Source organism: Macaca nemestrina, chromosome 4 (genome assembly GCF_043159975.1).
Source record: "Macaca nemestrina isolate mMacNem1 chromosome 4, mMacNem.hap1, whole genome shotgun sequence".
NCBI lineage: Eukaryota > Metazoa > Chordata > Mammalia > Primates > Cercopithecidae > Macaca > Macaca nemestrina.
This window is the reverse complement of record NC_092128.1, coordinates 51,117,361-51,243,777: the sequence shown is the minus strand read 5'-3', so window position 1 is coordinate 51,243,777 and position 126,417 is coordinate 51,117,361. Positions and strand designations below refer to the sequence as shown.

General features: G+C 40.6%; 1 protein-coding gene across 8 annotated transcripts; it reads right to left on the bottom strand.

Moving 5' to 3' along the window:
* Positions 1 to 13,712: 13,712 nt before the first annotated feature.
* Positions 13,713 to 125,247, bottom strand: LOC105475298 (laminin subunit beta 4). 8 transcript variants are annotated; one of them, XM_071094679.1, is made up of 35 exons: positions 124,943 to 125,247; positions 122,233 to 122,339; positions 115,444 to 115,507; positions 108,799 to 108,956; positions 104,603 to 104,738; positions 101,936 to 102,009; positions 100,410 to 100,598; positions 99,299 to 99,362; positions 98,608 to 98,822; positions 97,287 to 97,407; positions 95,836 to 96,024; positions 91,198 to 91,377; positions 88,171 to 88,280; positions 85,284 to 85,363; positions 84,594 to 84,765; positions 73,149 to 73,334; positions 71,753 to 71,868; positions 70,479 to 70,599; positions 63,327 to 63,504; positions 61,639 to 61,782; positions 60,004 to 60,235; positions 59,400 to 59,557; positions 57,414 to 57,638; positions 56,426 to 56,646; positions 51,696 to 51,792; positions 49,476 to 49,851; positions 45,909 to 46,069; positions 43,140 to 43,345; positions 41,710 to 41,916; positions 37,548 to 37,692; positions 31,043 to 31,250; positions 27,524 to 27,662; positions 24,132 to 24,305; positions 22,347 to 22,500; positions 13,713 to 14,465 (listed from the first exon to the last, which is right to left on the bottom strand). In XM_071094679.1, exons 3-35 carry the CDS (start codon positions 115,475 to 115,477, stop codon positions 14,326 to 14,328), a joined length of 5,310 nt encoding a protein of 1,769 aa, XP_070950780.1. In that variant the 5' UTR covers positions 115,478 to 115,507; positions 122,233 to 122,339; positions 124,943 to 125,247; the 3' UTR covers positions 13,713 to 14,325. The 8 variants fall into 8 exon arrangements, with proteins under 8 accessions (XP_070950780.1, XP_070950778.1, XP_070950776.1 ...); XM_071094677.1 differs by having other exon boundaries at positions 115,444 to 115,510; positions 124,943 to 125,246; XM_071094675.1 differs by lacking the exon at positions 124,943 to 125,247 and adding an exon at positions 123,179 to 123,318 and having other exon boundaries at positions 115,444 to 115,510.
* Between the last annotated feature and the right edge of the window lie 1,170 nt (positions 125,248 to 126,417).

The following is a 126,417-nucleotide window of genomic DNA, read 5'->3' as shown; positions in this document are numbered from 1 at the left end:
TTTAGTTTTCTTAGCACTAAACACAGAGCTAACACCTGGCAGGTGCTCAGATATTTGTCAGGCACATTTAGGAATGACGGAATAAATGCCTGGGACTATGCCTCTTGTGCTTTCTGGGGAGAAATCACTCACAGATAATTCTCTAGTCATAGTGAGCCACAGCCAATACGCATGAGTACTTTAAAGAGCATATCACATGTTTCACTTAATTTGGTGGGAAATACAGAAAAGTGAGCAGTTTGCTATGATTTAGATGCATGAAGTATTAATACATAAAGTATTAATTCCTTATAAATGGGTTCAGTGACTGCTCTCTACTGTACTGTGGAAAGCGTCATCCCTACGATGGTTTTAGAGGCGCAAGGTGGCAATCATATAATGGTAAGTCAAAGTCTGCGAGTCTTAGTCACCTCATCTGTAATGAAGCTCATGAAGACACTAGCATAAATTATAATTGGGAAGGCAAAATTGTCCCATTCTGGAGGGCAGCCTGAAATACGTACTAACATTTAAAACAGACATAACTTTGATTTTGGTTGGGAAAACTTGCCAAATTATGCCAGAAAGATGTTTACAATATTGTTTCCAGCAGAAAAAGTGGAAATAATCCAAATGACCATCAATAGGAGACTAGATAAAATAACTATGCTGGACCTATGCAACAGAGTGCCAAACAGTTACCTATTTGGTACCTATTTCTAGGATAGAAAAGGTACCTATTTCTAGGATATAAAAGGGCGTGTGTGGTTGTAGGCAGGGAGCTGTAGGGGGAGTAGGTTCCAATGACAAAAAAGTATGTACATCATGTATATATAATTTTTGAGGAATTAGAAAAGGCCACCCAGAAATTATTTATATAGCTCAAAATATTAAATGATAGCTATTTCTTCTTTTATGATTTTTCTCTATAATTAACATGTATAATCCCTGCTCTAATAAAATATTCCAAAATTACAGGCAACCAAGCTCTGTGTAAAAAAAAAAAAAAAATTTAAGATAGTTTCCTGTGGGTGTATTTTCAGTAGTGATCTTTTATATTGGGCGATGTTCACATCCCCAAGAGAAGAGTCTGTGTCTTCTGGCCAGCTAAAACTGGAAAAAATAAATCAAGCTTGCTGATATTCTGTAAAATATGCAGGTACTTTCTAGAAACTAGAGTTTGTTTGAGTTGAGTAGGAAGTGTTATGGTCTGTTTGGGTTTGGATGCAATGTTACAGTAGCCATGATTAATTTTTGTTAGCCACTTCCTTTGCTCATATGTTCCAATCAAAATATGTTTAGCTGTGTTAAGAGTTGAGAAAGTTGTTTTTTTTCCTCCTTACAGAGAAATGTTTAGCAAATGTTTAAATCTTTCAAATTGTCTATATATTATTCATCTCCCCAAAGTGGGTTAAAAGAAAATTGAGTTTAAGGAGAAAATTTAGTATAGACATTTCTATTTATTTGCTGTATAGAATGTATGATTTCTGTATAGAACGTATGATGGCAGTCTGAAGGACTGAAGACTAGAACTGGGTTTTTTTTATTTTTTAAGACAGGGTCTTGTTCTGTCTCTGAGGCTGGAGTGCAGTGGTGTGATCTTACCTCACTACAACCTTTGCCTCCCACGCTGAACTGATCCTCTTGCCTCAGCCTCCAGAGTAGGTGGGACCACTGGTGTGAGCCACCACACCTGGCTAATTTTTGTATTTTTGTAGAGACAGGGTTTCCCCATGTTGGCCAGGCTGGTCTCGAACTCCTGACCTCAAGCAATCTGCTAGTCTTGGCCTCCCAAAGTGTCAGGATTATAGACGTGAGCCACTGCCCGGCCTAGAACTGAGATTTAAGGAAAAATTCTCATTTAAGACATCCTATCAGTCATATCTAAAGGTTGGCTTCTTTACATTGATCTTTAAAAAAAAAAATGTTAGATTTCTTGCTTCCAAGTAAAAGTAATTGTTCTCTTAATCCTGAATACTTAATCTTTCCCATTTATATTTTGCCTTCCCTAGATGAGTCACAATGCAGTATGTCTAACACAAAGCTAAACCTGAGTGTCATAAAGATCCCAGTGTTTATCTTTAGATATGGAATGTTTATACAGCTTTCCCAAGCTTTGAGCTTCTTCCCATGGTATGAATCTTAGGAATTCTCAAACAGTGGTTTGGTTGTTAAATTTTCAGGCTTTATTTAACTTTCATTTCTAATACTTTCTAGAAAGTTTGCAGTGAAGTGATACCTTTAATTGGCTCAATAAACTAAGATTCAAGAGAAAATTTTGCCTTAAATTGTATACTGACTTTAACAGAGGTAGTAATCTGGATTTCCAATTGCGTTATGACGAAGTCCTAGAAATTAGTTGTATATCATAGAAAACTAGTGTTTCCAACCAAGTAGTTATTCTAATAGGTTATTTTTTGTTTTCCTATATAATCAAATAAATTGTTTTGAATAAATACATTTGGCAACATTAAGCTTAACACCTAAAATTTAGCCTACTTTGTTATTTCTATATGTAGTCCTATTTTTAAAACCGGCATGGGAAGTTTTGTAGACTCTTTTGTTTTTACTTAAGACTCTTAAAACAATCCTATTGAATGTGTTTAATAGCTACAACTATATGTTTGCTTAGTTGACTAATCTCAAAAGACATGCTAGTCCCCCCAAATTATACATTTTTGTTCAATAACATTTCAAAGATAAAGTATTTCTATTTGGTTCGCTTTGTCCGTTGTTTTCTTTAAAGCAGGATTACTTCCTGTGAAATGTTTCACGTATCTCAAATATTTGACTTATAGCTTAGGTCATTTATGTAAAGAAATCAGTTACTCATTATAAGAAAATGATTCACTATTTGGTGGTCTATTTAATAGAGCCTCAGACCAGTTAAAACAGCAAGTTGTCTTGGAAGAGGGTGCAACAAAATGAGTGTAGTCGCAGGGCACATTTCCCATCACACCTGCCTTGCCACTTCTTCCAACTAACTGAGTGGCCCTGGCTAAGTTAGCCTTAGTATTCTTCAGAAAATGAGGGAGTATGACTAGGGAATTTTTCAAATCTCTTGCATTTTGGAATTTTTTTTTTTTTTTGAGATGGAGTCTCACTCTCTTGCCCAGGCTGGAGTACAGCACCGTGATCTCAGCTTCCTGCAACCTCCATCTCCCAGGTTCAAATGATTCTTGTCCCTCAGTCTCCCAAGTAGCTGGGATTCCAGGTGTGTGCCATCACACCTGGCTAATTTTTGTATTTTTAGTAGAGATGGGGTTTTACCATATTGGCCAGGTTGGTTTCAAACTCCTGGCCTCAAGTGATCCGCCTGCCGCAGCCTCCCAAAGTGCTAGGATCACAGGCATGAACCACTGAGCCCCACCTATTTTGGAATTTCTTAAACCTCTTTCCTGAATGAGAGGCAACATCAGTGAGAAAATCATATGTGAGAGCTGATACCTGCATCTAGTGTCTCTAAAAATTAACCCAGCTGTATTAATAGTTTTCTGACAGTCATTTTGTATCTTTCCTCATCAGAGGTAATATCTTCAGCTGGTAGATTTTAAAGTTTTTTTCACTGTGAATGTTTTATAGACTAAATATTTGAAAGTCTTCACTGTAAGGAAATAACAGTACTAAAGATTAGATTTTAGTTCTTGGTGCCATGTTGGGATGACTGGAGAGAGCTTTGAAATACAGCACTCTTAATCTGTTGCCACCTAGTGAATGTAAGATAAAGTGCAGCCAACCTCCTGCCTCCTAGTCTTGGTGTTTGCCATCAAAGTGAACTGTGGTTGTGTGTGGAATATGTCAGATACTGCTGTGAATCTTAGACACTTAACTGTTAGTCACAGAGTTTATGAATATGAAGAAAACACTGTATCTCTGTTCAAAAACTCTACATTCTGATTAAATATGTGTAATACATGTTGTGGCAAGCTTGCTTTGTGTCACTGAAAGCTTGTTCAGCTGGCAGGCTGAATCAGAGGCAGGTTGTTAGGGAGGGGGAAGCCTCCTAGAGTGGCCACTTTTAACATGTAATGAGTAAAGATAAATATTATAGGTAGGATCAAGTTCTTCAGAAGAGAAAAACTAGGTGCTGATGGATGAGCAGGTGTTAAGAGAAATCCTACTTAGGTTGTTTCATGTTGCAAGAAGAAAAAAGAAATTGCTTTTTTTCTTGCTCTCTTTCAAGGAGAGAGAAGAAACAGAGGGTGGAGGGCAGTAAAGGTGAAAGAACAAAACAGGGGACTGTCTTCTGGTAAATTGTAGGAAGATAGCTCTGCTGCTAGAAGCCTTAAAGCTTATAATGAAAAAAGCCTAAGAGACCTGTGGTCACCAAAGCTCTAAAATTCTTCATTGCTTTAATGCATCAGAATCAGGGTTTGGAAAGAATGTTGGTTAGAAGCATAAAGCAAATGAAAAAAAAGTATTCGTTTTTTTCCTTCTTCTTCTTTTTTTTAGATGGAGTTTTGCTCTTGTTGCCCAGGCTGGAGTGTGGTGACACGATCTCAGCTCGCTGCAACCTCTGTTCAAGTGATTCTCCTGCCTCAGTCTCCTGAGTAGCTGGGATTACAGGTATGTGCCACCATACCTAGCTAATTTTTGTATTTTTAGTAGAGATGGGGTTTCACCACATTGGCCAGGATGGTCTTAAACTCCTGACCTCAGATGATCTGCCTGTCTTGGCCTCCCAAAGTGCTGGGATTATAGGCTTGAGCCACTGTGCCCAGCCCCGCCCCCCCTTTTTTTGAGACGGAGTCTCATTCTGTCACCCAGACTGGAGTGCAGTGGCACGATCTCAGCTCACTGCAACCTCCACCTGCCAGGTTCAAGTGATTCTTGTGCCTCAGCCTCCTGAGTAGCTGGGATTACAGGCGCGCACCACCATGCCTGGTTAATTTTTGTATTTTTAGTAGAGACGGTGTTTTGCCATGCTGGCCAGGCTGGTCTTGAACTCCTGACCTCAGGTAATCTGCTTGCCTTGGCCTCCCAAAGTGCTGGGATTGCAGGCATAAGCCACCATGCCTGGCCTGAAACAAACAAACAAACAAACAAACAAAAAAACAAGTATTCTATTCAAGCTTGTTTCGGGGGAAGGGCAAGGGAGAAAAAGGGGTAGGTATGTATGTGTGGGGTGTGTATTCACACAGTGTGAAACTGTAATTTGTTTAATGGCAAAGGACTGTTGAGAGACCTACCTACATGTGCATTTGTATACATTTTGCATTAAATAATATAAGTATAAATATAAACCTTTATATTTATGTAGAAGTATGTTATGTGTTCTTCACTTTTTTTGCTTAGCTACTTAATGCAATGGATTTTTCTGGACAAAGTCTAACTAAATGGAAAGGAAAGGATCTCTTTCTCTTTGGCTCAGTGAGCTCTGCCAGGGAAATGTAGCTGTTATCTGTCTGAGGCCCTGACCTTTATCTGGGAGCGACTCACCCTAATTTATGCCCAAGTGACTTGGAAAATAGCAAGTCTTTTTTTTTTTTTTTTTTTGGAGACGGAGTCTCGCTCTGTTGCCCAGGCTGGAGTGCAGTGGCCGGATCTCAGCTCACTGCAAGCTCCGCCTCCCGGGTTCCCGCCATTCTCCTGCCTCAGCCTCCCGAGTAGCTGGGACTACAGGCGCCCGCCACCTCGCCCGGCTAGTTTTTTGTATTTTTTTTAGTAGAGATGGGTTTTCACCGTGTTAGCCAGGATGGTCTCGATCTCCTGACCTCGTGATCCGCCCGTCTCGGCCTCCCAAAGTGCTGGGATTACAGGCTTGAGCCACCGCACCCGGCCGCAAGTCTTTTTAAACTCAAACATATATGGTAGGGAAAAGCAAGCCACCAAGTGCAAACAGAAGAGACTAGCTTTGAGAGGAAAGGGATGAGACTCCAAGAATGAAGATCTGTGTGAGCTTGGTTTGGGGGAGGTTTGTAGGGGGAAGAGTTTCAAGAGGGACGAAAGGATTTGTAATCGCTGCTGTAGGGTGTGTTAGGTATTGAGTGTGGGAAAGATGGGAAAGGATTTTTGTCTTATACATTATTCCATTCCCATGTGACATTTTCTCTCTAAATAGTGAGGAAAAGATTTAAATTGTTCTCAATTGCATTTTCAGAGGGGCTGAGCCATATGGCAAACTAGTTTCATATTACAGTTGAAAACATTTTAATCCAGTGATGGCCTAAGGACTGCCTGACTTGTGCCAATTTGGAGTCAATTTATGGAACTAATATGTAAAGGGAATAAGTATTTATTTAGAGTGCTCCACACTGTGCTATGTTCTCTAAAAGACTTAAACGTGTGCAAATGCATGCTGTGAGTCCTCATAAAACTTGCTATCTGGTTAGAAAAGGCTTATCAGCTAAGTGACAATACTAGAACTTCAGAGAAAGGGCTTTGAATGAGGCTAGAAAAGGAGCCCTAGGGCTATAGGAAAAGGTTAGGTTTGGGAGAGAGAGGACAATTTTAAATTAGGCAGGACCACAGGAGTGATAGTTCAGAAGGAGAATGCAAGTGTAACTTACACAGTGTAATAATAGTGATGTCTTAAAGGATTCCTGTAATATCTCACTCTTCTCAAAGCTCTTTCACTCCAATTAGCTCTGTAGCCCTAGGAGGGAGACCAGGTATATTTATTAGCATTTTACAGCTAAAAGAAATGAGGACATGAAATTCAGGCAGGCTCTGAATGGCCTGAGGTCATGCAGGGGACAAACCATGCTCTTCGTGTTTATCACCTTATCCTTGATCCACTGTCCCCAAGCAGCAGGGCATAAAGGACAATTTTAGCAGTTTGGCGAGGAGTTGGGGTACTGCAAAGAGACTAATGAGGATGCTGGTTCAGCTACTGTAACAGAGGCCAAAGTCATAGGCACCTAAGGAAAGGCAGGCTTTTCTTTGTGTGCAAGTTTAAGCTGGTTGTTAGTCCAAAGGAGTCAGACACAGACAGTTTTAATCCACAAGGGCATTGCACCTCTCCACATCTATTTGCCCCCTTCTCTGTGCCTGTGGAGGCTGATCTACATGGGAACATCACCCCAGGCCCTTGGTTTAGTCAATGGGAGCCACCAGTAAAAGACTGGACAGGGAGGAGAGTGACATCAGGGCGTCCATGACCCAATGTCCTCTGCAGGGTTGTCATGGCTGGTTGCATCCCTTGTCCAAAAATCACAGCTCCTGTTAAGAGGCCCTCCTGGCCGGGCGCGGTGGCTCATGCCTGTAATCCCAGCACTTTGGGAGGCCGAGGTGGGTGGATCACAAGGCCGGGAGATCAAGACCATCCTGGCTAACACGGTGAAACCCCGTCTCTACTAAAAATACAAAAAATTAGCTGGGTGTGGGGTCACGTGCCTGTAGTCCCAGTGACACAGGAGGCTGAGGCAGGAGAATCGCTTGAACCTAGGAGGCAGAGGTTGCAGTGAGCTGACATCGCGCCACTGCACTCCAGCCTGGGTGACAGAGCGAGACTCTGTCTCAAAAACAAAAACAAAAACAAACAAACAAGAGGCCCTCCTACACAGTCTGTCTTCAATATTCAGTGGTCACCCTCTCACTTTACCCCTCAAACCAAGGGGGGGGATGTCCCCTGCCTGGTGCTGGCTCTGGGATGCTGTACTATCTCTTATGGCTTTCATCCACCCTACCCATGTCTTTGTAAATAGCCCCCTTATTGAACTGCCCCAGGTGTGTCCCGTTTCCTGGTAGGACCCTTACTGGTACAGTCAACCAGGGACCTAAGTTTCTTCCACCTTGTTTCATAGTATTATCTTCATGTGCATGGGGATAGCCGGCTTACCATAGTCCCACCCAATTGAAGGGGCAGGAGTGGGGTGGGGGCGGAGGGTGTTTTTGTGTCCTCTTGTTGCAGTAAGAAATATTCACAAACTTAGTGGCTTTAAATGACATAAATTTATCTCATAGTTCTGTAGGTTAAAAGCCCAATTCAGGGCTAAAATCAAGGTGTTGGCATAGTTGTATTCCTTCCAGGGGATTCTAAGGAAGCATCTCTTTCCTTGCTTTTTCCAGCTTTAGGGACAACTTACTTCCTCAGCTCTCAGCCCCTTCCTCCATGTTCAAAGGCAGCAATGTCAGGCCAGTCCTCCCGTGCAGCTGTCTCTCTGGCTCTCTCCTGCCTTCTCTTCCACTTGAGAGAACCCTTGTGATTACACTGGGCCCACCTGGAAAACTCAGCATCCTCTCCCCATCTCAAAGCCAGTTGATGAAGACCTTCATTCTGTCAACTTTCCCTTTGCCATGTAATGTAATATATTCACAGGTTCTGGATATTAGGACGTGGACGTCTTTTGGGGGTCATAATTCTGCCTCTCCCACAAAGGACAAACAACTTCCTTTTAGGGTTGTGCCCTGGAAATTGCACACAACATTGACACTCATCTCTTATTGGCCAGAATTTAGTCACATGGTCACATCAAACTGCAAGGGAGATTGAAATACAGTCTCTCTTGCTAGGCAGCTGTGTGCCTGGTTAAAACGTGGAGAAGTCCTATTACCAAAAGGAAGAAGGGGTAGAATGGATGTCAGACAGCAATTTCCAGCCTGAGCCTCATGAGTCTCACGCATTGTTGCCAAGGTCTGCTTTCAGCTTTCCTTTCCTTCATTGTGTCATGTTAGTGCTTCTGCCTAATTGTTTTCACCTGTTGGTTCTGAGCTGTCCTTCATCTGGGACTGGTTTCTAATCTGGAAGAAGAGACAGGATAGTCTCCTTTAATGGGCACACCAGGTACCTCATGGCGACTTGCTTTCTGATCTTCATATTGATTTTCTGATGTGGTTAGCTGGGTTCCAAATACTTCTACCTGCCCTATGGGGTTCAAACGTGGGCTCTCTGACTCCTCCCCTCACTCATCCCCTACTCTGAGATGCGCAGATTCCATCCTGACTCCTCCACGCTGGTCCCTCACACACCTTATCGGATCTCCTAGTGTTAGGGAGATGTCATTTTCAGTCGACTTGAATTAAGAAAATGATTAGATTAGTGCTGTAATCCCAGCACTTTGGGAGGCTGAGGTGGGCAGATCACAAGGTCAGGAGTTCAAAAACAGCCTGGCCAACATGGTGAAACCCTGTCTCTACTAAAAATACAAAATTAGCCAGGCGTAGTGGTGCATGCCTGTAATCCCAGCTACTCAGGAGGCTGAGGCAGGAGAATCGTTTGAACCCGGGAGGTGAAGGTTGCAGTGAGCCGAGATCGCACCACTGCATTCTGGCCTGGGCCACAGAGTGAGACTCCATCTCAAAAAAAAAAAAAAAAAAAAAAAAGAAAGAAAGAAAAAAGAAAAAGTATGCATGTTGTTGCATATAAATATTTCATATGAGGTATTAAGATTCATCTTCTAATCATATTATCAATTGACTACATATAGGTTGTTTACTTCCTTTAATTCTTTTTATTTATTTATTTTGGCTACTCACATTAAATCCTCTTAGATGGGAGGCAGAGCTGTGCCTTCTACAATGAAAGCCGATGGAACCTCTTATAGGCAGAATACATGGATCTGAAACCAAGAGTGGGAATACATGACACTGAACACAATTATATCCAAATGACTTACAAGCAAAACGTTCCTTTTTGTACATGTGACTTTGGGTCCTGGTCTCTAAGGAAGTGTGTTTTTACTCGATGATATAATGGTTGTTCCACTGAATTAGAATATGTACCAATACCCAGCTATTTCAAGCTCTTCACTAAAGGATAAACAAGCAAAAAAGGAAGTTGTATAATTTTGGCTGATGTAATTGATCCTGACAAAGATAAATGGAGCTGCTGGTTTGCAGTGGCAAAGGAGGGATGTGACTGGGACCAGAGGGACCATGGAAGGAGCAGTAGAGATAGCAGGTCGTAAATCCCAGCAAAAGCCTCCTGAGTGATTACAAAGACAAAGTCTACGTCCTCAATCTGTGTTTCTGAATATGCTACGTTTTGTGTGTATTTATATTTTTAATTATCAAATATATTTAATTTCCTTTTTGTCTCCCTTTCCTCCCTCAGTAGTCTATATTTGGTATTTGTTGGTGGTTAACTTTACAATTTTGATTATAAGTTGCAGTATTTCCAGATAGAATTGTTAGCTGAAGTGCAGAAGAAGTGGACCTCAGCTGGCAGCCAAGGTTTCAGAGCTGGATGCGCTTGGTGAGTGATGAGACTGTGGGTTGGTTTCCCTTGAAGACAATGTGGGTGTGCTTTCATTTGGCTGAGTGCTACATTTTGTTTGGTGGAAGCATTTATTTTTACTTTAGAAGGGAAAATGGGGGACGGGTGCGGTGGCTCACGCCTGTAATCCCAGCACTTTGGGAGACCGAGGCGGGCGGATCGCCTGAGTTCGGGAGTTCAAGACCAGCCTGACCAACATGGAGAAGCCCTGTCTCTACTAAAAACACAAAATTAGCCAGGTGTGGTGATGCATTCCTGTAATCCCAGCTACTTGGGAGGCTGAGGCAGGAGAATTGCTTGAACCCAGAGGTGGAGGTTGTGGTGAGCTGAGATCGCACCATTGTACTCCAGCCTGGGCAACAAGAGTGAAATTCCGTCACAAAAAAAAAAAAAAAAGGGAGGGGGGGGGAAATGGGATGAAGAATGTATTATGATATTTGGAAGTCAAAGGGATGGACTTTATACATATTGATTACGTTTAATAGAAATTTGTAATTTTTTTGATAGCTGGCATCAAAATCCTTCCTATCTTGGAGGATTCCAAAGATAGATGGAGGAAAAACTCCCCTTCTACTACCAAAGTCAAAGGGAATAGATATTCTCTCTACTTAGTCAATATGGTACCCAGGGCACATGAGGAGGCCCGGCCAACTGGATTACTTCTCCCAGGAATGCTGAGTAGTGAGATAGTGACACAAGATGCAGAGACAGTTGCAAGTCACTGGGATGGTGGCGAGTGCCCAGGGAGGCCAGCATTGGCCTGAGTGTACTGAGGTGTGGTCTTGGGAATATTGCCAGATGCATAATTGTCCTTAGTTACATTTTCTCCAGCCATTTCTTTTTGTATGCTGTCAGATATCTTTTGAATAAATTCCTTTCCTGCTTAAGCTACTGCTGGTTTTCAGTGATTGCATCCAAGAACTCAGACTGGTAAAATCCTAATGTTTAACTGGTTTATTGTTAGTTACTTAGCTTCTTTGCATTTTTAATATAAGGTGTGCTTCAATGAATTAGGCACAAAGCTTTTCCCTCCATCATAAGATTATTTTCTTTTTTTTTTTTTTTTTTTTTTTTTGAGACGGAGTCTCACGCTGTTGCCCAGGCTGGAGTGCAGTGGCGCGATCTCGGCTCACTGTAAGCTCCGCCTCCTGGGTTCACGCCATTCTCCTGCCTCAGCCTCCTGAGTAGCTAGGACTACAGGCGCCCGCCACCGCGCCCGGCTAATTTTTTGTATTTTTAGTAGAGACGGGGTTTCACTGTGGTCTCGATCTCCTGACCTTGTGATCCGCCCGCCTCGGCCTCCCAAAGTGCTGGGATTACAGGCTTGAGCCACCGCGCCCAGCCTAAGATTATTTTCTTAACATACAGTTTCCACAGTGGAATTACTGAGTTTTATAATAGATTATGATACACACTGTCAAACTGTTAATACTTTACAATGTAAAGAGATACTGTTTCACTGAATCTAGCATTGATCACATTTTGAACAACTGATACAGCAAGTAATAGAAGTTAGAATGATTTATCTGGCCTTACTGAGGAATGAGATTTTTCACATATATAGATTTTTTTAGATAACTAAAGCTTATTATTTTATTATATATATATTTATTATTTATTTTAAATATACGGAGTCTCACTCTGTTGCCCAGGCTGGAGTGCAGTGGCACAGTCTCGGCTCTCTGCAAGGACTCTGCCTCCCAGGATCAAGCGATTCTCATGCCTCAGCCTCCCAAGTAGCTAGGATTATAGGCACCCCCCTCTGTGCCTGGCTAATTTTTGTATTTTTATCAGAGACAGGGTTTCACCATGTTGGCCAGGCTGGTCTCGAACTCCTGACCTCAGGTGATCTGCCCGCCTTGGCATCCCAAAGTGCTGGGCTTACAGGCATAAGCCACTGCGCCTGGCCAAAGCTTATTATTTTAAACACTAACATCTAGAAAGCACAACCATAGGCCGGGCGCAGTGGCTCATGCCTGTAATCCCAGCATTTCAGGAAGCCGAAGTGGGTGGATCACTAGGTCAGGAGTTCAAGAGCAGCCTGGCCAACATAGTGAAACACTGTCTCTACTAAAAAAAATACAAAAATTAGCCAGGTATGGTGGCACGCACCTGTAGTCCCACCTACTTGGGAGTCTGAGGTAGGAGAATCACTTGAACCTGGGAGGTAGAGGTTGCCGTGAGCTGAGACGGTACAATTGCACTCCAGCAGGGGTGACAGAGCAAGACTATGTCTCGGAAAAAAAAAAAAAAAAAAGAAAGAAAGAAAGAAAGAAAAAAGCACAACCATATACAATTGCAGTCTGCAATCTTTTCAGGGTATATCACATACTTCCTACCATCATCAAACTGCAATGCCCAAGGACCTCCTTAGGTGATGAGTTTGTCTTGCCTTTTCACTTGATTCCCCAGATAAGTGTGCTTTTCTAACAGCTGGGGATTTTTCTGCTTCTTTAGAACTCAATAGCTAGTTCTCCCAGTCAGCAGATAGAACCATTCTCTCTTTAACCATTCCCACACCCCCTGGCCTGTTACTTGTATAGTCTCTGATCACTGAAAAGGAAGAACAATTGAATGTTGCTATTGCAAACAAAGAAACCATGCTTGTAAAATTGTCTATTATTTGTAATAAGTTGAAAGTCAGTATCCTGATGGGAAAGCTGGGGTGTGTTCCACCCTCAGCTGTGGAGGAAAGAATGTAGACTTGGTGACAGCTGCATTTTTAGACTCTGGGTTATTTTATGCACCATTAATTGGTGGAGGTTTGAAAAAGTCTCAGTGCTGGATATGTGAACCATTGTAATTATATACTTCAAGAGAGCTTTCTAGGGTGGTCCTTCCTGTAGAAAAGTTTCTTTCTATTCTTCAGGATCTCTAGGGAAATAGATTCTGCAACTTTTTTTAACAGCCTACATTTTAAGATTTTTCAAATTAATGTATAATTCTAAAGCTCTTTTGTTGAATTTTTATATCCTTTTTTTTTTTGAGACAGAATCTTGCTCTGCCACCCAGGCTGGAGTGCAGTGGCCTGATCTCGGCTCACTGCGACCTCTTCCTCCTGGATTTAAGCTATTTTCCTGCCTCAGCCTCCGAGTAGCTGGGATTACAGGTGTGCACCACCATGCCCAGCTAATTTTTGTATTTTTAGTAGAGACAAGGTTTCGCCACATTGGCCAGGCTGGTCTTGAACTCCTGACCTCAGATGACCTGCCTTCCTCCGTATCCCAAAGTGCTGAGATTATAGGCATGAGCCACCACGCCTGGCTTTAAATCCATTTTTTATGAGTCAGTCCTTAATGGAAATGCTCCAGCAGATCTTCCTTTTTCATATGTCAGTGTTGATGTTTATTATTTCTTATTCAAAAATGTGAAACCAAACTCCCTTAAAATAATCTTTCTGAAGGATAGCTTTCACAAACAGAAGCAATTTGTTCTATTATAAATCACACATGCAAAAAAAGTTAGCGTGAAATCAGACTCATTTTGAAATGAGACAATATGATTTTTATACTAAACAATAAGAACATGATTGCTAGTCTTTTAAAAATAAGCAACACATTTTACAGAAAAAATATCCACTGATAAATGAGGAGAAGTAGTTCAATATTTATCTTTTTGAATATTGTTCCAGTGCCATTTGGGGAAAATAGAATCCCCTGGTTGAGAATGAGTGTGTAGGAAAGTAGGTATAAAAGCAAGTTACATTTTGAATTCTATGCAGTTTATTCACAAAAGAATAGTTTTGCAAATAAAAGTAAATCCAAATAAACATAAAATATAGGACAATCTAGTACATGCCATCCATATGTATTCCATCCTAGTATTGGAGATATTTATTTAATGTTTAGGTTTATTTGACTGAAATGATTATTAGTAAGTAGAGTACTTACTTAAATTTCTACTTGTTATATGGAACCTGTTATTTTTAAGTTAGGAAAGAGAAAGGAAGGCAAGAGGAAAGGTTTCTGAAACCAGAGACAATCTCATTACTTTCCCCTTTCAATTATGAAGTGGCATTTTCCGGGTGGCATTTCAACCTCCAACCACACTGAGCAGGTGTGTAATAAGGACAGGCTGTGGGGAAGGAAGGTAGAAGACATTCTCAGTATTTCACAGGTTCAGCAGAGCCCCATGGGCTTGTACATCAGAAACCAGAAACAAAGGCACAAGCTTTTGCACTTTAACTCTGCCTAGCTATAGCACGTAGCATATTTTTTTTCTTGTTCAACGATTTCATTTTTAATGGCAACAACTTGATCTTCCAATATTCTCAGTTGATCAGCTTTTGCTTGTCTACTTAGATTCAAATCTTGGATTTTCCTTTCTAAATCTGAAAGTAGAAAACGAAAGAAATGATACATTTCCATTTGATAGATTCCTCCTGGATATCCACATTATACCAAACACAGGGATTTGCGCGCCTCTCAAAGATATATTTAGTTTTCTGTTTTGAGTCAATGGATAAAACATCTATTTTCATCAGGCTTCTCAAGGTTTTCATATAAATTAGAGCAAACTGACATTTTTGTCTAAAACTTTTATATCTAAAGGCATTTATCAATGTGAGGCTGTAGTTGGTTAGAATTCATTAGAAATGAAAAGACAGATAACATCCTTGATGGGACTTGCTGAAGTGCTATATTTCCAAAGGTTTGTTCTTATTATTTTAGCTTCATTTTAAAACATGTTCTTTACTTTAGTGTTTTCCAGTCTTTCAGAAAAAAAGACTGACTTTCATGTGTTCATTCTTCTTCTCTGCTGATACTGAAGTCTCTGAACAGTAACAGCTAAGTGATGCCTTTGTTGGCTTCACGCCTATCCATCCATCAATCCATTGATCCATCGACACGTCCATTGACCCATCCATCAATCCATTGATCCATCCATCCATCCATCTGTCCATCCATCCATCTATACATTCATTTATATATTCTTCATTCAACAAATATCTGGAAATTCTAGTAAACCTTAAGAAGGAGCCCATAGTAGTGGATACAAGATGCACAGAGAGCTACAGTTAATAATGTGAGGCACCATTTTGCAAAGAAACTCTGACATTAGAGTTTTTGCAAAAATTCTAGAAGAGGGAAGGTAAATGTCTCACTTCACTTGGTCAGATCACACATGAATACCAAGTTGGTCTGGAGTAATTGTCAAACTAACATGTGTTTAGAAAAAAGAATCAGATTGCTGAAGATACTTGAAACTGTCCTGTAAACAAACATTGAATTAACTGGTGATGTTTCATATGAGGAAGGCAGATTCAGGGCATGTGTCATGGCTGTTTTCAAATATCTGAAGGACCAACCTAGGAAAGCAGAGTAAATGTGTTCTCTGTCATCCTGAGGAAATAAAATGGAAACTAGCAGGTAAAGCTCTGTGAAGGAAGATTTTGTCTAAATATAAAAAACTCTCTAGGATGGCTGCTCAAAGACAAAAGAGCTGCTGTGGAAGGTGGTGAGTGTTCTGTCACTAGATTCCCTCCTTCCTTCCTTCCTTCCTTCCTTCCTTCCTTCCTTCCTTCCTTCCTTCCTTCCTTCCTTTCCTTTCCTTCCTTCCTTCCTTCCTTCCTTCCTTCCTTCCTTCCTTCCTTCCTTCCTTCCTTCCTTCCTTCCTTCCTTCCTTCCTTCCTTCCCTCCTTCCCTCCTTCCCTCCTTCCCTCCTTCCCTCCTTCCCTCCTTCCCTCCTTCCCCTTCCTTTCCCTTCCTTTCCCTTCCTTTCTCTCTCTCTCTCTCTCTCTTTCTTTTTTTTTTGAGAGAGTTTTGCTCCTGTTGCCCAGGCTGGAGTGCAATGGCATGATCTCAGCTCACAGCAACCTCCGCCTCCCGGGTTCAAGTGATTCTCCTGCCTCAGCCTCCTGAGTAGTTGGGATTACAGGCATATGCCACCACACCTGGCTAAATTTGTACTTTTAGTAGAGATGGGGTTTCTCCATGTTGGTCAGGCTGGTCTTGAACTCCCGACCTCAGGTGATCCACTCACCTCGGCCTCCCAAAGTGCTGGGATTACAGGCATGAGCCACCGCACCTGGCCGAAACTTTCAAATATAGGTCATTTGGGATTGAAAAGGGGATTCGACATTGAAACCATATTTGAACTAAAGGAAAAGTAAAGGCCTCTGTTTGTACCAGGAAAGTTAATATCATTGAGCTGGTTACACCAGACCCATTCATCATCCTCATCTGTGTTCTGGAAAGTTACCCTTCCTGGATGACAGCACTTGGCTCTTTTGACCTCTGGCTTTCATTCACACATGGCCAATGGACAGTGCCGACAAATGGTCAGTGGATGGGAGGGTGAGCAGTCTCCATCCCAGTTTAGCACAGAGGTGTGGGCAGTTCTTCCATCCCTCAGGCTCCTGTAGGGTGGCCTCTTTCCTAACACTCTGGTGTTCACAGGGCTCTGGCAATGTTCCTGTTTCCCTGGCCCCTTCAGGTATAGACAGGCTAATGCCTTCTCACTGCTGCTAGTCACCAAGTACCTCCACAGCCTCAGTGGGTTCCCTTCATTCTTGTGCATTCTTTGTAGTTCTTCCCATCAAGAAGTAGAATCTGCTTACCCTGTTCCTACTCCCACACCCCCGAATCTGGGCTGGCTTTGTAAATTGTTTTGACCAATAGCAAGTTATGGTGCCCTGAAACAATCATGCTGTAAAGCAGCCTGGGATAACAGACCACGTATAGAGAGTGCCAGCATCTCAGCCACACCCAGCCCTTAACAGGCCATCAGCCAAATGCAGTTGCTTGAGAAACCCAGGTGAGACCTGCCAAAGAATCATCCAGGCAACCCACGGAAAAGTAAGAAATGGTGGTTATTCCAAAAAAAGTCCAGCACCAGACGGATTCACAGCCGAATTCTACCAGAGGTACAAGGAGGAGCTGGTACCATTCCTTCTGAAACTATTCCAATCAATAGAAAAAGAGGGAATCCTCCCTAACTCATTTTATGAGGCCATCATCATCCTGATACAAAAGCCTGTCAGAGACACAACAAAAAAAGAGAATTTTAGACCAATATCTCTGATGAACATGGATGCAAAAATCCTCAGTAAAGGCCGGGCGCGGTGGCTCAAGCCTGTAATCCCAGCACTTTGGGAGGCCGAGACGGGCGGATCACGAGGTCAGGAGATCGAGACCATCCTGGCTAACACGGTGAAACCCCGTCTCTACTAAAAAATACAGAAAACTAGCGGGCGCCTGTAGTCCCAACTACTCGGGAGGCTGAGGCAGGAGAATGGCATGAACCCGGGAGGCGGAGCTTGCAGTGAGCTGAGATCTGGCCACTGCATTCCAGCCTGGGCGACAGAGCGAGACGCCGTCTCAAAAAAAAAAAAAAAAAAAAAAAATCCTCAGTAAAATACTGGCAAACCGAATCCACGAGCACATTGAAAAGCTTATCCACCATCATCAGGTGGGCTTCATCCTTAGGATGCAAGGCTGGTTCAACATACTTAAATCAATAAACGTAATCCAGTGTATAAACAGAACCAAAGACAAAAACCACATGATTATCTCAATAGATGCAGAAAAAGCCTTTGACAAAATTCAACAGCCCTTCATGCTAAAAACTCTCCATAAATTTGGTATTGATGGTATGTATCTCAAAATAGTATGAGCTCTTTATGACAAATCCACAGTCAATATCATACTGAATGGGCAAAAACTGGAAGCATTCCCTTTGAAAACTGGCACAAGACAGGGATGCCCTCTCTCACCACTCCTATTCAACATAGTGTTGGAAGTTCTGGCCAGGGCAATCAGGCAAGAGAAAGAAATAAAGGGTATTCAATTAGGAAAAGAGGAAGTCAGATTGTCCCTGTTTGCAGATGACATGATTGTATATTTAGAAAACCCCATTGTCCCAGCCCAAAATCTCCTTAAGCTGATAAGCAACTTCAGCAAAGTCTCAGTATACAAAATCAATGTGCAAAAATCACAAGCATTCTTATACACCAATAACAGACAAACAGAGAACCAAATCATGAGTGAACTCCCATTCACAATTGCTTCAAAGAGAATAAAATACCTAGGAATCCAACTTACAAGGGATGTGAAGGATCTCTTCAAGGAGAATTACAAACCACTGCTCAATGAAATAAAAGAGGACACAAACAAATGGAAGAACATTCCATGCTCATGGATAGGAAGAATCAGTATCGTGAAAATGGCCATACTGCCCAAGGTAATTTATAGATTCAATGCCATCCCCATCAAGCTACCAATGACTTTCTTCACAGAATTGGAAAAAACTACTTTAAAGTTCATATGGAATCAAAAAAGAGCCCGCATTGCCAAGACAATCCTAAGCCAAAAGAACAAAGCTGGAGGCATCATGCTGCCTGACTTCAAACTATACTACAAGGCTACAGTAACCAAAACATCATGGTACTGGTACCAAAACAGAGATCTAGACCAATGGAACAGAACAGAGCCCTCAGAAATACCATACATCTACAACCATCTGATCTTTGACAAACCTGACAAAAACAAGAAATGGGGAAAGGATTCCCTATTTAATAAATGGTGCTGGGAAAATTGGCTAGCCATAAGTAGAAAGCTGAAACTGGATCCTTTCCTTATGCCTTATACAAAAATTAATTCAAGATGGATTAGAGACTTAAATGTTAGACCTAAATCCATAAAAACCCTAGAAGAAAACCTAGGCAATACCATGCAGGACATAGGCATGGGCAAGGACTTCATGTCTAAAACACCAAAAGCAATGGCAACAAAAGCCAAAATTGACAAATGGAATCTAATTAAACTAAAGAGCTTCTGCACAGCAAAAGAAACTACCATCAGAGTGAACAGGCAACCTACAGAATGGGAGAAAATTTTTGCAATCTACTCATCTGACAAACGGCTAATATCCAGAATCTACAAAGAACTCAAACAAATTTACAAGAAAAAAACAAACAACCCCATCAAAAAGTCGGCAAAGGACATGAACAGACACTTCTCAAAAGAAGACATTTATGCAGCCAACAGACACATGAAAAAATGCTCATCATCACTGGCCATCAGAGAAATGCAAATCAAAACCACAATGAGATACCATCTCACACCAGTTAGAATGGCGATCATTAAAAAGTCAGGAACCAACAGGTGCTGGAGAGGATGTGGAGAAATAGGAACATTTTTACACTGTTGGTGGGACTGTAAACTAGTTCAACCATTGTGGAAGACAGTGTGGCGATTCCTCAAGGATCTAGAACTAGAAATACCATATGACCCAGCCATCCCATTACTGGATATATACCCAAAGGATTATAAATCATGCTGCTATAAAGACACATGCACATCTATGTTTATTGTGGCACTATTCACAATAGCAAAAACTTGGAACCAACTCAAATGTCCATCAATGACACACTGGATTAAGAAAATGTGGCACATATACACCATGGAATACTATGCAGCCATAAAAAGGGATGAGTTCATGTCTTTTGTAGGGACATGGATGCAGCTGGAAACCATCATTCTGAGCAAACTATCACAAGAACAGAAAACCAAACACTGCATGTTGTCACTCATAGGTGGGAATTGAACAATGAGAACACTTGGACACAGGAAGGGGAACATCACACACTGGGGCCTGTTGTGGGGTGGGGGGAGGGGGGAGGGATAGCATTAGGAGATATACCTAATGTAAATGATGAGTTAATGGGTGCAGCACACCAACATGGCACATGTATACATACGTAACAAACCTGCACATTGTACACATGTACCCTAGAACATAAAGTATAAAAGAAAAAAAAGAAATGGTGGTTATTTTAAGCCATTACATTTTGGGGTAATTTATTATGCAGTGAATGAATGACTGAGACAACTCCACTTCTAAATACTTTATCCAAAATTATGCCCAAGTATGCATTCTGTTTCTTGCTGGGACCCAGACTGACACCAAGTTCTGTGGAAGGACCCTGGCTGAAGACTGGAATCCATTCTCCACTCTCTCAACATTGTTGGTGCCAAGGACTCCATTCTGGGATCCAGAGGCTCCTCTTCCTAACAGAGGGGAACAGGCATAGCCTTGTGGTTCAGCCCCTTCTCAAGTGGCAGCATGGGGAAGACAGCCAAATCAATGTCTCATTTTTCTATCTTGCTGAGTTCTGAAAACAGTCTCAAAAGGAAAAGAGAAAAGGCAGTAGAATGCCTTATTTTAGACCTCTCTGAGAAGCTCTGTAGCTTCAACTTCTGTAAAAGCAACTCTGTAGCTTTTATAGTTCCAATCTAATTTCAAGAACTATAAAAGCTGTGGTCAATGGGGATCAGTGGAAACAATTTGTATATGACATAAAAACAGGACAGAAATATTCTCCCCATGTTTTTGCTCCTATAGTAAGGAACAAGTTCTAGGATTAAAAAAACTGACTTTCATAGTATTGTCTATGGAATGCAAGGTTTAAAAAATCTGTTTTTCTAAATCTTTCTTAGTGTTTTGTAGTTAAAACAAAATTTTAACGAAAATACTTAAAAATGAAAAAAATTACCCACAAGCCTGCTGCTTTAAAAACAATTATATAAGTGCAAGAAGCAGTGGTTTCTTCTTCACTCCCACTGCCTCCCTAGAGATAACTAATGTTAGCAGTTTGGTATGTATTTTTCCTGACTTTGGCCCATACTAATGTTCCATTTTCAGTTTTTTCATGTCATAGTGATGATATAAGTGGTTGTAAGACCAAAGACTCATTTGATAATAAAAAAAAGAGGCATTTATAAGTGAGGAGTTTTGGTTACTTTAGTATTTTGAGAGTTACTTATACTCCTAGTTTTAAAGTTTTGGAAGATAATAAATACAACCAGGGGTATATTGTAACTATACAATCATCATCTGATATTTCTTGATGGTTAGAGATCAAGGACATGATGATTGCCCCCAAAAATCATAAATATCAATTGTGTAAAAAAAAGATTCTGATTAGCTTTCTGATTGTATGTATTCTATGTTTCTTATTTTATTTTGTTTTGAGACAGAGTCTCTCTCTGTTGCACAGGCTGGAGTGCAGTGGCATGATCTCAGCTCACTGCAACCTCCGCCTCCCGGGTTCAAGTGATTCTCCTGTCTCAGCCTCCCAAGTAGCTGGGATTACAGGCATATGCCACCATGCCTGGGTAATTTTTTAAATTTTTAGCAAAGATAGGGTTTTGCCATATTGGCCAGGCTGGTCTCAAACTCCTGGGCTCAAGCAGTCCATCTGCCTCAGCCTTGCAAAGTGTTGGGATTACAGGTGTGAGCCACTGCACCCAGCCTGTATTCTATGTTTACAACACTTTGTGTGCATCAGAATGTCCATTTAGATCAAAATCCTTGTCCAGAATATGATTCTTTCTGGGTTGCTATCCAAAGATATATGCTATCTGACCTAGTGCCCTAGATTATATTGACTCTTTTCGAGAGTTACTTTCATGACAGGAAAAATAAACAACATAGGTTAGAACAGGGTTTCTCAATCTCAGCACTATTGACATTCTGGGCAAGATAACTGTTTGTTTAGGCAGTTGTCTTGTGCATTGTGGGATGTTTAGCAACATCCCTGCCCTCTACCCACTACATGCTAGTAGTTCCTTCTAGGGTGACAAGCAAAAATGTCTTCAGACATCTTACCCCTAGTTGAGTTGAGAACAAAGTTAGGGAAAAAAAAAGCTTTTTTTTTTTTTTTTTTTTTTTGAGATGGAGTCTTACTCTGTTGCCCAGGCTGGAGTGCAGTGGCGTCATCTTGGCTCACCACAACCTCCGCCTCCCAGGTTCAAGCAATTCTTCTGCCTCAGCCTCCTGAGTAGCTGAGACTACAGGCGCCCACCACCATGCCCGGCTAATTTTTGTATTTTTAGTAGAAACGGTGTTTCACCATGTTGGCCAGGGTGATATCGAACTCCTGACCTCAGGTGATCCACCTGCCTTGGGGTCCCAAAGTGCTGGGATTACAGGTGTGAGCCACTGTGCCCAGCCAACAAAGGGCATTTCAAGGAAATCTCAGTTTGTTTTGACTAATGCAAGGCAGATGCTCATTAACCTTTCTAGGCAAATCCATGCAAGAGGCTTGTTAACTTCACAGTCCCCAAAACACAAGACCAATTTCGACTTCTTTCTCCTCAGTGGACTCATGTGATAAAACTGTAAGCTGACATTGGTATAAATTCTACTAGTAAGGTAGAGTACCAGGATGTTATTATCAAATTGGCAGGATGGATAAAAGAATAGATACCTGTTATTCTTCTTATCTTGTCCTCTGTATCTCCAGCCAATTTTTCTGCAGCATCTTTTAGCTGTTTAACTTTTCCTAATGTTTCCTTTGTTAGTCCTGTAGTGCTTGTCTTATGCTGGAGCATAGCATATTGTTTTTTCAGCTCAACAAATTCCTGTAACAAGCAACACACACATCATGAGAAAACATGTATAAAGCAGGTACCTATGTGCATGATGATTCTCCTAATACCATTCATAGAAGGAATACAGAGGAAACCTTAATCCAGTCAATACGCTTGAGTCACTCTGATATTTCCAGCAGAGTTTTATTTGCATGTTTGTTTTTTCAGGTTGAAAAAAATCTCATCTTCTATTAAAAATAAAACTTCTTTGTTCAAAATAGCAATTGTTATTGCGTGTTAAGGCAAGTATTTCTGAGGCACCAACTGGTTGTTCTGCACTATGTTAAGGTAGGATGTGGAAGACAGAAATGACCCAATCCCATCCTTGACAAATCTCTGGTTCAGTTCAGTCAATCAGTTGTACATGCAAAATGAAGGACAGAGTGAGTGATGAAGATTTAGAAACAGCAAGGATATGTTATTTGGTTGGCAAAAAGGTGAGAGAGAAATGAGGTAGGAAGGGAGGCAGGTGGGGAAGTAGAAGTGTAGTATGGAGACCTCCCTTGAATAGAGTGGAAATCTTTGGGTTAGCTTGTGTGTTGACAACATAGAAGCTTAAGTAGATGAATAAAGGCCAGAGCCAGAAATGAAATATGGAAGTGGGAACAGGGTGAGTAGAAAGTACCTTTCTTGGCTGGGTGTGATTGCTCATGCCTGTAATCCCAGCACTTTAGGAGGCTGAGGCGGGCGGATCACGAGGTCAGGAGATCAAGACCATCCTGGCTAACATGGTGAAACCCCATCTCTACTAAAAATGCAAAAATTAGCTGGGGGTGGTGGTGTGTGGCTGTAATCCCAGTTACTCAGGAGGCTAAGGCAGGAGAATCGCTTGAACCAGGGAGTCAGAGGTTGCAGTGAGCTGAGATTGAGCCACTGCATTCCAGTCTGGTGACAGAGCGAGACTCTGTCTCAAAAAAAAAAAAAAAAAAAAAAAAAAAAAAAAAAAGAACTTTTCTCAATCTCTGTTCCACAGAAAATGTTCTCAATTCCTCTCAGTGGAAAATTTACCCAGCACGTTAGGAATTAAAAGTAGGAGAATAGACCAATTGTAAAAACACTAACATTTTTCTTTTGTTTAGGCAACTATATTAATGCAACCAACCAAAGATTTCTTGCGAGGAAAATGAGCTGATAGGTTCTTTCAGCAACCTAAATTAATGGTCTACTTTCCACAACCGTTTAATTAACTCATTCTGATTTTTGTAAATTGATGTATTTTCTTTGGCAGGTGACTTTCATTTATTGTTTTCTTTATATGTTGTGTGACTGAATGAGAATAGAGGGCAAATACATGCAATTCAGACAAACCACATAAATTGTGAAAGTTTGGAAGTTCAGGGCAAATTTGATTTATGGACTGTTTGACCAGGACACCACTAAGAGTAATAGGATAGAGAGATGGGGGGTGGCGGGGAACACTCCAACACGATTTGGCCAGGGACTTCTGCCATCTACAGACAGAAGATCCTTTGTGTATCAGGATCCCCTCGAAGATATACCATTGAGTCATGGACCAGCACAAAGGAAACGCTGAGAAATGGCACAAAAATCTGGGGTTAAAGGACTATCTTTCAAAGAAGCTCTGTTTTTCTGCTCTTGGTGGCAGTGGTAGAACTAATGACCTTCTCAAGACTCCCAGCCTGGTGTTGGGCAGATTCAGCCTGAACTTTCACATTGACAGCGTGGTCTTCATGCCTTTGCAACTTGGTCTGCAGCAGGGCAAGTCCATCCTCCAGCCCTGATCGCTGCTTTGCTGACTCCAGCTCATTCTTCATTTCCCTGGTTTGATTTTCAGCCTGTTGTTGATTTAAAGACCAGAAAGGGACAATCTCTTTATGAAACAAACAAGAAGATAAATGATATATTAACCCCTTGAAAAATATGCTGGGTGTAAAGGAAAAGAAAATAGTGCCTTCACTTTTTCTGTTGCATGTATTTAAAATGTTATAATAAAATATTTCAGACATTCAAAAGGGTCTGAGAAATACAACGTTAGCCTGGTGTGGGGTGTGTGCCTGTAGTCCCAGTACTCAGGAGGCTGAGGTAGGAGGATTGCTTGAGCCCAGGAGGTTGAGGGTGCAGTGAGCTATGATTGTGCCACTGCACTCCAGCCTGGGTGACAAAGAGATACCTTGTTTCAACAACAACAACAACAACTAAAAAATAAAAAATATAACAAATACCCATGTACCCACCAGCCAGTTTAAGAATAGAACACTAACAATGCACTAAGGCCCTCAGCATACCACTCCTCATTATATCTTCTCTCTCCCCTCAAAGACAACCACTGTCTTGAATCTAATTTTTGTCATTCCATGTATCTCTGTAGGTTTTTTTCTACAACCTATGCAGTATTCCTAACAATATATAGTATTTAAATTTTTTCACCTTATACAAATGTATTGGATATTTCTGCAAGTTGATTTTCTAAAATGAAAAGTTATGAAAATTATGCTTATGTAGGTCATTTAAGCTAATCTACATAGCTCTAGTTCATTCATTTTTACCAGTTTAAGGCATTCCATTGTTTGAACATATAACAATGTATTTTCTATTCTCTAGCTGGTGCAAGTGGCTTCTAATTTTTTCCCCTTACAAACAGTAATAATACTTTATGCCTGTTTCTTATTTCAATGTCTATATTGATCATATCAAATCCTATTTAAATATTTTTCAAATATAGCTGGTTGTTAGCGCTTGTCTCTTGTTTGTTGGTCATACGTTCATATTTTCTTAGATTTTCTTAAACATAGTAAACATTCTTATTTTGTATTCTGTATCCAATAATGGTAATATCCTCTGTCTCTTGTGTCCTGATTTTGTTGTTCATTATTTCTGATGACTCTTGTTTAAAGGTAATTTGTGCCTGGGCACAGTGGCTCATGCCTGTATTCCCAGCACTTTGGGAGGCCGAGGCAGGTGGACCACTTGAGGTCAGGAGTTCGAGACCAGCCTGGCCAACATGGTGAAACCTCGTCTTTTCTAAAATTATAAAAATTAGCTGGGCGTGGTAATACGTGCCTGTAATCCCAGCTATTCAGGGGGCTGAGGCAGGAAACTTGCTTGAACCCAGGAGGCGGAGGTTGCAGTGAACCAAGATTGCGTCACTGCACTCCAGCTGAGGCGACAGAGTGAGACTCCATCTCAAAAAAAAAAAAAAAAAAATCTAAAGAGGCAATTTGTATTTACACGTTTGGGGGAAATTCTTGATGGCTAGGTTTTAAGGTCATTCCTTTGGAGGGGATTTTTGTTTGCCTCTATCAGGCATCTGGGAGTACTACCAACCCAGGGCTACTTCAAATGATACTAGGGTTTTGAGGGCCACCCAGGTAGTGTAAATTCTAGCCTCCAAATTGTATGGGAGCCACAAATTGTGGTTAGCAAATCTTAGTGGAGATGTTACTCCCCAACCCAGGGGCAAGTTTTTCTACTGGCTCTGGCTCTGTGTGTGTGTCTGTGTGTGCGTGTGTGTGTGTGTGTGAGAGAGAGAGAGAGAGAGAGACAAAGAGAGACAGAGAGAGACAGAGAGATTTTAACATTTCACTAAGGATTTTGCCATTTGGGGTCCCAGTTCTATGCAAGAATCTTGTTGCCTCCTGTGCGGCCTTTGCTTTCTGTCTTACATACATGGGGACCATTAAAACCCAAAGCTTTAATGCTCCAGGGATTGGCAGATGCCTGCTGCCTGCTGTCAAGTTAGAGCTTGATTACCACTGAATTCATGCTTTCCTGTCATTTTTGGCCTCTGAGACTATCAAAAGTTTCTTACTAATTCAGCTATGCATTAAAAAATCTAAATAGCCAATCTAATATTTTCATGTGTTTTTTCAACTACCAGGGTTCCTTAGGATATTGGCTCACCATATTTTTAGAAATGAAAGTCCCTTCCTGTACCTTTGGGCATATGTGGTGGTTTGCCTAGAGCAGCAGCCTGCAAACTTTTTCTGTAAAGGGCCAGCTAGTAAATACTTTATACTTTGTGGCCTATAAAGTCTCTATCCCAAATATTTAACTCTCTGTCATTGCAGTGCAAAAGGAGCCATAGACAATACAGCCTGTGGTCATGTTTTGCTATCCCTTGTTCTAAGTATATGCCTAGAAGGGGAAATCCTGGGGCCTTCCTTTTTGCTACCCTATATATGCAAACTCTTCCTATCCAATCCCTTTATTTCCTGGTGTATTACTTCCTGTTCTGTTGCTTTCTGCTTTTCGTTGTTGTTGTTGTTGTTGTTGTTGTTGTTGTTGTTGAGACAGAGTCTCACTCTGTTGCCCAGACTGGAGTGCAGTGGCGCAATCTTGGCTCACCGCAACCTCCGCCCCCGGGAAGAGCGATTCTCCTGCCTCAGCCTTCCAAGTAGCGGGGATTATAGGTGCCCGCCACCATGCCTGGCTAATTTTTGTATGTTTCGTAGAGATGGGGTTTCACCATGTTGGCCTGGCTGGTCTTGAACTCCTGACCTCAAGTGATACACTCGCCTCAGCCTACCAAAGTGCTGGGATTACAGGTGTGAGAAACCATGCCTGGCCAAATGGAGCATTTCTTTTGGATGAGATTTTTTTTTAGTTTTAGGATACTCTGATGAGATTTCATGCACGTTTACTTACAAGAACCTTACAACAGTGAACTCTCATTTCTTTGGTTTGTGAGCTTTTAAAAAGTCTGTTCCTTTGCCTGGTGTCAGAAGGGAGATGCTCTGACCTCATATCTACCACTAATTAGCTGTGTGACCTTAGGCAATCACCTAACCTTCCCGAGTCTTAGTTTCCTCATTTCCAAGCTGGTGTTAGTACCGTCCTTGGTATAACCCCAGAATTGGTCACAATTAATACGACGATGCTGAGAAGTGCTCTGTAGAACATTAAATACATGCATAATACTACCCAAATCTTATTTTATCCTCATAATAATCCCATCAGACTCGTAAAGCAAGCATAGCATTGGCATACGTAAAAAGTACTGTGATGTTTCTACCCTCAAAACCTATTTCAGGTTAGTTTCAAAGAGGACAAATACCTGCAGCACATTCTTTTTTATTTTTGTTATATTGGCAGTCAGCTGTGTAATGGTAGAGTTTGCCCGTCCATGAGTGATTTGAGCTTGTTGCAACTGGTTCAATGTTTTGTCAAGATTTAATAGAACATTTGCTGCTTTCCTAAGGTAAGATATTAACACATCAGATTAGATAAACACATAATTATTCACTTATTTCACCTTGAGAGAGTTCATTTGACTCAACCAAATACTTTACTGAATTATTAAGCAAATTTAAATTACTCTTAAACAAGAGAAAGTGCTGAAGTCTTCATTTTGAGAAATAGGTATATTTAAATGCCAACAAAAGAAAACCCCACACACGTATATATTCATACCCAGTAGACACAGATTTTGTTAAATATGGAAATTAAGGATACAGGTCTTGTTTCTTTTGATTTGTCATAAGCAGAGAGATTTGGGGTGATGTAACTATCAATCTTTGCACATAAAAACTATCCTGTGAATTCTAGTTTCCCTGATGTCTTAAATGTGAGCTACACTTTCTCAATCTCTATTGGAGTGGGGGTTGGGAGGGTCAAGAGGCCCCACAGAGAGCAAAGAGAGGACTACAGGCCCTGCATTTTCAGGCTTGTTTATTCAGAGTTAGCTAAGCTTCACTGACATTCCAGCCACTAAGAAGCCCAGTCAGAGGTTAAAATCACAAGCATTTCAAGTGATATAGTCTTTCTGCAGAAAGGAACTCACCTCAAGTCAACAGTCACCAAATACTTAGATCTGTGGGCTCAAAACCACCTTGAGAAGAATGTACTGAGGGAGTGAAATAACAGATAGACCTTTGCAGAAGCATCATTAGAAATGTGTGTGCCCACAGTAGAGTTAGCTAAATTGCAAAATATTCCCTTTATCACCCAGCTCATCCTTTCCTCCCAGTGGTAATCTGTTTCCCTTTCTAAACTTCAGGAGCCTTCCCTCCTCATCATCTCACTGTCACCAGCATTTCATTTTTGTAATATTCCTAGGGTACCGGTGTCCATTTTTTCTATTCCCTGCCACCATTATCTTTTTATTATATTCTTTTTTTCCTTTAGATTTTTAATTTACTACTGCAGGCCAGGCATGGTGGCTCATGCCTGTAATCTCAGCACCTTGGGAGGCTGAGGCAGGTACATTGCTTGAAGCCAGGACTTTGAGACTAGCCTGGACAATATAGTGAAACCCCATCTCTACTAAAAATACAAAAAATTAGTTGGGTGTGGTGGTGCATGCCTATAATCCCAGCTACTCAGGAGGCTGAGGCATAAGAATCACTTGAATTCGGGAGGTGGAGGTTGCAGTGAGCTGAGATCGTGCCACAGAACTAAAGCCTGGATGACAGACTGAGACCCTATCTCAAAAGGAAAAAAAAAAAAAAAGAAAAAGATTTTCAGTGTACTGCTTATTATAGCAAATTTAGAAAATACCCAAAAAAGAAAAACAAAATGTAAGAAGGGGAAAAAAGCCAGTAATCTTGCCGTCTTTTAAAATGTTAGGATATTGTAGCAAAATTTTTTATTTTCATAATTCAGATCCTCTTTCATGTATAAATTGTTACCTGATTTTTTTTTCAACTTCCTGTTCAGTTTGGATGTTATCTGCTTTTTACAAAGCACTACCATTGAACTATAAGAATCTCTACCTGTTATTAAACATCTTTTCTCACCTTTTTTTATTTTTTGAGATGGCGTCTCGTTCTTGTCACCCAGGCTAGAGTGCAATGGTGCGATCTCAGCTCACTGCAGCCTCTGCCTCCCAGGTTCAAGTCCAAGCAATTCTCTGCCTCAGCCTTCCGAGTAGCTGGGATTACAGGCTCATGCCACCATACTGACTAATTTTTGTATTTTTAGTAGAGACAGGGTTTCGCCATGTTGGCCAGGCTCATCTCTAACTCCTAGCCTCAAGTGATCCACCTGCCTCGGCCTCCCAAAGTGCTGGGATTACAGTCCTGAGCCACTTCACCCAACCCATCAGTATCACTTTTAATTGCTGTGTGACTACTTGATTTTTTTTTTTTTTTTTTTTTTGAGACAGAGTTTTGCTCTTGTTGCCCAGGCTGGAGTGCAATGGCGCCATCTCCGCTCACTGCAACCTCCGCCTCCCCAGTTCAAGCGATTCTCCTCCTCAGCCTCCCAAGTAGTTAAGATTACAGGCATGCGCCACCATGCTCAGCTAATTTTGTATTTTTAGTAGAGACAGGGTTTCTCCATGTTGGTCAGGCTGGTCTTGAACTCCCGATCTCAAGTGATCAGCCCGCCTTGGCCTCCCAAAGTGCTGGGATTATAGGCGTGAGCCACCGTGCCCGGCCTACTTAATCCTTAAGTAATTGCTATGCAGTTAATCTTCCTGGTTTTAAATATTAAACCTGGAAGGAGTTGGACTTTTGGATGAATCTGGTGCACTTCGTTTGTACATGTGGATGATGAGACAGTGACAATGGGTCAGATCTCAGTGATGGGGGTGCTGAGATGGCCACCACCTAATTGATCCTGTAACCCTGACCCACAGCACCCCATGCTCATAAAAACATCAACATGACTTTTTTTTTTTTTTTGGTTGGCTAAGTCAATAGGACAAAAGGCAAGAGTTAGTTAATTCTGTCTAGCATAGATATCATTTTCATCTTGCAGTATTCCTGGAACTCTAGTGTCCATTTCTTCTGTTCCCCATCATTACATTGGGTTGGTGCAAAAGTAATTGCGGTTTTGGCCATTACTTTCAATGGCAAAACCTGCAATTACTTTTGCAACAACTTAATATCTTTTTACTGAGAATGTACTGAGGGAGTGAACTATCAGACTTTTTAAAAAGATTTTGATGGCCGGGCGCGGTGGCTCAAGCCTGTAATCCCAGCACTTTGGGAGGCCGAGACGGGCGGATCACAAGGTCAGGAGATCGAGACCATCCTGGCTAACACGGTGAAACCCCGTCTCTACTAAAAAATACAAAAAAAAACTAGCCGGGCGAGGTGGCGGGCGCCTGTAGTCCCAGCTACTCCGGAGGCTGAGGCAGGAGAATGGTCTAAACCCGGGAGGCGGAGCTTGCAGTGAGCTGAGATCCGGCCACTGCACTCCAGCCTGGGCGACAGAGCAAGACTCTGTCTCAAAAAAAAAAAAAAAAAAAAAAAAAATTTTTGATTTCAAAGTACTGCTTAGTAGAAAATACCAAATATAAATAAGGGAAAAACTATACCAATATTCCAACCACCTGTTAAAATATTGGCATATAATGAGTATTTAACATTTATTGGTATAAAAAGGTATCAGGCCACTGGAAAGGCATTTTGAGTCTAAGAAAATAGGAAGAAAGCATCCCTGAACCCTGCCGCCCAGTCACCCAGCTTCCTGGGGTATCTCCAAAGAGAGCTCAGCCCTCAACTTGGACACTGAACTCTCAGAAGGTAATTTCATTTGACTGCTATAGCTCCCTAAGCGAATATTTTCCAGATGTCCTTTCAGCAGATGGTCTGTTAGAGCAAGATAAGAATATTAATACAGTACTTACTCAGCTGCTTTAGCCTTCACCAGAAGCTTTTGGGCTCCATCTTCTTCTTCACTTAGCCTGTTTTCATCTGACCTGTAATCCTCACAGAGTTGCATAAGTTTCTGTATTTTGTTAACTTCATCCATTAGATTTTGGGATGGAATTGGTAGGTGAATGTCAAGTACACCATTTGCAACCTTCTCGATGTCTTCTGGAGGCACGTTTTCCTCTTAAATAAGAAGGAGGGTTTTAGGTAATCATGTCTCCTTAACAAATACTGTATCTTAAAAGTATAACCACAATGATGTCTCAGCCAACTGCACTAGGATTTGATTATGTGTTCCTAGAATACAGGGATTAGATTGTAGGTGTCCCATAGATTCTTCTTCATCCTCAGCTGTCCCTTGTCTCTGGAAGAAACACTGCTGGCTGAGTGCTGAATACTTGCTGAACAAGTGCTTGCTGGAAAAACAAAATACTACAGATTTGGAACATTGTGTGTATTCTACAAAATGCCCTGAGAATGATTTATTATAAGTACATACTCAAAAGCAATTAACATGTTTAGATACCTGTCACGAAAATTCAAGCACAGTGAATGAGACATTGGAGAAGCACTGCGTTTGAAATCAACAAAACTGGATTCTGGTCCTCCATGACATTAAAAAGGCTCACGATTTTTGGTCATCTATGTAATTGGGTAATTGTACCCGATACTAGACTCAAAGGCCTATTCTGGGATTGGAGTGAGACAATACAGAGTAAAGGAACATGTTAATAGCATGTTATAAATAAACTTTTTTTTCTTCTTTTTTGAGACAGAATCTCACTCTGTTGCCAGGCTGGAGTGCAGTGGTGGCGCAATCTTGGCTCACTGCAACCTCTGGTTCAAGTGATTCTCCTGCCTTAGCCTCCTGAGTAGCTGGGATTATAGGTACGCACAACCATGCCCAGCTAATTTTTTTGTATTTTTAGTACAAAATAGTTGGACTAAACTATTTAGTTGGCCAGGATGGTCTTGATCTCCTGACCTCATGATCTGCTCGCCTTGGCCTTCCAAAGTGCTGGGATTATAGGTGTGAGCCACTGTGCCCCACCAAAGAAACTTTCAAATACATCCATGCTCTACTGTCCAGAAAAGTAAATTTGGCCCCTATTGAGAACTAAAGTGGAAGATGAACTGTTAGAGCAAGCTTGTTTGACCCACAGCCTGGGGCCCACATGTGGCCCAGGACAGTTTTGAATTTGGCCCAACACAAATTCGTAAACTTTCTTAAAACATTATGAGATTTTTGTGTGTGTGATTTTATTTTTATTTTTAGCTCATCAGCCATTGTTAGTGTTGGTGTATTTTATGTGTGGCTCAAGACAATTCTTCCTCTTCTAGGGTGGCCCAGGGAAGCCAAAAGATTGGATACCCCTGTGTTACAGCAAAGCCATTTGTCACTCTCCAGCTACTTACTGAACATCTACAATTCCTATAGGGAAGCTAGAGATGAACTAGACGTGGATCTAATCCTTAGGGGGCTTGCCGTCAGGTGAGGGCCTATAAGTCATTATATACAAATATTGATCACATAGGAACAGAAGTGATCAATATAAGGCAAAACGCTATGGGGTTCAGAGGAAGGGGAAAATAATCCAGGAAGGACTTCAGGTGCATTGAAACTGCGCCTGGGAGGACAGCAGGTTAAACTTGTGGAGACTGTGGGATGTGGGGAGGGGTAAGAGATATTCTAAACTGAGAGAATTACAGGAGCTAAAGCTCATGGTGGTACAAGAAACAGTGCATGGATCACTCTTGGCAGGAGAGTAGTGTGCTTAGAAGGGCTGGGAGCAGATGGCACAAGTCCCTGTGTCAGAGGCTGAGGAACTTAGACTTTATTCAGAGAATAGTGGGAGCCAAAAATGATTTTCAGCATTTGAGTGACATGACATGAGTATATATTCTGCTTGTAGTCATTTTGCTTTAGCTATTTTTCTTAACGTAAATGAAATATTTTACTTTCTGTAATATTTTTGAAGCAATGTGACAAGAATTTTTTTGTGAGTAAAGTAAAATGACATTTTAAATAAAATCAGGGAGTTGGCTCTTTAAAGAAACATACTTTTTCTTTTTCTTTTTTTGAGATGGTATCTTGCTGTATTGCCCAGGCTGGAGTGCAGTGGCATGATCTCGGCTCAATGCAACCTCCGCCTTCCGGGTTCAAGCGATTCTCCAGTCTCAGCCTCCCGAGTAGCTGGGATCACAGGCATGCACCACCACATCCAGCTGATTTTTATATTTTTAGTAGAGACAGCATTTTGCCATGTTGGCCAAGCTGGTCTCAAACTCCTGACCTCAGGTGATCCACCTGCCTCGGCCTCCCAAAGTGCTGGGATTACAGGTGTGAGGCACCATGCCCAGCCAGAAACAGCAGCTTTTTAATTTAAAAAGTTCTAGTACATCATACTGCATGGGCAAAAGCTGAAGCATTCTTCCTGAAAACCAGCACAAGACAAGGATGCCCTCTCTCACCACTCCTGTTCAACATAGTGTTGGAAGTCCTGGCCAGAGCAATCAGGCAAAAGAAAGAATAAAGCATACCCAAATAGGAAGAGAGGAAGTCAAACTATCCCTGTTTGCAGATAGCATGATCTCATATCTAGAAAACCCTGTAGCCTTGGCCCAAAAGCTCCTTAAGCTGATAACTTCAGTGAGGTCTCAGGATACAAAATCAATGCAGAAAAATCACTAGCATTCTGATACATCAACAACAGTCAAGCCAAGAGCCAAACCAGGAAGGCAATCTCATTCACAGCTGCCACAAAAAGAGTAAAATACCTAAGAATACAGCTAACCAGGGAGGTGAAAGATCTCTACAGGGAGAACTACAAAACACTGCTCAGAGAATCCACAGGTGACTCAAACAAATGGAAAAAGATTCCATGCTCATAGGTGGGAAGAATCAACATCATTAAAATGGCTATACTGCCCAAACAATGTGCAGATTCAAGGTTATTCTTATCAAACTACCAATGACATTCTTCACAGAACTAGAAAATATATTTTAAAGTTCATATGGAACAAAAAAAGAGCCTGACTAGCCAAGGCAATCCTAAGCAAAATGAACATAGCTAGAGGCATCATGCTATCTGACTTCAAGCTATAATACAGGGCTACAGTAACCAAAACAGCGTGGTGCTGGTACAAGAAAACAGACATATAGACCAATGGAACTGAAAAGAGAGTCCGGAAATAAGACCACACACTTAGAACTATCTGATCTTTGACAAAGTCAACAAAACCAAGAAATGGGAAAAAGACTCCCTCTTCAATAAATGGTGTGGGATAACTGGCAAGCCATATGCAGAACACTGAAACTGGACCTCCTCCTTACATCTTATATGAAAATTAACTCAAGATGGATTAAAGACTTAAAGGTAAAACCCAAAACTATAAAAAACCTTGGAAGGCAACCTAGACAATATTATTCAGGACATAGGCATGGGCAAAGATTTCATGATAAAGACGCCAAAAGCGACTACAACAAAAGCAAAACCTGAGAAATGGAATCTAATTAAAGAGCTTCTGCACAGCAAAAGAAACTGTCAACAGAGTAAACACAACCTACAGAATGGGTGAAAATTTTTGCGAACTATGCATCTGAAAAAGGTCTAATATACAGCATCTATAAGGAACTTAAATCTACAAGAAAAAAACAACCCCCTTAAAAAGTGGGCAAAGGACATAAACAGATACTTTTCAAAAGAAGACATGCATGGGGCCAACAAGTATATTAAAAAAAGCTCAACATCACTGATCATTAGAGAAACGCAAATCAAAACCACAATGAGGTACCACCTCACACCAGTCTGAATGGTGATTATTAAAAAGTCAAAAAATAACAGATGCTGATGAGATTGTAGAGAGAAAGAAACACTTATACACTGTTGGTGGGGGTGTAAATTAGTTCAATCATTGCGGAAAACAGTGTGGCGATTCCTCAAAGACCTAAAAAAAGAATTACAAGCCGACCAAGGAATCTCATTACCGGGTATATACCCAAAGGATTAGACATCATTCTATCATAAAGACACACTCACATGCATGTTCATTGCAGCATTATTCACAGGAGCAAAGACATGGAATCAATCTATATGCCCATTAATGATAGACTGGATAAAGAAAATATGGTACATATACACCGTGGATACTATGCAGACGTAAAAAAGAATGAGATCGTGTACTTTGTCAGAACATGGATAGAGCTGGAGGCCATTATCCTTAGCAAACTAACACAGGAGCAGAAAACCAAATACCACATGTTCTCACTTATAAATGGGAGCTAAATGATGAGAACACGTGGACACATAGAGGGGAACAACACACACTGGGACCTTTTAGAAGGTGGAGAGGAAGGAGAGGATCTGGAGAAATAACTAATAAGTACTAAGCTTAATACCTGGATGATGAAATAATCTGTACAACAAACACTTGTGACTTGAGTTTACAAACCTGCATATATACCCCTGAACTTAAAGGTTAAAAAAAAAAGTTCGAATGAAAAGTGAATTTACTTCAATCACTTATTCATTTATCAAATAGTTATTCGTATTTATTATGAGATTATAGATTCAAATTTTTATATATAGAACTTTCAGGAGAAGTGATACATCCCTTTGTTAATAAGGCATTCAGATTTCTTTTTTTTTTTTTTTTTTTGAGACGGAGTCTCGCTCTGTCGCCCAGCCCAGGCTGGAGTGCAGTGGCGCGATCTCGGCTCACTGCAAGCTCCGCCTCCCGGGTTCACGCCATTCTCCTGCCTCAGCCTCCCGAGTAGCTGGGACTACAGGCGCCCATAACCGCGCCCGGCTAATTTTTTGTAATTTTTAGTAGAGACGGGGTTTCACCGTGGTCTCGATCTCCTGACCTTGTGATCCGCCCGCCTCGGCCTCCCAAAGTGCTGGGATTACAGGCGTGAGCCACCGCGCCCGGCCGACATTCAGATTTCAAGAAAAATATTGAGGTGGTCAAAGAAGAGCTGAATAGTATGGTAATCATGCAATGTAATGATAATTTTATTGGGGCTTTATAGCCAGGCAAAGAAGAGAAGCAAGAGGTGGGTAGAGGGCACTGCAAGGCATGAAAGCTTCCTGGTCACCAGCTCTAGGGACACTGAGCAGTAAGAAGTTTCTTGTATGAAAAAAGATTTTTCTCTATGCCTAGTTGTAATAATAGTTCTTTATGCCTTTAGTTTTAATAATCTGGACATAGATTTCTTTCAATTCCTCAAGTTAATTAAAGTAAAATATTTATTAGAAATGTATTCAGTAGCAATGAAGAGTAATAAGAGGACAGGCTCTATGACCCAGCAAACTAGGTAGAAAGGAGGTCATGTAGACCCTGTTCCACCAGTTCATGCGATTAGTTTAGCGACTTTGATTTTGATGTTTGTTTTGGTGCCTTTTCAGTCCAGCCTAATCCTAGACCTGAGTCCAGTCAATACTGATTCATCCAGCTAAATCATTGAAAGTTTGCTTTTGAATAAAAAAAATGTCCAGTAGACGGATTCTACCCCATTTGTTTTTACTATTTTTGTCAAAGGTAATTTCCGCCTAATTTTTGTTTATCTTGAAAATAACAGCTAGAAACTGCCAATACAATTTCTAGAAATATTGAGATAGGAAAAATCAAAAAACAAAAAATCTTGGCCATAGGGGTCTCTCACACCTATTAAGTAGAATAATGAAGTGATTAAAGAGATTTTAATGGATGCTGCAATTGCCAATTCATGTATAAAATGTTAAATTATTGAATTTGGAAAATGGTTATGGAAAATAAAGCCTCGTCAGATTAATCATATATATCTGTGTGTGTGTGTGTGTGTGTGTGTGTGTGTATGTGTGTGTGTAGAGAGAGAGAGTAAGGTTTCAGGTCAATTTCCAGCTTCAGTACTTGATTTTTTAATCTTTACTAATTCTCTGGAGTTTAAAATGAGCCTCTCCCAAAGTAAGGCATAATGTACAATAAATCAGCTACTTTTGGTCAGCCACAGAGAACCAACAAAAGAAGACTTGGAAAATAGTCAATAATAGCTAATAATCAAATTTTTAGATGCCAACTCACTATGATATTTGATATCTAATTAAAATTCAGCATATCTTGATCTTATATCATTTCTGTCAGCAAAGAAAATTACCGAATCCTGATGTTAGGGAATCTGATAGAATTGTCATGTTGAACTTTCCTTTAAAAAAAAACATAAAATAAATTTAAACACAAAGTTCATGTGTTTGGAATTTGAACTAAATTCTACCATTTGTTACCACATTTATCTTTTACAGAAAGCTGTAATGTTTTGGCACAGAGTTGGTATTTTGAGATTATTCTCATTAAGGAATTAAAAACCAAAGCGTATATCATTTTTCCGATTTAGGCTTGTCATTTCCAATTAATGTAATTAGGAACTGGCTATGATGTTTGACTATATATTAAAAAAGGGAAAAAAACAAAAACTAGTCCTAATATATATTTTTAAATTACCTAACAAAAAGTTTTTCACTTTTTTGATGAAAAGATTGAGTTTTTCTTCTTCAGAGTCACTTTGGTTTCTTGTATTTCCCAGTTTTTCCCTTAGCTGTAAGGCATTGTTTTTGGAGACTTCTGCCAGTTTACTTATATTTTTGATCTGGAATGAGAAAAACACAGTGAAGAAAATACTCAACAAAGGCATGTTCTTTGATGTTTAATTATTTAGCTGGACCAAATAAAACTGTCACTAAAAACTAAATAAAAGTCTAGATAAACCATAGATGCATTTGCAAGGAATCTTTTACAAGGTGATTATTATCTCTTCTCATTATTATGTTTTCTTAATATCATTCATTTATCTTTTAGAACATTATTGACCTAGTGCTAATGAATTTTTCTAATATAAGTCTAAAACACAAATTTTGTTTTAATGGGGCTTTAGCATTCTTTAATACCAACTTTCACAGAAATTACATAGGACTACTTACCTGCAGTGGTCATCATGTTTAATAGGTTGAGAGCATTTTCTTTTATGTAAGTTAAAATGTTACTCTTCTAAACATTCCTCAAATTCAAGTAATGTACTTTCTTTGAAAACTAACAAAAAAGCATTCCTCCTCTTAATAAATGAGCTTGAACTGAGAGTGGGCTACAAAGATAAATTCCAGACACTTTGTACTCTTGGTAGAGGAATGATAGGAATAATAGGCTAGCAAACTCGAAGTGCAAATTCTCAACTGTGTGATCTGAGAAAGGTCATGGACTTTTTCTAGGGATTCCAACAAATTAGAGAGAGACAAAAAACCCAGAAGCAACAGGACAATATTGCCAATAAGCTGAGCTTTATTGAATAAATTAATTGTGACAGAAGTAGGGCTAATTAGGATCAAACATAATTATGAAAAAAAAATCCACTGGGCACGGTGGCTCACGCCTGTAATCCCCAGCACTTTGGGAGGCCAAGGCAGACAGATCACTTGAGGTTAGGAGTTCAAGGCCAGCCTGGCCAACATGGTGAAACCCCATCTCTACTAAAATTACCAAAATTAGCCAGGCATGGTGGCGCATGCCTGTAATCCCAGCTACTGGGGAGGCTGAGGCAGGAGAATCGCTTGAATCCAGGAGGCAGAGGTTGCAGTGAGCCGAGATCATGCCACTGCACTCCAGCCTGGGCCAGACAGAGTGAGATTCTTGTCTCAGAAAAAAAAAGAAAAGAAAAGAAAAGAAAAATATTCCCTTTATTTCCCCACAAAAGGAGCCTGCTTAATTTGAGCCAAACAGATTTTTAAGAAAAAGATTTAAATTACAGTCATTGGCAAATGATAAAACAAAAAAGTATTTACATGATTAAAAATGTGTATCTTTTTTTTCAGAGTTGATACTTAATTCTCTAGAACTTTCTTAGCTTTAAAATGGATAGCAGTAAGAATGGATTGCAGTAAAATGAGAATTCCAGAAATAAAATACCCTAGGCACTAGCAAAGCACCAAGTGATACAGAGGAAATCTCGGCGTAGATTAGTTGATACCATATTCAGAAAGAAAGAGATCATGAAATTACTTCACTCTTAAAACATCCCTCTGCAATCCATCTTCTGTCACAACTGACTCCTGAGAATTCTCTCACAATCTCTTCTGGCACTCCCTCCTTCTAATCAAGAGGAAAATAGCACACAATTTTATCAACATGACATCCCCTCTCATCGCTTTCCAGTTCTCCATTTATGTGCTGATTAAACTAGATTCTGCTAATATGGATTTCAAGGATAATTTTTTAACACTGATAGCTTAACATATTATTGACTTAATGATATGATCAAGTGGCAATCAAGACTCCTTTAAATGAGGGTGAGATTTCTATTTTTTTGAGAATTAGCAATATAATAGTTTAAAATTACATTAAACAATTAAGGAGTGTTTTAAGCACTGGGACATAAGACCAGGATTTACATTGCTATGTTTGCTGCTGTATTCTCAACGTGTAGGTGGATGCCTGGCACATAGTAGGTGGATATTTGTTAAAGCAATGAAGAACCACGTGTGAATAGAAAATGATGTGGCAATACAGAATTGTGACTATGTAAGTAAAGTTTCAATATTTATGTAGGGATATGTTCTAGATTGGCTAATCAGATGCTTGCTCAAGGATATAGGGGGTGTGTGTGTGTGTGTGTGTGTGTGTGTGTGTGTATGTGTGTGTGTGAATATATATATATCTTGGCTGTGGTTCTCACCCCATTCCCAAGCTTGGACCTCTATCCTTTACTCGATTTTGAGACCCAGATGTCCTTACATATGTTTCCTTTTTGTTCAGGAGTCGGCTTTTTTTTTTGTTTTTGTTTTAGACAGGGTCTTACTGTTGTCGGCGCAGGCTGGAGTGCAATGGCGTGATCTCGGCTCACTGTAACCTCTGCCTCCCAGGTCCCAGTAATTCTCCTGCCTCAGCCTCATGAGTAGCTGGGATTACAGGCATGCACTACCACACCCGGCTAATTTTTTTTCTTTTTTCTTTTTTTTTTTTTGTATTTTTTGTAGAGATAGGGTTTCACCATGTTGACCAGGATGGTCTTGAACTCCTGACCTCAGGTGATCCACCTGCGTCAGCCTCCCAAAGTGCTGGGATTACAGGCGTGAGCCACTGCGCCTGGCCAGGAATGGGCTTTTTTTTTGCTTGCAAACAAGAATGCTTACTGATACAATATTTAACATATAGTGGTAAAAATTTCAGCTCTTTAAAAGCCTTTTCTTCTTTGTCAGAGGCTCTTTGCATATTGTCAGAAAAGAAACAGATTGGGGAGGACACCACTACCTTGTTTTCAAACCAGAGAATAAAATGCATTCTCACAAAAAAGTTTAAAGAAAACTAGGTAATTAAAAATGATGCTCATTTATAAATATGACCAGAAAAGTAAATGAAATCATTTCAAATTATTATAGATTTAATTATAAGGTACTTAAATGTTAAAACAACTTTCTCAGTCTATCAACAGGGGAATGAGTTCAAGGCACAGTTTAATTCCTATTAAGCTATTTTCTAACATTAAATTCTAACATTACAATGTGTATATTTAGTAGGATTTCATATATACCCTTATATATTTATGAATTTACGAAAAATTATTCTTTGAGAGATCTATAGTTTTCAACCCTTTTAAAAATTTAATTCTTTAAATACTTCTTTTATTATTATAATTATAATTATTATTATTTTATAAAATAGAGATGGGGTCTCCCTATGTTTCCCAGGCAGGTCTTGAACCCCTGGGCTCAAGGAATCCTCCTGCCTTGGCCTCCCAAAGTGCTAGGATTATAGGCGTGACCTATACTCCTGGCCTGTTTTCAAATTTTTAAGGCTTGGAGTCCTGACATTTCTATGTAGTTTTTGCTGTAAACAAACATGTCCACACCAGTCTATGACCTATGATAATGTACCTTGAATTCTTTCTCTCTCTTTACACACACACACATACATACTTGACCTTCGAATGACACAGGTTGGAACTGCACACCCCCACTTATGTACAAATTATTTTCAATAAAACTTACATTGAGTGTGCCTACCTCTTCTGCCTCCCCTTCCACCTCCTCCACCTCAAACCATCTCTGAGACAGCAAGACAAACCCCTCTTCTTCCTCCTCCTCAGCCTACTCAATGTGAAGATGATGAAGACCTTAATGATGATCTATTTCCTCTCAATGAATAGTAAGTATATTTTCTCTTCCTTATGATTTTTCTGATAATATTCTCTTTTCTCTAGCTTACTTTATGGTTACAATATGGTATATAATACATACATAAATATATATTATTGACTATTTAAAGTTATGGGTAAGGTTTCCAGTCAACAGTGGGCTATTAGCAGTTAAATTTTGGGGTAGTCAAAAGTTATACATAAATTTTCAGTTGTGGAGTGGAAGCCTGGTGTCCCTAATCCCCATGTTGTTCAAGGGTCAACTGTATACATATATATAATCGGAAAATATCAATATTCATCTCTATTTCTAAATCTACATTCACATCATCTACAATTTTATCCCATATTTCCAGGCAAAAGAACACCAACTATCTAGAATCTATCTTCTCACTTGGAAGTTATATGGCAGTTTTATAAATTTCAAGCAGTCTGCTTCTTTATTGCTATAACTTTACAAATAAAGCAAGAGAAGGTATTTACCTGATTCTTCAACCCACGAACCTGTTTGTCTAAATTACGAATAACAGATTTTGCTTCCTGGGCTTTTTGGAGGGCATTCGTTGAGAGGGTCAGGGAGCCATGACAGCCGGCACCCCCACACTTCCTGTGCCCTTCCTGGCCCATGCAGACAGCACCACCACAGGGCAAGGGCACAACACATGGCACATTTCCTGGATCTCCACACACCTTGCAAGAGAAATGATTTACATTAAATAGCAACTTGTTGTCAGAGCTTTTTTTTCTTTGTTTGTTTTGAGACGGAGTTTCGCTCTTGTTGCCTAGACTGGAGTGCAATAGTGTGACCTTGGCTCACTGCAACGTTCATCTCCTGGGTTCAAGAGATTCTCCTGCCTCAGCCTCCCAAGTAGCTGGGATTACAGGTGCCCACTACCACGCCTGGCTAATTTTTTGTATTTTTATTAGAGACGGGGTTTCACCAGTTTGGTCAGGCTGGTCTCAAACTCCTGACCTCAGATGATCTGCCCACCTCGCTTTCCCAGAGTGCTGAGAATACAGGCATGAGCCACCATGCCTGGCCGTCAGAGCTGTAATGCCATCCAGGCTCATTGAGTGAAGGCATTGCTTTATTCATATATTTCTTCAATAGTTGTTCATCCTTGGTACATGGGGGTAACCCATTAAACATTAAACATTTCCTAGGTAACTAAACATCTAAATTACTTATCAGTATTGTGTCAGTCTGTCATCCTTTATATTTACAGTTTTCTGAGAAAATAGTCAAACTTTTAGGAATTACACGTGAGTTTCACTTTTTAAAAAATATTTATTTATTTGTTGAGACAGAGTCTTGCTCTCTCACCCAGGCTGGAGTACAAAGGCACCATCTCCGCTCACTGCAACCTCCACCTGCCAGGTTCAAGCGATTCTCCTGCCTCAACCTCCTGAGCAGCTGAGATTACAGGTGCACACCACTACCCCTGGCTAATTTTTGTGTTTTTTGTAGAGAGGGGGTTTCACCATGTTGGCCAGGCTGGTCTCAAACTCCTGGCCTTAAGTAATCTGCCTGCCTCGGCCTCCCAAAGTGCTGGGATTACAGGCATGAGCCACCATGCCCAGCCTGCACTTTTTATTCTTTTGAGAGAATTAGCCTTTTTCTTATAATGAAGCAAGAGGAGCAAATGTTCATAGCCTGTACTGTTTTAGAAATAATATCAAATAATCAAATCAAGCCATAATCTTTACTCTTTGATCAATTCTTGAGTTAAATAAAAATAAGGCTTTTTACAGTATATAATAAAATATATATTTTATATACATACATATAATTATATATTTATAATATATAATGAAAAGAAATTTAGAATGTAAGCTAGGGAAATATCATTGAAGAGGTTCGTATATCAAGTAAAAACCACAAATGCTTTGACCTTACCATCATGAATATTTACCTTTTCATTCAATATTTGGATATCTGGTATCTTAATCTGCTTTAATTTTTCCAATGACAAGTTTCCTTTGGAGGTTAATGTATTTAAGATGGTAAGAAAGTCATTCCTGGTATTTGCAGAGGTATTAATGGTAGAACTAGTTTCATTAATTTTCTTTTCAGCAGATGATGATATGTGATAATATTTCTTGATGTTTTCTGAGGAGTCTATGTCAATGCAAATTGAAGGTAAGTTTTGTGAAAACAAATGAAATTACATATCAGTTATTAAGATAATCATTCTATAATTTGGCTACTGTCTTGGTCTCAACTATCACTATAAAATTTCAGCATCTTCCTTGAATTTGCATTTGATGGGGGAAGGATTAGCTATAGTATAATAGATATGGATAGAACAGATACATGGCATTGAGATTTAAGTCCACAGATGTGGTGTGAGTCCTGCCTTCACCCTTTACTGCCTGGGCATACCCTTGAGCAAATCAGTTCATCTCTTATATTTCGTTTCTTCCTCTGTAAATTGGTGATAATAATTTGTGAGAATTGAGATAATATGAATATATTCTGTAAATATTTCCACAAATATAAGGTCTTAACTATGAATACCTATATACACTCAAATATAATAAACCAACTAAATTTACTTAACCCTATAGAGCAGGAGTTGACAAACTTTTTCTCCAAAGGCCAAATAATTAATGTTTTAGGCTTTGCTGGCCAAAGCATTTCTGTTCCGACTACTCACCTCTGCCATTGTAGAGTGAAAGCAGCTACAGGCAATATGTAAATAAACAGGTGAAGTTGTGTTCTACTGAAGTAGTATTTACAAAGACAGGCTGTGGGCAGGATTCGCCCTGATGCTGCGGTTTCCTGAACCCTGATGTTGAGGCTGATAACAATAGCTAACAACAGTTAGCTGGGTGCTTTGTAGGTGCCTGTACTATACTTCCCATCAATTTTCTTCTTCAATCTTCACAAAACAGTGTGAAATGCACATTAGTATGATCATCTTCATTTTACAAATAAGGAAACTGAGGCTCTATTGAGGAAAGTTATTTGCCTAAGTTCTCATTGATAGTAAGAGATGAAACCAGGATGTCAATCCAGGGTGTTTGACTTTAGAGCCTGTGTCCTTAAGCACTTCTCTACATTTCCTATGTTTGCATTATTAATACAAATTTGTGAAAGTAATAAGGTGTGTATGATATATTTTATTGTAAATTATAGTATATTAGGGGTTTAAACTATAACTCCATATTTTAGGAACCAGAGGCCCACGATCCTGATCTGATCTTTACTCCCTGTAGAACCATAATCCAGGCAGGAGACAACCATACCTTATCTTTCAAACTTTTCTGGTTCTTATAAGACCATACTCTTAATATATCATGTTTTTCACTTATCATGAAAAAAAAGTTCCTATTACTCAGAATTCGTTTATTCTTTCATTTTTATGGAAGATTTTCTCCTACCTGTGGAGATAATTCAATTGCCAACTATTCCCTGAAGGCTTTACTAATGAACCCAGGAAGAATTTCATTTTTGCTACTCTGTTTTTGAAGCAGCTTTAAGATGGTCTAACAGTCTTAATGCTGTTTGGGGTGGCTTATATTCTTGTCCCCTGCCCCCATTAGATAGAAATAACTCAAAGGTAGGGACTTGCTGTAATGATCTGCCTGTTTCTACTGCGCAATGTCAGGCATTGGAAAAAAGCCCAGTAACTGCTGTTGGACTGCAAGTTTGAGAGGATTAGCATGGGGGCAGTTTCACTTTATTTTACCTGGTGTCAGGTGACCACTGATGGATTTTGAGTTCTTTTAGTGGGAACTGTCTTCTAGATTAGGAATCAGAATAGATTCCTTACTCATTACATGGCATTTATTAAACAGCATCAATACATCTTTGCTAGAATTTATTTCACTAAATTTAGGCATTCCTTTAGGGAAATTAGGTGTTCCTAACTGCCTTCTATTTTTTTTCTCTTCTAGGTCAAAATCAGATAAAACACAGGAGTATATACATAGGATAATGAAAGCAGTCAAAGTTTTTTCCTGACATGGATTCATGTATATTTGCCTCTCAGTTGGATGTCTTAGGTGTGAATAAACTCAGGGATGCTTCTCTCAGTAGTAACAGGTTGTCCATTTCCAAATATAACAGGGGTATCATCTTGAATAGGAGATGAGCTAATCAAAGTTTTGCTTTAGAGTTCCATTTCTCCTGCAGATTATCTTGGCTTAGGTATAGCTCACATTCAGTTTTAAGAACTATGCAATATGAGTTAAGGGCTTGTACTATGTTGCATGACTCCCACCCTTACAAAGCTCTATGAGAAATGTTGTGGATTTTGTTTTGTTTTGTTTTGCCTCATATTCCTTTGCATTTATGGTTACTGAAAATGGAGTGGCCTATACCAAGAAAGGCATATAAACATGTCTCTCTCATTTGTTTATGGCCATATTAGATTTTCTAAGTTGTTGATTACTCAAGACCCCTTACATGGGTTTGGCACTAGATTACTTTGGGTGTTAGCATTTGTTTAATATCAGACATTGTTTACTTGTTATTTTTGAGTGAATGCTATCCAGGCTCTGTGATGTTTAAAAAGTTGAAATATCCATGAACAAATAATACCTTTAATGGTTGTGTTTGCATGTTCTGAAGTGCTCAGGTACTATGGTGGTAAGCACAGGATGACTCACTAATGGAATGCACTATGGATTTCATCAAACATTGTGTAGACACAGTCAAAAATGCATTTTTCCCTTACCCACGATGCTTGCATTAAGGACACTGAATTGCAAATCAATTTCTTTCTGAAGATCTTCAAGTAAGAGGTCTGCTTCATTCTTTGCTCTTTCTATTGTATGTTTCAGATCTTGAAATTCATACACTGCTTTCAATTGTTCATTTAGCTGCTTGATTTGTTTTCTATCAGAGAAAATGAGGGTAAATAGTTAAGCTTGTATTACATTTGATATATTGGTGAAAAAATGCCACCAAAATTGCCCTTACTGTTAGGTATTCTTGATTAGAAGGGATTCCTTCTACTCAAGTTTTTCATTTGAAGGTTTATAATCGTGTTTATGTCTCATCTCTTTCATCTTAATTCGCCTTCCTGGACTATCGCAACATTCATTTAAAATATGGACAGCATACAAGCAATAGTAGAATAAAGGCTCTCAAATCATTCCATTTTGACTGTTTATGCTCTGTCTTCCTTCGTTTTGGGTTTGAAAACATGCGTTCAGACATGCTTCAATTAAATCAATCTAAGGGAGCTGGTCTACATCTGGCTTTCAACATATGATAAAACAGAACCGTTTACTTAGCCTGGGGTAAAATCAGCTCTTCATTTAGAATCAATCTGCATTCAGCAAGGTTGTTTTTAGTGCAACTTCTGTTCAGGGTCTCAACTCTTACTTTCCATTAGTGACAGGGAGGTTTTCTTGCTGGTGAGTGTTCCCCTGGGTTTTTTTCCCATCACCTTCTTCTTTGATGGGGTACACCTTTGTCCTGCTTCAATTTGCTGGGTTTAGCACCTACAGTTGCTTCGAGGGGATAATGAACACATTCCTCATGATGGAGAAACTGTGCACAAATCTTGAAGTGTACAGTTGGGGGAAGTTATAAAATGAATGTATGGGACTAATTTATCTTGGCACAACTGCAATGCTTCCTTCCGTTTTCTGCTGTAACTCTCCCCTCTAATCTATAGACTCTTCCTTCAAGCTCCAATTGTCACAACTGCAATTCTTCAGGCTAACAATAATAACAACAAAAATAATGACAATTACTCTAATTGGGACTCCTTAAGCACTTACCTATGCTGGACACTATGCTAAGTGATGGATCTTGAGTAATTCTCACAAGAATCCTATGAAATCCAGACTTTCTCTCCCTTTTTTGATGAAGAAATTGAAGCTTGGAGGAGTTTAGTAGCTTGCCCAAAGCCACACATCTAGTAAGTGGATTTAAACCAGGTGGTTTGACTTCTGAATTTATGCTCATGACACCCGGGGTTCTTTGTCCTCTTGTTCCCCTTCCACTTGTAGTTTATCCAGCAACATTTTTTTTTTAATAGAACTACACCAGGCCTGGAGAAGACAAGCACATGATAGGGCAGGCCCTGTCCAGGGTGCCCCCCAGCAAGGAAATGGCAAAGGAGCACAAAGAGGTGAGAAGATGGAGAAGGAAACACAGGCCTCTCTGTGAGGAAGTCAGGAAAGACTTCAGGGAGGAGGTGATGTTTGTGTGGCTGTGAAAGCGAAGCAGGAGTTTGGCAGGTGGGCTAGAAGGGAACAGGCCTCTGGGCTGCTGGTTGAAGAAGCTCAGCAGCCCCTGCTTTCTCCTCACTCCAGACCTGGGTTGGGCATTCCTCATTCTCACTCTTTCTCTCTGGCTCTGCCTGTGGCTCTTGCAGTCTGTCCAGAATGTCCACGGTGGATTGGCTCATTCTGCTTTCTTTGTGCTACTTTGTCTGACATTTTCCTAATGGTGTCTAACCACATGCCAGTGGTCCATGGGCCAAAGCTCATTCTCAGACAAGTTTTCTTTGGGCTATACAGTAGGGCTTCTTACAAGTGCTATTGGATTAGCTGTATACATTTTGAAGTGGGGATAGTTCAGTAAAAATAGGGATATCTGACATCTCTAGAAAATTGAGGAGATCTGTTAACATAGGGGTCCAGATCCTGCAATGCAGAAGAAGTTTTATTCCTTCTTTGTTTTTAGAGACAGGGTGTCATTCTGTCACCCAGACTGGAGTGCAGTGGCACAATCATAGTTCACTGCAGCCTTGAACTCCTGGGCTCACATGATCCTTTTGCTATGTAGCCCAGGCTGGTCTTGAACTCCTGGCCTCAAGATCCTACTGCCGCAGCCTCCCAAAGTGCTGGGATTACAGGCGAGAGCCACTGTGCCCAGCCCAGAAGTCTTTAGAGAGGTATAGATGTGCCTGTTGTCACCTGCCAGCTTGACCCTGGCCATGTGGCCTCCCTGGGCCCTGTCGTTGCATTTATGATGTGGTGACCCTTTCCCTGAACTACCTAGTAATACCTTCTTCCTTGTGCACCTTTTAAGCAATTATCATATATTTCTGGGATATTTCCCTATAGGTAATAAGTGACCTTATATTTACACTTGTGTTATATATGACATAAGCCTCTGCAGCTTCAACTATTCCTTAATCCAGGAACTTTTCTTGGTGAGGAAGGATATTTTGCTAGATAGGCACATTTTTGGGGTTTCTTAGCAGACTATGTGCTTCTATGGGGGTAGAAACTATACCCAATTCATCCTGGTTTTGCCCATAACAGGTTGGCAAACTTTGCCTTAGGAAGCATAGCATCTCTGTCATAACTACTCAACTCTGCCATTCTGGACAGTACAGTCACAGAGGAGGGGTAAATAAATGGGTGTGGCTGTGCTCCAAGGAAACTTTATTTACATAAACAAAGGCTGTGTAAGATTCCACCTGTGGGCTGTAGTTTGCTGAGCCATGGCCCAAAACTATCAACATAATCTCAACAAATGGTTAAATTTTTTAAAAAGATTCAGTAATATGTAATAAAAATAAGCTTGCCTTTTCGAAAAATGAAAACACTTGGTATAAGACTTCATATTAGTGTATAGGCATCTAAACACCTGAAGAGCTTGGGAAGATTTGGTAAATTTTCACTAGGTGTATCATTGAAACAAATATATGTTGTTTTTGAAACCACCATAACTACCATACTTGCAATTTTATATCTTTCAGCTTTACTGAGTTTGGGCTTCCCCATTAATGACTGTCTTTTTGTTGCAATCAACGGCATCTGTAAAAATCAGATATAATCCTAACTAGGTGAGAAAAAAGTAGACAAACATGATTACCAGCTGTTTTGTTTGTTTGTTTTTGTTTTTGTTTTTGAGACAGAGTTTCACTCTTGTTGCCCAGACTGGAGTGCAATGGTGCAATCTTGGGTCACTGCAACCTTCGCCTCCAGGGTTCAAGCGATTCTCCTGCCTCAGCCTCCTGAGTAGCTGGGATTACAGGTGCCTGCCACCCGCCTGGCTAATATTTGTATTTTTAGTAGAAAGGGGGTTTCTTCATGTTGGCCAGGCTGGTCTAGAACTCCTGACCTCAAGTGATCCACCCGCCTCAGCCTCCCAAAGTGGTGGGATTACAAGCATGAGCTACGGGGCCCGGCCCAGCCTGGTTATTAACTGAACAACTATCAGTCCCCTAAAGTCAACATAGGTACATTTCTAAATTGAAGGTTGAGGATGTTAAAGCTTGGCGGGAGTTAAGGCAAATCAGGAGTTTGGCTGTCTGTTACTTGAGCATAAATCTTACCTAACAGAGTCATGATAATCCTTGACTTTTAAGAATTTCCCAGATGGGAAAACAGGATGTTTCAAAATCCTTTCTATTTCAGACACGTTCTCTCTGAGGCCTTTGAAGTCTGCCTTACAGACAGGCAGGGTCTCTCTTTTATCTTCCATGTTAGCAGCCAGTCTCATTAACCCTTGCACCGCTTTGGAGAGGGAAGAAATGGTGTGATCCCATTGATCAAAGCACAAGTGACATTGAAGACAAGTAGGGAATTCCTGGCTGTGACCCCGGGCACAGCGATCACATCTCTGGCCGCTGACACCCTCCCGGCAGCGGCACATGCCTGTGTCTGGATCACAGATGGGCTTCTGGGTACCCGCCCTGTTGCAATCACATGCTAAAAAGGAAAAGAGAAGGAGCAGAGAATGTCACTGGGTCTTTTGTTGATGACTAGCTCAAGAATCAGGTCTTTTCTTCTCTCCTGAGAATCTTCCCAACTCACACTTCTAAGATGAATATTTAAAGCCAATATAATTTCAGAGATCTGTGCAATAGCCATTACAAGACAGCATGGCTCTCTATATTCCACTAACAAATCAGTTTACTATTTCAATTTGGTAAATATCAGATGTTTTTATTTTGTGAGTGCAAGCGTCTACAAGTGGGATCCTCATCTATTTGAGTAAGAAGTGTGATTTAATGATGGACACATGGTAGTAACTCTGCTGCTACAGCCTCGGAGGGTGGTGTATCGAGACTCTCTAAGAAGTCCCATGGTCACACTTCTTCTGAGTAAAGCCCAGCTTGGGTGTGCTGACCATGCTGTCTTCCATTACATAAGGAAAACAATTTCATTTGCCAAAAAGGAGAGGAAATTAAATTCATTTCGTCTTAATTAAAAAAAAAAAACTGATTCCACACAGTACTTTATTTGAGTAGGTTTCTGACCAAGCCTGAAGATAGAGGATAGGGAGATCTACTGATCTTACTGCAATCTCCAAAAGATTAGGGAATCACTAGCTTATGCTGTTGGACTAACTGCAAGGAATAAGTAATTTAAAAATGCATTTGAGGCTGGGTGTGGTGGCTCATACCTATAATCCCAGCACTTTGGGAGGCTAAGGTGGGTGGATTTTTGAGCCCAGGAGTTCCAGACCAGCATGAGCAACATGGTGAAACCCTATCTCTACAAAAAATACAAAAATTAGACAGGTGTGGTGGCATACACATGTATTCCCAGCTACTCTGGAGGCTGAGGTGGGAGGATCACTTGAGCCCAGGGAGGTTAAAGCTGCAGTGAGCTGTGATCATGCCACTACACTCCAGCACAGGCAACAGAGTGAGACCCTGTCTCAAAAAAAAAAAAAAAAAAAAAAAAAGCATTCGTTAGTTTGAGTAAAAATGATGCCAATTACAAATAAAAACTAGTTAACACACTAGGCTCTTCAGCTAGATAACATCTGTCCAGCACATTGGCCTTGGTGCAGAGGCTTAGCAGGTACCACTTAGGGGACGGTGTCATGCCACTTCATCACCCGGAGGCCATTCCCCCTTGTTAGCCACTCTTCCCCAGGAGCTTTAGTGGGGTTTGTGGCCTGACTTGATTATTTGCAGTTTCCTCTACTGCTTCTCTATAAAAGATGAAAGGATTTTTATGAAATAAGATTATGAAAACAGTAGAGGGACACAGGGAAAGAGGCTTTAAGATAGATTTTCCAAGAGCCAAAGTTTCACCCTGGGTTTTAACCCAGCAATTCCACTTAGAACTGAATAAGTGGGGCCCAGAGAAAATCATTCAGACTGTGCATTTGAATGGGGCAAGGGAATGAGCAATGTTTTTTAGCCACAAGGGCACATTTATAAAGGAATGGAGAGGAGGAAAGAGTTGCCATGTGTGGCTATGTATCACTGACCAGGGTGATAAGCCCATGATACCTGACATTTCTTTGGATTTTCTTCTTTTGGAAGCTGACTGTTCCATTTGTAATGAGTTTGAGGAATTTTAAGACAGGCTATGAATTTTAATATAGGCTAAATTTTTAACATAGGAGGAAAATAATCTTTTTGCAGGGCTACAGGAAGATTATTTTCAAAATGTAGAATTAAACTTTGTGAATTTTCTAAGTCCACCTTATTAAAAGCAACCAAAAAAAAAAATTTTAAATTCAGTTGATTCATAGCATGTCCATGGTAGGGCCAGGCTGACTGCATAAATGAGTTTTTAGAATTCCCAGTACTTACGAATGCATCTCCCAGGTGGATCACCATAATAATTTTCCTGGCACTCACTGCAACGTTTCCCGCCGTAGCCTAATTTACATGGACACTGGCCTGTAAGCTGTGAGAACAGTCATGGGTGAGGAATTGACAAGCTTTATGGTCTAAAAAAATAATGCATTTTAACAGGAAACATTTTCCCCTCTGGTGATTTAGAACATACAGCTGTGCAAAGGCGGAGGAAGGATGATTCCCATGGCCAGCAGCCACCCCCGACAATACCAAGGATCAGGAGTTAATGTGCTTTGGCCTAAAGCTCCTGAATATATCGCCTGCGTCCAGATGTTCAGGGACAGGTGGCCCAAACTGGGAAACATACACAGATATAAATGAACACAAAACACATAATGAGAAATGGGCCAGATTCTTTTCCTCAACTGTTATGGGAGTTCCTCCGTAAGTGAGTGAGGCCAAAGACCTGGTCTACCATTCATCAGTTAATGTGTCAAGTAATGTTTTCATTATGGAATGTATGATGTAGTTTTTACCAACTGGATTAGCGTTTTGCTCAAGAAAACATCTTTTTTTTTGTACTTCACGCTTAATGATTTAATGAGAGTTACTTAACTGTGTTTTTCAGAGAGGGCTGAACTTTTCTTTACCCTCCCAGCTGAACTCTAGACCAGCTTTTCTGAAAACTGAGGAGGTTGGAAAATTAACAGGAGAAAATACAAAAGCAAATCACTATTGTTGTAGGCCTAAATTAGCTGCTTAAACAACAACTCCATAAGTTTCCCGTGAATAAGTGGCTGGATTCATAGAGTGACTGAATCTGCCACGTTTCTTTTTCTTTTTTTTTTTTTTGAGACTGAATCTCACTCTGTTCCCCAGGCTGGAAGGCAGTGGCACGATCTCGGCTCATTGCAACCTCTGCCTCCCAGGTTCAAGCAATTACTTCCACCTCAACCTCCCGAGTAGCTGGGACCACAGGCATGCACCACCATGCCCAGCAATCTTTTGTATTTTTAGTACAGACAAGGTTTCACCATGTTGGCCAGGCTGGTCTCGAACTCCTGACCTCAAGTGATGCCCCTGCCTCAGCCTCCCAAAGTGGGATTACAGGTGTGGGCCACCATGCCTGGCCTGAATCTGCAAAGTTTCAATATCTTTGGAGTTCCTGCCAGCTTCTGCTCAAATATAAGGAGTTATGTGGTGCTTGTTGCCCTGAGGCCTGTTGTACTGCTGATTGCCCCTGATTATTGGGCAGTGCTTTCTTATACCAAAGTAGAATCTGCCTCCTTTTAACTTGTTCCCATTGTTCTGTGTCCTTACAAAATTGCACAAAACAGTTTGCAATTGCCTCTTCCCCCTTACAGTCCTTCTCTCAACTAGAGATGGCCATTCCAACCTACCTTGGCTTCTTTTCTTCAGGTCGATCACCCCTAAGTCTCTCTAGCCTTTGTCACAGAATAGCATAGTTCTGTCCATTATCTTGGTTGTCTCCCTTTGGGCACATACTAGTCTGTCAATATAATGTTTAAAATATGGTGCTCAGAAATGACAACAATGCTCCTGGCACCATCGGGCCAGTAGAGCAGATAATGGGACGGTAACTGTCCTCAACCTGGGCACAGCACCCCCCTACTCTAGCCTATCCAGGCGTTGCTTCTTTGGCAACCCTACCACTCTGCTTGCTCACTGGAAGCCTGCACGCAATGAAAATCCTCAGATTTTTCTCACAAGAGCTGGTGCCAAGTTCTTACTCCCACCCTGTATTTATGCAAGGGATTTAAAAAACCCAGTTGCAAAACTTTACTTTTACCCTGTTAACATTTCATCTCCTTGTTTCCAGCCTGCATGACAGCCTACTGGGATATCTTGTTCTGTCTTTATCATATTAGCTTACGGCTTTGTAATATCTGCAAATTTGAGAAGCATGTTTCTCCAACTCCATCTAAAGTGTTGATGAAAATAATGGATGGCACATTTGGATCTCTCTGTGGGAATGTACCAGGAGCCACCTCTTGGCTAACATAGAGACATCTATCAGTAGTTGTTTAAACAGCTGGGAATCTAAATGTCCACATGTCTTCTCTGCACTCCAGTGAACATGTTTCTTGATTGCAGAGACCAGTGTTCCCCCAAGGGATCTCCTATGCACCAAATAACCCAAAGGACCCTTGTCATGAGGGGCTTCCTGGTTAAACCAAAACCATCTATCTTTCAGCTTCATAGGCTACCTTGGAACTGTGGTCTTTATTGAATGCTGCTACAAATATGCTTCCCAAAAGGTCTAAGAAACTTGCCATATAGCGTTGTCTTGAGCACTAGGAGTCCCTCAAGAATTGGGAAGCCAGGTGGTCACGTGGAGATCTACCACTTTATTCTATGGTTAGTGGCTGCAGGCATGGGGAACGGAGGGGAGCTTATAAAACAGGCATGGCCGTCCAGTGTCCAGATCTTGGTTTCTAACACTACTCTCTAGTAAAGGAATCAGTGTTCCTTAGATAAATAGCTGATTCTAGGACTGGGGCAGAGAATACATAAGATGAGCCTGGAACATTTTGCAGTGCCAGAAAGTAAGAAATGCTTTTTAAAACTCTACAGTATTGGCCTATGTCAAAGGGACACAGGAGCCACTGAGAGATCTTCCAGTGACCAAAGCTGGAACAATTTGAACCACAAAATAAAGTAGTGTTGGACTATCCCCAAAAGTGTAAATATCCATGAGTCCATGCTGATATAAATAAACGGTCGAACGAATGAATAAACGTAAGACAACAGACAAATCTCCAGTGCAGAAGAATTCCAATGATTCGTGGAGATACTCTGTCTTTGAGGAGGAAGAGCATAGCTCCCTACTCCTTAAGTAGGTTGTACATAGTGACTTCCTTCCATGGAGCACAGTAGAAAAAGGAGGAAAAAGAGTAACTTGATGATATAACAACCTGACAAACACTGCTTCAATCAGGTGACCAAAATTCACATTAACAGTGATAAGTCATGTTAATAATATGTACCCTTAATAGGATGTGATGAGAGTGGCACTTGACCTCTCTGGTGTTTTCAGAACCTATAAACCCAGTCTAATCATGAGAAGAATACCAGATAAATTTGAATTGAGCGACATTCTACAAAATAAGGAAGGCCTGAGAAACTATCGCAGCCAACAGGAGCCTAAGGAAATAAGATGACTAAATATAATGTGTTCTGAATGGACTCCTGGAACAGGAAAAGGACATTAGCTAAAAATTAAGGAAATCTGACTAAATTTGTTAGCAATAATGTATCAATATTGATTCATTAATAGTGACAAATGTTATTAAATTAATATAAGGTGTTAATAATAGAAGAAACTGGGTATGGTGTTTATTTTCTCTGTTCTATCTTTACAACTTCACAAATGTATTCTGAAACAAAAAGCTTATTTTTAAAAAGGTATGTTGTGGGGGCTGGGCGTCGTGGCTCGTGCCTGTAATCCCAACACTCTGGGAGGCCGAGGTGGGCGGATCACTTGAGATCAGGAGTTTGAGACCAGCCTGGCCAACATGATGAAACCCTGTCTCTACTAAGAATACAAAAATTAGCAGGGCATGGTGGCGGGGGCCTGTAATCCCAGCTACTCAGGAGGCTGAGGCAGGAGAATTGCTTGAACCCAGGAGGCGGAGGTTGCAGTGAGCCAAGATCATGCCACTGCACTCAGGCCTGGGTGACAGAGCAAGACTCTTGTCTCAAAAAAAAAAAAAAAAAAAAAAAAAAAGTATGGTGTTTATGTGGGTTGGTGGATGAGGATTGGAGAGAAAGGAAAAGAAGAGAAGGAAAAACACATTCTACATATAAGAACTACCTTCAAAAGATTTGACCTTTGAATAATAGGTTAAATAGTGCAGCTGAAATAGGAGGTGAGCCATGCTTACTAATTGAAAAGACTCCAGTTACTTAAATTTGCATTTTCATTCCAATTAAATCCTGATCCCTATATTGTGAATTTGGCTTTTTCTAACATTTCTTGTCATTGTTTTTACCCTTTTCCCCCCAAACTCTATTAATGTGAAAATTATTTCAAAGAATAGATTAAGCCAAAAGACAAAAACCAAAACAACTGCCAAAAAAACTAGGCATGATATTAGCAAATAGTTTTTTTCCCACAAGTAATGTTATCCTTATTAAAAATTCTGTGCTCACTGGTTTATTGACTGAAAAATCACACATGCATCTATCTATGTAGTATTAGTTGTATATGAAACATTGAAGATTTGCTCCTGGTACACATGCCTACATGATGCCAGTCTAGAAGTCAAGAAGACTTCTTATTTTACCCATATGTAAAGCCATTGGTGAGCAATAGGAAACAACAGCTCAGTTTTTTAAATGGACTTGTGGGTTTTGAAGGTATCTGTTTATTTTCGTTCTGATTAATAATCTCTTCTGATTATTTCTTAGATCTTCCCTATGATTACACGTATGAAATAGTGAAAGGTGAGGTTGATGTCTGTGTTCCATTGTGTATGAATTCTGACTTCCTCAGTCACAGAGAGAAAACTGAAGTAGGCGAAGCTGAACTGAGATGCTCATTCTCTTTTTTTGGTTTTCATTCCTTGATAGAGGCTGACTCCATCCCCTGTAAGGCCAATCCTGTTTAAATGTACTAGTTAACAACAGTACATAAAAGAAACTTTCTTTACACATTTAGAAACCATGTCTCACTATCAGTCCTTACTCTGAGTGCACTAGTAAGTTTTAAAGTATCTTGCCTGGTCACAGTGGCTACTTTGAGAGGTCCTAGGGTCACAGTCACATGACTGACATCCTCTGCCAGGGACCAGATTCCAGTATCCATCAGCACAACGATCACAGGCCAGGCCTGTGACATTCGGCAGACAAGGGCATGCACCAGTGACAGGGTCACAGAGGCAAGCTCCCCCACCAGGGGGACACTCCACGGGACTCACGCCAGAAGCATGGCAGGAGCATCCTAGGATGATAAAACCATGATCAGAGGTAAATTCAATGATAAATTTGGCATTTAGCAAACCATACAAAGAGCATTTTAGACCTGGATGTACCATTTCTCCAAGGGGCTCAAAGAACAAACACCTTATAATAGTAAAGAATTTACCGAAGAATCTAAGCAGGTTGAACCCATTTAATGGTTTCTGATCTCCCCAAATGGCAAGTTCATGTGGTGGAACTTGTGCTAAGAGCTCACAGTTAGGATGCCTAAAAATCTTATTTTTCCCTCATGTCACTCACCAAAGTCCCATTTATTTAAATGACTTGAAAACAATGGTTCACTTATACATTACAGTCACTTGATGAGTTTGTTACAATGCAGATTCCTGGGCTTCACTCCCAGAGATTCTGACTCAGTGGGTCTGAAGTACAGCCTAGGAATTTGCATGTTAATACACCTCACCTCCCCACTGCTCTGGCACTGGTCAACTGCGGACTAAACTCTGAGAAACAATGCTTTGAATCCACGAGGACAGGTATTTCAGGCAACAGACACAAAAGGCAAACTAGTAACACCAGTGAGAACATTGTGGCTGCATCTGAGAATACCAGTGATTGCATTGCACTAATTTCTGTTGATGAGTTCAGTACAACAGCTCTGTCACCTGGTGGGTGCTGCTTTTGCCTGCTGGGACTGGCTTAACTGAAATGAGCATGGGAGAGTTGACAACACACTTACAAGCTGTCACTCAGCTGATACATTTCGCCCCGGGAGTTTTGCAGACTTACTTCTGCAGGTCTGATTGAGGGCTGATCCATAGTGACCTGGTTTGCAGAGCTGGCAGTTTGCACCCTGAGTGTTGTGCAAACATCGAAGGCACTCCCCTGTTACCCGGCTGCAGGACTCTGGATCGGTTACATCTATGTTGTTGTTGCAGGGACATGGTTGGCAAGGTGCTCCTGAAATTCTTGGATTTCCATAGAAACCAGTAGAGCATTCTCCACACTGAGTACCTGAAAGACAGGGGGAGGAAAAGGAATGGGGTGAGGTGTCAGTGTTGGGAGCGAGGAGGAGATCGATGTCCTAAATAGAAAATTATTGGGCTCCTCAAGAAATAATGAGAAATCCCACATTCGGGGTGAATAAGGAAAAGTGTTCTAAGTGAAACAAAACCTTCATTTTCATTATTATTCATTTAGAGAACAAAATAATTATTGGGCACTCAAAAGTGTTTGGTGGAGAATGGATTCCAGGCTTTCTTCAAATACCATGGAGCTGTGGGCTCAGGATATCTAGATCCTTATATAATCAGCATCACACTAGCATGCCCCAGGACCCAAGACTAATCTCAGCCCCTGTTCTCCTCGGGCAACCCACTCTCAGGTGATCCTAGAGGTGAACTAAGGTGAAAATAAAGCAGGCCTGAAGGGAAAGTCCCAAACAGCAATAGCCGTCACTTCTAGAAGTGAAGATGAGCAAGACCAGTTTTCATGACATATGAGCCCTTGAGGGTGTTTCTATTAAGCAGTCTGGAGGAACCACTTTTCTCTCCAACACTCTTTACCCTTGCAACCTTGAGATGACTGCAGCTTTTTAGGTGCCCAAACTGTGACTCCACTCTCCACGTTTTGGTTCATCCCACTTGGAAATGTTCATTTAGCCCAAACGTGGTCTCAGTTCTTAAAAACTGACCAAACACACCAAACTGTGCATGGAAAAGAGGCTGCAAGGGAAGAGGTGAGAATTAACTGTTGACCTTAGATGTAACAAATGAGGGGAAAATCAGGCATGTAATTTATTATCATGATAGTAATTATCATTAATATTGCCATATGTTCTACATATCATTAAATCAAATAGACTTCATAAGTTATCTTCTTGTTTGTAGTAAACCTTCACACTCGTGTTTAAATACCTTTTTATTTTTTCAATTTAGAGAGAGGGTCTTGCTCTGTTGCACAGGCCCCAGGCTGGAGTGTAGTGGCATAATCAGAGCTCACTGTAACCATGAACTCCTGGGCTCAAGCGATCCTCTTGCCTCAGTCTCCCCAGTATCTAGGACTACAGATGCAATCCATCATGTCTAGCTAATTTTTAAAATTTCTTTGTGGAGACAGGGTCTTGCTTTGTGGCCCAGGCTGGTCTTGAATTCCTGGCCTCAAGTAATCCTCCCTCACCCACTTCCCAGCCTTCCAAAGTACTGGGATTACAGGTGTGAGCCACTGTGCCTAGCTCTCTTAAAGTCTTTAACATTTTTAATTGTGCAAGAGATACATGTTTTGAATTAAGACTTATGTGATGTCTGTAGAACGCCCAAATATTGTTTCACGATATCTGAAAAAATTCGTAATGTCTATGAAATATCAAATTGAATATTTGACATTATGCAAAGAAGCATTTGACTGATTCCATTTATTTTTTAGTTGCTTGTTATATATAGTATATATGCTACTTTATCACATTTATATCTTACTTAACATGTGATAATTTTATTTTAAATAAATTAATTGATTTGGTCTCATTTGGTCAATTAATTTTCTAGAACATTATTTGCAAACAATTATAGCTCAGTGGCCAATGAGTTTTAATTGTCACTGATTTGTGAATCATTCAAATTCTTTGTTCAATAAAGCAGCAATTTATCACATTGTGTCTTCTTACCATTTCTGCACCACACATCTGTCCAAGATAGATAAGTCATGAATATATGATCATTTTACAGATTATAGTGTGGGATAAAGAGAAAAAATTGCATCAAGCACTATACCACATACCCGTATAACCTTGAAGACAATTGCAGATTACATCTGAGCTCCACAGATTCTGATAACAGGAATGGGCAAAATACTGATTGCTTGAGGGATCATCCGGACACAGGCAAGGACGACAGGGCTGTCCTGAAGAAGGATTTCCATAGTAACCATCAATACACCTGTCAAGACAATTTCCTTTCACCAAAATGTTCCCAGGAAAAGATCACGTTAGCCAATGAGGATTTGCTATACTTTAAAACAGTGCAACTCTGAAAACTGAATATTTTAGAAGACGTTCATTTGCTCTGCAAAACAACTTTTGGTTTTAAATCAAAAGTCTCAAGGTATGGTCAATTAAACTCTGTGTAATAGCACTCGATTTACATGTCACATTTGAGGAACATAGAAAGTAACATGCCAGGCAAATGTGTGTTATTGATTTAATCCAACATTTTCTGGCTCGTAAGATGATTTTGAAGGGTGAGAAAACAATGATCTCCCCCACCTTCAACAGTCCTCCCTCCCACACTTAAATGTTGTTGAGTCTCTACTCAATGGACCTCCATTAGGAGATTGGAACAAAGTATCAAAAACCTGAAAATTAAAGTGCATATGAATTCCATACCTTTCACAGTTTCTGCCAGTTGTAAAGCCTCCACAATTGAAGCATGACCCCGTCTCAGGATCACAAAGTTCAGCAAACCCATTACAAGGGCAAGACCGGCAGCTGGGAAATCCAAAGTAGCCTGCCAGGCAGCGATCACAGCGGCGGCCAGACACCTCTCCATGGCAGGGGCACTGTCCTGTTACTAGGTCACACACAGTGTCCTTTGATCCTTGAGGATGGCAGTGACATGCTGGATAAAGCAAAGAGAAGTATGCTGGGGCAGGGATGAGTGGTGTGTGGTGGTGAAAGAGTTACAGTTCTGGTGTCACGTTTCCTGTCCCAAGCTCGGTGAACCAAGTAAGCTTGTAAGGTGCTTAGGACAGAGCTTATAATGAGTTCCAGGTAAACGTTAAATAACAACTCACTGAGTCACTGGATAAACAGTATGTTGCGAACAATTGGGTCTTATGAACATTTGTTGTTTATATAGAGAAACCAAACAAGTAACATGTTTTTAATGACTTAAACTTCCATATATCTTAGGTATATTAATAAAACCTCTAGTATTAATATTATAGTATTAATATAGTATATATAACTACTATACTATAATAATGGTATAGTATTAATATAACCTCTAGATTATAAACCATGTAAGAACCCATCTTAACACGGTCAGAGTTTTCTTTTTCCTAGACAAGATGGGAGAGGCCCAATCCTTTTCTGATAAATTGTTGAATCCCTTGAGCCAATCTTCCCTGTGCCACAATGTGATGCCAGTTTATTTGATATGGTGGCACATGGAAGAAATGTTTGTTCCTTTGTCTAGATCCCTTTGTGTATCTCAGGCATTTTGTAACTTTTTTTTAAAAGAAAAGAAAGCAATGATGGGTCCAGTGATGGGCTGGGTGGGCGGCCATGCCCAAGCAATGCCCAGGAAGGGGAACCATCTCTCTGAATTACGACAGAAAAGATATGTTTCCCTACTTGGAAAGGAAATTAACCTATCTGTAGGTTTTCATGGTTCCTAAGGTAGGAATCTGAGGGAACAGTATTTTCACTAATGATTTTCACTGTGAAGAGAGAACTATATAGCATGAGAGCTGGATTATCACCTGTGGATGAAGCCCCATCTAAACCCTTATCAGTGAGTGACTTATGAACTGAGTTACAAGGCTGTTTGCAAACCTCGCATCAGAAAGGGTGACACCCTTGTTGGGAGAAGTCTTGTCTGTGGTAGCAGCATTGTCCCTTTCTTGACTCCCCAATCTTATCATTGTTTTAGCCTTTCCAGCCACTGGGCTCGTGAGCTAGATCCTCAAGCTGGCTTTGCCAGCTCCCTTCATGGTGCTCCACATTTTACCTTAACCATCCATTTGATACAGACTGCAAACTTCCAGAGGCATGGACTATGCTTTGTTCATTACTCTCAGTTCCTAATGCAGCTCTGCCTACAGTCAGGGCCCATTGATGAATGGATGAATGAAGTGTAGCAAAAAAATGTTCAGTATATTTTATCTACATAGATAGTCTGAATAATGTAGTCAAGTTTCCAATCTCCTCCCCTTAACCCCCCCCCCCCCATGACTTTGCCTGCTGTCAAAATGTCAAGACTGTGAGCAAGTGTTTCCCCTGGTATGTTTTGCTACGTACGGTGACAGCCATGATGCCCCAAACCATAGCTTCCAGGTGAGCACCTATCACAGCAGCGCCCGACCACAAGAGATTTACACTGGCACTGGCCTCCAAGTCGACTACAGCTGGATCCGACTGAGCCCTGGGGGTGACACTTGCAGGCTGCAAGGAACAAAGGAAGGGAGGTAGAAACGAATGAAAAGGCAGAGAAGCACCTCACCTTGTTAGTGGCTATAGTTTACCTCTCCCTCATTTAAGACCTCTTTAACACTCAACTCCCTCATCTGTTAAACAGGGATAATATAGGATCTGCCTTGTGGGACTGTTGTATGGATAAAAGGAAATAAGGTCTATGAAGTACTTAGAACAGTGCTGGTACATAGGGTGCTCAATAAACATTACTTAACAAGTTAACAGACTTAAAATTGGTTTTAAATAATTATTCTAATGTAATTAATACTATTGGCATTCTTAATACTTCAATTCCTGATGTTCTACATTGGTGCTGAATTTTACCTACTATTTTATTTATTTTTTAGAGACAAGGTCTCACTCTGTTACTGGAGTGGTGTGATCTTAGCTCACTGCAGCCTTGAATTCCAGGGCTTAAGCAATCCTCCTGCCTCAGCCTCCCAAGTAGCTAGGGCTACAGGTGTCTGCCCCTTACTAGTTTTTTGTTTGTTTGTTTTTTGTTTTTTTGAGACTGAGTCTCGTTCTATGGCCCAGGCTGGAGTGCAGTAGTGCGACCTTGGCTCACTGCAACCTCTACCTCCCCAGTTCAAGTGATTTTCATGCCTCAGCCCCCCGAGTAGCTATGATTACAGGCACGCACCATCACACCTGGCTAATTTTTGTATTTTTAGTAGAGATGGTCTGTCACCATTTTGGCCAGGCTGGTCTTGAACTCCTGACCTCAAACAATCTGCCTGCCTCGGCCTCCCAAAGTGCTGGAATTACAGGTGTGAGCCACCATGACTGGCCCCCCTTACTAGTTTTTTATTTCCCCCTATTCCATATAGTTCATGAGATGGTGGGTACCCTGAACTCATAGCTCTGTCCTAAGGGAAAAAGCATTTGCCTGACATTCAGGAAGCCTCGACTCTCATTGTAGCTGTCACTCTATAGCCACGCTTCTCAACTGAAGGATGATTTTGTCCCTCAGGTGACATTTGACAAAGTTTGGAGACATTTTTGGATGTCACAACTAGGGGAGGGCGGTACTGGTATAAGATCTGCAGGGCTGCTGCTAAACACCTGATAGTGCATAGGGCAGGCCCCTGCAGCAAAGAATTATCCAGCTCAAAATTTCAGTAGTGCTGAGGGAGAAAAATCCTTCCATAGCTAAATAAAATGGGTAAGTTACATACAGATTTTGGGCTCCAATATGCTCATTTATTAAATGAATATTTTGGGATGAAAGAAGATGTCTGGAGTTCCTTCCAGCACTAGAATTCCAAATGAATATTTTAGGACCATTGTTCTAGCCATCTAGCCTACAAATGCTGCTGCAAAGTTTCTCTTTTACACACTCACTGTACTGTGCATTACGATTCCAACACATCAGCAGACCGCTCTGTGTATCTAATTATTGAGTGATGCATATTTTGGTTGTTGTTTGGAGTGGATGCTAACATAAACTGATTTGCTCTAAAAAGCATTTGTATGGATGTCAATGCTTCATTTGAGTTCATTAAACAGATACATACCCACAGCCCCATCATGCAGCTTGGCGGACATGCTGATGATCAGCCTTTCACAGGCACCCGGGAGCACTTGAGGTCCCATTGCTGAGGCAATTTCAACACAGTTGTGAAGTTGATACTCATCTAAGTCCTGCTTGCTGCAGAAATTCTCCAATGAATTGATTTGGGGAATAAGGCCAAGCTTTTGAAAGAATGCAAAAAGACTTAACATTCAAACTATCTGCTGTGTAAGATTCTACTTACATATATAAAAAAAATTAGATCTATGAAAATAATGGTTGAAAGAAGACTCAACTCAATCCTTTAAGCTGGTTAGGACTGAAGACTTTTAAGATTTTCAATTTATGGAAGAAATATTTAAATATTTATATTTCTGGACTTGTGGCAAAGAAAAAAAATAAGCCTTTATCTTTTTACTGCCATATTTTTTACTTGCTAATATGTTTGCCTAGATTTGAAAGAGTAATAACATTAAGTTGGTTATTTTGAACAATTGGTGTTAAAAGCAGCCGTGAAAGTGGGTTTTAATTCAGCAGGCAAAGTCTGGAGACTAAACCTGTGCACAGATACATCTCCTCTAGTCTTCTTTTTGCCTTATCCATCCTGAAACCAGTTTCCATAGCCCTTTACTTCAACCCTCTTCAGTCTTTCCCTAATTGTCCTTTGACACACCCAGCTAGTGGCATCACAACCCTAGATGACCAGAGCTGACCCTTCGACAACACAGGTTTGAACTGTACAGGTCCCTTCTATGTGGATTTTCTTCCGCCTGTACTACTCCAAGACAGCAACGCCAAGCCCTCCTCTTCCTCCTCCTCCTCAGCCTACTCAGCATGCAGATGAAGAGGATGAAGACCTTTGTGATGATCCACTTCCATTTAATGAATATAAACATTTTCTCTTCCTTGTGATTTTCTTAATAACGCATTCTTTTTTCTAGCTTACTTTATTGTAGGATACAGTATATACTACATGTACAAAATATATATTAATTGGCTGTATGTTATTGGTAAGGCTTTCAGTCAACAGTGGGCGATTAGTATTTAAGTTTTTGGGGAGTATAAAATCATATGTAGGTTTCTGACTGCATGGGGGGTTGACGCCCCTAACCCCCGAGTTTTTCAAAAGTCAACTGTATTTACAAGTGTCTCTTCTTTCTGTGGCACTCTGAGCATATGCTGTTACCTCCTTACTACACAGAGGAAACAGACCCTAGCAAAAGGCCTGGAGGTTCCTACTACCTGCCTCCCAAATTCCAGGTTCTCAAGTCTTACCACCCATCCAGGACATGTAGTGCTCAAGAAGAAAGAGGTATTGGAGTGGAAGAGGTATCCCATTGGTAAATCCTCTAACCTCACAAAACTCTTCTGCAAATTCTGCTTGCTTTCTTTGCTCTCTTCCTCTCAACTCACATTTAAATGTGCTCAAGTCTCTCTCATCTATAAAATCACCTCCTCAATCGCACATATTCCTCTTGCCACTGCCCTGTCTCTGCCCTTTGACTTCTTAATAGCCAAATTTCTTAAACAATCATTTCCTTGCCATCACCCCTGCCTCATCTCCCATTCACCCTTCAAACCAATGCAATACTTCTCCCCTACCCCATCCCTAAATGTTAGAGTTCCTCAGGGTTCTCTCATCAGCCCCCTCCTAACTCCACACCTACTTCCTAGGTGATCTTGGCCACACTGGAACACTGTCTGAATGGGTGCCAGCATCTGAATTTACATCTCCTGCGCCCCTGTCAGTTGTGGGCTCCAGATCTGCACTGATATCTAATGCCTATTAGTTGCCCCACAGGCACTGCAAAACAAACATGCCTGAACCCCACTTTCCTTTCTGTGCTTATTCTTGGTAAACAATGCTACCATCTGCCAAGGTGCTCAGTGGAGAAAACTGAGGGAGGTCATCTTTGACACCTGCCTCTTTGCTATCAACACTCTTGCCTAACGCACGTCCCCCACACACCAAATCACAAGCCTGGCCAATTCCTCCTCTTAGATGTTTCTAGGGTACATTTATGGCTCTTTGTTCCCCTGCCACTTCCCTAATTCAGGCCACCTGGATGATTATAGTGGCAACCCAACAGATGGCCCAGTGTCCACTCTTGCCACACCCAATCGATTTTCTACACTAAAGTCAGAGTGATCCTTTTAAACGCCGTTTGTCCAGATAATCTCCTTCTTAAAACTTTCCAGTGGCTTCCCATTGCCTCAGGATAAAAATCTGAACTTTTTTTTTTTTTTTCATTTTGCTATGCTCCTCCTGCTCATTCTCTCAACCCCATGGTCCTGAATATGGGAGGTACTGCCCCTTTAGGGAGCATTTTGGAAATTCGTGGAGGTGGTTTTAGTTGTCACAGCAATAGAGTGATGTTTATTACAGGCATTTAGCAGGTCGCGGTCAGAAACGTGGGACATTCTCACAAAATGGCCCCTATAGCTTTTGAAAGTTCCATTGGATATTCATGAAGGAGAAAACACTGTTTATAGTTTGAGTTGAGAGCCTAACTCTATGTTTTTTAAACATGTTTACAACACACCTGCTTTCATGGCTGTCACCCCTGCAGTGATTCTATCTATGTGAGCATCTTCCTACTTCATTACATATTCTGGTGTATTCATGCCTGTACATGCACATATTGAAGTCTGATGATTTATTTATCCATTACTTTCCTTTTGTTTTTCTTTGTATTAATATTAGCATATTACATTGAAGTTATTTGGAAGTCATGTGTGCAGGTAGGCTATAGTGCCTTGAATTTCATTTCAGGATGGTAAGGAATATTAGAAAATACTTATAATAAAAATATTTTTAACAGTTAAAAAAGGGGGCATGGGGTTGGGTCAGATGAGGCTGAGAACCACTGCGAGAGTCACACTGAGCTTTTTGGGTCTCTGCCCTGTCACAGTTCCCAGGACCTCTAACCCCATGCTCTCGTTGCCTGGTTGTCTGCGTCTCCCCTTTAGTGAATAAGAACCGGGGTGGCAGGGATAATGCATGTTTTGTTTACACTTATGCCTACCACAGTGTCTAATTTATAGTAGGTGCTTCATAAAAATTTATTCAGTAAAGAATATTTACAGGTCTACTACTGTATTCTTAAGTTGATATGAAAATGACTCTGTGCTCTCCAAACACAAACCAAGTGGGGAGAGATGAAGAAGAAAGCCAGATAGGCTGGGGCTGGGGATGAGGGCAGCCAACCAGAGATTATTTACAGCTCTTCGTCTGAGCCATTGAGAGTTGGCCATTCTGGGAACTGAGAAGATGGACCAGATGACAAGAGTCCCTGTCAGCTATACGATTTTTTTTTTTTTTTAGACGGAGTGCAGTGGTGTGATCTCGGCTCACTGAAACCTCTGCCCTCGGGTTCAAGTGATTCTCCTGCCTCAGCCTCCCCAAGTAGCTGTGACTACAGGCAAATGTCATCATGCCCAGCTAATTTTTGTATTTTTAGTAGAGACGGGGTTTTGCCATGTTGGCCAGGCTGGTCTCGAACTCCTTATGTCAGGTGATCTGCCCACCTCAGCCTTCCAAAGTGCTGGGATTATAGGCATGAGCCACCGCACCTGGCCAGCTATAGGATTTTGTAATGCCATGATTCACTTCTTCTACTAGAAACTTTTAAGGACTTTATGTTTACCAAGTATATTCCATTCCATGGCTTAAAAAGAAGAATGGCAGTTTTATATTCTAGAATGCCTAATATATTTTTTACTCTAAACACAGTTTTATAAATGCACATACCATGTAATCTGGGTAACTGAAAACAAATTTCAGTGATCTCACAGTGCTTGCCAAACAAAAGGCATTTATGCAGAAGGAGCACCGTGGTTAAACAAAGGTTTCCTTTGGTCTTCTTGGTAATGTCCCCTGGTCTTAGATGCAAATGTTAATCTGGCTACAGAAAAGAATCAACTTTGAAAGGGCTGCGTCCCAAGCAGTCAAGTATCTTATCTTCCCTCAGCAACAAAATTGGTTGTATGGCATTAATCATGTTAGTCAGTGACAATGAAATGTGCAAGGACTTTCTCCTCCTGGACATTTTGGGTCAGAGACCACAGTGCACACTGTAGGTGCCCGGCCTAGGTCTGCCTTGGCAGGCTGGTGTACTCATCCTGTAGTGGGTGTGGCACTGGCTCCTGAAGCCTCACAGCTGTTCCCTTCTTCAGAAAACTGCACTCAGCCACCTGGTCCAGGGGTTTATGCACTCACAGTAGGGCGGATGGTGGTGGTGATGAACCTGTAGCTGGGCATATATAAGGCACCCCTTTGCCTCCAGGGAGGTTCAACTGTGTGGTGCAATCCAGGCTCCAGAGCTCCAGGTGGGATCAGCCTGAGGCCACACTTCAGTGGAGATCACATCCTTGCTTGGTTTCTTCCCCTGTCTTCCCCTATTTTCCTCACTCCTCTCCTCTCAGGAACACACCCTCAGTAAATCACATCAACCTGAGTCCCTGTCTCAGCTTCCGCTTTAGGGAATCTGACCTAAAACAGGTCTGGGCCTTTTCCCAGATTTCTGACAGTTACCAATTATGGGTTATTCTCTTAACTTTTATTTATGCTTCAGGTTTTCCAGAGTTATATGTAAGAGAATGATCGATTGAAAACTAATCAAATTCAATATTTTCTTTTATTTATTTTTTTGAGACAGAGTCTTGCTCTGTCACCCAGGCTGGATTGCAGTGGCGTGATCTTGTCTCATCGCAACCTCTGCCTCCCAGGTTCAAGCGATTCTTGTGTCTCAGCCTCCTGAGTAGCTGGGACCACAGGTATGTGCTATCACACCTGACTAATTTTTGTATTTTTAATAGAGACAGGATTTTACCATGTTGCCTAGTCTGATCTTGAATACCTGGCCTCAAGTGGTCTGCTTGCCTCAGTCTCCTAAAGTGCTGGGATTATGGGTGTGAACCACCATGCCCCGTGTAAATGCAATATTTTAAAATTAATTCCAAATTATTTACTTATTGCATCTATCAAACATCATTGTAATGATTTTATATACATGTACTTCTTCTGTATTAGGCTGAGAATTATTTTTTAACAAGGAACCATATTTTACACCCCAGGACCAGCATATTTTCTGGCCCGTATATACTCAGTGAATGAGTGGATAATTTGGATGAATACCTTTAGTACAGCATCAAGTGATACTCTTTGGAATTTACAAAGTTTAGAAATATTTAGGACATAGATTTAAAAATCAAGGTATGTCGACTGTTATAAATTTGAGTTTCCTGATTATTATAATAACAGTAATACCCCTTAGTGATCTAGGACTTCATTAATTTCTTGCTTTCTCTTTAATTTGCTGGGGTTCCCAATTTTTGGCATTTTCTCCCCAAATTAAACCTATCAGATTTGATTTTCTTCCCTTTGTAACTCTTATGTTGGTTAATGAGTGCGGTTCTATTTAAAACTCCTCAGTGGAGAAATGGATTATATAGTTAGGGAAATCATGACAGTTTAAAATTCCCAATTAAGAGTTTGTTTCTACTTTCTACTTTATTTCTACTATAATATGGTAGAATCTACCAGGTAGATCCTCTCACCTGAACTGTTACAGAGCTCTCTAGGTACAGGATTTATAACACCTTTGATTATGGTTGCCAGATGAAATGTGGCTGTGAAGTCTCTGTGCAACTACTAAACTCTGCCTTTTAGCTTGAAAGCAGCCATAGATAATATATAAACAAATGGGACTGGCTGTGGCCCAGTAAAACTTTGTTGGGCTGTATAGTTTGCCAATTAAGTCATGGTATTAGAAGATTCTCACAAATATGCAGAAATGCAATTTTAGTAAAGAAATTTTATTTTTATCCATGAAATTACTTTTTAAAAATCCCACACAATTCTATACAATTCTGTTGAAGTTGGGATGAAACTGGTACCTTCATACAGTACTAAAGATCTTAAAAATTAATTGGGAAGGCTGGGCACAGTGGCTCATGCCTGTAATCCCAGCACTTTGGGAGGCCGAGGCAGGCAGATCATCTGAAGTCAGGAGTTTGAGACCAGCCTGACCAATGTGGTGAAACCCCATCTCTACTAAAAATACAAAAATTAGCCAGGTGTGGTGGCGTGTGCCTGTAATCCCAGCTACTCGAGAGGCTGAGGCAGGAGAATTGCTTGCACTCAGGAGGCAGAGGTTGCAGTGAGCCAAAATCATGCCACTGCACTGCAGCCTGGGTGACAGAGAAGATTCCGTCTCAAAAAAGAAAAAGACAATTTAATTGGGGAACATGTTCCAGAAAATATTTTGACAAATTATTTCAAGAGCCATAATACCTTAGGTAAAGTAGGAAAATATTTTAAAGTATTTTAAAAAATATGTATCAAATATATATAGTAGTAATATATATCAATATAAGTATATTTCAAATGTATCAAATATACATAGTAGTAAAAAATAGAAGCAACTTATATGACCAGGAATAGGGAAAATAGATAAGTAACTTAAGTAAATCTACTCAATGCCCAACTTTGCCCAGGGACAAGCCTGGGTCTGAAGGGCTGTGCAGAGTAAGAAGTTTGGAAGGAATGCCAGTCGCCCCACTCTGTGGGGGAAAGACGCTGGAATAAGTCACTCAGGAAATATTATGCATGGTTTCTAAAGATAAGAAGACGGCATACATACCATAAGAAAATGCTTATGATGAAGTGTGAGGTGAAAAAAATTGGCCTACAACATTGTATAAGCACTCTGATTTCAATGATACAAAAGTGTAGGATGTATAAAATGGGAACTTAGAAAATGATAATGATTAATGTGGTTGGATTTCTTCCACACATTTCCTACACCACCAGGGTGCTGTCGTGGCTCAGGGCAGGGATGTGGAAGCAGGCAGGGTGGCTCTGATTCTAAACTTCTCACTCACTAGCTCTGTGACCCCGTACCTCTGTTCTATCACCTGTAAAATTATGAAAGTACCTGCCACACAGGGTTTCTGTGATTAAAGAATGTGTAAAATACTCCAAACCATTACTGAGACATATTGTTATATAAGATTTGCAAATGCTATTAGTTGGCTTTTATAATTGAGCAAATACATTTACATTTTTAAAGAAATATTTCACTAGTGAGTCTAAAAGTAGTTATAATGGTACTTAGTAGTGAAGAAAGCACCCACAAAGCTCTGTGATACTTACGGAGTCCACCAGGATGTGTGAATGAGTATAGGACTCTCTTTCCAAAGGCTGAGAAAAATAGACGTCTATGGAATATTGTACATCTGGTTCTAAACAGATGGGTGTGGGAAGCAGCATGATTCTGTATTAAGAGAGATAAAGCAAAAATTCAGACCACAGAAGCACAATTATATTAGCTAAATGGCCATAGTATTTGGTAGCATTGCACTTGTGCTGGGCAGTGACCTACACTGTGGGCCTGAGGCCAGTGTAGGTCTAGACCAGCACAGATGGGTTGGTTGGACGGTAAAGTCACGTTCAGATCCTCTGTGGCTCTTCCATACGATTGTGCCAAGTATCAAAGTCTGAGAAACTATTGGCTATGGGTTGTTATGACAACTCTGGGGAAAGGATGGGACAGAGGTCCTCATCCCATCTCTCATGTTAACATCAACAGGATCTCAAAAAATCTCAAAAAAATTATTTTGCGGCAGGGCGCTGCAGCTCATGCCTGTAATCCCAGCACTTTGGGAGGCCAAGGTGAGCAGATCACCAGATCAGGAGTTCAAGACCAGCCTGGCCAACATGGTGAAACTCCGTCTCTACTAAAGATACAAAAAGTTAGCTGGGCATGGTGGAACGCTCCTGTAATCCCAGTTACTCAGGAGGCTGAGGCAGGAGAATCACTTGAACCCAGCAGGCAGAGGTTGCAGTGAGCAGAGATGCCATTGCACTCTAGCCTGGGTGACAGGGTGAGACTCTGACTCAAAAAAAAAAAAAAAAAAAAAAAAAAAAAAGAATTATTTTGCCACAAGTTTCTATTGGGGCAAAATCAGTGGCCTCAATATTAGTAGGCTTTTACCTCAAAGATTCTCATCTATTGAGAGTAATTAAGCTGAATGTTTTACTCTTATTCTTGTTGCATTTTGCTTTCTTATATTTCAAAGCCACCTGGGGACTGGAAAAGGAACACTCAAGATTTAGAGTCAGGATATCCTGGCTAGAATCCTGGTTCTGCTACACATTAGCGATGAGTTTTCGGTAAGTCATTTAAGTATTCTCCTTCTCAATTTCGTCTTCATCTGATAAAGACAAAACCTGCTGTACTGAGCTGTTATAAAGATTAAAAGTGATAATAAATGTAAAGCATAGTGTAGCACACAGTAAGTGCTTAATATATGTTACAGTTTTCTTCAGTCCTCCTCTTTCCCCACTTAGTTCCCAGACACAAATTACTGATAAGTCAACAAAATTCTAAGAAGCTTTCAATGTTTGAAGACAGGTCTGAAACATACCTGGTAGCCGCTGGTAAGGCAAAAGACTGAGGCTTTGACTGTGAAGTCTTGGGTACGCAGTGCTCACTCCCTCGAGAGGGGTTCACCACGATCTGGACAGTCCAGTCAGCTGCAAACTAGACAGGCATGACATTAAGGCATGTCACTGCACGGATGCAGGAAAATGTTTTGCACGCACATACATATAGCTAATGGAAAGTGCATGAACTTGAATTTGCAACCCATAGGCCACTTGGCAAACAGTTTTGGAATTGAAAGAGTCTTAGAGGTTCACTCCCAGGCCCCAACTCTTTGATGTCTGAATTGTGATCCAGGCAGAAAAAGCATTGTTTCTCATGGGCTCACGGGCCTGGAAAAACCTTAGCTCTCCTGACAAGCCTAATCCCTAACCCCTGTTTCCCAGGGAGTTGACTTGTTTATCATGGCTCTGGATCACAGAACAAATAATAATAATTTGGAATCTTTTACAAGGAATCTATATATTGGGGAGATATGCAAATTTGCTCTATTCTGAAGTCTTACAATTTGGAAAAGCTTTTTCAAGGTGTCAGGGTCATGTTCTCTCTATAGATATATTAATCTATATTTATTTTTAAAGCCTTTCTTATCATATTCACTGAGCCAAAGTTCATTGACGTTCCTTGGCTTTCATTTGTAAGTGAGAAATACAGAATTATGTCCTATCATGCATTTCAAAGCAGATCAGCTGCTCTGGGCATGTGGCGCACCATGACAGCCTCCAGAATGTGGTCCCCAGTGGGGCTTGGGAGCCTCTAAGACCACACGCCCTCCAGCCATATCAGACATGTTTCAAAGGAGATGTTCAGTGGGTTTCAAATCCAAAGGAAGGTTAGGAACTATTGGTGTAAATCAACTATTTTTCTAATTTGGCTTGTATTCTGTTTTAGATATTTCTTAAAAGGCGGGCAGCAGGGGGTCTAGTAGTGGGAAACAAGAGGGGCAGTTTGCTTTTGGTCTTTCTCTTGTTGCAGGGTAAGATCCAAATGCAAACAAATGCCTCTGCTGCATCACCTGTGAGTCTGAATCTCTGCACATGTGCTGGTTTATTAAATTTTTACAAGAAAAGTACCAGGAGGGCAGGATTTGTGTTATTTTGGCTATTTTTCTTATACAAACAGTCACCACTTCCTTAAACCTGGTACCTTAAATGTATAACTCCAACTATAGCTTCTCTCCATGGGCTACAACATGCATGCATATGGGTCACTGTGCTGCTTCAATATCTTTAAGAAACCAGCTTTATAACGCTCCCCAGATGTTCGCTTTTTACAAATCTTTTTCTGATGAACCTATTCTAGCAAGGCTGAAATGGAAACAGTTCAAGAATGTATTTCTGTCAGCTTTTCACCACCGAAGTTGGAGAGTTAAAGGATACCTGGGTTTCATAGCGAATGGCAATGGTGAAGTCCACAGGAAAGGGAATGTTGTTGACAGCAAATCTCAAGCCAGCCCCAGGGAGAACCCTGGCAAATCCAGGTCCAGTCCATGTAACAGGGTTCCCAGGAACTGGCTCTCCTAAAACAATGTGAACAGCAGGACTCTGGCCAAAAGTTTCCGAGCCCTAAAATGGGAGAGGAATGTAAACAGCTTTGCCTACAATCAAGGCCTGAAAGAGTTCAAGAAAACCAGTCCCCCACTGCACCACCCCCTGTATTTCCTGGTGTGTATAGGATTCATATGAGTCACAGATGAATTATTCTAAGCAGAATACAGTCCAGAATCCAGCTGAGAATAATGTGCTAATACTGCAGCTTTGGAACATATGTTACTGTATAGAATGATTGATTTGAAAGCAGTGTCCCGGGAAGCAACTTTAAGTACCCCTTGTGCTAATGAACTGAGCAAATTCCACATGGATAACCTTGGGTTTTCTCAGATATGACTGTGGAGTTCTGCCCAAAATATGGAGGGATTTTGCCTAATTGGGCATGACAATGAGAAAACCCACATGGATTTATTTTCTAGATATTCCATGCAAAATGAGAAATGCTCCTCTTCTATCTGCTTGGGAGCATGTAAGTATAAAACTCCTAACATGATTAATTAGAATCCCTGATGGTCTCTATACTGGATGTCAGCCTGAGGCCATCTGGACCCTGTAGATAATACCTCTTTAATTACTTTTGCATCTGCCTCTCCACACTCACAGCCTTCGCTCAAATTCCTCCTCTTGTTACTTTTGCCTGTGTTGCTGCAATAGTCTCTTGGCACTGTTCTCTTCTCTCTCTTTGGTCCAATACATATCATGTACTGCTGCCAACCAGGCATCTCAAACTCTTTCTAACTGCCAACAGAATAATGCCCAAGTTACCTAGCCTGGAGTTCTAGTTGCTCTGTGATCTACCCCAAACTGCCCTTCATTTGATAAATGGTTAGTAACAATTATGTGCCAGCTCCTGAATTAGGAATGCAAACTAAATAGGACAGAGCCTCTGCCACAGAGGAGTTTAGAATCTTGCATCTGAGGCAGAAATGTAAATGAGAAATTGTACTGTCAGATTGGGTTTTAATAGACAGAAGTATATGTAAAGTCATCCATATGCAATGTTTTTCAAACATTAAAAAAAAAAAAAAAAAAAAAAACAACTCTTGTGAGGCTGGGTGCAGTGGCTCAGGCCTGTAATCCCAGCACTTTGGGAGGCCAAGGTGGGTGGATCACGAGGTCAGGAGTTAGAGACCAGCCTGTCCAACATGGTGAAATCCCATCTCTACTAAAAATACAAAAATTAGCCAGGAGTGGTGGTGTGTACTTGTAGTCTCAGCTACTCAGAAGCTGAGACAGGAGAATCACTTGAACCTGGAAGGCAGAGGTTGCAGTGAGTCGAGATCACGCCACTGTACTCCAGCCTGGGTGACAGGGCGAGACTCTGTCTCAAATAAAATAAAATAAAATAAAATAAAATAAAATACCCTTGCAATTGCAGTAGACACTGTAGGTACCCCTCCCAAATCTCCTTTAGCTGTTTGGTGCACCCATCCCCCAGTTGCTGTGTGTGTGGCTGCTGACAGCTCACAGTTGAGCCTTGCTTTGGAGGATTGCTCTTTCATATCTCCCTCCCTAACCACCCAACACTACCTCTGGGAGCTCATAGCCAATGACTGATTGAGACAAGGCTGACCAGGTTGTCTCAAGTGGCAGGACAACTTTGCCTGCAGTGTATGCCCCTGAGCTCCTCTGAGGATCAATTCAAGGTTTGTTTTACCTGAGACCACGTCTCGTTCTCTTTCCTTTTCTCTATCTTTTATCCTTCACTCTCTTAAGAGTATTCCTGAAGAACATTTCCTTGAAAAATCACATGCAATTGAATCCCATCTTAGGCTCTCCTAGGGCACCTGACTTGACATAATTAATGCCAGACAGTTTACCTAAAAGTAGATCCTAAGATGCAATTCTGGAGGTGGATAATTTACTGTTTGGCTGGCAGTGAGGACCATGGTGGGTGACATGCACAGATGATCCCTGGCATGAAGTAGTGATACAATTGCTAAAACTGTCACCTGTGGAGAAATGGGACAGAATATAGGCAGGGAAGGGGAGGCACTGACTTGAGCAGTATTTCTGGCACTGAAAGATATGGGAGGCATCCACATCCTTTGATGTTCCAGTAAGAACTGTGGAAATAGGTGGCTGTTGTTGAATGTCTTTGATGAGAGAAAATGACAGGGTCAGGACAATCAATCACCAATGTAAAGCAAAGTGTGAGAATCAGAGGGCCTCCCTGGGGCATGTTTAAAGAGACTCTCATCTCCTTAAACTAGAGGGCAAGAAGAGCTGAATATTCTTCACAAACATTAATTGTAAGAGTTGCAGAACTTCAGAGAAGAGGCTGAATTATCAGCCTAGGTAAATTACTTATATAAAGATAACTGTCTATTGGGGAAGGGGGTATGCCCATAATCTTTCAGTATTAATGGATACAGGATCTGAGCTTATGCTGATAACCAGGTATCCAAAGTGCCACCATGATCCCCTTGTTAGAATAGGGACGTATGTGGGTCCTATAAATGGACTGCTGGGCCAGGTGCCTTTCATAGTGACTTCACTGGATTTACAGAACCACCTATTGATAATTTTCTTCAATTCTTGAGTATATAATGGAATGAATCTGCTTTGCAGTTGGCATTGGTTCTTTGACTTGTGGGTTAAGAGCTCTTGTAGTAGGAAAAGACCAAGTAAAATCCCGTAAAATGAGCCCCAACCCCAAACCAAGACAGTACATAAAAACACTATTGCAAATCAGGGGCATCCTCAGAGTGCCACTCTCAAGACTTAAAGGATGAATGGGTGGTGGTTCTCAACATATCCCCATTTAAGGCACCAGTCTTGTTTCTGCAGTTGTTGGATGGATCACTGGCAGATGGAATTACCACAAATTTAATCAAGGTATAGTCCTACTTGCAGCTGTTGGGTTGGATGGAGCGTCTTTACTAGAGCAGATTAATACAGCCTCTGGAACATGCTATGTAGATATTGATATGCAAAAATGTTTTCTCTTCCATACTTGTAAGGAAAAAGGAACATCTGCAGTCCTTTGATGTTTCTATATTGTCTGCAAATGTGGTGGGGTGGAATGGTGGTGCTCTATTTTCCAACAAGGGCAAGTGGGTTCCTTCTGTAGTCTGAGAGTGCTGAGGAGAATACTTGGGAAGGGCAAGACGGTATGTTCACAGTCTTGCTCCAGGCCTACTTACTTCTCTTGTTCTCTGTCACAATATAGCCCAAAAGGATCTGGATCATCAATATATTCTATGAAATACCACATTAGTACCCTACATTGAGGGCTAGTGAAGTGGGTGCCTCGGGCCAAGGTGATATCACATGACTTCCCACAGTGAGAACCAGCTGTTCTGTGGCCTTGGCCAGCACCCTTTTCTGAGGGCTGAGTGTCTAATTCACCATGATGGGAAAATATAATATCTCCTCTGTACAATAGATCCACTTTCCAGCAAAAGAAGTTCAGCAGTGGTCATGTGATTTTGGGATTCACTGCCCTTACACAAACCATACTACCTGGAAGATGCTGACCTGAGATGGCAGTGCATTGGGGCCCCTTAAAGATGCAGCTGAAGCATTAGCTTCACAAACTTGGAAATGAAGCCCAAAGAGATGGGCCAGTGCTCTTTGGGATGTTATGTACTCCTTAAATCAAGGCATTTATTTGATGCTGTGTCCCTAATAGGCAGAATACATGGGCTTGGGAGAACCAAGTAGGATTAGCCATGCCCACTATCACTCCCAGTAACCATGGGAATCTGGGCTTCTTGTCACTGTAATGTTACCACTCTGTGGGTCTAGAGGTCTTGATTCCTGGAGGGGGACAGAGTTCCTTCTGCTAATCTTAAAGCTATGGCTGCTACATGGTCTCTTGGGCTCCTCATGCCAGCAGACCAGTAGTCACAAGAAGGAATTACCATAACTATAGGGCTGTGGCTATATCATTGGGACATGAGGAATATGTATGGCACTGAGGTGATCCACTGGGGCATCTTTGGTGCTCCCATACATGTGGTCTGATAAGGCATGCAATACAGGGCCTCCAGCCCATGAGGGATGAGAGTGTGAGTCATCTCAGAAGTACCAGTTGAGGATGAGGGGAATCTAGAATGTGTAGAGAGGAGGGAGGGAGATGGTATCAATTATAGCCTTGGGACCAACTGCAGCAGCTAGAAGCTGTAGTTTGTCTCACTAGTGTCATTTTGTAAATTTCCTCAGGAATTATGACTAATCAGAATCCTGGAGAAGCTGTGCCTGCATGCAATGAACTTAATGTAAGAAGCAAATGGGCAGGGTCAGCTTCATGGTTACCTAGGACCACCCCCCAACCCCTCAAAGAAAGCCCCCATGCTTGATTTGATGCTTTGCTGTCACCATCTTGATAGAGTTAATAATTTTATTTCTTTGAACTTGTTCTGTAAGTGAAGTCTTTTGGGACAGTGGAGCATACACGTGAACAGAAGAGATATGTGCATCATGTGTGTCTGCTTCCTTGTTGCCCCATTTGCAGATAGTGCACATCACGGCCATTGAACACAGAATTCTGGGGGACCTACTGTGCCTGGGAGTTCAGTGAGACTCAAAGTGAGTGCAGGGTAAGTGTGTTACTCATGTGATCAAGTTAGCAGGAGTGTCGATAGCTCCAAGAAACCGAGCTTTCTGTTAGAACCAGACTTCTTTTGAATGCAGAAAGAAAGGCATTCTAAGAAACATAAACAACCAAGGAATCCCATATCTTTTTTTTTGTTTTTTTGAGAGACAGAGTCTCGCTCTGTCACCCAGGCTGGTGTGCAGTAGCACAATCACAGCTCTCTGCAGCCTTGACCTCCTGGGCTCTAGTGATCCTCCCACCTCAGCCTCCTGAATAGTTGGGACCACTAGCACACATCATCACACCCAGCTAATTTTTTATTTTTTTGCAGAGATGGGGTCTCAAATCCAGTCTAGTCTCAAACTCCTGGGCTCAAGTAATCCTTCCATCTCAGCCTCCCAAAGTGCTGGGATCACAAGTGTGAGCCACCATGCCAGACCTCATATATTTTCTTATTCATGTGACTTCCCTGCATTAGCCCACTACTTCCACTGAAAAGGATGACTAGAAGGAAAGAAAGACAGGACAACCCACAGTTTCATTTCCTTTCAGTCCTTCCTTACTCATCAGTATGCTGAAGGTAGAGTGTCGGTTGAATACATAGCAGGAAGTGAAATGAAAACAGTTAACTTAGTCTTGTGCAGAGTTCTCACAGTTCTGTTAAGAATGAAATACATATCTATATATGACTACAAATTGACAATGTGGATATGAATACAAATTCTACAATTTCAGTGATTGCATGTGTGAGTTGAAATGTACTTATGTTTCCAGTTAAAATTGGCACTGCACTCTACAAAGATGAATGGTATAATTCATGCTAATAATTTTAAATTTTAATATATCTTTACATAGAATGACATTGAACAGCAAATAACAAAATGCTCTGACAAACTGAGAGAGTGATCATGAAAGAAAGTATAATGCTTTATATTTTAGTACTTTCAATCGCCCTTTTTTTTCTTCTGATTTTAGAACACAAGCTCTACATTTTTATTTTGCACTGGGCCCCGCAGGTGGGTCTGAGCATGCAATGAGTAGGTGTTGTAGGTGCCATTGTTCTGCTGCCAGATCCCCTTTACTGGGCCTGTGCATGCAGCTGCCAGCTCCTGAGACTGTTGCTGCTATGGCTCCCGACTGCCCCCTTCTCTTGGGCCTTGCTCTTGGCTGATGAGAGTCATCTCACCTGGAAAGTTACCCACATCTGCCCTGGCAGGCCAGCACCAACAACTGACTGATGCAGGAACACAACAGGCCAGCCCTGTGCCTCAGTGGGGGACAACTCTGTGGTGTAATTTATACTTCAGAGCTTCCCTGGGGGATGAGACCCAAAGCTAAACTTGACCCTCGACCCCATACCTGCCTTCCCCTTTCTCATTTCCTAGCCTATTTCCCTCACTCCATTACAGGTTTTCCCTGACATGCGTTCCCTTAATAAAACACATGCACCTGAATCCCTGTTGTCATCTGCTTCCAGGAACCTAATCTAAGACAGTGAGTGACACTGTACCCATGCAGATATCCATTTATATAAAAGTGAAAAAAATGGATAAAAATATGACTATTTTGTATTCTTCTGTTGTACTAAACTGACCCACTAAACTGATTCCATGGCCTACTTATTAATTAGCATGTCCTGCAGTTTGAAAAATTACAGCTCTATGGAACCCCAGAGATGGACAATCATGTCCAGATGTCAGGGTAGGAAATGTCAGAGAAAAAGAAATCTGAGTTGGGTTTTAAGGGATGAGAAGAAGTTTTCCCAATCAATAACACAGAGGTGGTCATTTCAAGAAAGAGAGGAGTATGTTGTACATGCTTAAAGCTGGGTTTCTCAAAGTGCTGTCATGAACCACCTATATCAGACTCACCTAGGGGCACGTGGCAAACACGCAGGTTTCTTGACCAGCCTCAGATTCCCGGATATGGTATCTCAAGGGTCAGACCTGAATCTGGATTTTAAATAAACTCCCTAGGTAACATGCACAGTAAAAATTTGAGGATCACTGAGGGAATTAGGGGAGGGAAGTAGCGACTCATTCCCCAGTCTCCTCTTTTCAGGTGGACTTCAGATCGAGGAGAGCCACTTCTAGCCTAGAAGTCAGAGTAGGCCTTGTGGGACTGTAGCATAGGAATAGGAACAAGTAGGAGAAAGCAAAGACCCCATGATTAGCGCACATGATCCTGGTAGGGGGAGCAATGCCCACAAAGCCTTCTCTGAACTTCTCAGCTGGGGTATTTCTCTGTAATCTGAAGTCCATATCATGTTACATGCAGCTGTTTCATGACCCTTAGCCCAGCCCACCACACATTGGCCGTTTGTGTCCACAGCTCCTTCCCACTACAATAGGGGCAGGCTCCATGTTGAAGTATTTCTGTTTTCTTTCATTCAGCCATTTTATTCACTTGAGAAGTTCTCTTATGTGTAAGCGGTGCTGGGTTTGGGAACAAGACAGCCAACGTGTGCTTTCATTTGCTTCTCCAATATATCCATTTGTGCATATGCACCCAGGAAGGCTCAGTAAAAATCTCAATACAGCTAATAAATGAAGGAATGAACCAACCCACAAACAAGCCTACAGTGGCTCTGACTTTCGTGAATAACAAGGGATGGCTACAAGGTCCTCTGGACTCTTTGGGGCTTCTGTAGCCATGGGAGACTGGGCCGTGAGGAGGTGGCATCGCTCTGCCACTGATGCCAGCACTGACCAACTGCAGCGGCCTCAAAGTCTGAGGCACAGCTACAGCACCAACCCAGGGGCCATCAGTGTGTCCTTCCTTTTCCATCTAAGAGGAGAGCCACTCCTCAGCACTTTACCTCTCCTTACTAAAATGACAAGAAATTGTGAATTCACAGTGTGCAACTCTCTAACTCTTCAGAGCCCAGATTTCTAGAAATTATTTGTTTTGCAAAGAAATAAAGCTATTGATGTTTTTCCCCAGAGGATCTGATTTCTTCGGACTTGGTTTTTCCTTTCCTCCATTTCTATTCATGAGGGTAATAAGAGCTTTTACTAACTGAGTACATGCATGGACCAAGCACAGTTGTAAGTGCATTCATTACCATATAATTCATTTACGGCCTGTGACTGTGGCCATTCATAAATGGTTTACCTCACTCTGCTCATCAGCATGGAAGCTTTACTTCTGACTTCTCTTCAGTATTATCTTTTCTTTGTCAATTATGAAATCACTTCCTTGTTGCTGGAAATACACATCACATTCCAGGCAAAGCTGTTGCTAAAATCTTTTTTTTTTTTTTCAGTTTTCTGTTTTCCAAAATGGGCAACTTTGAGACAGAGTCTCCCTCTGTCACCCAGGCTGGAGTGCAATGGCACGATCTCAGCTCACTGCAACCTCTGCCTCCCAGGTTCAAGTGATACTTGTGTCTCAGCCTCCCAAGTAGCTGGGACTACAGGTGTGAGACACCATGCGCAGCTAATTTTTGTATTTTAGTAGAGACAGGGTTTTGCCATGGTTGGCCAGGCTTGTCTCAAACTCCTGACCTCAGGTAATCTGCTCGCCTTGGCCTCCCAAAGTGCTGAGATTACAGGCATGAGCCACCACGCCCGGCCTAACATCTTAAAAAGAAATGACAGTTTAAGTACCCATCAGAAGTATTAATTATACCATGGACCAAGAGGTTCAGATTATTCCACCAATGAACCATAGAGAAAGTTAATTGTAATTCTTCTTAGTTCTCCAATTAGAATGTTGAAACAATTCTTCATAAGATGCAGTTGGGTTTGCTTTTATTCACATTCATAGTTTCATCTCCAACCTTTCTCTTCTCTCTGTTACCTCTTAACTTAGGTCCTTATTTGTTCCTGTCTGGACTAGTGCAGTCTGTACAGAAATGGGTTTCACTTCTGTTAGATTAAGTTTGTAAGAATACTGAGGACGGCCTCTGTTATATCATTCTCTTGCACAGAAGGTGGCGAACACATCTGACAGCAATCACTTAAGCATACTCTGAGAATGACCCTATGGTCTAAAAGGAATGTGAGTTTAGAGTTCCCAGCTAAGGAATCTGGGAGTCGCCAACCTGGAGATTCATTCCTTATCTCTGAGGAACATCTGAACCTCTGGCCCATCCTGTGGAATACAGGCCATACAGAGGTTTGAGGCCCTTGGTTTTGGGTTAAATGAAGGTTTTATGGAAGAGGTTGCTGGGGGGAGGGTACTAAGTGAAAATGCTACATAAACTACACTTTCTTTTTTTTATAGCAGTGCTCCTGTCTAGCCTGCTGCCAATAGACCCCTGTATGTAAGTTCCCTCAATCAACCCTATGTCTCATTCGCTGGCTCTGGGTGTCTTCTTCGGTCTCTTTGAACATGGTGCAGTATCTATTGAGGTCAATAGGGGCCCAGCATGACAGAAGGCTTCAGTAAGTTCTCATTGCCCAAAAAATAAAGTTTAGCCTCCTTAGCAGGAGACTATAATTTTATTTTATAATAGTTCTCTATTTACCCTCCCTGCTGTACTTGTGTCTATACCTGCCTTGGTTCTCCTCTGAACTGTTATTTATAACTTGCTCTGGCTAGACTGTCTTCTCATAAAGGCTCACTCATGGCTCAGAAATCCTAATACACTTACTGATTCTCCTTATCATTTGTCACTGGCCCATCCTAAGCTATCTATGTAAATGTGTTAGCTATAGTAAAAACTCCTGGAGCCAGTGACCCTAACTAATCCTTATCTGTCCTTAGCCTGGAGCTCAGCTTTGTGTGCACATTGTACAATAAAAAACGGGTTAAGAATAAGAGTTGTGTTTGGTTTTTTTTTTGAGACATGGTCTCTTGCTCTGTTGCCTAGGCTGGAGTGAAGTGGTGCAACCACAGCTCACCGAAGCCTCAACCTCCCAGGCCCAAACTATTCTTCTACCTCAGCTTCCGAAGTAGCTGGGATTACAGGCATGTGCCACCATACCCAACTATTTTTTGTCATTGTTTTTGTAGAGGTGGGATTTCACTATGTTGTCCAGGCTGGTCTTAAACTCCTGGACTCAAGTGATCCTCCTGCCTTGGCCTCCCAAAGTGCTGGCTTTACAGATGTGAGCTACTGTGCCTGGTCAAGAATAAGAGTTTTTAAACCAGATGCACCTGGGTTTCAATCCAGTCTCTCCCAACTCCCACTGTCTACTAGATGTATGACTTTGAGTGACTTACCTAACCTCTCTAATGTTTTTTCCTCATCTGGGAATTAGGAATAATAGGTTGTTTGGAGAGTTAAATGAGACAATGTATGTAAAGCACAAAGCATAGCACATTAAATACATGGAATAATATTAATAATACAGCAACAGTGACAGCATAGCAAGCATACCATAACATTTTGTTAATGAATGTGCAAATAATCAAATGGTAACCAACTTAAATCTTTTCTACTACAGTTAAAGATCATACCCTCAGCAGAGAAAGAAAATTATTCACATTACTGCCCTTTAAACTCTTAATATCAATCCCACCTTGAATGCTTTTTCTTTTGTCATAGGCATTACTTTCTAACTTGTTAAGAAAATGTTACCTGCCCTTTAAACGTATTCCATGTCCTGGATATTTTTCCTTAGGCCACTGAGGGAGTAGTAAGGGTTCATATCATGCATGATTTAACCCCCCTCACAAGTGAAATCAGCATTGTTTCAGACGCTTTACTCACAACCCCTGGCTCAGAGCTGTATTGGCATACTTGATATTAGTCTACTTAATTGGTAACAGGATAAACATTTGTTCAGTATGTGCTGTGTTGGGGGTGCTACATCCATCTATTTTAGATAATTATGTTTATTCTGTTTTCTTATCTAAAAAGTGAGACCTAGTTATGACCTAAACAGACATACTAATACTTCTTTCCAAAAATTTTTTTTCAGCAAACATCATAAAGATGCAATATTCAAGACCATGAAGAAGAACCCAGACAATGGATTATTTCATTTGGAATTTGGATTCCACCTACTGCAGTTGTTACATCTAAGTAGGGGCAATGAAAATCTCATGCTATAGTCTTGAGTGTAGTCAGTAAAAGAGCAAATTTCAAGCCTCCTACGGGGCATTTTCATCCCTCCCCATCTGTCCTTACAGATAAGGAACAGATTCCAGGAATGACTCAGTTACTGGAACCTAGAATTCATTCCCCTTGTTTTCTTTGTCTGTCCAAATCCTGTCTTTGGGATCAACTTTCACATGCTTTCTCTCCTTAAAGAGTTTCACCTTGAATTACCTTTCCTTTGTCATATTCCTATCTGGAGTCACACTCTTGAGAACCTTCTATACCTTCATTGTTCATTTATTAGCAGATATCTATAAAGTTCCTACAGTGTGTCAGGCACTGTGCTATAGTGCAACAATGATGAATGCTGTACACATCCACCTCACCCTTTTATAGTTTATAGTATCATGGGGAGATGGAGAAGTAGACACTCAATAAACACATTTTGTCTGATGGGTATACCTTGAAACAGCAAAAGTAAAGTCTGTTTCATCATAATTTGATCCATTCACATTGATGGGCCAGACCCTGTGCTAGACCTGGGAGACAAAGATGAATTAAACAGAGACTCTGTGCTCAAGAGTTATATAATCTGCATTTGCAGGTTATAACAAACTCTGATCTGCATCTTTGGGCAAAAGCATTCTTCTCTAGGTATCTTAACCATGATCTCAAGTATGTGCTGTGTGTGTTTACTGATGTATCATCAAACGCAGTCTGTAGGGAAAGTAAATGAAATACGAACCAAAGGCGCCAGTCCTTGGAGTGGCATGGCTTCCTCCGCCTCGTAGAGATAGAAATTCAAAGGAGCAAAGAAGTAGCCAGGGGCTGGTTCAGAGCAGCTACGGCCAGTGACATGTGGGCGGCATTCACACTGCCCATTCTTGGGTGAACACCTGAGGAAAAAGCAATTCATCCTGAAAAAATACAAAGTAGGTGAGTGTAAAATGAAGGTGTATGGGTGCTGGGTTAATGCTCCCTGAGTTTGGAGCAATCCTGAGAGTCAGTCAATCAATAGTCCTGTGGGCAGATGTAGAAAGGCCATGGGTTTAACATAACTGGTCTTGAATAGTGAATCCAGGGTCATGGAGCCCAGGCGGCCACTTTTTTCCCGCAGTTCTGCTCTAAATTCTGGCAAAAAGGGGGCATTAGGATCTCTCTTTACAGGATGGAAAAAGCTGGTGTTTTAGGCAGGTCACACGTATTCAAGCACCCTTGCCACCAGCTTGTGGTGGGATACCCAGCAGAAGGATTGTTTACCTCACCCTTGGAAATATTTGAAGTGAAATAAATCAAAGGGTTGTAGTTAATGTTTCAAGATCATCGCTTGTCATGGAATGAAATTTTTCACCTATGACTATGAGCATATCAGAATAAAATGTGCTTTTATGTTTAAATAAGGAATATTGCTATAAAACTTACTCATTTGACTTACACGTTAGAATAAGCACCTCCAATATCACAGTCACAGGGAGAACACCCATGGAGATGATTTCCCAGGCCCCAGTATCCAACCTACAGAGAAAACAGGCTCAGCTGATTCCTGCTATGAAGATACTGTTGCTCTGAAGTGCAATATTGAAATCACTACAATGCAATTGCCACACATCAAATAGCCAAACAGCCTGCACCATCTCAGAGAAGCCTTCCTGGCCTATGTGCTTGGCTAGTGATCTCCACAGACACATCTCCCATCTCCAGGATTTGAAGTAAGGGGACAGGGCTGGGTACAGTGGCTCATGCCTGCAATCCCAGCATTTTGGGAGGCCAAGGCAAGTGGATCACTTGAGGCCAACAGTCTGAGACCAGCCTGGCCAACCATAGTGAAACCTCGTCTCTACGAAAAATACAAAAATTGCATGGGTATGGTGGTTCATGCCTGTAGTCCCAGCTACTTGGGAGGCTGAGGAAGGAGAATCGCTTGAACTTTGGAGGCAGAGGCTGCAGTAAGCCGAGATCATGCCACTGCACTCCAGCCTGGGTGATAGAGTGAGACTCCATCTCAAAAAAATTTTTTAAAAATGAAGGGGACAGGAAGGTTGTCCATGTAATGTGTCAAGTGGAAAAGCAATGGAAGCCTTACAATTCCTCTGACATCACCAGTTTATGCTCAAGCTGGGTTATGTATGTCCTATTGGAATAGAAGTTCTTCTACCAGCCTATGTGTAACTGCCTTTATCTCCCGTCCCCCCAACCCAGATGGAGTCTTGCTCTTTTGCCCACACTGGAGCACAGTGATACGTTCTTGACCAACCTCTGCCTCCCGGGTTGAAGCAATTCTCCTGCCTCAGCCTCCCAAGTAGCTGGGATTACAGGTGCCCACCACCACGTCCAGCTAATTTTTGTATTTTTAGTAGAGACGGGGTTTCACTGTGTTAGCCAGGCTGGTCTTGAACTCCTGACCTCATGATCCATCCGCCTCAGCCTCCCAAAGTGCTGGGATTACAGGCCTGAGCTACCAGGCTCGGCTATGTAACTGCTTTTAATAAAACTTATAGGTTCCCTTACCACAACAGTCCCTGGGGATTTTACCCATGCAATAGTGAAATGTTTGGAGGCAGAGAAATCATTCAAGTTAATTTTGAGATATTACATGAATATCACACTTTAGCATAGGCATTTGTTTATCAATCAGTTGTTTTGGCATAATAACATGAATCCATGTGAGAGATCAACTCTGTTGTTCCAGACTTTTTCCATCATTGCAACATCTTGACCGCTGTTCAAAATAAACAGCTGGTTAGATACAAATAACTATTTTCTAAGTGTTATAATATTTAGTATAAAATGCTCAAAAAAAGTCTTCTCCAACCAATCTCAATTGAACATGCTCCGATAAAACTTACATTTTAGTAGGTATGAAATTCTCATTGGATATGGTCTTGTTAAGCATCCATATTTTTTGTATCTTGGTACAATTTTACGCATGATTTTACTAAAAAAGATACCTTTTAGATATTAAACATTGATGTCTTTGGACACAATGTGACAAAGAACTTGATGTTTTTCCCCAAACCAAAACTTCAGTTTAAGAAAAAAAAAAAATGATGTGACAAGAACTGCTTCCCACAGGATGTGGTTGTGAAAACTCCCTCTAGGACAGGGATTGCTGCCATGCTGGCCACCTCAGGGCAGATCCACGGTGCCACTGGAGAAATGTGGATATGGAGAACCTGGTGGGTACACGGGCTCAGCCACAATGGACAGTTCCCCCATGGGGGTCCCTATTCAGTTATTTTACTTGCTTTCCCTGCAAGCAAAAGTGAGTCTGTACTGCACATGTAGCAGTTAACCAGCCAGTAAAAAAAGTCAGCCTGAGCCTAAGCTTTGTCTGGAATTACATGATTTGGTTGATCACATAATTTCAGGATTTGATGATGCTATAACCAACTGTGCTCCTTTTTTTGTGTCACACACTTATGGTCATGGAGATTGGCATGGCTGACCTTTCTCTTTAAGGTACAATTTTCAGATTTTCTGACTTCTCTTCTAGAATCCCTTCTTCATATTTCCTTCCTTGCTTCTTTCCCCCACCCTATCTGCCCCATCCTGTTTTCAGTAAAACGACTTAAAATATAAGCACAAAACCATGTCCTCATAGGCATATGTTTCTTATTCATCAGCTACATTTCTTCAGACACATCGAGGTCACTGTTCTTTTATTAGGTTAAGTTTTTGTGTTTTTTTCTTTCTAAAATGTTATGGTGAGCTGCCAAGATCGGAGAACAAAGAAAAGAGTTGGGTTTGAACTCCCCAATTGCATCATGCATTTCTTATGGAGTGAATATGTTTTATTTTACTAATTTTAGATGATACATGCTTGTATGTTTAGTAGAGTCTGTGAAAAATCCAAGAGTTTATTTCCCACAGGAATCTAAAATACATTAAACCTATGTTTGTTTTTTTATAAGACCTTATCCAAAACATTTTTAGGAAGGGCGCGGTAGGGATGATAAGGGGATTGTGTGCAAGGGATAGAAGAAAGTTCTGGTGGCCCAAAACATGGGCAGATAAATGTTCTTCTATTCTACTGCTTGGCATTTTCAGGAAAACAGTGGATAAATCTAATAACATCTGTGCCTGGGTCGGTTTAGTCCAGTCCAGTCGTGTGCTGGTAAATGTTTAACAGGTAGCTCAATGCAGGGGTGAGGGGAGGCTGATAGGTAGTGTTTGCTGATTTCTGTAGTGTAAATACTCATACCACTGGAGTACTAAAACACAATAGGAAAAGGAAGGAGATTAGCAAAACCAAGTCTCACCTAGGCAATGGCAACAGAAATCCACATCATTATATAAAAGGGAAATGATAGTCAAATACATACAGTGCATTCTTCGCAGTGTGCTCCGGTGACATATGACAGGCACAAGCATTGGCCTGTATCCACATCACAGGTCAAGAGTGGCAGACTCCCAAGGGGGTTACAGTCGCAGGCTGAAAGCACAGCATACACAGTTATTCTCATTCTTAATTCCTCCGCTCTTGTGAGTGTACTTAATAGCTCACACAAAGCAAGAAGTATAACTGCAAGAACACAGAGAAGCCTGCCCTGCCAGGTTTATTGTGTGCCTGGCTGGTGATTATTGTATTGCATACAATCTCACAGAGGAAATCCTGTGTCAGACACTTCCAGAGCCTTATGTAGTTTTACTGGATGGCAATTAGGAGGAGACAAGTAGGTGTAGTTAGCTGTACATGCTGCAGTACTGGCACAGTAACCCTGAGTGATGCTGACCAGGCTGGTGACTCAGAGGCAGGAGTTTCTGGGAGTCATGGTTATTACTGATGGCTCCTTCTCTGGCAGATGCATCTGGAATCCCGCTCTCTCTTCTCTCCCTTAGTACTTTGTTACTTTTTCTCTTAATACCCTCCGTCCTTCTTCTCCTTTACCCATAGACATTTCTGAGCCCTTCATATGTTGCAAAGGCTAAGAAGACATGCTACCAGAGCAAGGAATACACTTGCAGCAAATACCGACGTTCATGGAAATAACCCAAATGTCCCATTGACTAATGAATGGATAAATAAAAGTGGCACTTCTGTACAATAGTATGTTATTTAGCAATAAAAAATAAAGACGGATGTAATCTGTAATATGGATAAAACTTGAAAACACTGCTAACTATACCATCTTAACCATTTTAAGCAGGCAGTTCAATTGTGTTAATACATTAACATCGTTGCATAAACAAGCTCCAGAACGTTTTTCATCCTGCAAAACTGAAACTCTATGCCCTTTATATAATAACTCCCCACTCCTTTTCCCCTCTAAGCCCTAGTAACCACCATGCTGCTTTCTGTCTGATTTTGACCACTCTGGGTACCGCATATAAGTGGAATCATATAGTCTTTGTCTTTTTGTGACTGCCTTCTTTTACTTTGCATAATGTCCTTAAAGATCATCCATGTTGAAGGATGTGTCAGAATTTTTTTCCTTTTTAAGGAAGAATAATATTCCATTGTATGTAAACACCATATTTTGCTTATCCACTCACCCATCAGTGGATACTTGGGTTACTTCCACCTTTTGGTTAGTGTTGCTATGAATGTGGAAATACAAATATCCCTTCAAAGCTCTGTTTTCAATTATTTTGGGTATATACCCAGAAGAGGGGTTTCTTTTGTGGGGGGATGAAAATGTTATAGAATCGATTGTGGTGATGATTACACAACTTCCAATATACTAAAAATTATTGAATTGCTTACAGGGTGAATTGTATGGTATGTAAATTATATTCAATAAAGCTGTTATGGGCTGGGCACAGTGGCTTATGTCTAGAATCCCAGCACTTTGGGAAGGTGAGGCAGAAAGATTGCTTGGGATCAGTTCAAGACCAGCCTAGGCAACATAGTGAGACTCCGTGTCTTAAAAACAAAAAATTAGATGGCTGTGGTGGCACATGCTTATACTCCTAGCTACTTGGATGCTGAGGTGGGAAAGTTGCTTGAGCCCAGGAGTTTAAGGCTGCAGTGAGCTCTGATTGTACCTCTGTAAGCCAGCCTTAATGACAAAACAAGACTCTGTCTCTCCCCCCAACTAAAAAAAAAAAATTTAAAGCTGCTATACACCCACACACACCAAAATAATGTTCAACTTGTTCTTGGAGGACATCAGTTTAGTCAGAGAGTCAGAGAAACATGTGGAATGCTGAAAGGTATGATGGGAAATTGGTTTGATATATAATTCATTATCATGACATTTAATTTTGCCATCAAACCCAAGAAGAGCATTTTATTACAGAAAGATTCAGCCCAATGTTCTCTAAATATGCAAATAATCCACAGTTCCATATATGGGCAAAAATATGGAGCAGGAGGCTGTCACCAAATGGAAATTATTTACCCAGGGTTCCTGATGAATCTGTAGCTCTACAGAGGCCTGGAGCAGTTCTAAATTTCTGTGATCCTATAGCTGAGGGTTGGCTCATTTGGCCTCAGAAAACTGCTGAGGTTTTCTTCTATTTCCACTCCCCGCCTTCCCTGAGCTCTTTACTTTTTTTTTCTTTATCAGAGAACATATGGATCAATATTAGAAGGGGTGTGAGAAGAAAGTGGAAACATAATTTAAAAAATGAAAAGAGGCCGGGCGCGGTGGCTCACACCTGTAATCCCAGCACTTTGGGAGGCCGAGGCAGGCGGATCACAAGGTCAGGAGATCGAGACCATCCTGGCTAACACGGTGAAACCCCGTCTCTACTAAAAATACAAAAAATTAGCTGGGCGTGGTGGTGGGCACCTGTAGTTCCAGCTACTCGGGAGGCTGAGGCAGGAGAATGGCGTGAACCCAGGAGGCGGAGTGCAGTGCAGAGCTGAAAGCACTCCACTACACTCCAGCCTAGGAGACAGAGCAAGACTCCATCTAAAAAAAAATGAAAAAATAAAAAGTTCTCCACTAACTGCTTGGAATTTACGGGAACCAATATGTTACTTTTTAAAACCCAGAGGTTGGCAGGATTCTTAGGTATTCATGATCATCAATTTTTAGGGCAGACAGAGACAGCCCCAAGCTTTAAAACACATAGGGGCCAAGGTGGGCAGATCACTTGAGGTCAGGAGTTTGAAACCAGCCTGGCCAACATGGTGAAACTCCGTCTCTATTAAAAATACAAAAATTATCTGGGCATGGTGGTGGACGCCTGTAATCCCAGCTACTCGGGAGGCTGAGGCAGGAGAATTGCTTGAACCTGGGAGGTGGAGGTTGGAGTGAGCCGAGATTTTACCATTGCACTCCAGCCTGGGCGACAGAGCAAGACTCCATCTCAAAAACCAACCAACCAACCAACCAACCAACCAACCAACCAACCACATAGAGGTTGATGGATGCTCGCCCCATCGCCCACCGTGGACTTACGCTGGCAGCCCAAGGGGTCAGTGGCGCTCAGTCCGTAGTGGTTGGGCTTGCACTGGTCGCATTTGGCTCCTTCCACGTTTTCTTTACAAAGGCACTGGCCGGCCACAGACCCTAAGGCAGGATCAGAGTGGCTCACACAAATACCACCAGATATGGTCCCATCAGGGTCACATTCACAAGCTGGGGACACAGACATTCATTATTTTAGTTAATTGCAAATTGTGGGAAGCCTGAAATATAAGCACAGCATTTTACTCATGCTATAACTATCTCGCTTTGTTTAAATAATTAAATGTTTAAATAATTAGACCACTTGGCAAGAGCTATTCAGAAATGTCTCCCAGATCTCTAGCCTTGGAAAACTTTGAATAAATCCACACATATATTTTTAAAAGACTTTTAAATGATTCGAAAGTCAGAGGACCAGAGGAAGACTGCTGTTATGACTTATGTTAAGAATAGATTGATTCTTCTGGGGATGATGAGAACGTTTTGGAATTAGGTAGATGTGATGCCTGCACAACATTGTGCCGGTGAACTGCTGTTCATTTAAAAATGGTTAATATGTTATGTGAATTTCATCTAAAAATAGATTTAAAAAAAGACTCTAAAGGTGAAAATAAGGTCAAAATCTCTGAAACCTGGTTAAAAAGTAAGTCTCTCCTCTATCACAGAAAAATATGTCACAAGGAAAAGTGACATTCTATTTTATTTTCCTTGGAAGAAATACCTGTAAGAAGGAAAGGAAAGGAATAGCGAGAAGTATTCATATCCTTGGTTTTGTTGGGGGAAATCTGCCGACAGGTCAAGAGCTTGACGGAAGAGATTCTGGAAAATGGGATAAACAGTCACTTGTAGCAAAGGAGCCATAAAGGTAGCAACCTTTTTTCTGTTGTTGTTGCTGTAGACATTTGAACAACTCAAGGATGGGGTGTCATATGAAAAAGAATGTTGACAGTTTGAATTAATTCTAGAGGGTAGAACCAGGAGAGAGTAGAAGTCACAAAAGGTAGCACTTGGTTGAGTTTAGGCTCTCATTCAATGTCCTCTCTAATGAACTCTCTAATAGTTAAGGCTGTCCAATACTGCAGTGAACCCCTCATCATCGGAGGTGTCCAGGTAGATGTTGAAACAGCACTTGTGGCTTTGGTATGGATGGCAAATGTGTTGTTGGGCATTAGATGACCACCAAGGTCTCTTGTACCTTTGTGGTTCTGTGTTTCCATGGGCTTCCACTTTTAAGGAGGTCAATAAAAATTAAAAATACAAATATCCTGATTTTAAGGAACAGTCACATTCACATTTATACATGCTTCCTTTGGATTACTAAAAACAAAAAGGTCAAGTCTAAAACCATGTCTATATGACTACCATTTAGGTTAGTGAGTTTAATGGAAACAATTCAGTCAAACCAGTTGTTTCACATTATTGAAGCAACCTGTGTTTGCTCTCTGACGCAATCTTTCACATTTCAATCATTTGTTGTTTGTTATTGTTTTGTGACTGGTGACTTACTATGAAAAAATAGCATTGAGTTCTGTTTAGTTTGCAAAAACCACAATTTTCTTCTAATTAAAGCCAGTTGCTTCTAGAAAGAAGGGAACAAACTGGATTCATCTTAGAAGTGGCCAAAAGGAAAAAGCTAAAATTTCTTTGGGAGATACTCCAAAGAATCAGTATTGAGTTCCAGAGAATAATTTAATTATGCACAGAAGTATCCTTTGGGAAAGAGATGTGGGAGGGTAGATAGTAAACGTTCTTCGAAACAGCCTATGTCATGACCTTTAGAAGTCTAATTAAATGTCTTGGTGTCACACAATTCTAGCAAACTTTTATTATCAGCAGTTGAGTCTACCAAATCTTGCTTTTCTGTATCAAACTTAATGGCATCTTAATTATAGAAAACTTAAAATTAGTCAACTCTTATGCCTGGAATCTGCTTATGTAAATATTTAGGTTCGAACGAGGACAACTTAGAGAAAATTTATATGAGAATGCTAATCAATCTTCAAATACACATCATTTGTATATATACACACAAACATTTGTTTAGGTAAACTAGGAGAAACCGGGGTGTCTCATGATAGTAGTTGGTTACAAACTCCTCATCTACCTTTTATGGAAAAATTCCTTGTTTACAAAGAATGACTTCTTAGTTTCATACCAGGAGTACTAGTTTTCTTTCCAAAGCATTATCAAATTAATACTCAGTGGTTCTTAAGGAACAAGACTTTGATTGACGTACTCAAAATATTTGGTTTATTATTTCCAAATCTCTTTCCAGATTCCTAGATAACCTGTTTCAATAATTGTATTTCCCTGATTCTACCCAAGAGAGCAATTTAATCTTCTTTTATAAATACATAGCTTTTAAAACAATAACAGTTATGTGTGTGCATGATTACAGATTGTGGTAAAAACTGTAGGATACTTAGGAAATTGCTCTAAAGAAATAAATTTTCTGATAATCTAGTTCTTTATATCAATTTTGAACACGTCATGTAGGTAAATTTTATATAGTCAGGTGCCTACTGAGTAATTCAAGCCAAAATACTTCATTGATGCGTTTTCTATATTGTGATCACTTAAAGTTTGAAATCTAGGACATTGAATGTATTCAGATGGCTACTGAAGTACACTGTATAAGACTTCATTTTATGTATTATTATTATATGAAAGTTGAAGTTAGATTTTATAGCAGCTTCCCTGCCCTCACTTTAGCATTATTTGGATATACCCTAAGAAGTGGAATCCCTGAGTATTGGGAGAGGCAATCCTCAATGGGTGCTGGTATCCTGAACGTTCTTGCTAAGTGTGCCAGCCGTGCAAGGCCCCACTGGCTCTTTATCTAGCCATTTCTTAGAGTTGTGCTTGCAGCAAGCAACCTTGAGGGATGGAGTGGCATCTTCCCCTGCATAAAAAATAGGCTTGCTTCCACTTGCTATAAAGCAATGAATCCTCCAAGTTCAGTGTTCCTCAGCTGCATCATAAACTCACTAGATGTGCACTATTCACATGGTATCTTTGTGTCACTCCCATGGGACATGGGGACATGGAAACTCAGGCCAATACAATGATCTTGTTGCTTGCTATGCCATGAGTTACAAAGTCTTTTGTATTTGGCCCTAGAGTTTTGTGTCTTCTGTTATCCATGAAACAATAACAGGCCAACTTGTTAGTCTGCAAGTAGAGTAAGATTTCAGACCCAGTTACTGACACTGGGTATTTGAAATCAGGTTGGAGTATTTCTGTAGGCAAAAATGTGTAGCAGTGATGGGACGAGAGTGAGCAAGCAAGGTGGCTGGGGTGCAACATTTAAGGAGGTACCCACTCTCAGATTTGTGCAAGCAGCAAGTGTTAGCCCTGCACTTCCATCACCCTGATAGTGAGTTCTTCCTTACATTTTGGAACTTAAGTGCCTTCCTTGGCTCACTCTAGTCCCAGTCCTGCAGGAAAATGCAAATTAAAACAATGATGAGATAACATTTGATTAGTGAAAATTAAAGTGTGATAAAACCAAGAGAGCAAAAATTGAAGTTTGACAAAATCAAGTGTTGGCAAGGATGTAGAGCCCCAGGAACTCCCATTTACTATGGTGTGAGTGGCCAATGGCATATTCACTTAGGGGACCATGTGGTGTTATTTAATCAATTTGAAGTCCATACTCCATGGCCCAGAAATTCCACTGCTAGGTATGTCTCCTAGGGACAAAGTTTGCATAGATGCACAAGGTCACATACACAAGAATGTTTACTGCAGCATCCAAAGAAAAGTGAACAAATAAGTTTTGTCATACTTAAAGGAAAAAATTCTATAAGAAATTAAAATGGAAGAACTAAGGCTACCTAATATGGAAAAGTCTCAAAAATATAATGTTGAATGAAATACCCAAGTTGCTGAAAGACACATATAAAATGACATCATCTATCTAAACTTTGAAAACATGTCAACATATATTGTTCGTAGATAAAAACACATGTGAAAGTGTGAAAAAAAATCATGATAATGCAAAATATATGCATTTATCCCTAGCAAGGAGGGTAGACAAACGGGACAGTTGTGTACCTGAGACATCGATATAGTGCCTGTCATGTTTTATTAAAGAAAGTCCCGAGAGTGACAGGCTAAGACTGTTTTAGAGAAAGCTGATGGTGGGGTAGAAACGTGTCTAATATATTATTCTCTATTATTTTGTACATGCTTGAAATATTTCATTTAAGAAGTTGAGATTCAAGATAAAAGGTTTTTAAAGGTTTTTAAAAAGCGCAAGTTAAGTAACATGTTAGCTTATGCATCTTAACAGCAAAATTGAAGTGTCTACAGCCAGTCGAATGTTTTAGCCAATTTTACCACTTTGGTTCCTCCCCCAGCAGGCTTCCATGATACTCAAGGTGTCTGCCTCTCCTCGTGGAATCCTACATAATTTCCTAACTGCCAGGACAGACACAGATTATTTGGATCAACTTGTTTGCAGAAGGACAAGCTCTTAAAGCAGAGGTATTTTTGCAATCCTCCACTCCCCAAAATAGGGTAGTCCGGAGATGCCGTTAAGCAGAGGGGGCGCGGGCAGCCCCAGTAAGATCAAACTGAACTTGGCTCAGACAGCAGGTAGGATCCAGGCAGGGCCCAGGGACTCACGAATGCACGCGTAGGGATCCGAGATGGTCTTGAGGGGGTCCCTGTAGAAGAGGGGCCTGCAGCGGTCGCAGTGCTGCCCCTCAGTGTTGTGCTGGCAGTCTTCACACACGCCCCCGCTGAGGCCACCGCTTGCCAGGTACATAGTCATGTCGAAGTGACAGCGGCTGGAGTGGCTGTTACAGCTGCACGCTGAGAGGAGAAGAAAGTGACTGAGAGGTGGACCAAGGCCTCGGGTGGCACAGCCAGCACCTCCGCACTGGTCAGGGCACCCGCTGGCCCTCCGCGTCCTCCTGCCACTTTGTGTTCTTTGTATAGATGTACCAAGAAAACAAAGGGAGAAAATGTGTGCTCTCAGGGGATCTTTCTAGTACTCTGATTCTGCTCCAACGCTTTCTATAAAATGTGCTCCCGATACGTTAAATATGTAGTTTTTAAAAATCAAGTGAACAAAAGTAAATCATTTCGGTGATTTAAAGTCACAGAGTACAATATTTGTGGTATTCATTAAAGGATGCTTTTACTGACTTATGCTTTGTGCAACTGACATTTTTACATGAAATGTTCTGCATGCTCTGGGATTCCTAGAGAAGACGGCAAAGCTCAATCGGCCCGGCCTCTCCACATAAGCAGGGAGCTGCAAGGGCTGCGGTCAATTTTATCTCATCTGAGGCTGGGCCAGAGGCCTGGAGGGAAAGGCAGTCTGTTTGGAGGAATTTGTCTTCATGGTAATGTCTACACTGTTTGTCTTTTTGGTTCTTTTCCTGTAAACAGTCCAAGGTCAGGCTGCATTTTCCTGGGTCTTGTATACTGTGACTCTCATGGATGAGGCTTTTTTATTAGAGCTCTTCTAGGGACATTTCATTCCCTCAAATTGTTTGTCCTAGTCTGGGAAAAGAAATTGAATAACAAATTTGTTTGGAAGTTCATTAAAATTCAGAGGCAGCAAACATGTTAGCCAAACAAAACCAGCATCTTATTAGCCTGAATATTTTATTTAAAACAATACAATAGCCTGTCAAACTCAATACTGGGCCTCATTTCTCCTATTATCCTACAGCTGGGTTTAAGGTCACGCTCACGGAATGTATGACTATTCAGGATGACAGTACAGATCTCTGAACCAAATCTAGTGTTCACCAAATTCTTGGAGTTGCCTTGTCCCTGCTGATATTGCCATTATATGGCTCCGTACCTCTATTGGAAGGGTGCCACACAACATGCTTACTGTTTCATTTTTAAAATTAAACAATTTGTGGTGTGAGGATTGGAGAAGTTGGCAATTCTTCTATGTGAGATAATTGGGAACATCGGGATATCACACTATAGGAGCTGGGAGGACAGCCTCACCACTTTGGTGCCTGCAGCCCCACAGAAATGAACGAAGTGTTTCTCAAAATAAGGAAACTTAGAGAGAGCACACTCAGTCTATGCAGGAACTGAGTTTCACCCACATCTGCAAGCGTTGTCCTGGAGGTCTGCAGCTGGCCTCCAAGGAGCATCCTGGAAGAAGTCCTTGCATCTCTCACAGTTTGGACCATCTGTATTGTGCTGACAGACACACTGACCGTGAACCTGCATTGTGCAATAAATAGAGCATTAAAAGAGGGCTTGTCCTTGGGGACGTTGGGGTTCTTTAAATGGGAAATGAAATACCAGGTCCTGGTACCTCTCTGATCCTTAGTTTCCCGTATGTTAATTACAATACTGACCTTGACTATCTTCTATTATTTTCTTAACTAGCTTTAAACTTTATAAAAATTTAAAAAGTTCAGTGAATTTCTAAAATACAATACTGTTTTTTGGCTTTTCTAAGTTCTAGTTTCAGGGCAGCACATTGCAGCCCTCAATAAAGTGAGGGACAGGATGGCTAAGGGGTTTGTGTGGAGTCGTGGGGGAGTGGTATATGGGATTGTTCAGGAGCATAAGAAAAAAGAGGGAGTTAGAAAAGGGAACGAAGCTGAAGAAAGCCATGTGATTCTCCTGGATTTTCCCAAAATGCTCTAAATGACCCACATGCAGAGAGAGAAGTTCTGTTTCCAGTGAATGGGAAACAGTGTAGCTGAATGGGAAGGCACACTAGCTGAACATTAAGCCTTGTGTGAGTATGCCTAATAAACAGTTGACATTTATTTAGAAGACACTCTCCATGGGGCTCTGCATAAAACTACAACTCTTCTACAATATCTTTTAAGGCTAGTGCCCCTAGATGAGAGAGATCTGCAGTATTAAGACACAGCCATTCCCAGTGTAAGAATGCTACTTGGATTGAACATTTTACAACATCAGATATTGCTGAAATACCTTAGCATTGACTATAGGGTCTTGCACACAAAAGTCCTTCAATAGATTTTTGTAAGAGAATGAATGTGAAATTATTAGGTTGGTGCAACAGTAATTTCAGATTTTGCAATTAAAAGTGGTGGCAAAAACAGCATTTTTGCACCAACCCAATATGATCCCTCTCCACCAAATCTCCATGCTCTACAAAATAAATGAAAAGAGGGCGAGATGAAGTATCTTGAAATCCTAAAGTATAAATTCTGCTCACTAGTTCAATGATGTCCATATGCCGCAGAATCCACAAGCACCTGTGGCTGGAGGAACTGGAGGGTCCTAGGTGGCCTATTAGGATAGGCTGAATGGCACCCACGTAAGCATAAAGCTGGCACTTAGATTTGTTGATCTCCATGTGGAGCGCCTCATCTACATTCAGCACCAGGACAGTGAAAGGCAGGTAGGACAGCCCACTGTTCTTTCGGATTAATAACTCACCGTTCCAGGAGGGCTGAAAACATCTCCCCGCACCTTCTGCATAGGGCGACATTCGCTAGCATGGCCATTGCAAAAGCAGCTTCCCCGAACAACCATCTCGTACAGAGCATAGTAGTATTTATCAAGGGAATCATTTTGCCTCCTTCCAAGCAAAGTATCCCCAAGGGTGTGGAGCTTGGTAAAGTTTATCCTCAGGTTTGTCAATGTCACAAGGTCTAAAGAAAGGAAAATAATGAATCAAAGTGAATTTGAGGCGCATCAGTTCAAGGGACTCTTCTTGACTGATATACCCTTAATGTACTATAGAAAAGCGATTATAGGCCCAGTGTGGTGGCTCGCGCCTGTAATCCCAGCACTTTGGGTGGTCGAGGCAGGAGGATCCCTTGAGCTCAAGAGTTCAAAACCAGACTGGGCAACATGGTGACACCCCGTCTCTACATAAAATACAAACATTAGCCTGGCAGGGTGGCACATGCCTGTAATCCCAGCTACTTGGGAGGCCGAGGCACAAGAATTGCTTGAACCCAGGAGGCGGAGGTTGCAGAGAGCTGAGATCACACCACTGCACTCCAGCCTGGATGATAGAGCAAGACTCCGTCTCAAGAAAAAAAAAAAAGAAAGCAATTACAAGGAATATGCCAAACTTGAAATTTTTTTAAAGCTGATATGAAAAATATAAAGGAATTCATACCTTGGATGTAGGGGCTATAAGGGTTTTCAATATCAAAACTGGGATCCAAAACTTTTAAAACAACCTGTAAAACAAATATAGATAAATTTATAGTATATTACTCGAAAATGTAATTGTCAAACACACTTTTTTTTTAAACCTCCGAGGCTCAAGCAATCTTACTACTTCAGCCTCCCAGGTAGCTGAGACCACTGGCATGTACCACCACGCCCAGCTAATTTTTAAAGTTTTTTGTAGAGGTGGGGTTCTCCCTATGTTGCCCAGGCTGGTCTCGAACTCCCAGGCTCAAGTGATCCTCCTGCCTCAGCCTCCTAAAGTGCTGGAATTACAGATGTGAGCCATCACACCTGACTGTAAAATGCACCTTTATGGAAGAGACCCTGATCTTACAAGAAGGCTGAGCCATTGCTTCCCAGCTGGCATAGAATACAGATTATCATTTGGGTTATATATGAATAGAGGTACCAAGAGCAGAAATAAATGAAAGGTATTAATCAGTCATTTCTAGCTTTTTATGTACAAGTGGTTCATACAGGCAGAAAAGGCAAAGAGAACACTTATGCTGGATTGGGATGGAGTGATGGACAATTTGGCAAGCCATGATCAATTTGGATTTGGTGGGGAATTCTGGAGCTGTCTTCTGCCACTAATTCTTTCTGCTGTACCTGATAAAATAGTACCTGTTCAATCCCACTCACTCCAACCTTCTGCCAGGCACCAGCTTTGCTCAGAGTGTTGTTCCTGGCAGATTCCCCTGGGGTGGTGGTTTACAGAGCACGGGGATGAGATAGCTAACGCCAGGCTGCTGCTAGCTTACATGGCTCCTCCGCAAGCTTTAGAAATGGGTGTTCCTTCTTCTGGGTGCCTGGGGCCATGGTGCCCCGTTTAAGTTTTATCCCACTCCCACCTTCAGCTAAGCACTCGTGTGCAGGATTGCTTCTAAAAACGTATTTAGTATTTATTTGGGACTCATTTCAATTTAGACACTTTCATTTTTAAAAAAGCAACAGCCCAAATTATGTTGCAGTAAACACTATCAAAATTTTTTCATTTAATTACACTTTTTAAAAGTTTAATTTATATAAAATAAATACAAGGAAGGAAATGCTACCTCTCCACCTGTTGAGGGTTCAATATCCGAGTATTTGGAGTCACAAACAATGTCTCCCACTCCCTGGGCCTGGCCAGATGTGATGTTAGGAAAGGAAGTAGCACAGTCTTTTGCAAAATATTTGAACACTTTCCAGGTGTGTCCATAGTCTGTGGAACGTTCAACTAACATTGCAGCAGGCCGAAAAGTCTAGGAAAAATGAGTAAGTTGGCACATTTCACAAAGGCAGATTTTATTATCGACTTCAGATTGAGTATTTATATTTTCTAATTCCATTTTTAAAAACTTTAGGTGTATCTTTTTGTTGTTTGTTTTGTTTTTGAGATAGGATCTCACTCTGTTGCCCAGGCTGGAGTGCAGTGGCATGATCTCGGCTCACTGTAGCCTCAACTTCCCAGGCCCAGGTGATCCTCCCATCTCAGTCTCCTGAGTAGCTGGGACTACAGGTGCATGCCACCACGCCCAGATACATTTTTTGCAGAGTCAGAGTTTGCCATGTTGCCCAGGCTGTTCTCAAACTCCTGGGCTCAAATGCCCACCTCAGCCTCCCAAAATGCTGGGATTACAGGTGTGAGTCACTGTTCCTGGTCGGGTCTATCTTTTAAAATCTGCTACACAATACACACACCACAGTCTCTTTTCAGTATTTATGAGTACACACTTTGTCCTCATAATCTAATTGCATTATAAAAATGTTTATGGCATTGTGAATTATTAATGAAGAAAGATGGCTTATAAATTGAAAAGTTAATGTAGTTAATACTTTACAGCAATTTGTTGTGATTCTCTTTGCCAAGCATGCTTTTCCTCTGGCAAACTCTTATACATCCTTCAAACCTATCCATGAAGTTTATCCTGGTTCCCCACAGCAGATTTAGCCCCTTAAATTTCCCAGCATTTTAAATCAATCATACTGCTAATTCTGTACTTATCACTTTGCATTATAATTTTCTATTATATTTATATGTTTGTATCCATGACTAGATTGGGAGTTATTTGGAGACAAAGACTGGTGGGTTTTTTTTTTCATTTTTTAAATTTCATATTCATTTTTTCTTACCAAAATGAGCATAAAGTCTGACATCAAAATTAGAGTTTTCCTGAATGATTAAAGAAGCACTATAGCACAGTGATTTTCTCTGGCATCTGACTAACCTTAGTAAAGACTCTTTTTTCCTTCCCCTTGATCACAACCTTTCCATATTTACCTGAATAAGTTCCAGTTCCTGCCCTTTTCTCCCAAAAATTATCTTTATAGGTTTTGTGGTTCCTATCACCTCAGTACGGGGAGTTTTCCTTTTCTCTGTGTCTTCTAATTTTTTAAAAAAATCATATAGTCGTGGCCATTGATTTTTAAAAAGTGTTTGTTTTTCTTCATGTAAGAGTCAAAGCTCAGGTGGCAAAGGTCAAGTCTGAACTTATTCTGTTTTTGTTCACTGCAAGGAAGCAAGGCAGTGAAATTCCAGATAAGCACTGAGCATTTGGGGAATAGATAAAAGAGGGGCAGAAGGCCTATTCATCTGTACCTTAAAGGTCAAGATAAGGTGGCTGAACCGAAATAATGCCTCTAAGTCCAGTCTGATGCTGACATGATCAAGACCTAAGGAAGAATCCAGAAAGAAGAATATCAGTGAATTTGAGAGACTCCTGTTTATCATGTTAATTCCCCACTGTGGCTTATCTGTAATAAAATCTCTTTGATGCCACAAGGCTGATGATCACTTTCCCGTCTGTTGGAGTGGTATCCCATGCCACTCCAAGCCCAGGAGGTGTGGAGGGCAGGATACGTTTCACCCCGACGGTGCCCACATCTGTGTTTTAGTGGCAACACACATGGCCACTATGTGGCAGCATTACATATAACCAAGGGAGTTTCAGGACATTTGCCCTAGGTGGAAAGAGAGAAAGAGAGGTTTCATTTCCTTGTACTAAAATCTTGACTACACATAAACATGAGCTAGCTAGCCAGAGGATGGTAAAAACCAATGCACCCATTTCTTCCAAGAGTTGCTAAAAGTCATTTGAACTAGAATTTCCTTGTCACCTGGCATATAACACAACTTGGAATATTCCCCTTGGATTGGGGACCTGTGGGCTCTTCTGTGGCTGAGGTGGTGGCAGAGGTACCCTGGTCAGGGTTTTACACCAAGCTAGTTATGATCCATCTCTAGCACAGATGTGGGGTATCAGTCCTAACCTGGACACAAAAGCAGCCCAGATCTGTCTAGAGCAGCACTGTCCAACAGAAATAGAATATGAGTCATGTATGTAATTTTAAATTTTCTAATAGCCACATTAAAAAAAGTAAAAAGAAACAGATAAATTTGTTTGTAATAATATACTTAAACCAACATATTTAAAAGTTACTTTGACATATAATCAATATTTAAAAAATTAGTGATTTTTTAAAGACAGAGTCTCGCTCTGTCCCCCAGGCTGGAGTGCAGTGGCAGGATCTTGGCTTACTGCAACCTCTGCCTCCCGGGTCAAGGGATTCTACTGCCTCAGCCTCCCGAGTAGCTGGGACTACAGCCTTGCTCCACCATGCCTGGCTAATTTTCATATTTTTAGTAGAGACAGGGTTTTGCCATGTTGGCCAGGCTGGTCTCAAACTCCTGAGCTCAAGTGATCTGCCTATCTTGGCCTCCTAAAGTGTTCGGATTACAGGTATGAGCCACCGCATCCTGCCAGAAAATCAGTGATTCTTTATTATATATTTTCTCCCAAACTATGTCTTAGAAATCTGGGATGTTTTTACACTTCCAGCCCATCTCAGTTTGGATTAGACATGTTTCAAGTGCTCACACTGGACAGTATGGCTCCAGACGACAGTGGCTGGACTACAGTGAATCGGGGTTCAGCCTAGAGTTTTAGGGTGAAAAGCTTAGGGACGTGTTTGCTGCTAAGTGGGCAGCCACATTGCAGGCTGAGTGTCAAGAGTCCTAACCCTTTCTAGAAAGGAGATCTGTCCTTCTCTCTAAGGTGCTTGGTTGAGAATCCTTGCTCTATGTCATTGGCTTGGACAGAATGACATTCCCTTTGTGAGGAGATGTGGAACAAGTGTTAGATGTGGGGGTCAAAACAGCCATTAAGCAAAAATGGCACCATTCATCAGGAGGACAGGTGGCTGTGGAAAAAAACACCTCACATTCATTAAGGAGAGTCCAGCTGGAGATCAATAACTAGGATCCAAAATGAAATGGCATTTAGTAGACACCAGTCAATCATTGGTCAAGTGGATGACATAAATAAAACAGCCTCATATTATGCTTGCCCTAAACTATCTTATATATTATTATTATTCCCACACTCACTTCTAATGGTCTAAAATCTCCTAAAGGAAATACATTCAGGAATTTGTAGAGAATAGAGGAATTATAGTCCAAAGGGCAACACATATCAGTGTAGTGAATGAAATCGTTTTGTGCGGGTTAAGGAAAACTGAAGAGTTCCAGGCTAGTGTTAAAGAGGGGTCATCAAAAGTAGGCAAGCCTGCATCAGGAAAGGCAGGCCTGGATGGATGTACATTTGGGCACATGAGGCCCATGGCTGGGGTGGGACATGAGGATCCCTGGTCAGGTCCACATTTATAGTGAGCATCTAGGAACCCAGATGGTCAGTGCCAATGTAGGCTCAATATCACAATTGTTCACAAAGAGAGAAAGGCATACAGCCAGGAAGGAAAGAACTTCAGTCCGTAGCCAGCTATCCTTTCAATTCAGATATTTTACTTTGGCTTACAGTAAGAAGCAAAATGTTCTTTTTCTCTTTCCCTTCGTGTGTTGAAGGAAAAAGCACTTGGCGCTAACTCTCAGACTTCCCCTGGCATTATTCACTCGGTTTACATCAGTGTGTTTTGTATTAGGTTTAATTTACCAACACTTCATAAACTTTCTTCTTTGTATTATTTTTTTACAAAGAACAGAAGGATGCAGAGATATTTTCTTCCACATGGAAAGAGTGAAACATTCTGAGTTATGTGCTTAAAATATACTTTGATATTCCTGTAAAGGCAAGTATTCTTGTTAAAATGAAAATAAATTGTGTTCTTGTATGGGTCTCTATATTCTTGGAGGATACTGTTCCATTCCAATATAATACTTTGCTGTGACATTATTAAAACCATACAAGGAAGAGGATGTCATATTAAAATATCGAATAAATAAACAACTGGAAAAAAACTTAAATCATACCATTTTCAGACTGCCACCATTTCTTTTCTCTGTCTGGTTCAAAACTTACAATGACATTCTCAATGGTGTGGCTATTGGGTTGGGTGTATGGATCATATGGAAATCTAGAGTCACAGATGAAGCATTTTTGTTCCTCCTGGAAAACACCATCATTAAAATTAAAAATAAGAGTTGGAATTACTTATTGTTCTTCTAAATTAAAGGCAAGCTGTACTTACTATATTTATCTTCCAAACTGGCTAAAAATAAAAAGCAGAGGAAATAACAAGACATCAAAATTCCTATCAATAGGTGCCAAAGTACAACAATAAACTATGAATTAAAATTTTAGAAATTGATACATTTGGAATAAAAATGTAAATTTATGCAAAACTCATTTTCTGTCATATAAGAGGCAAAGGACCTGGAAGTTATTTTAAACTGCCACAACTAATATTAAGAAATAAAAAATTAGAAATAGACCTCTTAGAAGGTCTTAGTGAATTGGAACTAGTTTTGCTTAGGATTTTTTTTGTTTTTGTTTTTGTTTTTGAGACAGAGTCACTAAGACTGGAGTGCAGTGTTGTAATCTCCTGGGTTCAAGAGATTCTCGTGCCTCAGTCTCTCGAGGAGCTAGGATTACAGGCATGCACCACCACACCCGGTTATTTTTTTGTATTTTTATTAGAGACAGGGTTTCACCATGTTGTTCAGGCTGGGTGTTGAACTCTTGGCCTCAAGTGATCTGCCTGCCTTGGCCTCCCAAAGTGCTGGGATTACAGGTGTGAGCCACCACCCCCTGCTTAGGATGGATTTTTGAAGGTTACAACGCAAAGCCTGGCCTTTGAGTTTGCTTAATTTAATGCGTCTACTTGCAGCTGTACTTGAAACTCCTAAGGGGCTCTATAAGGATTTCCAAAGCACTGTCAGTGGCCTGCAGTTATTCCTGGCTAATACTCAGGGAACTCTGAAGGAGCTCTTTTGCAAAGCTTCTGGGAAGCGGAGGCTGGTCATTATAACCTCCTGTGCCGAAAATTGCCTACAACAGCATAGGCGCTCAGCTGGTGGCACTCAGTGCACGTTACTTGTATGTCCTAACCATGGCTCACAAGGCCCAACATGATCTGGCCAGGGCCACTTCTTTGCCTTTGTGTCTACTTGGCTTTTCACTCCCTTGACTCTGGCTACACGTGCTTCTTGCTGTTTTTTAAGCACTTAGAGTCAGAAGAGTTCAAGCTGTTCTTCCTCCCAGCTAGTCTTATCTCTTGCTCCTTCCCTTCTTTCAGGTTTCTGATTAAATACCTTCATTTCAAAGAAACATTCCCGGACTACCCTATCTAAAATGTCACCATCTTTTCACCCCCATGGCCCTCTGCCACTCTCTATTTTTTATCCTACTTTATATATTTCCTAAGCCCTTATCACTACTTGAGGCTGTATTATACAGTTGTTGGTTTATTGTCTGTCTCCATAATAAGAATCAAAACTGAATGAGGCAAGGACTTGGTTTTGTTTACTGCTGTATCCCCATTGCCTAGAATAGTGTGTGGTACATAGTAGATGTTCAGTAAAATTTATTAAATGCAGGATGATTTTAATGATTATTTCAGTTACCGTCTGTCAAAACAAATCAACTCTTCAAGAGATTCGTATAATCATTGTATCTTAGCATCATTTGTCACTATAGACCTTATTGCTGAAGAAAGCCAAAATGCCCTTTGAAAATTAAGGCAAAATGGATCTAAATAAATTTTGCATAGGGGCAGGCCCATCCCAGTGACCAGTAGAAGCTTTGTGATTCTATCAAAAGTGATGGTCTTCAAATAATTTCCAATAATATTATGGAAATTGCTTGAGAAAATATTTAACTTCAGGGTGTGTGGGCCATTTTTTGGTTAACATTTTAGAAGTATAGTCTTTGATGAATTTGACTTAAGAGAATGCTTAGTTGTAGCCACTAAATGTGAGTTCCATCTTGGATAACTTAATAGGTCAATGTTGACTGGAAGCTTCTGAACAAAATGTTTTGTTTGGTAGCTCTTTCTTAGGTAACAGATGGGAAAAAATCATCCTCCATGCTGAATGTATGTCTAGACTAGTGGTCATAGCCCCTCCTATAATACATTTTGTCAGCCTGAAATATTTTGAGGGTTTTTCCAGCTCTAAGCTTTCTAAGATTTCTGTCATTCTCTAGACAAAAGAAGCCTCCACAATTGGAGTTACTTCTATTTTTGGTAGTATAATTTTGTGATATAAGAACACCAATTTCTAATTATCATCAGAGCATGTTGGCTCAGGCAACAGTAAGTAAATGCCAGTGGTTGGAGAACAAGATGGGTGGTGCTCGTATTGGAAAGTGGCAGTGGCTCATGCCTGTAATTCCAGCATTTGGGAGGCTGAGGCAGGCGGATCGCTTGAACCCGAGAGTCGGAGACCATCTTAGGCAACATAGTGGGACTGGTCTCTATAAAAATACCAAAAATTAACAGGGCATGGTGGTGCTTGCCTACTCCACCAGTAGGTGGAGTAGCCTCCCTTACTTGGGAGGCTGAGGTGGGAAGATCACCTGAGCCTGGGAGGTTGGGGCTGCAGTGAGCTGTGATTGTGCTACTGCATGCCAGCCTGGGCAACAAAGTGAGACCCTATGTAAAAAATAGAGTTGAGAACCACTTCTTTGTCCAGAGCATCTGGACTTAGTAGTCACCTGGCCTAGAGTTGAGCAGAACTTCCACCATGTAATTTCCTTGCACATGCAGAGAATTTGCTTTCTTACACAAGTACTTCCCAAACTTAGAACAGTGATATGCACCCAAGTATTGTCTCCACTTATTTATAATAGTCACCTTTTACTAGAAACCAATTTGAATACAAAGCATTTCCCAGAGACTTAAACAGTTGCTTTAAATGAACAATACATGGAAAAGCCTGGACCACTAACGTTAGGCTTATGTCCAACTTCCTTCCTGCACATCCTCTCATTTAAGGGGTGGACGTGATTACCTCAGGGTTTTCGGTAGGGATGATACTCAGATGACCTTGGATGCTTGTTCCGTTGCCAGTACATGGAGAGGAAAAGAAACCTGAAAAGCCACTGATCCTTTTATAAAGTTGGTCTTTAAAGGGAAAAGGTATAAAAATATGTTCACACTGGGAATTTATGATTTTTAGACAGTATAACTTCCAAGTGGTATTATGTTGGTGTATAATCAGTTCAAAGTTCTACACCTCCTCCATCTCTAATTAAGGCAGAGCAGTGAGGACTCATGTTCAGCATAATGGCAGCAGGCCCTGATGAATCTTCAAACTTCATTAAATGAGTCAATTATGTTTGCTCTGTGGGAGTGGCTAAGGTAGCCAAGTAGACCAGTAAATTTTATAGTAATTCCCTACAAAGACTAACCAAAAAGACTTTTATGTCTCATTCTGAAGGTAACAGGAAATGGAAATTAAGCAGATCTTCTTTATTTTTGATTAGTTAAGGTTTCCTGGACTTTGAATTATGTGAGCGTTGGCTCTCTATATCTGCGGGTTCCATATATGTGGATTCAACCAACCAAGGATTGAAAATATTTGGGAAAAAATATCAACAATAAAACAATAACAGGGTAGGCCCAGTGGCTTAGCCTGTAATCCCAGCAACTCAGGAGGCTGAGGTGGGAAGATTGCTTGAGGCCAGGAGTTCAAAACTAGCCTGGGCAACATAGTGAGACCCTGTCTCTAAAAAAAAACAAAATTAAAATTAGCCAGGTGTGGTGGTGCATGCCTGTATTTTTAGCTACTTCAGAGGCTGAGGTATACTCCAGCCTGGGCAACAGAGTGAGACCCCTGTCCCTAATGAATAAAAATAAGATAAATAACAATATAACAATAAAAAGAACATAGATTTTAACATGTAGTGTAATAATCATTTTCATAACTTTACATTATATTAGGTATCGCAAATAATCTAGAGATTATTTAAAGTACATGGGAGGATATACGTAGGTTACATGTAAATACTATGCCATTTTAGATCTGGGACTTGAGCATCCATGGATTTCGGTGTTGGGGGAAAGGGTCCTGGCACCAATGCCCTGTGGATACCGAGGGACAACTGCACCAGTGTCTCCATTGTTTAGAAAGGAATGTTGTCTCCTTTAATGTCTGAGTAGCCCCAGGTGTACCTGGAAAAATCTACATCATTGATTAAATAATGTCCCAGCAAATGAACAACCCACCTCCAGGTAACTGAGGATGCAGTATTTCTGGGCTCTGCTCAGCCCACAGGTAGAAGAAGCCGTAAGCTGTGTGTTCCTGCCCACCAGGAGATCGCCGGTGGTGGGATGACAGGCACCTCTGTTGCAGTCATCTTGAGCTTTTGAGTAACTGAGCCACCCTTGAACACAACAGAAATACCTTACAAGGAATGCAGTCTAAGGATAGCACAGGGCCTGCAGAAATGACTAGTTAAGGGGGAGAGTTATGTATTTATTTAACATTGGTCAAAGATGTAACAGACTTTTAAGTTTATTAATAGATGATAAATGGTCCCTACTTTGCTTGCTGGGTGCATGACGTGTAATAACTCTTTGAGTCTTTTGAAATCTGTTTTCCAAAATACAGATTTGGATTAAAGATAAATACTTCTAAAATGTGTTGAACTGAGCTCTGTATCAGCAGGATTCTCCATCAAAAATAGATGCCGAGAACAATACACTTGAAAGGTACTGCATTCTGTATCCCTCTCTTATTTACGATGGACAATCAAGCCTGAGTGACAGAGCAAGACCCTATCTCAAAAGCAACACCAAAACAATCCTATCATTTTGGAAGTAGGAAGGTGCACATATCTTACTTAGAGATTGAATTTAAAGTTAAATCTCAGGAATTAAGTTATAAATCCATATAATCAAATTATTCTGGAAAATTTCGTAAGTTACCTATATAGCACAGTATAAATGGTTTTGTGTAGACAAATCCTAACATAACGTTTGAGAACTATCAAGTTAGATAAAGAAGGAAACAAAGGAAACTCTACGTGCAGATGAGCAAGCATTCCAATCATTCCGAGTTAAGATAACTGTTAAACGTCTATACGGGCATGAGTGGCAAGTAGGGTCATCTGAAATATTTCTTTCCTGCAGGGTTTGTTCCATCATGTTATCTAATACACTTTGGTAAGCAATAATTTATTAATGGATTTGTTAATTGTTGGGAAGATTGAATAAAACAAAGTGGAATCTTACTGGGGGTTAAGATCTAAAGTTAACACACAAAGTTAAACATATATACAATGAGCGTCTACTGTATTTTGTGGGTAGCCACTTATGTTACAGGAAAGAGGTCCTGACCCAGACCCCAAGTGAGGGTTCTTGGACCTCATGCAAGAAAGAATTCAGGGTGAGTCCATACAGTAAAGTGAAAGCAAGTTTATTAGGAAAGTAAAGGAATAAGAGAATGGCTACTCCATAGACACAGCAGCCCTGAGGGCTGCTGGTTGCCCATTTTTACAGTTATTTCTTGATGATATTCTAAACAAGGGGTGGATTACTCATATCTTCCCCTTTTAGACCATATATGGTAACTTCCTGACGTTGCCATGGCATTTGTAAACTGTCATGGCACTGATGGGAGTGTAGTAGTGAGGACAACCAGAGGTCACTGTCGTGGCCATCTTGGCTTTTGGCCGGCTTCTCTACTGCAACCTGTTTTACCAGCAAGGTCTCTATGACCTGTATCTTGTGTTGACCTCCTATCTCATACTATGACTTAGAATGCCTTAACCGTCTGGGAATGCAGCCCAGTAGGTTTCAGCCTCATTTTACCCAACTCCTATTCAAGATGGAGTTGTTCTGGTTCACATGCCTCTGACACTTACAGAAATAGTTTTATTTGTTCTTTAAAAACTATATGTGAAGAGGACAATATCATTTTATTGTTAATTCAATTAAAGCATTAGAATCCTGTTTGATTCTGGAGGCCAAATCTAAGCACTAGTTTTCTCTTTATTGCAATTCAAAATGATAGTGATAATTTTGTGGCCGTAAAATAGCCTCTAGATGGAAGGGCAGAGGACCTAGAATGGCTAAAACGTTTGAAAAAGGAAAATAAGGGTGAAGAAATAGCTCTATCCAATATGAAGGCTTACTATATAGCTACAATAAAGAAGAGACTGCAATTTTGGCAGATGAATAGACACCTAGATCAATGGAACAGAATGGAGAACCCGGAAAAAGACCAACATAAATATGTCCCACTGATTTTTGAGGTGCAAATGCAACTCAATGGAGGAAGAACAGCCTTTTAAATAAATAGTGCTGGAGCAATTGGATCCACAGCCAAAAAAAGAAAAAGAAAAAATGAACTGCAAGCAAAACCTCACACCTTATAATATTAATTAAAAATTGAGCATAGACTTAAGTGTAAAATGTGAAACTATAGAGCTATGAAACTCATATAAAACATAGGAGAAAATCTGGCATTTAGGGCTAGATGACTGATTTTTAGGATGGCCAAAAAAAACCCATGACCCATAAAAGGAGAATTTAGAAAATTGGACTGTGTCAAAATTAAAAACTTTTGCTCTGAGAAAGACCTTGTGAAGAAGTGAAAAGGTAAACTATGGAGAAAGAGAACATACTTGCAAACCACATATCCAACAAAGCTCTTGTGCTTGCAATAAGAGCTTTCAAAACTTGACATTAAAAAACCAATCAAATGAGCAAATGGCAAGCGACATGAACACAATACTTCAGTGAAGAAGATACACAGATGGCAAATAAACACATGAAAAGAGGTTCAACATCATTAACCACTGGGGAAATGCAAATCAAACCACAATGAGATATCACTACACACAGATCAGAATAGCAAAGATAAAAATAGTGATAACACCAGATGCTAGAAAGGATGTGAAGATCACGCATAACGTGCTGGTGGGAATGAAGAATGGTATAGGCACTCCCAGGAAGAGTATGGTAATTTCTTACAAAACTAAGCAGGTGCTAATCATGCAACTCACCAAGGGAACTCTTGAGTATTTATCCCAGAGAAATTACAACTTATGTTCACACAAAAACCCTACGCAAATGTCCACAGCATCTTTATCTGTAATAATAAAAAACTGGAAAACACCCAATGTCCTTCATTGGGTGAAAGGTTAAACCAAATGTGGCACATCTGTACCATGGAACCTAGCAAAAAAAAGTAGTGAACCATTGATACAAGCAACAACTTGGATGGATCTCAAAGGAACTGTGCAGAGTGAAAAAAGGTTATATACTGCATAATTCTATTTGTATCACATTACTAAACGACAAAATTATAGAGATAGAGAACAGATTAGTGGTTGTCAGTGGTTAGGAAGGCAGGGAGGGAGGGAGGTGGATGTGGCTATAAAAGGGTAGTGCTAGGGATCCTTGAGGTGGTAGAACTGTTCTGTATCTTGACTGTGGTGATGGGCACATACATCAATATGGTGATAAAATGGCATAGACTCAAATACACGCACACATGAGTACATGTATAACTGGTGAAATCTGAAAGGCCTGTGAACGACATCAGTGTTGATTTCCTGGTTGTGATATTGTGCTATAGTTATATAAGATGCTATGACTGAGAAAAATTGGGTGAAGGGTATATGGTCTCCCTCTGTGTTATTTCTTAAAGCTGTGTGTGATCTTACAATTATTTCAAAATAAAAAGTAAAAGAGACAAACAATTCCCAACATCCATCAGCCTTTGGATGGTAAACCAAGCAAATCCCAGACTCAAAATATACACGTGACATGTTCTAGCTGCTCTTATACACTTTATCCTTGAGACATGAAAATTTATGCCAAGCCTTATTTCAGTAGACAGGAGTGACAGGGATGGGTCTATAAAAAAAAATAATAACCATACAGTGAAATCAGCTTGGTTTCTTCTCAGTTTTCTCCATTTAAAAAATATAATCATCTTTCATAAACTTGTTTTACATTTAATGGCTTTCTTTCCTTCAGTTTGACCTCCAATATAGCCTATATGGTTATTGAAAAAACCATGTTATTTCTCTTACACATTATTCACATGAACTATTAATCTGGTCATTTTGTATTATTAGGCATAAAACATACAGGGATCATAAGTTCTACAGCTAAGAATATTATAGTGTCTCCACCCACACAAGTTACTAAATGACACTTTGAACAGGAAATTTTCTATTCTCAATCTCAATATAAAGATTGTTATTCTAAAGCAAAAGCACATTTCCTTCTCTTTCTCTGAGACAGCTATGTGAAGAAAGCTAGCTCCATCGGACACTTGCTGTTTTGTGGTATAATAAATGGTTAATGTGGACTTTCATTTACCCAGCAACCCACATTCATGTTTTTTTTTTTTTTTTCCAGAATTGGTATCTAGGATAAATAGCTATTCAGAAGTTTGGACTCCAATAGACCAAAGATTTTTAAAGACAAGATCAGGTATAACATTTCCGTTGATGTTACATGTGAATAAAAGAAGACTTCCCTTCCAGGGATTTATTCTTTTAGACAAGTTCCATCCTGGATTTTTTTTTAAATTGGAATTGTTGCCTTAGAGATTTAACATGTTTTTATAACCTGACTTGGCCAAACTTGTTTACAACAGAAATTTTTTTCAGAAAATATATTCCAGGACTTAGGGAAATTGAGCTATTATTCCTATAATATTATAAGTACAAATATGAACTTCTTGTCTAAAATATTTGGCAAAAAGTGACTAGAAATGTAAATAGTTAAAGTTTCATGCCTGAACATAGACTGAGCAATATCCTTCCTGGGATGAAGTTTCCGAATGCCAAATCACATTAGCAACATGTTGGAATTAATTCAGAAAATAAACATGTTTATGTCTTCTGACAATCAACACATTCCTAAAAAATGACACAACCTGAAGCTAGAACCTGAAGATAGAATGTTATGAATTTTATGAATGTTATGAAATTCCAAAATGAATTTAGGAGATCTGGTCATTTAAGGAAAATATACAGTGAATTTTCTGTAAAGAATTGTTTTATAGAAATTACTGTTACTGTATAATTTCTCTAGTATTTCTGTATGTTGTCATAATTTTCTCAAATACATGAGATGCTTTCTCACACTTTAGAGTTCACATCAGAGCTTTAGAGGATGTAAACACACGTTTATATGCTCACGCAGATCATAATGGGTGAGAAAAAATACCAAGAATGTGGCCGGGCATGGTGGCTCACACCTGTAATCCCAGCAATTTGGGAGGTCAAGATGGGTGGATCACCTGAGGTCAGGAGTTCAAGACCAGCCTGGTCAACATGGTGAAACCCTGTCTCTACTAAAAATACAAAAAATTAGCTGGGCATGGTGGGGGCACCTGTAATCCCAGCTACTCGGGAGGCTGAGGCAGGAGAATTGCTTGAACCTGGGAGGTGGAGGTTGCAGTGAGCTGAGATCGTGCCATTGCACTCCAGCCTGGGCGACAAGAATGAAACTCTGTCTTAAGAAAAAAAAAAAAAAAAAAAGAATGCATGTAGATAAGGTTTGCACTTTGCGTGAAGTTCCTAAAACCTATGGGGCAGTGCACTTTTTATGATTACTTCTTATATTGCTCAGTCAGAAGGCAAAACTAAGTGTTTAAATATGCTGCAGTATTTATATAAGTGTTATGTTCAAACTGTCAATGGAAAAATTCCCAAGCTGATGATATGAGGCTAACCTGGTTGGGAGTTTGACCGCAGGCAACTCTAGAGATTTGGTTTAGGTCAGGGCAAGCTCACATTTAGAAATGTACGATTGATTGCAGTGAGGCCTTTTCTGCCCAAGCTAATTTAGTTTAGAAAATTCCTTCTCCAGAGAGAGGAGTCCCCTAATTGAAGAGGGCTCTCTTAGCAACTGTGGACTGGTTTAGAACTTTTGCAAGATGCGAGTAAGGTATTCTATATAAAGGATGGGGAGAAGGTAGAGTGATCCTCAGTGGTCCCTTCTAATTTTGGATATTGGTTTAGTTTCAAAGAGAACATGTAAGGCAAGTGCAGGTTAAAATAACTATTTTTCTGAATGAGACCAGATCTAAACCTCCCAGTCCTGGGATGTGGAGGATAAACTGAGGGCTCCAGATGAATGACATGTTTCTGTTCCCACTGGGGTGTGGCTCACCTCTCCAAGGGGATTTTCAACAGAGAACAAATGAGTGCTTACCATCTGGACCATTACCAGCAAATCTAACTGGAAAATTACCTCAGGGTTGGAAAATTGCAAAGAAAAAAAAAAAGGTGAGATTCTGAAGGTTTGCTGTCATGAAGAAATTCAGCGTAAATCTTTGAAGTGAAGATTCTAAGCAAGTTAGTTAGTACTCAGTAATCAAAGGCAGGCCTGTTTTCGATGTAGAAAAGTCAGATCAAAGAGAGTAATTGCTGGAAACATCTTCTATATGATTAATGCAAATTATTCTCAGCTTATTAAAGATGGCAGGAGCATGGAGAATTTTGCCTTTTGGCTTAGAACTGCTGCTTACTTAGAAGAGGGAATTTTGCCTGTAACTTCTTCACAAGACCTCATTGCTGGGACAAGTGTTACACTGAAAGCATAGCTATTAAAAAAATTAGACGCATTGTATTTGTAAATTAAGACTCTGAAACTATTCTCTGTTCTTTAATATTTTACTTATCTGAAGATAACATTCCATTAAAAAGTGACAGAAATAGCAATATGTGGATACTAAACATGTTGGAGTGGAATTTTTCAGTTGCTTGACACAATTACACAACAACAGAATAGCTACACAAGTATACAGCGCTATAGAAGAAAGAAGTGAAATGTTTAAAAACTATTTCCACTTTATTTTAGGACAATACAAGCAGAAAATAGATTTTGACAACGAATACTCACCAAGGTGCAAAAAAAGGGTCAGTTGAAATTGCATTCTTTTGTCAGGAGATGATTAAGTTCAATTCTACTGGGTTAAAAAAAAAAAGGTTAAAGTCAATCACTGATAGAAGAAATAATTGCCATCATCACATGTTATGTAAAAGTGCTCAGAATTATTGAATGGTTCTTATGCTTTAAGAAATATCCACACTGTCCAGTTCCTCAAAAAATAAGAGTGCATAAACATTTTAATAAATATTTGTTTGCTCTTAATTTTTGCCATTTTTCAAAATCACAGAATTCAATTGTTTGTGGGAAAGAAGAGGAAACAAATATAATTTCCCTTGTATATTTTAATTGTAACCTACTTTTTACCTGTTCTTATTTAAAAACCTTTTCTTCTAAAAATTACAGTTAATACATACTCATTATAGAAAAAGTAGAATATTCAGACAGGCAAAATGAAGAAAAATATCCCCTATAATACCACCCACAGTGGGCCATGATTGCTCCACTGCACTCCAGCGTGGGCAACAGAGCAAGACACGGGATGGAGGGAGGCCCCTCTCTCAAGGGCCTTTTCTTCCATACTTTTTCCTTGCACAAATAATTTTCAAAAATAATATCACACTGTTTTCTTATTTCAATCAATACATTCCAGGCATCTTTCTGTACTAACAAATGCATTTTTAATTAGTGATATTTTATCAAGATTAAGATCACCTGGAGTCTCCTATAAAGCAAACTTATGATTTTCTTCTTTGTAGATTTGGCCATGGCCCTTGAGAGAGAGGCCTCCCTCCATCTCCAAGTTACCATTAAAGAGAGTTCTGATCCGGAGTGGAATATATATGCACTTCAGTGGGTCAGGAGAAAAGAAGGTAAACTTTATAATTTTTTTTTTTTGGACAGTGTCTCACTCTGTTGTCCAGGCTGGAGTGCAGTGATGCAATGGTGGCCTACTGCAGCCTCGGCCTCCTGGACCCAAGCTGATTCTCCCGCCTCAGCCTCCCCAGTAGTAGAGACTATAGGCATGTGCCAGCATACCCAGCTAATTTTTACTTTTTGTAGAGATGGAATCTCACTATGTTGTAAGATGGACACCAGTATTTTTAATTACTGCATAGTATTACTCTGAATGTAGAAACTAGAATTGATTTAATGAATTCTCTATTGGTTGATGTGTACTTGGTTTTTCCTATTTTCCTATTATAAATATTTCTGCTAAATCTTTGTTTATAGCCTTAATTATTCACTAGGATATAGTAAATGGAGCAGAAATAATGAGCCAAAGAGTATATGTGTGTGTGTGTATATAACCACATGTATATACAAAGATTGTATATATATACACACACACACGCATATATACACATATACATACTACATGTATATGTGTATATAAAGCTTTTGATGTCACTGTCAAACTACCATGCAGAAACTTTGTCCCAATTTACACTCTTACAACCAGCCTGTGAAAACTGCTAACATGAGCCCTTACCAACATGGAGTATTATTTTTAAATATTTGTCAGTTTAAAAAGCAAAAAAGCCTCATTATAATTTATTTGAATAGGAGGAAATATAAAACTTCTTTCATGTATTTTCAAGTGAGACTATTTTTTTCACATTCTACCTTCAAGGCTTTTCCTGGTGAATCCTTCATCCTCCTACTCCCATATTCCCAGTCCCTGCACGTGTACAGTCCCTGCGCTCCAGCATTAGCACTCCGGTTTCTGTTTTCTGAACCTTCTTCTCATGCTGCTTCCTTTGCCTTGAATGCCACCCTCCTAAGCCCAAATGTCAGCCTCCCTATGAAGTCTTTTTAGGGTGTTTTGCAATGCCTGATATTAGCCAATATTCCATTCTGTGATTCAGGCTCTTTATGAAGCCTAGGGTTTACTTTGGAAGTCCAATGCCAGAAAGTGACTCACTGAGAAACAGTCATCCCATAGTAGCCCCATCAGAATGAGCTCTACCTGTTAGAAAAGTCTGCAGTCTTGGGCTAATGGCCTCACACAAAACCTTGTGAAGACCTATAGGAGAATCCAGGTTGCAGCTGTTAGGAAGGTCCATTCTGCATAGGCCACCTGAACTTGTACAGGCACTTTTTCTAGGTGGTACTTTCTTAATGCTTTTTTCTCACAGGCAAGTCAGGAGTTTGGCTTCTGGTCAGCCGCCTAGATACACTTTTGAAAAATGAAATCTCTAATCCTGATGCTGTCCTTTATTTAGAACTGCCCGTGTGCTTCATTCTGTCCGGAAATGCAAAATGATTGGCATCATGGTCATTTATTTAATAAGAATGGGCACTATTAGCAAAGTTTGAAAACATGATTCTCTATAACCAAATAAATGGAAGTCAGTGAGATGACAATCTCTGTGAATAGCCTATGATTCAGGGCTCATAATGATCTAGGCTCTGAGTTGCTAGGGTAAAGTGCTACGTAGGATATATCATGGCATTCCTGCTTCTCTCCAATGGAGAACCTATTCACAGGGCAGAGTCCAAAGCAAAAGACTGTTTCAAGCTACTAATCACGGGCTAATCTCTTCCTACATTGGACAGGTGGGAGTGAGGCAGAGTGCAGAATTCCCAGGACTCAGATTTAGAAAGAAAGGAGGTGGAACTGTAATGCTGAGTGCAGGAGTAAAAGAACAAGTGGAACTTCTGCAGAGCATTTGGGGAATAAAGCTTCCTTAGTATCACAGTTCACCATATTTCCATGATAAAAATGAACTGCTGAAAATTTCTTCAGTCCATATGGGAATTATCTTCAAGCAACGAAGGTCACGGTACAAAGACTACTGGACTTCCGAATGTGCATCAGCCAGGTTTAAAAATGACCTGCCCCAAAAGAGGAGGAGGAGTCAGAAGCAGATCCCAAATTGAACTAGAAGAGATATCATTCCCTTATTGATAATTGGTTAAGGATGATCACAGTTGCTATGTGAAGACATAAATGACAGAATCACACAGCTTGCCAATAATTCCATTAGATCAGCAGGCCACAGCCCTGGATGCAACTGAGAATCACTTGAGAAGATATTTTTAATGACTTCCTTTTTGAAATATTTATTTTTAATTGTGGTAGAAATACACTTACATAAAATTGACCATCTTAATCATTTTTACCTGTACAGTTCAGTAGTGTTAATTACATTTACATTGTATGCAACCAATCTCCAGAACACTTTTCATCTTGCAAAGCTGAAACTTTGTATCCATTAAACAAGAAGTCTTCGTGTCTCCCCCAACCCCTGCAGCCACCATTGTACTTTCTGTCTCTATGGATTTGACTACTTAAGTATCTAATATATGTAGAATTGTACTAAATTTGTCTTTTCTGTGACTGGCCTATTTCACTTAGCATAATGTCTTAAAGGTTCATCCATGTTGTAGGATGTGTCAGAATTTATTTCCTTTTTTTGAGACTGAATAATATATCATAATATGTACCTGAGAAGATTTTAAGACACCAATGCTCAGGCCTAACTCAGACTAATTAAGTAAGAATCTCTGGGGAGGGATCCAGGTGTCAATGTGTATAAAATTCTCCCTAGGGGATTCTGAGATGTAGCCAGGGTTGAGAACCACTGATGGCTTGCCAACACCTGAAACTGATTAATTTGCCCCTCACTCTTGCTCTGCTCCTGGATTCCCTTCTAAGAGAAGGGCATAACCCAGTGCTTTCCAAACTTTACTGCACATTAAAATCACCAGGGTTTTTTTTTAATTTTTATTTTTTTAATCCTGCTTTGCGGGTCACATTCCATACCAACTACACCACAGTATCTGGGGGTAAGGTCCCAGCATCAGATTTTTAAAGATTCCAGGTGATTCCAATAGGCAGCGAAATTGGAGACCCACTGCATAACCATGGACCAACGGTCTCAGACTAGAAACTTGAGGGTTACCTTCGATTCCTCTTTTTCTCACCCTTCAAATCTAAATTCTCCTCATCAAGCCCATTTGACCTTATCTCCTAAAACAGTGGTTCTCCAAGTGTAGTCCATGGACTTAATAAGATTACCAATTCATCCTGGTTTGCCCGGGACTGTTCTGATTTTCTCATTGCAAATCCCCAGGTTCTGCAATCTCCGTCAGTCCCAGGCAAACTTACACGGTTGGTCACCCTACCAGATGAGCAGCATCAACATCACGTGGAAATGCCATTGATCAGGGCCCAGCCAGGGACCTCCTGATTCACAGACTCTGGGATAGGGCTCAGCATGCTGCCACGTGCCCTCCAGGCGAGTCTGATGAACACTCAAGTTGGAGAACCACTGCCCTAAGCAACTCCCAAGTCTTTGCACTACAAAGACTGCCGGCTCCTCAGTAGTAAGACACTGCCGGCTGCCATACTGGGGTGAATACAGGACATTCGGCAATGTTTGCAGACATTTTTGGCTGTCATAATGAGAGGAAGATGCTGTATGGCAGACACACCTGAGAGCAATAACTTAAGCAGACCCTGAGAATGACCTGTGGTCTAAAAGGAATGTGTGTTTGGAGTTCCAAGCTAAGGAATCCAGGAGTAGCCAACCTGAAGATCCATTCCTTATCAGGAACATCTGAACCCCTGGCCCATTCTATGGAACAGGCCAGCCAGCGATACAGGGGATCGAGGCCCTTTGTTTTGGTGTAAACAAAGGTTGCCAGGTGGAGGTTGTTAGAGGGAGGGTGCTCAGTGAAAATGCTGTATGAACTGCATGTTTTTTACAAACAGGAGCGGTTCTCCAGTCCAGCCTTACATACAGCCATGGGTCTGCCCTGTATGTAAGTTCCCTTCAATAAACCCTATGTCTTGTTCACTGGCTCCAAGTCCCTTTGGCCTCTCAAACATGGTGCCATCCCTACTAAAGTCAATAGGGTTCTGGCACGACAGATGCTACTGGCATTGAGTGTGTAGAGGCAGGGATGCTGCTAAGTAAATATTCTACAATGCACGGGACGGTCCTGGGCCCTACAACACAGAATTAAGCATCCTAAAATACTAACAGTGCTAAGCTTGAGAAACTTTCTCAGTGGCTTCAGTGCCTTTAGCTATGGGCCTTATCATTTCAGTCCTTATTTCCCAAAATCGCTCACCTCTAGTCTTCCTCCCCATTTCCTATTTCCCATTTTAGGAGAGCTAAGCTCCCAACTAGATAAGTATAATGAATCTGGCAACTTCTAGAAGTTCTGTTATCTGAAATCACCTATCCAGTCATTATAAAACCCACAGCTGCACATATAGCACAATTTCAGAAAATGGGGTTACCACATTTTCTGAACTATAAGTTTAATTGGTACTGCTTTTCAGGTTGGTTTACCAGAGCTGACATTGTGAAGCCTCTCAGGGGCTACATGACACTTTTTTCTTGTTAAATTCATCAGTGAGTTTTAGTAATATATGTAAAAGTGCTCGGGACTAATAACAAAACATTATCCCTCCTTTGGATGAGATATGTACAAATGTATTTCCAAAGGCACTGGGTGCATTTTGGTAACTGTTTAATGAATACTGCTAGATGACACTGGTCTTAAAGTGTATTAAATGTTGCAATAAATACTGAAATATATTAGACTGACAACTTTCTGGCATTGCTAATTGATTTAATTTACTGACCATTCACTTATATTTGCCTCATCTGCTCTCACTTAAAGGCTGCAAAGAGTGACTCTTTTTTGTCAAAACAATTTGGATGAGACCGATAAAGAGAAAAGGGGCAGGTGGTGCCCAGTTGGCCAGCTCCTAGGCCCACAGGTGGATCGTGTTTGATAAGAACCTCTCCACAGGAAAGACATGCATTCTGCTTGTTTTTACTACAGTGCGTTTCTTCTGCAAATTGTACAGTAATTTATAACACAGAAGATAATTATAAATACATTTATATTAGTCCTTAAGACTTTTTCTGGCACACAAATAATGGTCTATATTTAAAATGACAGTTCTCAGAAATCTTATATTTAACATTCCTTTGTCTTTTTTTCATGTTATGTCAGGACTCATTAAATATTTCAACTGTTTTGCCTAAATTTCATAGTGAGGAATGCAGAATACAGAACTATAAAGTTTACTTTTTTTTTTTTTTTGAGACATTCTTGCTCTGTCACTCAGGCTGTCATACAGTGGCACAGTCTTGGTTCACTGCAACCTCAGCCTCTTATGCTTAAGAGGTCCTTCCACCTCAACCTCCTAAGTAGCTGGGATTACAGGCATGTGCCACTACGGCTGTATAAGTTTTGTAGAGATGGAGTTTCGCCATATTGCTCAGGCTGGTCTTGAACTCCTGAGCTCAATCTGCCTGCCTCGGCCTCCCAGAGTGCTGGGATTACAGGCATGAGACACCATGCCCGGCCAAGTTTGTTTCTTTTAGTTATAGCAGACATTTCTTAAAACAATATTTACACATATCTAGAACATTAACAAAATATTTTGAAAATACGGATTTTAAAATGCATTTAAAACTTTTATAAGTTGTCATAAGTTTTATAACCATAACAAAAACAAAGATTCACTGAAAACAATATAGTTGTACATTTCAACACTATATCATTTGAAGCTTCCTTCAAGGTACAGTAAGGCTCAAGTTGTTGGCTTCGTATCACAATGCACTAACATCAATTTTCCCATTGGATACTGTTTTATGTTGCAATAACCTTTATGTAAGTGTCATTGGATTATCATTCTGTAAAATAGTATTCTATGTGCTAATATGCTCCATTTCTTACTTTATGCCAATTTCACTTACCCCCTAAATTCTAATACCTTCATTTAATCCATAAAAATGCCAATTTGCTAGTGAGAGAGCAGGCAAGACTTACCAGGATTTGGTAGTCTTTGTGGAGAGGCGCAGGCAGCAAATGGGGCATGTGAAGACACACCTGAAAGTTAGAGCTAGTTTATGTAGAAAACATTCTCCCCAAGGCACCTAAAAGTAGGAAAAAAAAGATGAGAGGTATTCCAACACCTGTCAAAAAGGTGATTTGTGAAGTCACTTAAGTTTTCACTTAAACACACACACACACAGAGGGAAGTAGAGCTTAGTTTTACAGCAAATATTTTTCTTGTTTTCTCTAAAACAATTTTGATAGCCAGGAATAATGCACAGACATTTTGTTCCCTGTTTTATTATTTTTTTCTGGTTCATGTTTTAGCAGTCATTTTCAGACAGCTTGATACTTACCAGCTATAAAATGTGCGGAATTAGATGGGTTTGTTTCTCAGGAATGTGAGACCCCTGACTCCATCCCAATCTACTTTCAGGGGCACCAGGTGGAATAGTTTCAGTTGGGTTCTCAAGGCTCTGACCAGTCCTAACTGGCTCAAGATCATCTTAAATGGCTCGTAGATTTCTGTTTACCTTGTGATTTGGCAAGTACAACTAACCATTGTGGGAACAGCAGGTTTGAGTGGTTTGGGAATCCATGTGGTTTGAAATTTCATTCTCCTATGAGGAAGGTTTGTAGGATAGAAATGAACCTACAACAGTCTTACGTTTTATTCACCTGTCAGTATATTAATATCTCCATTTCAAATCTATGCAGTTTCAATGGGTACATTTATTGATTGCTTGAAAAACATTTAGGATTTCTAGAAGCTCATGGAAAATACCCTCATGGAAGAATAATGATTGTGAACTGAGGCAAAATGAGATGCTCATTTTTACACAACATTTACAAATCAGGAAATAGATTCAACAAACATTCACCAAATACCACTCTTACAGGCCTTTAAGCTTTTTCAGTGGTATTTTTCAATGGTTCTTACCTGTTACTTGTGTTTTAATTTATTGCTCTATTTTCAGTTGATGCCACTGTTTTTTTGTTCCCTGTAGATCAGGTTCATCTGCTCACTTCTGATGTACTAGAAAGCAAACTCCAAGATGGCAGGAACATGTCTTTTCCATTTTAGGATGAAGTATGGAAGAAACTTGCAGTCAATATTTGCTAAACTGACTTGTTTTATTTTTATAAGTCAACAGCTTCCACAAAGTACCAGGTGGTAGGAGACCAAAGAGCAGTATTTGGTTTTTAGGTAGATGCTTCAGCAAAGAGTGTGAGTGAAATTAAGGGACTTTTCAGTTTGTTCAATTGATGGTTTTGTGATCTGTTTTATTAGACCAATACTATTTTCCCTTTAGACTCTTAAATTATTGTGCAAAGCATAAACTCGGCATGAAATTTTATATAATTTTAAAACTTATTTCAAACATTGGAATTTCCTATTGTCTTTTTTGCCTTTTGAGATAGGTAAATGTTAAAAGCTTGTTGCATTCTTGAGTAATTTGATTATATCTTGAGGGTTTTTCCCATTATATGTGTCTCCAGTTTTATTACGAGAATCAAAGTTACATCGTTCAAATTCCAAAAATTTCCGTTTAAATAATCATGAATACGTTATTGTAGGCTGTTTGCCTGTAAATTGATGCCATGTCGTGGCATATCTGCTTTCATCTCAGAATGATTTAACTGTTTATTGTCTTAGGATTAGGTTTAGAGTTAGAAGCTGTCAGGCAGGATATATTTTCAAGAAAAATAATTTTTCCATGCAACTAAAAGATCAGTCTATCAGTTAATCAGAAGCAGTCTCTTGGTATAACTCTTCTTAAAGTCTTGATATCTTTTTTTCAAAAAGAAAATAGCTTTATTGCTTTTCCTGGAAAGTAATATATGCTCATTTACCCAAAATCAGACAGCATAAAAATTCAAAGGAAAAGGAAAGTAAAAATCCCTGAAAGCATCACATTTTTGAATAACTATCTTTTCAGATCCCTCCTCCTCATTCTCTGGTTTTCTTTAGTCTATATACGCCTGTAATTTTTCTTTAGTCTCTATTTCTTTAGCTCTGTTTCTTTAGTCACAGAACCTTAAAAACCAACAGATTCCATTAGGTATAATTGACTTATCAGAATTCATTTGTTGTAAGTATACATGTTAATGCCTTCGGTTGAACTGAAGTTAAGTGTAAGAGAGGTGACTTTCATCTCTTCCTTAGGAGGAGGTATTTCCCCAGAAGTCAGCCTCGGAGGAAATTCCTTGCGCAGCCTCATCTCAACCAGAACTGCTTAGTGAGCTGAGCCTCCTCCCGTCTTTCCCCCGCGGCCTTGCCCGTCTTTCCCCCGCGGTGGCCCACCTAACTGCAGAGCTGAGGAGGCTGTTCCTAAAGAGACTTGCCCACAGTCGGGATTCCATTTGGGCTGAGGAGTCTTCACCGGGCACAGCGAGGCTTGCAAGTCCTGACAGGAAGCGTGGAGGATTACTCAGTCACAGGAGGCCTTGAAACAGCTAATCAGCCTTTAATTAGATTCAGTGAACCTGAATGAAGCCAAGATCCTAGTGCTTGAGGCAGCTGACACACGCTACCAAAGCTCTGAAAGGACAGAAGGGCCTGTGTTGCCTACAACGCCCTCAGGCAGCGAGAAAGTGGCAAAACCCTCCCTGACAGAACCCATGTCAACCCCCTTTGTATTACCTCAGAGTGACCACAGACAAAGGGCTCATTGGCACCTGGAGAGAACCCCAATGGACTTACCATTTGGCTTCTCTTAAAACCAACTCTCCCAGTTCTTCCCCTCACAGGAAGACCCATCCAGCCTGCAGCGGCCTGGGCCTGAGGTTATCCTGGCATCTTCCACCTCAGAATCTGCCTTGGCGTGTTCTAATTACAGAGACCGAGGTGGATGGAGCTCGCAGGGCGTTTAGGAGAGACGAGGAGAGGAGACTCAGGTCCATTGATTATTCTTATAATCCTTATAAGAATCTAAAAATACATTTCAACATTTATAGGAAAGTGCTAAAATGTACCACATTTTACAGTTGTTGATAAATGTGTAAAAGCTGTGTCATTTCTTTTTTTCTTTTTCCTTTTTTTTTTTTTTTTTTTTTTGAGTTGGAGTCTCGCTCTGTCACCCAGGCTGGAGTGCAGTGGCGCGATCTCGGCTCCCCGCAAGCTCCGCCTCCTGGGTTGACGTCATTCTCCTGCCTGAGCCTCCTGAGTAGCTGGGACTACAAGCTCCCGCCACAGCGCCCGGCTAATTTTTTTGTATTTTTTTTTTTTAGTAGAGACGGGGTTTCACCGTGTTAGCCAGGATGGTCTCAATCTCCTGACCTCGTGATCCGCCCGCCTCAGCCTCTCAAAGTGCTGGGATTACAGGCGTGAGCCACTGCGCCCGGCCAAAAGATGTGTCATTTCTAAGCAAACATTAACCAGTCTTAAGAGTGTGAGATCCAGCTAGGACTTTAGAGATAATTACAGTTCTCTTTGTCCTTGAGAAAAAGCGAAAATCTAGAGAGTTAAATGACTCAGCTAAAGCCACACATTAGTCCACAGCCACCTCACTGTAACAGCCCACGGTGATGCCATGTTTCTTTTGTTGTTTGGTGTGGCAGCTTTGTGGCATAGTCACACTAGCAGTCTTGAAGATTTCAGTGAATCCAGGGAAATGGGAATGTTTTGTAAGAGAATATGTTGTACTAAATAATTTAATCCCCTCATCAACCTGTGAGGTAGATACTAAATTATTCTTTTTATAAATGAGGAAACTGAGGCACAAAGAAGTTAAGTAACTTGCCCATCATCACACAGATATCAACATTTCTTTTAATTCCCTTGAGATGAACTGAAATAGCAAGAAAGCAGGGGAAGTAGAGTAGTAAAGATTAGGTTGTTGGGGGCCAATCTCAGGTATCAAATGGCAGAATCAGTCCTCCCAGGGACCTTCCCTTCCATCACGCTGAACTGTGCCAGGAAAAATTGTGAAAATCTTTGAAATGAACAAAAATATTACTTGGTATCTTATGTAGTATATCTTTCCTGTTTATTTCTGTGTTTGAGCTACTTTACAACTCTGTACTCTTAGAATACTGATAGCAGTACAAAAGATTCTTGTCCATGGAAATGCCAATTGTGTCCTGTAGGGATGCAGTTCATTATTACCATATAGATATTGATAGATACAGATACCAGCCAATTGATTACAGCATTTCTGACGGCCTATACATGTGTGT

What these genes read in the sequence shown, in the direction of transcription:
- LOC105475298 (XM_071094679.1), bottom strand. Translation starts at nt 115,477, where the DNA reads ATGCAATTTCAACTGACCCTTTTTTTGCACCTTG. An exon ending in ACTGGCAGAAACTGTGAAAG is followed by an intron (nt 59,558 to 60,003) that starts GTATGGAATTCA and finishes TTGTCTTGACAG; the next exon opens with GTGTATTGATGGTTACTATG. An exon ending in TCCACCTGGGAGATGCATTC is followed by an intron (nt 49,852 to 51,695) that starts GTAAGTACTGGG and finishes TTTCCTTTTTAG; the next exon opens with CATGTGATTGCAACAGGGCG.